At 29.9% G+C, this 144,179-nt stretch overlaps 1 protein-coding gene across 1 annotated transcript; it reads left to right on the top strand.

Moving 5' to 3' along the window:
• Window positions 1-56,893: 56,893 nt before the first annotated feature.
• DIP-theta (Dpr-interacting protein theta) lies at window positions 56,894-121,617 on the top strand. The gene is made up of 9 exons (XM_065500359.1): window positions 56,894-56,987; window positions 65,325-65,532; window positions 79,651-79,809; window positions 80,388-80,516; window positions 83,301-83,435; window positions 95,476-95,625; window positions 102,996-103,082; window positions 103,318-103,533; window positions 121,427-121,617. Exons 2-9 carry the CDS (start codon window positions 65,397-65,399, stop codon window positions 121,615-121,617), a joined length of 1,203 nt encoding a protein of 400 aa, XP_065356431.1. The 5' UTR covers window positions 56,894-56,987; window positions 65,325-65,396.
• Window positions 121,618-144,179: the final 22,562 nt, after the last annotated feature.

Below are 144,179 nucleotides of genomic sequence, written 5' to 3'. Positions count from 1 at the left end.
GAGAAATATGTTACTTTTTCTTGCTAATAGCGCAGATCTTCGTATATATTTTTTCCAGATTACGGAAATACTTATAGTTTCTCTCGATCACTTCACACATATTCATCACCATAGTGGGAAGGGTATTACGAGTATGTACTGGTGTTTGTAACGCCCAAAAATAGTAGTCTTACACTCAACTTTAAGTATACCGATATACTCTAATTTAACTTTGGCACATCACCTAGCCCCCATAAAAATGTCCTCCTGAAATAGCACTTTATCGGCATGATTTATATAGATATAAATAGAAATTGTTCCATAAAGATGTTTTATTTACAAGTAAATCCTACGTACAAATTGACCAGAACACCCTTATAAGGACAAACAATTTTCAGAAAATTTCAGAACAAATAGAGCACAAAATAAGTTTTATATAAAGGGTTTTTCAACAAGAACTTTGTTCTAAAAAAATAAAACAAAAAAATTAGATGAAGATAATTAAAATTGTTATTGTATTATGAAGAGAAAAGTTCGGCAATTATGAATGATGTCGATTCTTTCATCAAAATTTTAAATAACTTTAAATAGCACATCACGGATTTTGAGTTTTAAGATTGCAATCGATCCGATTGGTTCCGTATAGACACTGTCCTTAACATATTCCCCCACAAAAAATAATCCAGTGGTGTTAAATCACATGATCTGGCTGGCCACTTAACAGCTGATTTTTGTGAAATTATACGATCGGGAAATTTGGTTTGCAATAAACTGATCGTTTTATTGGCTGCGTGATATCCACGTCATTAATAAAATAAAAAACGGACCAATCACACTTACAGACAACATAGCGCACCATACCAGTGACACGTTGAACATGCAAAGGCTTCTCAATAATCGCTCTAGGATTTTCAGAAGCCCAAATGCGTCAATTTTGCTAGTTGACATACACAGACAAGTGAAAATGGGCTTCGTCTGAAAAATAATTTTTTCAGAAAAACAAACGAACGAAATTGAATTCATTGTAACGAATGCCAATGCATCTACTACGAATACGTCAAAAAACTACATGTCAATACTATCATGTTGTTGGTGTTGCCACAGTTGAAAAACAAAGTTAATGTTGAAAAACCCTTTAAAAATATATAACGTAACATAATTTCATGGCGATCGATTCATAATTCGTCATAGCTTCTTCGGAAAATCACTTTATCGTGCATAAATATCATAATTATGTTGGTATCTAAATAAAATTTAAAAGAAACTAGTTTCATATAGAAGAAAAGGCTTGACCGACTATACTTTCTTACTTGTTTTTGATATTCATAGTGTTATTAACAGGGATAATATTTCTTTTGAAATGTTTACCCACAACCAGACATCGGACGTTGGTTGTAGATCCCACAACATATATAATTTTGGGTACTTATGAGACTTAAAGAAGATCTAGCTAAGGCCGTTGTATGATTTGAAAGTAAAAAATTATTTTTGACATGAAATTTATTTTATTAACGTTTTTTTTACAAAATTTTAGTTTTTGTAACAAACAAAAATAATTTAATTTTGGATAATTTAATACAATAGTTTTTATTTTTCTTATGCATATTGCTTTTGTTGCAATAGTTTCCAAAATATTCGACAATGAATATTAACTATATATGAGAGGCTTTATTCCATTTGTTCCCACCTTACCAATTTTTATCCCAACTACATACATATGTATATATAATGGTAACAAAATAACTAACGCTAACAGTTCAACATCTGACTATTATAGTTCTCCAGATATTCGGAAATAAACATTTACTTTGTATGTGAGAGTCCACTACCAGTTTTCACATTCCCTTTATTATCACACAATGTTTAATATTCTCACGATGACAGCTTTCCAGATATTAAAAAATTATATTTACTTGTCTCCCGAAGTATATACAGTACTGATCCAACACATTTTGATTATATCTATGTACAAAGGTAACAGAATAACTCATGCCATGTTTTGAAGCACTATAACAATATCTGGACAACATTATATTGTCCAGATATTCAATATTCATATAAGCTTGGCACAAACTTGTTTATTGTGCCAGGGACGAAAACTATTGAATTTGCTTCATAAATATCTTAATTACATAGATATCCAAGCAAACTTTAGCACAAAAGGGTTACTTATAAACCAAACTCACACTAAAAATGTTGGTAGCGATCGTTCCTTAATTTACCATAGCTCCCATATAAGAGATTTACACTAGGTAGATATAACCAGTGTTGCCAGTTTAGCCTTTTTGAGGCTAAAATTAGCCTTTTTATTTACTCTTTAGCCTCGAAATTTTGGTTTTAGCTTCGTGGCTTTTTGCTAGCCTTTTCTTAATTTCAAAATAGCCTTTTTTGAAATTAAAAAAGGCTAAAAATTTCGAGACTAAAGAGTAAATAAAAAGGCTAAATTTATATATGTGAACCATTTTCATTTTAATTCATTACTGATTTTCATTTAGCTTTTCAACATAGTCAAGAATTGTGCAGTATTAAAAGAAATAACAATTGCCAATATCAAGTGGTTCAAAATGAAATAGAGTATTTTATATCTGAAAGCTTAAATGTCTAGCAAATTCTCTTTCAAGACAAAATTGTTATTACACATTATATTCATCATTATATAATGGACAAGAGCCCCACAAACTCTTGAAGGCTTGTGATACTCGATGGCGATCAATAGCCGTTAAACGTCTTGTGGATCTATGCTTCGAGTTAAAACCCATTTTGTTTTAATTTCGTCAAACCAATTCTAAAAATCCAAACTTTTAAGTAATTAATACACTGATTATAATTTGGCGTACCATCTTTTTTTAAAACCAGTATTGCACAAAGTACAAAAAGTAAATAAATCATTTGCTGTTTTCTGATTTAAAATTCAAGGAATTTGATCCATTATCGTCGCCAATTGAAAATTGTTTAATGTTTTTGACACATTTTTCATACTAGTTTGATGAATGAGAGATAAAATAAAGAACGTTTTAATTAGTGAAGATTATGACAAAAATAATACGACAAATTAAACTAATTGAGCAATTGCGACAAAGATTACCATATGAAAACTCTACGCAAAATCAATTTTTTTCCCGTTGATAATAAAGTAGTAAAACCAAAAAAAATATATTATGTCATATTGATAGTGAAAAATTAAAGTGCTAATAAAATTACGAAGCTTAAGGCTCAGTGGCAGAATATATTAAACTACAAATGGACAAATATAGAACCAACAATGTCCATTTTCTGACATGGTTAATCTAGTATTTAACTTTTTAGTACATCCTTTAAGTAAAGCAGATGAATTTTATGAACATATTTTCTAATTTTTTATTTAAAAATAAATATAAACCAAAATTCTTAATTTATAATATTTTAGCTTTTTTTTGGCTTTTTTTCTAAAGCGGTTTAGTTTTTTCTGGCCTTTTTTTGATGCCAATATAGCTTCTTTTTTCGCCAGCTCCTAGCAACACTGGTTACATATAAACCAAACTCAAACTACAAATGTTGGTAGCGATCGATCCTTAATTTACCATAGTTTCCATATAAGAGATTTACACTAGGTAGATATGACATCGATTTCATGCAGAGTGTTAAAATTAAATAAAAATTTAGCTTACACTAAAGAGACCATTAAATTCTAATTTACAAAGCAATTTCGTAACAATATACTATTAGGATTGATCGAAAATAGACTCTAGGTTTATTAAAAGTCCGAAATTTTCAATATTTGGAATTTCTAATTTAAAGATAGCGAAACGTTATTTATTTTTGGGTTGATTTTGATGAAAATTAAGAAAAAATAACATGAAGTCAAGTATTTATAACAGCAGCTCAAAAGTGGAAATTAACCCTCAATGACACTTGGGGTTAAAATAACCATAAACTTTTAAAATCATAAAAAATCTTGTCGATTTAAATTAATGGATATAGTTTAAGTAAAATTTAGCTTTTATTTTAATATTTCTTAAAATATGTTAATTTTGTTCCTACATTTCTTGTTCTAGTGGCCTGATACTCGTTAATGGCGCGGTTAATTTTTAATAACTTTAAATTTTTTTAACTAATTTATGTTTTGTATGTCTCATTTGAACGACAATTACTTACGCATTTCTATTATTTTAAATTAAATTGCAAAAATAATTTTTTAAGCGCAAAATTTAAAAAAAAAAATTAAAAAAATAATTTGTAAATGCTTAAGCCCTATCGATTTACCGAATGATTTTTAACCAACCTTGGGGTGAGACTGAAAAAAAATCCACCTTATTTATGTACCCTATTGGTACATATATATAGAAAATTCTTAATTCTAACACATCGCAAATAATATATATACAAAAGTACCCCAAGTTTATTAAATGTTATACAAAGAAACTTAACTAGTACAATTCCTAAATAATGACCCCTTTACTTCATTGTTCTGCTATTAAAACTCTTTAAAAATTTTACAATTTTGCAATTTATCTTTTTTTAAATTTCTCAACATTTATTAACTCCATTTTATTTTATTGCATTATAAACTTGAAGTTTAACAAACAACCAATAAATAAAGCAAGGGGCAAGAAATTAAAATAACAAAAAAAAAAACTAAAAAAACTCAAAAATAACAAGAAAATAAAAAGGATTTTTATACCAATGGACTTATGATTCTAAGAACATTTTAGACATAAACTTCCTTTATGTTGTGTCTTGTGTTAAGAACATTGTGCTGGATATTTTGGAAAAACAGCCACGTACTGAACTTTATTATAATCTGTGTTTTTGCCTTTTGGGTTTTGAAAATTCGGTTTTTGGCAGGAGACAGACATACTAAAAAACATACAAGAACAACAACAGCAATAACCAGTAGATAGCAGTAACCAAACAACCAGCAGTTGAAAGTTTTTTTTTCTTATTTTTTAGTAGCAATAGCAGTAGTTTTCTTTTTTAGACTATTTTATTTTTCTATAGATTTTAAAGGAGGCAACTTTAGTTTTGTTTCCTAAATTAACTTGAATGCGAAATGGTGAGGCATGCTAACAAAGTTACCAAGAGAGCTAGCTACAACAATAATAGCACTAACTTGCATCACTAGCTAAAGTTTTAAAATTTTTTTTTCTTTGAAAAACAAAAAAAAATTAGAGCAGCTTTAGTAGTAAAGTAAAAGAAATTCATTGCTTGTGTTCTTAACAACAATATAAGCAAGTTCATTTTTAGTAATATTGCTACTTTCAACTTTACTGCCATCATCTTCATCATTATTGCATTTGCCTCATTTTCATGAACATGCAGCAGCAGTAGCACCAGCAACAACATCATCAAATATATCAACTAAAAATTGCTTCTGCTACCGATTGTGTGCACATTGTGCACTGTTGCCACTGTGACTTGGCATTGGATTTGCTGCAACATTTTCCGACATCTTATCGTCTTATGAATTTAACTTTACACACACAAACTATCACATATTTGTAGTTTTATACATATTCATACATACAATTCATTCTTTATTCAACTAACAAAATTACTTGCATATCGAAAGTTAGTGTGAGCAAAAGTGTTGACGGGTGGAGGGTGAATGCTGCTATTCAGCATGACAGTACTTCATATATACATACATATATTTAAATGCTTGTGTAGTAGTAGTAAGTTGTTAAAGATAAAGTTTTTACTTTCAACTTTTCTTTTTCTTTTTCTCTGTATGGCAGACAACCTCTTATATTTTTTCCACTTTTTGAGCTTCTTTTTCTTTAAAAAGTTCTTTTTATTTCGTTACTTGTACTTACATTCAGCAACCAATGAGTGTCATGTCTTAGTGATTACTTTACTTTTATTTTATTTTATATTATATATTACTTTCATTTTTTCGCAAAGAATCTCGATACTAAAGGTAAGTTAACTTTGTTTCTTAGGAAATAAGCGTAAGCACTACCTGTATAAAATGTATACTTGATGTGACATGAATTTTGTAGGAGCAAGTAGCATCTAAAAATAGAAACATTGTAATGCAATAATTAATTTAAGCTTGTTAAATAAAAACAACATTCCAACACCCATCTCATAGTATAGCGATCGACTCAGAATCCAATTTGGCACATTCCTTTCCACTTCACATAATTGATAATGTCGGCTCTGGAATATTCTATGTGCCAAATCCCTCTAAAACATAATACTAATTTCAAATTCAGATATTGAAAGACTTCTTCACTAAAAAAGAAGACTCAAAAGTGAATGGCAACATGAAATATCATCTGCTGCCTAACAGAGGCTATGAACGGCCACTAAAACTGGAAAGAGCCCTTAATTTATATATTCAGTCAAAAAAAATATTATACAGTCCCGACATTTCTCTGGGTTAGGTCTAGGAATCGAGATATATGCCTTTATAAATTCATTTTGACCATCTAAATGTCCGAATACCGTAAAGTGATGTTCAGCGAAGTTATTAAGCTCAACGCCCCGGTATGTCCTTTATAGGCTCTGAAGCCATGCAAACGATGAGCTCCAAAACGGGTTCATTAGAAGGGTAATTTTGTGAAGATGGTTTTAGACACCTAAATTCTGTTAGGTAGATTCGGTCCATTCGCGAATTTTCCCAAACACAAAGAATTTTTCCAATTTTTAACTTTTGAAAATTTGTATGTCTTGAAATTTTTTATCTAGGCACCACTCCCGATTTGTAGATCCAATAAGAAGGGATTTTTTGAAATTTTGGGGGGTGTAAAAATGGGTAAAAACGGTTAAAATCGGTAGATGTAGAGATCTCCGGAAATAATAGATATCTAGCACCAAAAATCCAACATAATCTGAATTTATGCAAAAAACAAATAAGAGACCTATATTCGGTTGTGCCGAATCTTATATATCCTTCACCAAATTATACTTCAAATAAAAATTTTGTATATTTTTAGGTAAACAAAATTGATTTTTTCCTTTCTTTTCAAAAAAGAATTTTTTCGAATTGTGTTTTTTTTAAATTTTAAATATTTTTTTTAGTTTTTTAATTTTTTTTAATATTTAGCAAAAAAAAAAACTTTTGGTGAAAAAAAATTAGGGTTAAAAAATATTTTTTCTGATTTTGAACCATTATATGTCCAACTTACTATGGTCTTATATACGTCATTGCAAAGGTCTTTGAAATGTCTATCAGTAGATGTCCATATTGTCTATATTAATGACTTAGTAATCCAGATATAGGTAAAAAATCCAGATTGTCCTGGTTTTTTCCTTATATCATAGCCATTTGTGGACCGATTTTGATTTCAACAGACAGACGGGCATGGCTTAATCAACTCCAAAATTATACTGTGGAAATTACAAACGGAATGACAAACTTATATGTACCCTTCTCACGAAGGTGAGGGGTATAATAATAGGATAAAATAGGCGAAAACCGAGTTTTGGTACTTCTTTGTATTCCATATCCCAGAAATTAAATTTAAATGGAATCTAAAAAAATTAAAATGGATTTTGGCTCTTTTTGAAATTTGAATTAGGGGACAAATTGTTCCCTCTTTTTTGGATATTGTTTTTACAAAATTATTTTGTATGTTCTTTAATTTGGTAAAAAAAAATGCTGGGTATCCGCCAGTAATCAAAAAATTAAAGCGGTATTTCTTTTCCATGAGTAGGACCCTGGAAAATCAGGTTTTCATAATTATTTTCGTAAGATATCTTACAAAACTCAGTTATAATCATCTGATACCAGAGAAAAAATATAGTTGTACATGTTTACCATAAACATTTAAAGTTTTTTAACAATATTATGGTTATTGTAATTATATCCATAATATGTTAAAGTTACCATTCACATGATTTTAGCAATCATATATAAATTATTACAATTTTCCCTATACATACGTTACTTACTAACTTCAAATCGATATATCTCGATTCCTAGACCAGAACCAGCAAAACGCCGGGAATATAAAACTTTTTGTAAAAAACAAAATTCTCATGTAATAGTGATACCAAAACCAGGTGAACAAGATAGAGCTGGGGTTCCACAGGGAAGTGTACACACCTATTACTTGCCTATGTGCAACAAATTAACAACTCATAGCATCTACTCAACGTGTGGAGACATAGCTAAAAATAAACTGGAGAATATGGGAATGAGTTAAAAAGTAAGCATGTTGCGTTCGATCTAAGGAGATGAAATTGCTCACCTGTCACACTCAACAACCTTTGTCACATACATTGGTATTCATCAACATAGACACCCTACTTGGCACCAAGAGAATTCACATGAAGTTAAAAGTCTCCATATTTCATTGGTTAATCAGTGATCAGAGGGCCTAATCTAAAATTCTTAGGATCATATCGAGTCCACAGGGACTTGAAGGTGTTGTTGCTAAAGGAAGAGTACAAGAAAGTCCGTGAAAAATATATTGTAAAACTGCAAAACCATCCCAACCACAAGTAGAGTTACTAGTGGGTGTTACTCATAGCTCCGTAGAGCAGATCTTCCACCAGTAACATTTGTCCATGAAGATTCTTTTGTTACAAATTAACTAGTTTTAGGTTAGTTGTAAGATTTAATTACTTATTGTTAGGCCTACAAAATACAAAAATGTGTAAATTCCGCAACCTAATTTGATGACTTCATGAACATAAATTTCATCAAAATTTTACAGAAATATATTTCATATAGAAATAAATCAGTCGACCTTATTTCAGGACGAGCAGTCATATAGTTACACATAGTTTCTAAATAAGGCTGAAAATCAGTCGCAAAAAAAATAAACGTTAATAGAAAACGACTAATGATTTTCTCATATGCTCAGTGTAGAGCATTATATGGTCGGTCTAGACTTTCGTATTTATTTTTAGTATTTAAACAATGTGAAGTTATCTTATTTTATAAAGTTTGTTGTGTAAGAGTAAAAGTAATTAGCAGTAATACTTTGAAAAGTTTTTGAAATGTAATTTAACAAATTTTAGTGAATTTTAAGGTTTGAAATTATATTAAAAAAAAAGTAAATTATAAGGTAGCGCAAAAAGGCATAGACAACAACTAGATAGGTTACTGAGGGCCAAAAACCTTATTCATGAGAACGTATTACATGTATTTTGTATCACCCATATGTGTGAAAAGAGAGTCAATTTTTACTCTCTCCTTCCGTTCTATGCGTTTATTCTAATCAAAAGGTTTCACTGTATCCAAAAACTTGTTAGTAACACTGAACTGGTTCCGTAATTGATTTCTCGGTGATACGATCCCTATCCAGATCTATCGCCTTGTGTAAAATTGACCTATCACTTTAACATAGACGGTAAATTCAGCATGTGAACAGTTTTGATAAAATGAATCTGGTAACAACAATGATTTACCACTTTTTTTGGTATTATTTTTTTCTTTGAAAAATATTCGACTTTTGTCGTAATTTCACATGTCACAATAAATCTCAGTTGTGCTTAAAGAAAATATAAGAAAATTTATTTTTAAATGTATTTATTTGTAAATGATTATTATTAATTATTATATAAATTCACTAAATCCTTTATAATAATAACCTTTTTTAAAAATTTTAGACAAACCGCTTTAAGCTATTTTGTGGTTTAAAATGTTATAACCTTAGTATTTAAAATATGATCTTAAAACAAATGAACTGTGACACACAAAGCTGTTTTAGAAGAAACACATTTTTGTTTATGACTTAAAAGTGTGGGTTTTTTTAAAATTTTTAGTTTTTTATTTTGAAACATTTGTACAATATAAATTTATTCAAGGAATTGGTTAATTAGACATATCGATTCCGAGCCAAAATAACTTATTTTGAGGCCAATAACGAATGAAGCCAATTTAGGATACTCTGTTCTGAAGCGTATCCCAGAAAGATTGTTCTGCACTGATCAAAACAAATAGTAGTAGGACGGGGTAAGGCAAGCTCATCTTTCTGAATAATTTTTTAAACATATCGCTATATGTGGCCGAGCGTTGTTATGATGGAATATTCCGGTTTCATGTATAGCTGCCTATAATGTTTTAACCAGATTTCAGTAGCTCATAATAGATAGGATCCTTTTGCTCCCACCAAATACAGATAATTACCTTAGCGCCATGGATATTTGTGCTTTGTTGTCGATTCAACTGTTTGGACGGGCTTCACATTCGACCTCTTACACTTCGGGTTATCGTAATGAGTCCGTTTTTCATCGCAAGTAATGATTTTTTCATTTCGGACATGGAAAATCGTCTTTCGGTTTAAATTCGTATTGTACCCACACGCAGATAAAAAATATATAGTGATGATGTATGACAATGATACTACGTCTATATTTTATCATAATATTTCCCTGCTTTTGGATAAATTCTGCTATTCGAAAACGTTTTGAAATTGCTGCTTGAGTAGCTCCCAATGATTTTGCACTCAAAGATCTTTGTTTTTCATTGCAAAATACACAACTTTAAAATAAATATTTTATTATCTAAACCAATCAAGCAACTTTAAATTTCTTTTAAAAAAATATATAGATTACTTAGATCAGTTTTGAAGTTTGCTTTTACGAATTCTGTATTTACCCCAATCTACTATAAACCCTCACAAAAATGTTGTATTTTTTTTTTTGGTATATAAACTCATATATAATTTTTGTTAACTGTTTTCACTACATCAGTTTTTTGTTTTGCTTTTTCTATACTTTTACTTCAACTTCTTTTGGGAGCTCTTCTTCATATTGTACATATATATTTAGCTGGCAACTAACATGAAAAATAATGAAACTTTTATAATGTTAATGTTGTAGTTGGTGTGGCATAGTAAAAGAATTTACTACAAAAAATGAAAAGTAGCAAGAAATATCATGGTATAATGGCAGTATCGAATTTAAGGTACCCTTTATCTATGAATAAAATTCAAGAAACTTAAGAACTCTTTGCCTATTAATAAAATTGCATGCGTTTCAAAATTGATGTTGTTTTTACTATCTAAAGCTAAATAAAAACTACAACAACATTCTTGCTTATACACATCTTAACAACAAGCAACCAGGTTGAATATTATTTTCTTAAAAACATATAAAATAGTTTCGAGTTTGTATCGCATTTTGAATAACAATTTTTCTACTGGATTTTCAATACAAAAATTCTAAATACATTGATAAACATTACATGTTAATCTCTTTATTTTGAATTTTCATTTTGTACTTGGTCGTATTTTGCTCAGAACAGTCCAGCTTCCTAGAATTTTTCAAATCGAACTCAAATTTTATACGATCTAGAAAATACAAACTTTATGCGGTTTTAAATGAATATTTCCAAGTGTTAAAGACTTAAAATTACAAACATTCAACACAACTAGTGTTGCAGGAACAAAAAAAAAGAAAATCCAAAACAATAACTTTTTTTGATGCCTGAATATTCGCCTGAAAAACTTGAAATTTTTTTTTTGTGTCGATCACATCACACTTAAGGTAGCAAAATGTAATTGTTCCACAAAAAAAAGTAAAATTTTCCAAGTATAAAGATGGATGGATGGTTAGTTGGCTACAAAAGTGTGTTAGTAGTGGTTTGAGGTAAAAACAATATAACAAAAACTGGGAAAACCGAAAAAAGTTTTATTTTTTAATAAAGTTTCTGGTAAAGAAAATAGAAAAATAAAAATAAAAAAGTGAAAATAACAGAAGAGAAAAAAGGCTTAAGAAAAAAGCCTAAAAAGTAACAGCTAGAATGAGTTAAATTCAAAAGAATATTTTTTTTGTCGGTGAACAACAACAAATTACAATGCAAATATTAAGAATGAAATTGCAGCAAAAAGTTATTGTTAAAAGAACGTAACAAAAACAAATACTTTTTTGAAGTTTTTTTTTAAATAAAGTAAAATGTGAATTTTGACACTATAGTAAATTGCCTGTCAGATGTTTATACCCTCCACTGCCACAAGTGGTGAATGAGGGAATATATAAGTTTTTTATTCCGTGTGGAACTTTGAAAGATGTTCATCTGAGAACCAACAAAGGTGGACCTTCAATCTCTTTCAAAAACGAAGGGCAGTTTTGTGTTAGGTTAGTATAAAAAAAATGTTTACAAAAGTTTGAGCTCGATCGGTTAAAAATTGGCGTGCCGCATTAGGGTTAAAGTTCGTGAGAATATTTACAAGGTGAAAAAATGCTATTTTTTCAGTTTTTGTAAAAATTTTGCCATTAAATAATTACCTTTGCAATTTGATATAAATAAATCGAAATGTGTACGTAATTGTCGTTGTAATGAGATATAAAAAACAAAAATTGGTTAAAAAATTTTAAAGTTATTAAAAATTCCCCAGGCCACTGGAACAAGAAATGTAGGAACAAAATTAACATATTTTGAGAAATATTAAAATAAAAGCACATTTTTACTTAAAATATATCCGTATTTATTTGTATATGAGTTTTTGGCTTCGTAGGATACAGCTAACCTATTCGCAGGTATGACCAAACATATTTAATTTTTTTAACGGCAGTTTCAAAACTCCATTTTAAAATTTGTAAAAATTTTATTAAACAAATTTCAGAATTTTTTGATCATCACACAGGAATTTATTAAGAATATAATAGGGAATAAATATAAGCAAAAAAGATGTACCTACCTCCTACAGTTTTTCCATACCTGCGACTTAAATTTTGCGATTTTCGGGAAAAACTAATTTGTTGGCTATATTTTGGCGAATAATACCAAATCCCTTACTGTTATGAATTTTAAGTAAAACCAATATAGAATACTATAGGCCAGATAATTCTAAATATACTCTGAAAGCTTTACTAAAACCGGGCAACTTTAACCTTTAAATCGTGAAGGTCAAAGGTAAAATTTTGCAATATTTGGAATTTCTAAATAAATGATAGCGAAATATTATATTTTTTTGTGCGGATTTTAAAGAAAATTGCTAAAAATATACCTTAAAGCTGAATTCACCCATGAGTTTCTGAAACATTTTTTGTTCGGAAAAATTTTTTTTTATATGTAGTTTGAAGTCTCTCTCAAAAATAGAATGTCAAACTACATATAAAAAAAAATTTGTTCCGAACAAAAAATGTTTCTGAAACTCATGGGTGAATTCAGCTTAAGAGGTTGGATTTACAATAACAGTGAAAAATGGTAATTAACCCTTAAGAGTACTAGGGGTCAGAATGAACCTCAATTTACACAAAAATATATAATATTTCTATATCATTCATTTAGAAATTGCAAATATTGTAAAATTTTAGTCCGGTTTTAGTAAAAATGATTGACCCTTATGAAATTCTAAGTCGATTCAGCTATGCCAGTCTGTGTGTCTGTGTAAATCATTCTCACGTCTAAAATTCAAAACAAAACTTAACAAGATTACCAGAAAAATGTTTATCATTGTCCTAAGCAGTTTGGTATTGAAAATCAGAAAACCAGAGTTATGGAACAAATTGTAAGACAAAAAATATGACTTTTTCACAATTATTTTGCTTTTTTTTGTTAAACGAATAAACTTTGTAGAAAATGGCAAGAATATGTCCATGATTTCTGCTAGGCCCCATACAAATGTCTTTCATACAAAATTCAGCAAAAATAAGTGTTTTGTAAAAATAAATCACAATACCATATTTTCTGTGGGTTGGCCCATACACCATAGCACCCATATTAGGTCTACTTCCTAAAATCACTTAACCCTTTCAGTAGGGCTTTCCAATTACAATACTGTATCGTAAATTTTATATTTAATATGTTATACAAAATTTGTCTGTTAGGGAAATATGGTGAATAGGGCTGTAACCAAATTTTAGATTTTTAAAGCCATTTTTATTACTTTTTTTATTTTTTATCGAAATTTATAGTTTAAAAAATATGGAAAAATCTGAAAACTTTATATACAAACTTTAATAGTCTCCGCCTCTGTCAATAAATTCCTAAAATTAGCACGTATTTACAATATCTTAATTATAAACCCCAACAAATTAAAAAAATTAAAATTTGGTGGTACATATGTGTACCGTCCGTACTGAAAGGGTTAAACACTCATAGATCTCTTAAAATAATCGCAAATTCAACATAAATAAACTTCAGATATTTTATGAATATGTGTACATAAATGGTCTTATAAGGACCACTTCCGAAAAACACATTAACATACATAAATATCTACATCGAACCAAAACCCACAGATCAATTATATTTAAGCAAAAATTATTCTGATAAATCAGAATATGGAATGTGTATATCAGTCCGAAAATCACTTGAATGCTCACAATTCTCTTAGAGATATAGTGTTGAAGTTCGTCATAATTAATGCTAATATATGAGGTTTTCAGTGCAAAATTGATGTAACCCCAATCTATTTATTTAGTTGTATATTTAAATTACACCACTTTTTCTACATTACTCTTTTTTAACCCATTAATGCCTGACCATAGATCCGCTCGTACGATTTTAACAAAATTTTTATAAATGTACCTGGTGGCCGGAAGAAGTTGTTTGGAGTGAAAAAAAAATTTACCTCCTTACATACCCGAGATAGGACATGGGTATTTAAATACCCAACAGGCTTTAAAGGGATATTTTTTTTTCAATATTTTAAAAATGTTTATCTTAGTAAAGAAAAGTGTAAAGGTATATCTCTGAGCAACATTTCAAACAATATAATTATATAAAGTTAAAAATTGGAATATTTGTTATATTCACCAATATCGTGGTTGGCGTATGGGTTTTACGCCTACTACAGTTTCGTACTAGATTAAAGATAAAATGTAACTTGTTTCTTTAATCTAGTACAAATCTGTTTTAGGCGTAAAAAGCATACGCCAATTACGATAAGGGTGATTATAAAAATGATTCGTCGCCAGAAAATCCTTACTACTTTCGAATACAAGACATTATTGAAATTTGGTCTAATGGAGAACATCATTTTGGCGAACAACTATTGATATCAATATAATACTACCTGATGATATGAGAAGAATGATATGGAGAAATTAGATGACAATGTGCAATTGTTGCACGCGAAATTGGAATGAGGAATGCGGTCGTTTGAAAAAGAGGATGTACCAGTGACCTCAACCTCTAGTAATGTTGGCCATACGTCAGCAAGAAGCTCTAGTATGGGTTCAAATCGACCTAAAATCAATAAGGGAACACACCAAAATGGTCTAGGCGACAAAGCTACCAGTTTTATAAGGTGCTTTTTGATGAAACGGCGACCTCATATAAAGCTTTGTATGAAAATATCGCATTCGGGTTCGGGAAAGATGTGGTATTAGCCATTGTTAACAAATGCTTTCGATGCAGCGATGGTAAATGCATGGAAGCTACATTGTCTTTGTCGCAAATATGAGAAAAAGTAGCAAATGTCGCAATTTGATTTCCGAGTAGAGGTATGTGAGTCGATAATGGTGAAATCAAATCATCAAAATCCCGGGAAAATGCTGACTTCTGGGGCACATATGGGGCTGAGGTATGATCGCATTGTTCATTTAATCGGAAATTTATCCACTCGTCATCGTTGTCCACAGTGCGGTGGAAAAACCGAATATAGATGTTTGAAGTGCCAGGTGAATTCGCACCCAGATCCATGCATCCAACACTACCACAATGGAGCAGCTACAGATAAATCTATAATTTTAAAGGCTAAATAATTTATAATTTTAATTTAATAAATAAAAAAATACAAATTCGCTTTTTATTTACGAAAAAATAAATTTTTTTGATATGGAAAAATTTGTTATATTTGGAACTCATTAAAGTCTGTTGGGTATTTAAATACCCATTTACATTATACACCGTGTGTCGTTCAAGTGTGTTTACAAATAACTTTTAACTTGTCTACATTATAGATGGGATGTCTAAAGCTATATAAATCCGCCGGTTGTTTTTGATTTTTCGCATTGTCCTTTATTTGGCAACGCTTTTTCCGAGCATTTTCCGACATAGAAAAAATCACCATTTTACATATATGGAAGATAAACTCAAAAAGCAACCAATTTGACTTTTTTAATTTTTTCTGGGATAATCAATCTCTATTTCTAAATAAAAACATAAGTTGAAGTCTTAATCTATAATCTGGCACTCCCTAGATTTTTTTACTGTCGTCACTTTTTTGGGTATTTAAATACCCATTAGGCAGGAATGGGTTAATATGCTCTGTGCAAAAACGATTTTTTATAAGTTTGTCATTCCGTTTTTAATTTCTACATTTTTCATTTGCGACCCCACAAAGTGTATATATTCTGGATCGTTATATATAGCGGAGTCGATATAGGTATGTCTGTCTGTCCGTCTCTGTGTTGAAATCAACTTTCCGAAGCCCCAAAACAACTTACATACACGATTCATACATCAATATTACACACAGAAAAAACTATTTCTTAAACCGTTTCAATTCAATTATTTGTCACATATTGAACTGGTTTTTATTTCAATTATTTCATTATTAAATCAAGTATTCATTTGCTCAAAAACAAAATTTCTTGATATTTTCTATTGAATTTTGAGTTTGATTATTTTGACAATTGAATATACAATTTTCGTTATTGGTTTAATTTTAAATACAAAAATTATTGAATAGATAATTTTCGTAAATGAAAATTCAACCAAGAACGAAAATTGTATATTCAATTGTCAAAATAATCAAATTCAAAACTCAAAATTCAATAGAAAATATCAAGAAATTTTGTTTTTGAGCAAATGAATACATGATTTAATTATGAAATAATTGAAACCAGTTCAATATGTGATAAATGTTTGAATTAAAATATAATTTTTTCTGTGTACATAAATTTTATTTATATTTTACATTTAATTTTCAAACACATATAATTGTCTAACATCAACCTTAAAATATACCGATCGTATCAGAATCACTTTCTCATATACATATAAATCACATGACTTAATTTCATGACGATCGGTCCATAATTAGTCATAGCTCCTATAGAAGGCCTCTTTGTCTCAAATTTCGAAATTTGAAATAAAATGTGCAAATTCAAACCAAATAAATATATAGTTATCCTGATTTGTTTGACTTTTGAACTTCAACTAAGACCAAAAGTTTATATAAAACCAATATTTTCTATTAATATTATTTTAATTTCCATTTATATTGAGTTAGCCTTATTTATCTTTCCCACCTTAATTAATGATTTAGAAGCAAAGAAATCATAATATTCTCTAGTGAGTGTCATTAATTAAATTGCCTTTGGTAAATATTTACCAACACATTTTCCCTAATACTTCTGGCCACCACAAAAATGACAAAACTCCCAAACCAAGCAAAATAAAGGAAAACCCTTAAATATTTTAATGACAATTGATAACAAATTGAAAAATCATCACCTCAAAACCATCACAAAGAAGACCCATACACAAAAACACGCACAAAAATGACAAAAAGGCAAAAAAAAAATATATAACAAATGACAAACTACAACTCACGCAAACAAACTTAACAAAAAAAAAAATACTTCCCAACATAACAAACTAAATAGCAGTATAGTCCTCGAGTGAACGAGTTCATTCTGCCAAAGAAATGAGCAAATGACGTGAAAACAAACAACAAACCATAAAAAGGACACAAAGAACATAAAAACTTATAAACTTTCACAAAAGTTTTTTCGGTTAGAAAGTGGGTCGATCGTTTTGCTTGTGAGAAAAAAAACACACAGTGAAAAAAAAAAATTACTAATAGAGCCAAGACACGTTATAGCAGGAAATGTAATGTGTCACAAATAAATATATTGAATAATAAAGAAATTTTCTACTAGGAAAATAGGGGAGAGAGGGGAGAAATAACCTTAACGATAAAACAAACAATGGGGAATTTATATAGGTGTGTTTAGCGTTTAATTGTTGTGAACAACAACATCAGAACAACTACTTTCTCACACACACAAAACTAACAACAAACGGTAAAAGAGGTGTTAAACTATGTTGACGAAAAAAAATATACAAATGAAATATTTATTTGACAGGAAATTAAAGAAAAATTTCATTTTGTGGTTAAAAAAGAAAATTCTGTAAAAGAAAATTCTGTAATGGCAGAAGCAATTTTTGTTAAAGGACTAGAAAAAGGAAAATAAAGGAATACTGTAACATAATAAATAATAAAACTAATTTAAACAAAATCTAAAAAAAAACCCCAAAAAAAAAACTTAACTATTTAATATAAAAAAATTATGAACACTGGCTTTGTAAATAATTGAAAATGAAATAAAGTAGCTCAATATGTAATCAACCCTATTCTTACAAACGGGCCGATGATTATTCTATTAATGCGGTATTTACAATAGATGTCGTATCTTTTGAACACTGGTTTTGTTTTAAATGTCATTTTGAAGGGTATATGTCTGTCATTTATTCCCACTTAGTTATTGAACATTATAGTGTAAACAATAGGGTATTCAATTAATCGGGTTTCTGGTTTAATCGGTTAATCGGTGGTTTAGATTTGTTCGGTTAAAAATCGGTTAGTTTCAAATTATTCGATTAACCGAATAAAATCTATTTTAATTTTAAATTGAAAATTCACTTAATTGTGAATAAATTCGAAAATAATACATCGATTTTTATGATCGATATCTCAATATGTCCTATTACATGTGGCTCTGCGATAAAGTAATAAATCTAAACAAATTCTGCCGTTTTAGATTTTTCATGATTTTTTTAAAACAAAAAAATTGGATATTTTTACATAAAAACAAGTAAGAAAGTATGGTCGGTCAAGCCCGACCATAAATACCCTACACTAAATAAAAGAGAAAAAACATTTTTCTTTTAAAATTTCAATAATTTATATTTTTGAGTGATTTTCGGAAGTGGGCCTTATATGGGAGCTATGACCAATTATGGACCGATCACCATGAAATTCGGTCGTGTGATTTATGTCTATATGAAAGTTAGCTATGTTGAATTTCGTGTGTATACCAATATTTTTAAGCGATTTATGCACGTTAAAGTGATTTTCGGAAGCGGGTTTATATGGGAGCTATGACTAATTATGGACCGATCGTAACCAAATCGTTTCAAAATTGCGACTTGTACTCTGCGCACAAGGTGTATATGGACAGCCAGCCAGCCAGCCAACCAACCAACAAACCAACCATCAAGCCAGACGGACATCGTTTAATCGACTCAGAAAGTGATTCTAAGTTGATCGATATACTTTAAGGTGGGTGCTAGACCAATATTTTTGGGCGTTACAAACATCTGCACAAACGCATTATACCATCCCCACTATGATGTTGTAGGTTATAAATATATTTTTTGCTTCAATTTGTTATTATAACTCCGAAACTGCAGAGCCGATTAAAACGTAATATATATGTAAAAATTTGTACATAGCATGAGAAAAATGTTTCAATATTCAGCGGCTATTGCATGCCGCTTTGCGACAAAGTAATAAACCTGAACAAGTTCTGCCGTCTTCGATTTTTCCTGAGTTTTTTAAAACACAAAAAATTGCTATTTTCACGTAAAAAATATATTTATACCCTTCACCATGAGTGGCAAGGGTATATATAAGTTTGTCATTCCGTTTGTAATTTTTGCTTCAATTTGTTATTAAAACTCCGAAATTCCTGAGCCGCTTAAAACGCAATATATAATCGAATTAAAGGTTATGTAAATTTTAAATTTCTTAAGTTTACTTCAATAATATCGGACTAATCGTTTTTGGGTTATCATAAATTATGTGGAGAAAAATTTAAAAAAATCACAGTTTTAGAAAAAAAAATCTATCCATAGAATTTTAAAATTTTACCATTTTTGTACTATTGGAACCACAATACATCAAATTGTGTAGTTGTTTAGAAAACCTCCAAAATTTTTTTTATCTTTCATACAGTTTTATCAGTTCTCAAAAAAGTAAATTTTTTTTGTGTGTTTTTTTGTTGTAAACATCAAAATTAAAATTCATGTTTGCACGTATATTTGATAAGTAAAAATTTGCGTTAAATACAGATTAGAAAGATAAGATTTGGCTGATTTTTTTTTATTTGATTCGAAATGTTAAGGTGGTTTGTAAAGAAAAGAAAATAAAAAATTCGGGGTAAAACACGGAAATTTTTTTTTCAGTCCAGTCAACTGTAATAAAAAAGCTCTCTAAAGTACAAATTTATATATTTTATTTGCAAATAAATAAGAACAGGCAGGTGTATGTGGGTTGGAGAAACTTGAGGAACTTAAATTAGTTAATGCCACCGGGCAACTAGTCGTTTATAAAAAGAATATAATTTAAACGATTTTTTTCTTTAGATTTAATAAAACTTTTCTTGGAAAAAAACTCTCTCGCTGATTGAATATGTTTCAGAAATCAAAGGCATGATAAAGAATATTACTTTTTGGATTGTTTTAGATTTTGATTAATTTAGTGGTTTCGATTATTTATGATAAAAGACTTATTTCAAAAAATCATTTCGTCTATACATATAAATACAAACAAAGTTTGATAGACCTGTAAGTTAATATGTCAGTTGTTATACATACTTACTCACTAATCATGTATATTGGATGTTAAAAAAATATCTAATTTTAATTTGAAATTTGTATTTGAATTTGAATTGAAAGGGAAAAATAAATACAAAAAATATTTTTAAAGTGCAAAAAAAGGAATTTCGGTCAATCGTCGATTAACCGAATCAAATTAATCGGTTTATTTGTTATTTGAAAATCGGCAATTTTAAATTATTCGAACAGTTAACCATCCAAAATTAATCGACTAACTGATTAACGGTTAATCGATTGAATACCCTAATAAGCATCAAAGTTTTTTTGCTTCGAAAATGTCGTATTTTGTACCAACGAATCGTCATATGCAGGAAGTTTTGCATTACTTCTTTAATTTAAACAAGTAAGAGATCTATATTCGGCTGTGCCGAATCTTATATATATACCCTTCACCAAATTATATTTAAAAATATTTTTTTTTTAAATTTTTTTTAAAAGTTTCTTAAAAATATTTTTTTTCCAAATTGTTTTTTAATTTTTTTTAAAATCAATTTGGAAACAAAAATGGTTTTAAAGAAACTAGATCGGATCTAATTCATTCATCCCTAATGGGGAACTATACTGGGGGGTGAGACACCGAAGTTGAAGGTCTCGATCATTATGATCCGATATCTTAGTGTGACCTTCCAGGTTTTACTAACGAAAACTAAAAAAGCCTCAACATAATTCTCAATAGGTATTAGGTTTAGTATTAAATCCAAGTCCATCTGCGGGGTGCTGCCAATGACATCTGTCATATCTAGGCATGTACACCTTTAACTTAATAATCCTATAACTACGCATCCTTGATAAATAAGTAATTCACGCACAGTTATATTTCTATACATAATACATACAATTATGCAGATAGATATGAATTTTAGTATTTAGTTTGTATGGGAGGTACCACATCCACTACTTATAGTCCGCTCATTCTTGTTCTAAATATTAATATTGATGGTAGAAGAACCGTACAAAATTTATTGACTCTTATTGTATATATTCGATTTTTTTTTATACCTAAAAAAAATTTTTAAAAAATTTTTTTAACAAAATTTGTTTTACAAATTGTTTTTTAATTTTTTATAAAAAGTTTTTTGGAAAACGAATTTAAGACAAACAATTTTTTTCCGATTTTGATTCATTGTAGGACCAACTTACTATAGCCTTATATACATTGTTGCAATGGACTTTGAAATATCTATCATTAGATATCCATATTAGTAATACAGATATTGATTAAAAATAGGCCAAACCTCGAGGTTGTCCTGATTTTTTCCTTAAATCTCAGCCATTTGTGCGCCGATTTTCTCGATTTTAAATTGCAACCGAAGAAGAATTCCCGATATATTGATGTATCAATCAAGTTTGTAAGTTATTTGGGGGCTACGGAAAGTTGATTTCAACAAACAAACGGACATGGCTATATAGTAGGATATTCATTCGACTAATAATCGTTCGATTAATCGAATAATTTCTTGCGAATAATTATTCGAACAATTTAAAAATTACCATTTTCGAATAACAAATAATTCTAATAATTTTATGTAGAATAATCGAATAAAACGAATAAATATAATTAAATGTATTAAATTGCTTAAATTTTTCATAATTCCAAATTTAAATAAGTAATAATGACTTACAAAAATTGTATTGTTTCCGAAATTCGACAAATTTCCATTACTGTAGATGAGTGTTACGATAACTGCGTCTATAGATATATAAATATTACTGCAAAAAGTTACAATTCTAAAAACAAGTCTTTCAAAATGTTTAATTTAGGACTTGAACCAATGAAAATAAAAGGTGCGGAATAAAATATTTGTTATTTAGTAAAAATTCGGAACCCTGATAGAACTTGAGGGTATAATACAATTTGTTATAAATAATTTAGAAAAAATTAATAATTCATTTACTAAAGAATTAGTTACTCATTTTAAAACCCGAATTAATAAATAACATTGAAAGTTCTTGATACGTTTACATAGTACTTGAATTCAGGATCATGCTAATCTGGCTCAAATTTTTTAAAACATAGCCACAAAGCAGAAACTAAAGAGTTTGTTAGTTATTTAGTAGATTGTTCGAGTGGGAATCTGATCTGAATATTTCTGATTTTAATTTAATGATGGACTATATTTTCTAATGTTTTTTTAACATTATCAATACTTGAATTGTTAACTTTAACGTTATTTTTTGTTTTCCTTTAATAATAAAATATTAAAAAACTTATGTACATCAAAACTTCAGTCTTTACTTTTTTAAAAAAAATTAAATTATTCGAATAATTCGATTAAATTAATTTCGAACAAGTTAAAATCTCTTATTTGAATTATTCGTTTTATTCGAGCAAGAGAAAAATCGAATAATTTTAATGCCCTAATCAATATACACCCCTTTCTTTTGATTATGGGTATAAAAAGAACCCACCTAATATGCATACACCTTCGTATACTTGTTATAATTGATCCATATTACTCATACGCCCACAATAATAATGCGAAAATTACAAAAGTAATTATGATACCCACTTTTCAATTGCAATCATTTTGAAAATAGAAATTTACTTAGAAATATTAAAAACCATTCGATTCAGTGCAGTTTTTTTTCCAAGAATTAATTTGGTCTAACTATATACACAATATACAACTGCAACCACATTACACTGCTGTTCAACTCACAAAATAATAATTATGATTTTTGCAAAATTTTTTCCCTAATTAATTAATAAGCTACTACATCACTTGTCAATCAAACTTTTCGAAAACAAAATAATAAAACCCAAGGGAACAACAAATTTGGAAAATATCAGTAACTAGTATAAGCATTTTTGATATAGTACAAACAAACAAAAAAAATTATGAACAAATCCCTTACACAAAACCAACACATGGAATACAAAAATACACACACAATCCGTGACATATTTGTAATTTTGTTTTGTGGTAGCGCCGGAATCTATAGAATAATAAGTACGAGTTGTACCTTTCTAACACTTCTCTACAAAATAGATGCACAAATTGTGTGGTGGCATGGTTAAATTATTATGTACTCTGGCCACCACTGAAATACATTTAAATTCCCTTAAATGAAACTCTGTTATACAAATATAAGTACATGAAGCACTAACATTTAAATACACGTCCAACAATTGCAAGTTATATTTTCGATACCTATATTTAAATGTTTCTACTTTGTTTCAAAAAGATTTTATTTAGCATATAAACAATTATTACAAGAATACATTACTTTAGTATCAAATTCTTAGCTCAAAAACTTCACTTTGTTCGATAGCTTACTTAGTAAATTTATGAATTTTAAAGTCATCGGTTGTCGGTCGTTATAGAAACCGAAGTCGATATAGCCATGTCGGGCTGTCCATCTGTATGTTGAAATCAACTTAACAACGCCCCCAAAAAACTTACATACATGATTCGTTCATCAATATATCCGCTATAGTCCCTTTTCGGTTGCTATTTAAAATCGAGAAAATCGACCGACAAATGACTGAGATATAAGCAAAAAACCAGGACAACCTCGATTTTTTACCTATTTAAATATATCTTAATTATAAAGTCATTAATATAGACAATGTGGATATCTAATGATAGATATTTCAAAGACCCTTGCAACGGCGAATATATGGTCATAGTAAGACGGACCTACAATGGGTCAAAATCGGGAAGAAATTTTTTAACCCGAATTTTTTTTTCATCTCAAAAATTATTTTTCATAAAATTTTTTTCTGTCATAAAGTCGGACCTAAAATGTGTCAAAATCAGGATCAAATTTTTTAACCCGATTTTTTTTTCAACAAAAAAAATTTTTCATAAATTTTTTTCACTCATAAACAAAAAAAAATTTCATAAATTTTTTTCATTATCATATACGATGTGTTTCAATTTCTAAGTGAAATTTTTGTGAGACCTTTTCGATATAAATTGTTTGCTGGATATAACTATATATGCATTTATAGCCTAATGCAATTTATAAGAGCCAAAGTATCATAAATAAGTGCAAACACAAAAACAACCGCACAAACACTAGTCTAAACAACACACACACACACAAAGATATTGATATACACCTACATATACATACCTACTAACACTTGCTTATTATGGCCTTGGTTTGTTTAGCAACAGTTAGTGTTATAATAAATATAATTATATGAATACAAGTGAATTGCAAAACCTGCTCTTTATGCTACAGTGAGGGTGTATACAAACACAAACACACCGAGATATGTAAATAATGTAACAGAGTTTCTATGTGTGACCACAGTGTGGCAGATTGGTAAATGGAAGTGGTGTGAAATGTGAAAAATATTTTAACTAAAAAGTTCACTTAACCCATTAATGTAGGATGGCTAGAAAAATACCTTAAAATAGAGACTTTTTAGAAAGATTATAACTAAGAAAATATTGTTTATCATATAGGGTCATGTCTTACTAGAGAAACAACGTGTCAAAGTCTGCAATTTTACAAATAAATGCCTCTTTTTTTGGAGGAATAGAAATCTAGAATACACTGTTTCTTCGTTTTTAAAAAAATATTTAAACTCAGGTATGTTTTCATGACGTGGGTATTTAAATACCTACATCCAAATTAACAGGCTCTAAATATATGAATATTTTGTTTTAATAGATTGTTATATATTTAACTATATATAAGTTACAATTGTCCAATTCACAACGTAGTTGTACGTTGTATGATACAACTATTGTGGTTGTGAACACAGATTTAGCAAAGTCGTATGTTTACATTGTCAAGCCTTGAAAATGCCAAAAGTAACAGATCAAAACAAAACATTCCATAGTCTATTAATGTGTAAAATTAATAGTGCAGCGAACAATAGCAAACTAATGTCTGAAATGTGTAAAAATGCAAAGAATTGACAAATATTTAAAACAAATTATCGTTTTTCATAAATTAAATAAATCAATTGATTTCAGTGTTACCGTTTGGATGTTATTTTACACTAAAGTTAACAAATTGTTTTGTTTATATATAAATTTGAACTTTTGGTAACACTTAAATTTTCATACAACATTTGAAAAACATATGTAAAAATGTTGTAGGTGTTGTAGAAAATATTTATATAGAAATTATCAACAACATTTGTACAACTATTGTAGATTCAGACGACTTATAACTCATACGACAGTACAACGTCAGTTGTGAATTGAACAAATAATTTAAAAGCTTGTAAGTAAGAGATCATTTAATATAAATTTTTTATATAACTATTATCGATTGAAATTTTTATTACTTAGTATCTGACCTGACAGACGTTGTTGTGTCCAAATTAGGAAAAATGTTTATGTTCTATTTGTGAGAAGCTGTTTGAAATATACTAAAATAGTTAAAAAGATAAAAAAAACGTATAGAGTACCATTACAAAGATGTGGTTTGTTTATCATTATGACTACCTATCCGACTTTTAGTTGGATGGTAATTCGGATAATTCCAGCGAGGTTAAAAACTCGATTCGATAGTTGACGACATCATCTTGGGAAGTAACGGAATCCACTGATTTATACGTCATCAATTCGACAGCAACCGGTCGAAATGTGAACCGAGATTTTGGCGTTGGAATTGTTTGGAAAATACTTCTCCAGACTGATCGTTCTGCAGATCGACGCGCATGTTTACAGTCAATTTGAGTTTCTTTTCATGTTTCCACAAAACGGACGACTTCAAACATGCATTAAGTTCATCGGCTGGCGTTGACCGTGGAATCACTGGCATTGTTTTCCAAAAATCACCAGCTAACAGAAAAATCCCTCCAATTCCATATTTCACATATTTCATAAGAGTGTCGTACGCATATTTCTGTTGTCGATTCAACAGTGGAACGTTTGTTCCACTGCCATTAAGGCATCGCAATAATTTTTTCGTGCATCGGATAATACCTTGTTCGACATCATCAGGCATATGTTTACATATTTGCATATATACCTATTTAATAAGTGGGAGTGGTCAATTTTACTTTCAGTAAAAACTTAAATGGGATTGCTACGAACATTTGAAAAAAAAATTATGACTATGACATTTAATTTTTATTTTTATAGATATATAAATTCATTTCTTATATTTATATTACGGAAAAAAAAGTTATAAAACCCTGATTATTGTAAAAAAATGTTTAGATAAATTGTTCATCAACATATTTCATTTATGTATGGATAGCTAGATTATCGACAACGATTAGAGAAGTTTTTAACTGAAATAATATAACAATTGTTAGTAAGACTAGTTTACGCAGATCTAATTCAGCAATTTATAATTGAAATTCCTATTAGAACAATTTATATACTTAATAATAAATTAATACGTTTGGATCAACATTTTTCCTTTTTTACCTCAAGTGAAGATTCTTCACTGAAGAAACAGATTATAAAAAAGGGTATACTAATATATTTAGACAAATTTCAAGATATGAGTCGATTGACCTATTATGAGTCGATTGTCATAAGATATTTTAATGTGATTTTTATGTAGTTATATGGGAGCTGTTGCCAAATATGGACCAATATTCACAAAATTCAGTAGCATGTACCATTTTGGTTTAATATATAGAACCTATGACCTATTATGGGCCTAAGTAATTGAGTGCTATTTTTGTATAATTTCATATAAACAACAATATTTAAAAAATCTTGTATTACGATTCTTGGATACAAATTACTGATCGGTGTAAAATTTTAGTTCAGTACAGATTATTTCTGAAGGTTAATGTGTTTTCCGGAAGTGGTTCGTATATGGAGGCTATGACCAATTATGGGCCTATCATTGTAACATTTGGTACTTCGATTTTTGTATATATTGAACAAATTTGTTTCGAATTTCAACCTGATAAATATATTTGTAAGAAATTTATGAGGAGTTTAGTGATTTTCGGGAGTGCACCTTATATGGGAGCTATGGTTAAATATAGACCGATATTGACAGTAGTATGATTGCTGGATACAAATTACTGATCTGTGCGTAATTTCATTTTGATATCGATTTGTTTTAAATATTTATTTAGGTTAGTATCTTTTTCGGAAATGGGCCTTATATGGGAGCTATGACCTATTATCGGCCAATCTGCGTAAAATTTGGTACAGTAATTTCTATGTATATGCTTATTATTTTTGTCGAATTTTAGCATGATAAAGCTATTTATAAGAGATTGATGAGTACTTAACTGATTTTCAGAAGTGGACCTTATATGGGAGCTATGGTCAAATATGGACCGATATTCACAAAATCTCGTAGTATGATTTCTAAATATAAATTAGAGATTTGTGTAAAATTTTGTTTTGATATTGATATTTTTCAGATATTTATGTAGGTTAATGTGTTTTTCGGAAGTGGTCCTTATATGGGAGCTATAATCAATTATTGGCCGATCTTCATAGAATTAGGTATAGCGGTTTTGGTAAATATTGGGACTATTTATGACGAATTTAAACTTAATAGGGATATTAATAAGACATTTATGCTTATTTAAGTGATTTTCGGAATTGAACTTTATATGGGGGCTATGGTCACATATTGGCCGATCCACAAAAAATTTGGTGTTGTGATTTTTTTAAGCACAAAACTTATTTTTCCTGCATTTTGTGTGGATACTGCAATTTGGTAGGCATTTACAGACCATAGAAATATATTTCGGGAAGAAATTTGTATGGGGGCTAGGAGAAATCCGATTCCTATAATTTTTACCAGAGTTAGTCCTTTTAATATGAAAATAACGCGTGTAAAATTTAATGGTATTATCTGCAATATATTTGCACATATAACAAAAACAATTTTAAAATTATCATGTTTTTTTTTTTAGGTTGTCTCACATTTTGGTTCATAACTCTGGTTCTACTGAACCGATTTTACTGATTTTCAATACCAAACTGCTTAGAAGAACAGTAAACATTTTTCTTTCAAGTTTATCAATTTTGTTTGTCTATTTTGAACGTGAGCGTGTTTTACACAGACAGACAGACGGACATAGCTCCATCGACTTAGAATTTCATAAGGATCAATAATATATATACTTTGTTGGGTCTCAGATGAATATTTCTCAATGTTACACACGGAATGACAAACTTATATATATCCTCACCACTCATTCACCACTTGTGGTGGTGGAGGGTATAAAAAAGAAAAGGTTCTTCCAAAAGGGAATTCCGAATTTTGACAGTTGAGACCATATTAATGAAGCTTCATTTATCGAATTGGCTGTCATTTATTGAATTTGTTTTGCCAACAGCGCTTGGATCTCTTGTGGACAATTTATTATTTGCAAACTATAAAATTATTTTATTAGCTCTTTGTATCGACTTTGTGACAAATTTATGAACTCTGACGAGCAAATCCAATATATGACTCCGCAACACTTACGATCAAAACTTTAAAAAGATTCACGATCAAATATAAAATTCGACTTTTTGTCATTTTGTCCATACACTATATACTTAAAATTCTACCAAAGTTATGTACGTATATAGAGCTTTTTTTTCCATTCTGCTGCACTGTGCCGCGTTTGGCACACATTTTGCACAAAATTTCTATACCCCAAAACATTATGAGTAGTTAGTTTGTTTATTTATTTTCTGTTTTTGTTTCTTTTCACTTAAATATGCAGAGTTGTGTTGTGTGCGTGTTCTGTAACTGTAACTAGCATGATTTTAGGGTAAATTTAATTAATATTAAAGGCTTGCTGCTGGGATGTTGTGGCAAAATGCAACAGCAAAACATCGCACTAAATACAATATTTTAAACAAGGTTAACAATTTTGAAGTTGAATGCTAAAGGGGGGGATACGTAACAACAAATGAAACTGTATACGAAATATCAAAAAAAAAAAAAAAAAAATTCAACCTAAAAGTAGGTTTTTATTTAGCAATTTGTTCCACAGCCCCAAAGTATGCTATCAAATGTTAAAATATTGTAATAAGCAAAATAAAGCAGCATATTAAATTTCTGCACATAAAATTATAAACAATTTTATAACGCGTTAGTTTTAATGTTAATGGACTATTAAAGCTTTAATGGGTGTTTTAATTAATTTAAATAATTCGGCAATTAAGAGTTATTTTAAGGGTTTTATAATGAGGATTAGAGAGGACAGAAATTTGTAAGGCTTTAAAAAATCGTGTGGGAAGTAAAATTGTTAATGACTTATGGAAAGAAAACTTGTCCACGGAATGGTTTAAATGTTTTAAAATTTAAACAATTTATAGGTGAATTTTAAATTTATGTATAAAATAAAAAAAATAAGTTAAATTTAAGCATGAGACCTTTAATATTAATCCTTTGCCCTTCAAAAGTTTTGGAGAGTATGGTAAACAACCATCTAGTTAAATATTTGGAGTCCAACAATTTACTTAACCACGGCCAGTATGGATTTCGTACAAGGCATATTTAACCAGGTGGAAGCGTAACGACAGCTGACTATTTTTTGCTCTGCTCATGTTTTGCCTTGTGAAATGTCAAAAACTTGTTTACAAAAATGTTTAAATTTGTTATAAGATTAAAAAGATTATTACACCCTACACCACCGTAGGGGGGAGGGTGTAATGCGTTTGTGCAGATGTTTATAACGCCCAAAAATATTAGTCTAACACCCACCTTAAAGTATACCGATCGACTTAGATCGACTTTCTGAGTTGATTAAACGATATCCGTCCGTCCGTCTGGCTGTCCATGTAAACTTTGTGAGCAGAGTACAGGTCGCAATTTTAAAGATATTTAGATTAAATTTGGTACATATTATTTTTTCGGCGCATTCCAAGCCTGTTGAAATTGGCTGAAATCGGTCCATTATGTCCTTCCGAAATTGGACTTTATCGGTCATAAATTTTTAATTTATATATGTATCTCCACAAATTCCGCTCGAAATAAGTCTTATATATACAAAATTCATGTCACCAAATTTTGTTACGATCAGTCCATAATTAGTCATAGCTCCCATATAGACCCGCTTCCGAAAATCACTTTAACAAGAATAAATCGCTTAAAAATGTTGGTATACACACCAAATTCAACATAATTAACTTTAAAATAGACATAAATCACACGACCTCATTTCATGGTGATCGGTCCATAATTGGTCATAGCTCCCATATAAGGCCCACTTTCGAAAATCACTCAAAAATATAAATAATTGAAATTTTAAAAGAAAAATGTTTTTGCTCTTTTACTTAGTGTACTTTCTTACTTGTTTTTTTATTAAAATAAGTGTGTATTTGTCACCGGTTTATGTGATAAATTATTTAAATGTGTTAAAAAAAACTATTTCATTTATAAAAGTGCGTTTTTGTGTTTTTTTTGATATTTTGCACGGTTTTACACAAACGAAAATGATTCTTGTTCTTGTATTGTTATAGTTACGCTGCCACCTTGTTAATGCATCTTGGATTTCATACGGGACGCTTTACGGAAGACTTGCTAGCCTTCCTATCGGAAAAATGGTGTAGTTATATTCACCATTTTGGCGAAAGTAAAGTTGTGGCTCTAGATATTCCAAAGGCGTTCGACAGACTGTGGTAGGGTGTTTTTTTATCAAAACTTATTGCTATAACTTCTCTCGATTTATATCGAGCTTTCTCAGAGTTGTTATAGATGGCAAAAAAGTTCAAGATAAATCCAGGGGTATTGCAAGGCTCCGTTTTTTCTCCAACTCTATTGCTTATTTTTCTAAACGACCTTCTATACCAAACCCTATCTATTCTTTTGCAGATGACATCAACATTTTCCATTCATATTCATTCAGTTATATACCAAGCGTGTCGGAGGTTGGGTCAATGAGGCAAAACATGAATGATTCCCTTAATATGAACCTTGTGACAATCTCTAAATGGGGTTGCACGCTCCCAGGACCCAGTATTGAATGTTGACACAAATACGAACCACAGATCATGTCACTTCATTTGTATTTATGGGTGATGTAAATATAGTGGAATCAGACACTGCACAGTTGAGAAGAATTTATAAACCGCTTGTCCGATCGGAATAAATTCGACGCAGCCAAGTTTAGCTTATTAAAATCGGCCCTAAAAATGGTCCAGGAGCGGCGATATGAGGACTCAAAGTACCTTCGGCATGCAACATTTTTAAATACATGTAATTATACCCTCCACCACCATAAGTGGTGAATGAGGGTATATATAAGTTTGTCATTCCGTGTGTAACATTGAGAAATATTCATCTGAGACCCAACACAGTATATATATTATTGATCCTTATGAAATTCTAAGTCGATTGAGCCATGTCCGTCTGTCTGTCCGTCTGTCCGTCTGTCCGTCTGTGTAAAACACGCTCACGTCCAAAATACGCAAACAAACTTAGTAGAGTTGCAAGAAAAATTTTTATTATTGTCCTAAGCAGTTTGGTATTGAAAATCAGCGAAATCGGTACAGTGGAACCAAAGTTATGAATGAAAATGTGGGACAACCTCAAAAAAAAATTGATAATTTTCACATATTTTTGGACATTTTTTGTAAATATATTGCAGCTAAAATCATAAAATTTTGCACTCGTTACTTTTATGATAAAAGGATTAACTCTGGTGAAAATTATAAGAATCGGTCCATGATTTCTCCTAGCCCCCATACAAATTTTTTCCCGAAATATGGTTCTATGGTCTATAAATTCCTACAAAATAGGAATATCCACATGAAATTTAGCAAAAATAAGTTTCGTGGTAAAAGAAATTATATTACAAAATTATTCGTGGTTCGGCCCATATTTGACCATAGCCCCCATATAAATTACACTTCCGAAAATCTCTTAAATAAGCATAAATGTCTTATAAATATCGCTATCAATTTGCAATTCGACACAAATAATCTTTGTATATTCCAAAATCGCTGTACCTAATTCTATGAAGATCGGTCGATAATTGGTTATAGCTCCCATATAAGGACCACTTCCGAAAAACACAATATCCTACATAAATATCTAAAAAATATCAATATCAAAACAAAATTTCACACACATCCATAGTTTATATTTAGAAATCATACTACTGGATTTTGTGAATATAGGTCCATATTTGACCATAGCTCCCATATAAGGTCCACTTCCAAAAATCAGTTAAGTACTCATAAATCTCTTATAAATACATTTATCATGCTAAAATTCCACACAAATTATACTCATATATATAGATATCACTGTTCCAAATTTTATGCAGATTGGCCGATAATTGGTCATAGCTCCCCTATAAGGCCCATTTCCGAAAAAAGATATTAACCTTAAAAAGTATTAAAAACATATCGATATCAAAATGAAATTACGCACAGATCCAGTAATTTGAATCCAGTAATCATACTTCTGGATTTTGTGAATATCGGTCCATATTTAACCATAGCTCCCATATAAGGTCCACTCCCGAAAATCACTAATATCCTCATAAATTTCTTACAAATATAGTTATCAGGTTGAAATTCAAAACAAATTTATTCAAAATCGATGTACCAAATTTTATGATGATAGGCCCATAATTGGTCATAACCTCCATATAAGAACTACTTCAGGAAAACACATTACCGTGCACAAGTATCCATAAAAATCTACACTCAACCAAAATTTTACACCGATCAGTAATTTGTATCCAAGAATCGTACTACAAGATTTTTTAAATATTGGTGCATAATTCGGCATAGCTCCCACATAAGGTCCACTATTAACTAATTATTAAGTATATAAATTGTTAAATTTCATTTCATGAGGTCCAGACTTAAACTCGACAACACTTCCCCTTTGCGCATGTGAAATTTCATTAAAATCGGACTAAGGGTTTAGAAGTTACAGATTTATTTCCCTCTTTTTTTTCTCATACCACTGTGACACTCAGATATTGTAGATCGTTTAACCCAGTTCCAACAAACTGTTAACGGTTACCTATGTAAGAAAATAATAATTTACACGAAGATTTAGAAAAATTAAGTTTAGACGACAATTTCTCAATTAAAAGACAATAATTAACTGTGTCAAACGTTCTAATAGGAATTTCAGTTATAAATTGCTGAATTAGATACAATTTTTTGTACATTTGAAAAAAAAATATCTTCTTCGTAAACTAGTCTTTCTAACAATTGTTATATTATTTCAGCTTTTATACTATCATATTTAGGTGGAGGGTATTTAAGATTCGGCACGGCCGAATATAGTACTTTTACTTGTTTTTTTTCTAATCCGATTTGCGTGTGCTATTTATCTCTTATAATTTTCGATTTATAGGCATTTGATAATTGAAATTTAAAAATTTTGCCAGTCTGCCTTTTTAAAAATATAAGGCGTACGGAATGGACTCAAATATTTTTTCACTTTCTGAGTCGATTAAGCAATGTCCAGCCGTCCGTCTGTCTGTCCATGTAAACCTTGTAACCAAACTACAGGACGCAATTTCAAAGATAATTCGACTAGATTTCGTATATGCTTTTTAAAAATATAAGGCGTACGGAATGGACTCAAACATTTTTTCACTTTCTGAGTCGATTAAGCAATGTCCAGCCGTCCGTCTGTCTGTCCATGTAAACCTTGTAACCAAAATACAGGACGCAATTTCAAAGATAATTCAACTAGATTTCGTACATGCTTTTCTATTGTCCCATGGACGGAGCCTACTGAATTTGGTTAAAATCGGTTTATTATTTCTCATAGCCCCCATACGATTGAACTATCTGAAAATAGTTAAGCTCTCATAAATCTCCAATTTATATAGATATTCAAACAAAATTCATCAGCAATAAGCTTTATATAAGCCGAACTCGCCTCATCAAATTTTGTGATGATCGGCCCACAATTAGTCATAGCTGCCATATAGGCCCACTTCCGAAAATCACTTAAACTAGCATAAATCTCTTAGAAATGTTGGTATTCAAATAAAATTCAATACAAATAATGTATTTATATACAAAAGTCATGTATTTATATACAAAAGTCATGGCTCCCATATAAAGCCTACTTTCAAAAATCATTTTAATGAGTATAGATTTTTTAAAAAAGTTGTGTATTCAAATAAAATTCAGCACAAATAAGTTTTATAAATACTGAAGTCCTGTCACCTAATTATATAGCGATTGTTCCATAATTAGATTGGTGTAGGGTATCATATGGTCGGGCTTGACCGACTATACTTTCTTACTTGATCTATTATTATATCAAAGTTTTACTAACTTTTAGTCGTCCGATCTATTCGAAATATTTTTTATTAGTTCTTTTTCATTAGTTTTTCAATAAAATCGTATCATAACTATTATTTTTTACACCTAAACCAGCAACAATGCCCTGAGGCACTCCTCACCCTTTTGCACCTGGTTCCTAAACTTAATTTGCAAATTAGTTTCTGATGGCTGTTCTGAGTTCATTGGGTTAAAATGACCCTTAAAAAAATTATTCGACAACTTTTTTTTTAGCTATTTAAAGTTTGCGAGTTAGAGGGTTAATGGAATCGTGCCAATAGGATCACTTTCAATGCTCGCCAGACTCAGAGTTTCATGTTGACACAAAAACGAACGACAGCACATGTCACTTTATCTGTATTTATGGGTGGTGTAAGTATTGTGGAATCAGACGCTCTTGATGTTCTGGTCATGAGAATACAGTTTGATGATCGCTGGTCATTTTTTCCAAGTGTCGAAAAAAGCATTCAAGTGACTGGGTTTTTTGAAACGGTGTTGGAATTACTTCACTCCATCTGATCTCCTCACTATTTACACTTATTCCCATCAAAAACACATACTTTTGTGGTCGATTGGCCAGAGCACTGCGCAACATACTATAGGGAAAATTCATTCTTTAGAAAGTTCAAATCGAATATTCACACACTCTACTCCCTTTTTCCTTCCTCCCACATCATATTTTCCTAGTATCAACACAATACTTTGAACGAGTGCTGGAGAAGAAGTAAAAACAGCTAATTACTGCATAGCAATTCAATTCAACGAGATTTTAAACTACTGCTTAAATCAATATGTTCATGTCATTGTTTATTACAATTAACAATTTATTATTTTCATTCTAGTAAATAAACTCTGCATAAAAACTGTAAACAAATCAAAAAATTAAACATGATAAATTAATTATATAAAAACATTTTTTAAACCATAATTAAAATGTAATAAAATTTCAAAAATAAAAGAAACAAAAAAACCATAAAACTTTAGTGATGATAATTTATGGCAAAAACTACTAACAAAATGTCATTATAAAAAAGCAACAAAAAAACCACAGAAACCGCATAAAACCGCTAGCAAATAAAAATTAAATCAGCAAATATTTTTCAACAACCCCGCAAAAAAAACGAGAAAATAAATGAATGAATGAATGAATGAATAAATTTAGAAAAAAAAATTTAAATTGTGTTTAAAACTAAATAATGTAATAAAACCAATTATTAAATAAAAATAAAAACCGCAAATGAAATTATTTAACAAAAAAACAGCTTGCACACAAAAACCAACCAGAATGTCATAAACATTTTAATATTGCGAAATAAATAAAATAAAAAAACTAATAAATTTAAATAAAAATAGAAAGCCATGGCTAAAAGTGAAAGTGAATTACTAACTTCCTTGGCAACAACACTAACTACCACTACAGCTGCGACTTGTACGAGTGCTAAAACAACCACTACTTCACCAATTACCATGCAACAGACAACCCGCCTCGTTTCCTTAAACTCAGACACCAACAGCTCCTGTCCAACAACAGCCAGCACCATTAACATCAACAATCCTCCTTACTCCATTAACAAACAACAACAGCAACAACAACAACAACGACTACCACATAATAGAAAAATGAAACGGAAACGTAAAATACCGGAAATTTCATGGCTAATTGTGGCAATTTGCCTTAATTGTTATGTTATATTTACAGCTACAGCAGCTACACAGCAAACAAACACAAATCCAACTATAACAACTATCACTACTACAACTATAAATAACACTAAAACTACTCCTTATTTAAAGCAGACTTTTGGCAATGCTGACACAAATATTGTTGCTACCATTAACACACACAATCAGCGTCATATACGTGCGGCCGCACATTCACCGGACGACCATCATATAGATATTGATGATGTGGATCATATGATGGCCCATCATATCAATCATCATACGGATTTAGTGGATACGGATGATTTGTATTTACATAATATGGACAATATTGGCTATCATCATACGGGCAGTCTGCTGCCTCACGAACTGCCGGAACATGATCATATAGCACATCATTTGGGTAAGTTTTTCTGTTTTGTTTCGTTTCGTTTGTTTGTATTTATTTGCCTGTTTCAAAGTAGTGGTTCATTAGAGAAAATTAGCAGAATATTGTTTTAAATTGTTTAGTTTTTAGGAGGAGAACATACGCACAGTGAGGTGGATAATAAAGGAAATAAGAATTTTAAAGATCAAAAGTCAAGAATATGTTATGTGTTCAAAGAGTCATATCTTAAAAACCATTACTTGAAAATCCATTAATATCTCTATGATAAATAATACCTTTTAAATTTCCGAAATACATTTTAAAACAAGAAACTTCTAATTTACACATAATAATAACACTAATACGCACTAGTATGTCCCAAAAAAAAATTTTGGTAAACAATATCAAAGATCGCGGTGTTAAAAATTCAAAAAGAACATGGTATTAGGACACCTAAACTCTCCACTATTTTCATGCAAAATAATTTCGATGGAGACTCGATTAGTTTTAAAACCGCGATCTTTGATATTTTTTATATTATAATATATACTCCGAACATTGACCTTTAACTTTTTGGAAGTAAACAATTTTATTCACACCATTTTAAGGACAATATCTTTGGATTTAAAATGGAGTCAAAAATTAAGCTGGTTTTTCAGTAGTTTCAAACTTATAGGCAATTAAGTGTATATAATTCTAGACAATTTTAAAAATTGTTTCAATATTCAAATCGCGATATTTTTACATCGGAATGAGTTTCCATTGAAAAAGTCACTGATATGAGAAACATATTGGATATATTATGTACGTATGTGGTAAATTTCATTAAAATCGGAAATGGTAAATACGACTGCTGTCCACTTTCACATGGATCTTCCCATTGTATAATTTTAAGGGGATTTTTGTGGAAGATCTTAATCCTCTAACTCCTCTCTTTTTCAGTAGGGGTTACTAAGGATGCTAAATTTGTAAATGAAGCAGTTTAACCCTAGTTAGATAAGGTACGCCTGCGAGACGTAGGCCTTATCAATTTTGTGCTATAACTCTCATATTTGATAACTTACAACTTTCTCACGCTCAATTATCTCAGACGTTAGCAGCAGCTTATTGGTGGTAATTGCTTTGGGGATGTGATAATTTTACTATATCTAACGGTATTTTGACCTACTATAAGAACTAAAAGTAAGCACTGCTGGACTACAATGAATGTAGTTCGTACGGAAAGAAAACCAATTCAGGAATGCAAATCACTGTACGACGCAATTTTTTGCTACGATATTTTTTATTACCGAAATAATTTCGGAAATTGTCCAATGGACTAATGCCGAAATTTCCATATATAGTTAAAAAAAATATGACAACTTCAACTTTTAAAGACACAAATTAAAATAAAATGTTTGCTCTAATATTCATACTTACGCTATCAGTAGCATTGAAGAATAATTAATCATTTACTGAAGAGTTGTTCAACTCTACCTACAGTGGAACAGGATTTATAGCAACCGTGAGTTGTATATAGCGACCACAAAAATTTAGTTCGTAAATCTTGCATATAATGCTTATCGAATTTATTTTTTTGTTTTATATAAGTTAACACAGATATTATAATCTAAACAAAGTACAAAGAAAATATTTATTTTTGTTTTTGGAACCGAATTTTAGAAGTCTTTATACAAAAGTCTTTAAGTTGTCATATTTTTTTAAGGCTCATTTAATTTTATTTGTATTATTATTTTATGTATAAAGATGCTTTTATTTTAAAATAAATTGAATAAATAAATGATTTGAACCAAAAAAGGGTATAAACTAGCATACGTCTTTCAGACGTATCGTTATCTTTACAGTACATAAAAATAACGTTATCTAACTACGGTTAAGCTTAATTAAATTTGTTTAAATAAATTGCCAAAAATCCAATTATGATTCGAATGAGCTGGAATTTAAAATATAGTCCTTAAGGAGATATAAAAAAAATTCTACTTCTGTAAGTTATCTCCTTTAATTCAAGAGATATTTAAGTTTTTTTAAGTTATTTTTTTTAATTGTGCTCGATTTTTTTTGGATTTTTAGATATGGAGGACCTATTGGGGGTCAATTTTTTTATTTAAATATCAGCTACATTTGCTATAAAATGCTGAATAAAATCAAAATAACTTGCTAACAGTTATCTAATTCGTATAAAAATGTACATGCATCAAAAGCTTGAACATGTAAAAATGGCCGTTTTTTCAAAAAGTCCCTATATTTCTTTTGTAGAAAAAAATGATCATTGGGTCTTTAAAAAACCCCAAAAGCAAACCTAATACAAAAGCATGTGAGGTAAAACTTGGCTCACTTAAGGGGACCTAGTTGGACATTAAAAAAAAGTAGGTTTGAGTAAAAAATTCTAAGAAGATAAAACTCTGATCCTCGATAAAGCTCCATATTTGTATAAAACTATATCTTATAAATAAATACAAACTTATTTCAATATCTACTTTTTTAGATTTTCTCAAAAAAAAGGTTAAATTAACCCTAAAGAGAGTTAAGATTTTCTACAAAAATGATCCCCATAAAATTCCAAAATATAACTCTGACAATAATAATTATCTCAGACATTATCTACACAAGATGTCCTTTCAGAATTATAAGGTCGCTACTCTGTTCCAAAAATGCTGTTGGAAAGTGCAATTAACAAAACTGTTGAAATTGTTTAATTTTTTTTATTTATTTACTCTTTATTGAATCTTTATTTTAAAAAATTTACAATAAGTATTAAAATATTAATCTAAACTAAAACTAAAGTGGTTATTACCGCTGCAATGTCTAACATAAGTGCTCGTTAACATTATTTTTGTGGTCAGATCCAGTGTTTCCATTCGCCTCAGTCGTCGACGACCCTCAAATGACAGCAACTCTCTGGCGAGGGGATTTGGGTGATCCAATAGTTGATAGGTAATTTAAACTGGAGAGTTTGATCTGACTTCAATATTATTATTTGTGTAACTTTGGCTCCAATATGGTGGGTCCTTGTTAAACGGAGATCGAGTTGGATACCGATATATCTCATATGGCTCTGTTCTGGAATTTTGATATTATTTATCTGTATGGAAGGACAACTTTCTCCTCATAGAGTAGATGTAACGTGAGTACATTTTGTTGCATTGACATTTTTTCATTTGTCCAGCCATTTTTACAAACCACCGACGCACAGTTGCTCATTATAGTTTTTCATCGGCCAAAACTCTGCAACTTTTGAACCGATAGAGATATTTTAGAATTTTTTTTTGACGGACGATAACTTCTTGAATTTTTCTCCAGTTTTAATTTAATCAAAATCGGTTCAGCAATTATTGAGCAATTTAAGGTTAAAGTTGAACTTTTAATTTTTTATAGCATTTAGTATGAAAATGCGGATTTTTTTTTTTTGCATGAGCTTTACTTATAAAAAAGTTGTAAGCAGATAAAAACAAGTAAGGAAGTATGTTCGGCCAAGCTTGACCATATAACACCCTACACTATAATTTATTTTCGTGAATGATTTTCGGAAGAGGGTATTATATGAGAGCTATGACTAATTATGGGCCTATCGCCATGAAATTAGGTCGTGTGATTAATGTCTATATGGAAGTTATTTGTGTTGAATATGTGTTTATACCAATATTTTTAAGAGATTTATGCTCGTTAAAGTGATTAACGGAAGCGGGTATTATATGGGAGCTATGACTTATTATGGACCGATCATCATAAAATTAGGTGACATTAATTCAGTTTATATGAAACTTATTTGGAGCAAAATTTGTTTAAATACCTATATAAATTAATCATTTACGACCGATAAAATTTATTTTCGGGAGAACATTTCTATGGGTTTTGGGTGAAATAATGGACCGATTTCAGTCATTTTCAATAGGCTTCGTCCTTGGGCCGAAAAAATGTATGTACCAAATTTTATCGCAATATCTTCAAAATTGCGACTTGTACTTTGCGCCAGTCATATTGAACAGGTAAATTAAAAATAAAAAAAAAAATTTGGGAGTAATTTCATTAAAATGAAAAAAGTGTTTTACAAACAGGTCAACAAGTATATATGGGCTTAAAGAGGATACTATGCCCTTTCTCTTGGTAGTAAAATTTGTTTAAGTCCTTTTGACACTAAGCACTTTTATTCCACTGAAATTCAAATTTGACTAAAAATTTAATAATATAGCAGGTATAAACGGTATAGTGACAAATCATACCACTTCTTAAGGACTATACGAACATGATAAAAAAATCATCCAATTATCGATAATAGTTTGTGAGTAACGATAATTTACTTCTGACGAAATTTACAAAAATCAAATTTTTTTTATAAAATGACGGCATGCCACGCATACAATTGACGATATTTTTATATAATTTTTTGGCTACCTTAGTTTCAATGTGTTTACTATTGAATAGCATTAAAATTTTTGAAATCGGAGTTAACCAAAAGTTGGACTTTTGACCAATAAAATTGAGATATGAGCCATTGTGCGACGTGAGACTGGAGTTGTTCAGAAGGTATTGATGGGTTTTCATGTATACTTACAAAAGCGGTATCGTCAGCAAATGCAGATGTGTGAGTTAGTGAGCTCGTAGGCATATCTGGACTTAGGTCCGTTCCTATATATACATCACTGTGGTAAACCAGCGGATATTTTTCGACGTGACGAGATCACATCATTTGATCTGATTTGGAAAGATCTTTCTTGTATGTAATTTTTAAGCATTTTATGTACATTCTCAGGTAGTAATCTAATAATTTTGTGTATTAGTCCATCGTGCCAGATTTTATCAGAGGCTTGATATATGTCAATATATAATGCAGAGTAATACTGCTTGCTTCAAGAAGTTTTGAGAATATTGACAACAGGCTAATGGAATGGTATGATGTCACTTGAGAGACATGTTTCCCGGTTTTGGTGTCATAACTATTTCAGATATTTTCCAGCCATTAGACGTCTCAATGTCGTCTTCACGGTAGAGAGCCGGAATTGTATTGGGGGTGTCACCACATCATTTACATCCTTATAAATTCTCCAAGGGGTTGGAAAATGATTTTTTCTGAAGTATTTTTTTGCCCATTCTGGTCAACTCATAATCAATAGGGCATTGCATTTTTTTACAGTCTTCTTTGGCGACTTTTTAAATATGTTGGATCTTTGTTTATGATCCAAGCAGCACCACTTTTTGAATATTAGTTTACATTTTCAATGATGCCTTTCCAGTTATCATCCTTACAAATGTATAATTTATAAAGACATATTATAATGCTGTTTGGAATAATTAGTTTGAACTATCAGAATTATAAATAGCAATCGAATGTAACTAAAAAATTAATAAGGAAAAATAGGCTTACGCCAGTAATTTTTTCCTGCATTTATCTTGGAAATTTTTTCACGATGTGGGTACTATTTCATAACGACAAAAAATTATTTAAATATTTCTGTCGATAGTATTAATGATTCCTTGCATAAAAAGATGTTAAGTCATTCAGGCTTAAGAATTCTTTCTATATATTAGTTATTGAAAGGTATGTTATTCAGTAACTGCAATCCATTACCAAGTTTTAATTGGGATTATTTTATAGCTCTTACGATTTGCCCTATGGAATTTTTCAGGATGATGCTTCATCAATTAGAAAAAGGAATACATACTTAATGCTTTTATAATTTAAAGCAAGTGTAATAATAACAACTTTAGAATATTTAAATAAGGAAGTCTTAATATTCCTCGATTATAGATTACACACACTAAATGACAAACCTTATATAAAATGTGATTATGGGTATTAAAAAAACAGAGTAAATCTAATGGGGGTTTATTAACAGATTTTATGATTTTTATAATCTTTTTATTGTGGGAATATTATGTAATGATATTTTTGTTGAAGTCGTATGTTTCATAAGTATATACTGTATATGTAAACGAATGTTTTGGTATATTAAGGAAAGAATGTTCAGTCATGTGTTTAAATTTCATACAAGTAGTAAGTGTAGATAAGAAAACAACTGCTGAGGGTATTTTATAAACCAAAAAGAAATGAAAAGCAACAGAAGTCTGAGATGGCCAATAAAATGAAAAATTAGGTCATGGAAAACTAGAGTAAAATTATTAAAATAAAAGCTTGTTGAATTTCTGAAAGGAATGAAATCTATGTAAAGTTTGTGTAGCTGGAATAAAACTTTAATTAAGCAATTTACTCTTTAATTATATTGTCTTTGTGTTGTTTTAAAATCTACTCTTTAAACCTAAGAGGTTGTTCTGCCCTGTCATTTTTATTTTTATAGTTCAAAGTTCATAGCTTACTCATAAAACCCACACTACTATAATGCCATAATGTTTTTATTATACAAGTCTAAATGATGTATGATTAACTTGGGAATTTTAACTAATAAACTTCTACAAAAAACAAAAAACCAATTATTATTTTTGTGCCTTTTGGTTTCTGTTTTATAATCTAGCAAATATATAACTAATAATTACAGGATTATAATAAGAATATTTAAATCAACTAAATTTTGTTAAAGATATTTAAATTAAATATCAAAGATATTTAAATTTCATATGAAATCTTAAAAAGTAAGACCATAAAAGCAATTGTTACTAAAGAAATATTCTAAAGGACTTCATAGTCAAAGTTTAAACGAAACATGTTTATATCCATCATCAAAAAAGATGAGGGACACATTGGTTTTGTCCTTTTGTAACGAATCAAAATATTTGTTGAACACTCACAGCATTATATATTCGGGGTCTTCATAAGATTCTAAGCCGATTTAATTATGTCTGTCCTTAAGAAACCAGGGAAATAAAAATGCATTTAAAACCGTTATTAATTATTCAACGTAAAAATTAAAGTTCGCACGAAACTCTTAAAAAAACTCATTTGGGGTGTTTTATTTTTCCCGTCAGAAAAAAAAACTCATTTGAGGAGTTTTATTTTTCCCGTCAGAAAAAAAACTCATTTAAGGAGTTTTATTTTTCCCGTCAGAAATAAAACTCATTTGAGGAGTTTTTTTTCCCGTCAGAAAGGTAAGGAAATGTAAGAAAAGATAAATCACGGTTTATTGTTGGTGTTTTGTTTAAGCTTTGATTTTTTTACAAATAAAGCTTGAGTGTCTGTAATTCTCAAACACTCTATAGTTTTATTTGTATAATATCTTTAGTTTTTCTAAAGCCTTTTGGGAAAAGGTTTCCTGATGATCTGGCCTAAGCAACCAGTGAAATGCGCAACATATCCCCCAACAATAAATTTCAGTGAATTTATAAAATTAAAAATTGGGAATTTAGCATAAAAACAATTTTACTAAAATACTAATTTTGTATTCCCGAATAACCTTTTAACGAATCATTTGAGGATTTTTATTTTTCCCGTCAGAAATAAAACTCATTTGGGGAGTTTTATTTTTCACGTATTTGGCCCTACCCCCATATATTTTGATGGTGGGTATAAAAGATTCTGCACAGACAAATATAGCACTGTTACATCATTTATTGCAATACTTATTAGTTTCTTAAGATGGAAAAAATAATTTCTTCAACAATTTAAATTTTTAGAGAAAATAAGGTATCCTTAAAACTTATGTTTTTCAATATAACAATTTTTCCTATTACAAAAAATCTGTCTCTATAAAATCATCTAATTCTTTAAATCTTTAAAAAGAAAACGACATTAAACAAATTTCACAGTATTGTCACATCTATTCATATTCATTACTATCTGTTGCTACTTTTTTTGTTCATTCTCCAACCACTTACTATGTCGTCTTTTTGCTTTAAAAACACAACTCAAAGCAAGTTCTGATTTGTTATACAGACAGATATTGCAGAACAATTTCAGTTCTTCTTGTTAACAGATGAACAAAATATATAAATAGAAACAACAAATCTTTATATTCCATTGTGTCTGCTAGAACTTACTTCGCATAAATAAAAGCACAAATTCAAAAGAAGTACATACATATAAGAAGAAAAAATATAAGAAATTGCAGACATAAATATATTCAATTTCATGCACGGTTATGAATATTTTAACCACAAAATGATTACAATTATTCTTTGTATATGAACGAAGTCTACAAAATACAAAGTACTTACATAGATATATTTTTAAATAAAGAAATATTTTGTATTCTAAGTATTTATTTGAGTTGAGATGAAAGTAATGCAAGAAATTAAAAAAAAAATACAGGTGAAGGTTACTTATATTTTCAATTTATTTGCGTTAAAAAATTTAAGAAAGCAATTCGGATTAAGTTAGGTTTCATTTAATTTTTTTTGTATGACTTAAAAATTAGGAATTTTTTCAAATTGTTAGCTTTTATTTTGAAATATTTGTGTAAAATAAATGTACGCAAAACATTAGCCATTGTTTTCCAATCTTTCTGGCAACATATTGATTTCAAGCCAAAATAAATGCCTATGTTTTGATTCTAAGAACGAACCAAGCCAATATAGGATACTCTGTTCCAAAGTGAAACGTATTCCAGAGACAACGTTCTGCTTCGATCGAAAAAAATCGGACGGGGAAATGTCTGGACTATAAATCGGGTGAAGAAAAACTTCCCAAGAACTTCATTATAAATAGTTTTTAACAGCTATTGCAACATGTAGCTTCGAGTTATCGTAATAGATTCATTTTTCTTGTATATAATCGTATTCGAATGGTACCCAATTTCCAACATTTTGGATGAATCCTGCTGCTCGAAAACGATGCGTTATTTCTGCTTGAGTAGCTTTCAATGCTTTTGCAAGCTCTTGTTGGGATTTACAACAATCTTTAAGAAGTTATGCCTCCATTTCTTGGTCTACAATATTTTTTGGCTGGCCTGGGCTATCTTTGTCTTCTGTTTCAAAATCACCGCTTCTGAACATACCAACATTTTTAAAAGATTTATGCTCTTTAAAGTGGAAGAGGCTATGTAAACTATGACCAATTAGGAAGCGATCGTCACGACCTATTATGAAAAAGAATAGACCGATTTCAACCAGTTTTAATAGGCATCGTCCTTAGGCCAAGTAAAACGTATGTGACGTATTTTAACGAAATCTCTTTAAAAAATCAAATAATGCAAATTTAAAATATTATTTAACACTTAAGTAGTGAAGATAGAAGGACGAAATTTTGGCATGTGATATTTAATATTTGGATCTTTAACTCACTATTTTTTTGAAAAAAAACTATTGGAAATCTAAAAGTATATTCAATGATAAAAATTTGAAAGGACATTTTTGACATCTTTTGATCCTGGCAGGATAAAATAAAAATAATACGAAATATTCTACAACTCCTCTTGATTATTTGACACTACATTTGATATAGCAGGATGATCAGAACTATTTTAAAACTTTTTTTAAAAATGTACTCTTCTGAAAATTTTAAGTCCTTTTAAAAGGAAACAGGATCACGAAATGAAAAACTGAAAACGCAGTTTTTCTACGATTCGTGTCTAATATTGAGTTTCGTACGGTGCAACATGACATATTATTATAGACAGACTATTATTCAAAAAAATCGTAATTTAATTAAAAAAAAAAATTGTTATTCTAAAGATTACTAAACTAAACTAAAGCATCAATATTTGAAAATGCGTTCGGTGATATGGCCACGGCGGCAGTGCTTGACGAACTACATTCTGGACGTCCAATTTTTGGTCACTTTTACAAGCATTGCTGGCCGTATGTCACGAATAACACGAATAATTTTGGCCTCCAAAGCTTCAGTTGTTGCAGGTTTATCAGCATAAACAAGTTACTTCACTTGGTACACCAGAAAATAATCGGAAGGTCGGCCACGTCCGACCATATAATGCCCTACACTAAATAAAAGACCAAAAACTTTTTTCTTTTAAAATTTCAATAATTTATATTTTTGAGTGATTTTTGGAAGTGGGCCTTATATGGGAGCTATGACCAGTTATGGACCGATCACCATGAAATTAGGACGTGTAATTTATGTCTAAATGAAAGTTAAACATGTTGAATTTTGCGTGTATACTAATATTTTTCAGAGATTTATACACGTTAAAGTGATTTTCGGAAGCGGGTCTATATGGGAGCTATGACTAATTATGGACCAATCGTAACAAAATTTGGTGACATGAATTTCGTATATATAAAACATATTTGGAGTGGAATTTGTGGAGATACATATAAAAATTAAACATATATGACCGATAAAGTGCAATTTCGGAAGGACATTGTATGGGGGCTAGGTGAAATAATGGACCGATTTCTAGTTTCAATAGGCTTGGTTCTTGGGCCAAAAAAAAAAAAATTAGCAAATTTGATCGAAGTATCTTCAAAATTGCGAGTTCTACTCTGCGCACAAGGTTTACATGGACAGCCAGCCAGCCAGCCGACCAGCCAGACGGACGGACATCGTTTAATCGACTTAGAAAGTGATTCTAAGTCGATAGGTATACTTAAATATGGGTGTTAGACTAATATTTTTGGGCGTTACAAACATCTGCACAAACGCGTTATACTCTCCCCACTGTGGTGGTGTAGGGTATACAAATTATTGACCATAGTGCGGTAACAAACTCCATTGACTGTAATGCGATCTCGATCCTGATTTTTGAAGAAATAAGATCCAATGATGCTACCAGCGTGTAAAGAAGTGGCCACTTAAAATTCGTACGCACTATAGTAATCATAACAACAGCCCCTGTTATCAAAATGGAAAAAGATTTACCTAATTTTATAACAACAAATCTACCATTATTCTACAACAAATGGCAAGTCAGGTCAAAATTTTTACGTCTCGGCTGCTCGAGGTAGTGTGACCTTTAAATATGTATACGTAAAATTGAACAAAAATATTAAATTGGCAGGCAATCCGCAGCTGCGGTTTGAAGAGTCAAGCATTTCAGACATGTTTTTAAATAATTTTCAGAATTATATATAAAAAGACAGTTTGGAAAAGCGATTGCTTTCATTACAAAGTTTTAGCCAAGTTGTCATTACTCAATGACAAGTTGTCATTACTCAAATACTACTATAAAGTGGTATAATGAGAATAATATTGATGTTATACCTAAACACATCAATTAAACAAATTGCACAAATCTTCGTCCAATCGAGATATACTGGGCTGTTGTTAAACGTAAATTGAAAGCGAGTGCAGGTGCAATAAATAACCAGATTTTGATGAGAACAAAGTGGAATAAATATGCTGGAATAACGGCAGAAGTGGGAAGAAAAGTTGTGCAGCTATTAATGGGAGGCATAAGAAGAAAAGCCAGAAAATTTATTCGCAATAAAGACACATAAACCTACAGATATATTTGAATTTAATGTATAAAATATTAACATATGTTGTTTCGTTTAAAAGTTATGCTCGCTTTAATCTGTACGGATTTTAAGTGGCCACTTCTTTAAGTCGCACCAAACGGTAAATTTTTCTGTATTTAGTGGAGTGTGTAGGGTCTGTTGTGGCTGGTCTCGCTCGATAGGCAGCAATTTTGTTTATTAAAAACCAGTTAAGCCAAAAATTTTGCAATAAAACAATCGTGTATAAGTTGCGCAAATCGATGATTGATTTTCAAAGGAACTTTGGTAGCAATGTTCAAGTGTCAATCTTTTCATTTGAATAAATCTATGGTTTCCAACGACTTACCATTAGAATTCAAGCGGCTCCAGTTCAGGTTTCGTCTTGCCTTTGCTATAACCATTAAGAACCTGTTGAAACCACATCTAGATCGGATCAATTTTATCCATATTTTCAAACATAAAAATCATTGACCAAAGTGTAGTAACGAAACGGTGAATATTTCTGTATATAATAGAGTCTGTTGTGGATGGTCTCGCTCAGTAAGCAGAAATTTTGTTTATTAAAAATCAGTTAAGCCAAAAATTACCTCATCGCGGAACACAATTTTGCGATAAGACAGTCGTCTATAAGTTGCGCAAATCGATAATTGATTTTCAAAGGAAATTTGGTAGCGTTATTCAAGAGTCAATCTATTCATAATGATTTGCCAGAGTATTCTAATAATAAATGTCAAAAAGTGAGCGCAGCATGACATTTACTTTGACGGTTAACCCTTTCGTAAGTTCTATTGCACTCAAAAACAAGTAAGACAGCTATATTCGGCTGTGCTGAAAATTTTAAATATTTTTAGATAAACAAAATTTTAATTTTTTTCCAGTTGTTTTTCGAAATTGGTTTTATAAATTTTTTTTTTAAATTTTAAAAAATTTTTTTTTTAATTTTTAAAAAAAATAAATTTTAAATTTTTTTTTTTAATAATCAGTAAAACAAAATTTTTTGTTGAAAAAAAAAAATCGGGTTAAAAAATATTTTTTTCCGATTTTGACCCATTGTAGATTCAACTTACTATGGTAAGTTATAAGTCTTTGATATATCTATCATTAGATATCCATATTGGATATCCACAGCCATTTGTGGACCGATTTTCTCGATTTTAAATAGCATCCGATCCGGAAGAATTTCGGAGATATTGATGTATGCATTGTTTATATAAGTTATTTGGGGGCTTCGGAAAGTTGATTTCAACACACAGACGGACAGATGGACAGGCGGACATGGCTATATCGAATCCGCTATCTATAACGATCCAGAATATATATACTTTGCAAATGCAAAATGTAGAATGACAAAATTATATATATCCTTGCCACTCATGGTGAAGGGTATAATAACACTTTATTGAATTTTAAATTGACCAACAGAGCGTATGAGTAATATTATATTCATACATATTGAAATAATATTGCGTATACGTGCCGGTGATTATTGCTGATATTTTTTTAAGAATACATAAAAATTTGTAGAATAAAGCTAAATTAAGTACTTATATAACTAATATTATATATTTTATACCATTTTTAACCTCATAAATATGCACTTTGCTTTATAAGTTAATTAACTAATTAATTAACTACTCAATAGCTGTAACTAATTTGTTTATATTTTCTTTCTAATCTCTTTTCATATTGCTGTTTGTCTACTGTATCTGCAACTATTTATTAAAAAATAAAACTACTTAAAAATGCTGCTGCCACTTCAACGTTAATGTGATAATAAAACCCATATAAAAACATACACCTATGTATATGTATGTTATAAAAACAACTCTAACAAATACAATCTAATATAATGTTAAACCAACATTCTAATAAAACATTAAATAAAACTGCTGCTACTATCTCTACTTATTATGCTACTAACACTTGAAACAACACTTTAACACACAACAACTGCTGCAACAAAACTATAATTCTTAAACTTAATTATTGTCTGTTGTTATTATATGGGCTACACATGTTATTTAACATATAATCATCATTATCTTCCTAATAATAATAATAATTCTGATGATGAATTCATAATATTTACCCAAACATACGCACAAATATCTCTCTATGTGAACTAACTTTTTCCATCTAACGTTATCCTACAAACTGTGTGCCCAACAAAAGAAATGCAAACACATGAAGAGTTACTTGAGGATATAAGAGATGATACTGGCATTAATACTATACCAGACAAAGGTAAGTACATGTGTTAGAGTATAAGGATTTTTTCATATTTTATTATTTATCATCTACAGTTGTGGTTCCCAATATGGGGTATTAGGAAAAAATCAGTTTACAGTTAAAACTTGGATCCCTAGAACGATCAACAAAGGATCACTTCAGACTTTACATTTACCATAAGGACACAGAACATACACTTCATGGAATATTTGATCAATTTGTTAGAATTTTTCATATGTAATGTTCACATTACTAAATAGTATCCAAAGTAGGCATGATATTTAAAAGGTTTGAGAAACACTGTTCTATACTAACCAGCTCTATGTGTGGAATTCTAACAATAAAATAAAAATACAAATTTGCATTGGAAAAGTGTAAGCACTCGTATACACTTAAGAACACCAACTAATATAAAGCAATGAATATAAATGATTTATTTCAAGAATATATTAGTGTCTACAGTTTTTGTATAAGGCAAGAAAATCAAGCAGAGATTTTTCAATCAGCTGGTTACAGTGAAAGCTTGAATAGAAAGAAGTATATAGAAATCAATTTAAGTAAGACAGAACAGTTATACAAATATTGTCAATGTTGTAGAGAAAATGCATCAAAAAGTTAACAGAAAACAGTACTTTTCGGATTTTAACAAAATTTGCCACAGTCATTATGTTTTGCAAGTGTTTTTCAAATCATAAACTTTTTGACTCGAGACTAGGGTTTGGGGTTTCCCGGATAATTTAATTTCCCGGGAAACGGGAATGAAACATTTCACTTCCCGGGATTCCCGGGAATGTTTTTTTAACTAGAAAAATAAGTAAAGAAGAAAATTATTTTATAAAATTGTGTCATTTTATTAAAAAAAGAAAAACAATACATTACAATTCAATTGTACCCACATAAAACCAAAATAAGTTTGTTAAAATATTTGGAGATCACTTGTTACTATAAAATTAAATATTAGCAGTTTTCATTATATAGTAGAGACACTTAATGTCACAAAATTTTATAAATTGTGAACGTATCTTTATAATTCGATGTCGATTAATATGGGATTTTTAATGCACTTTTTAGATTCGTTCTTTTGATTTTCTGTTATATTTTTTTTTATATAAAATATATATATTTTAAAATAAAATTAAATTAATTTCAAAACAAAAATATGAAATTCAAAATTACCTCATATAGTTTAAAAAGAGTAAAGCAGTAAAAAAGTAGTTCTAATGTATTTTGTTTTCTGCTAAACTCTTTTGCTACTTTGCTATAGAAAGTACTCTACATTGTGAATACCGTTATTATATCATAAAAATAATGTTATATGTCCATCATAGAACTATTTTTTTTAAAAACTTGATTTGTCAAAATTATTAATGCATTCATTAAGTCATTCGACAAGAAAACTCTTTCGCTTTAAACATGTGTTGGCTTTATCATTATTAAAGCATTATAAAGACAATCAAAATGTATTCTCCGATTGTTACTTGCTTCAAATAAATCTAATTCCCGCTTAAAACTTTCAGCATTTGATTTTAAATGTTTAGGGCTTTCCTTTTCAATACTGATTGAGTATTCTAATTGGTTTTTAAAATTTTGCTCCATTTGTATTTCGGAAACCGCTTTGAACAGATGAGGGAACATTGTGGTTAAATAGACGTTCATACATTTGCTGTCCATAAATTTTTTACATTGTGTTTTTATATTATAATTTATCTTATAATGTTGAAGTTTTTAGGTTTAATTTAATTTAAATCGTAGAATTTTTAGATAACTGCTGTTCATAAAGTGTGTTCATTATAGCATCACCTATCAGAAAAATGGTTTCATTTCGGCTTAATGCTTCTACTGTATCCTTAATGGTGTTTAAAACCTCCACTAATATTTGGAACAAGCCATTCATCAAGCAGAGATGTCATATTTAAATATATTAAAGTATTTTTAATTAATTTTAAATTTCCCGTTTTTACCGGGAAAAAAAATTTAAATTTCCCGGGAATTCCCGACATTAATTTTACGGGAAATCCCGGGATTTCCCGGGCGGGAATTCATAAATAAAGGGTCTTTCATTAAGCGCTTTCTATCTATAAATTTATATAAAACAAAGTGTGCTTCAGATATCGTCGACATTTTGTATTCATATGAAAGGCCTATATGCCATTATGTATAGAATATAACATTGTGAAAAATTTTTGAATCGACTTGGCGGAATGGCGTGCATCCGAAATGTCCAATTTTCCGAAGTCCAACTTCCTATGACTCTGAAGAATAAATCAGATCAACGACTTAAGAAAACCCCAAAATAATAAGTCTAACGGGAACAACTTGGTTAGCAGTTCACATCATCTCCACGTGTGATGACCATGGGCGTTACGAACAACTTCCCCAAACCGCAAATGAATTAAGGCCCCAAACAGAATTTGTATAGAAAAAACCAACACGAAATTTAGGAACTTTTTTTGGGGATTTATTTCATTTCTAAATTCATAATGAAACTCTGGGGTGTGTCAAAAACTGGCTTCGTTCAGAAAAGTTGTTTTGCATTACGCTTTATTTCATTTCTAAATTCATAATGAAACTCTGGGGTGTGTCAAAAACTGGCTTCGTTCAGAAAAGTAGTATTGCATTACGCTAAAGTATCTCATATTTGGTTTTCTGGGCGAAGCCGGTTTTTGATACAACCCAGAAAAGAAAATCTTAGCACTCGGCCAAAGGCCGGCAATGCATAGAGTTTTTAGTATACGAAGCCGGTTTTTTTTTCATTTTGGTTTGTCTGTTCAGTTCCTTTTGTTGGGGATTTATTTCATTTAGAACTTTTGGGTTTTAATTCATAATGCCGCTCCCGTTACTAGGGTCCATGTGGTCGCCCTTTTTGGTATATCTATTATCACGTACTCAGTCAGCTCGTTGTCGAGATTTTCGTTCTTCCAGAATGTTTGATTTGTTTCCTTTGAGACTGTATCAGACCCTATATCAGAAAAATATTTTATTTTCTCATATTTATTGCGAGTATACAAGATTCGACACTTGCTATATCTCATATAGATTTTATTGAACAGAAGCTCCAGTCTAATTTGAATGAAATAGGCTAGATTTCGTAGAGACTCCCAATAAGACTTTATTATAACCTAACATTTTGTTAAAATGAGAATATATGAGGAGCCGCAGAACAAAAGGTACTTTTTCACAAATAGTTTTTTGGTATTTTTATAATATTTGGTTTGAAATCTTTTAATTTGTTTACTAAGTAAATGGTTTCTAAACAAATTTGTGCTTAACAAAACGTACAATACTAGTATAAAACCATTGTAGAATTAGCAAGGTACAATTATTAGAAAGTATGTTCTCAATCATGATAAAAATATAGAAGGTAGTTTCAATCAATTTTTTTGTTTTCAAATAAGTTTTTTTGAAGTTTCCTTATTTTGTGAGCATTATAAAAAGCGTTGCCACATTCCTAAAAATGATTTTTTTTTAGAGAATTTTTTTTACAAAAAATGTGTAATTTATAATTTAGTATTTAAATAAAAATGTATTAAGTATGTTGTGTTGGAAGTTAATGATTCAATTCCTAACATTCGCTTACTTATAATTAAAACACGTTGACTATTTTTATAGGTATATTAAGTAAGAATTTTTTTCATTTTTTTATTACTATGAACATATTTTGTATCTTTTAAATGGCGGTTTAAAACCCGAATTCGAAAATATGTTCTCCCAAGATAAAACCTATTAACAATTTTTTTATCCAAATTTACATTAGTTGAATTTAACAAATTTAATGACAAAGAATCTTCATTAAATTTAAAAAAAAATGAATTTAAACGTTCCAAAAGGCTTAAAAAACTGGTGTTTGGTTTGTATAATCCACCCTCTGACAATAAATTTGTGTATGTATAATTTTCTATCCAATCTCACACGTTTTGTATTAACTGAAATATTGCTTTTAAGGAAATGATCGGAGCAACCATTGGTTCTTTTGGCAAATCTTCATCGCAAGGTTTACATACATCCAGCTACTGTTGTCGTTTGTTAGGCAATGTAGGGACTTTAAAAAAATTTACATTTGAATTTTTGCAAAAATATTTGGTATATTCGCAGTTGGGGAAAATGCAACTCATGTTTGTTAAATCTTAAAATAACACTAGTTTACAAGGTTTTTGCTCATGAATTGAAACATATGGGGATGTATGTATTTAGGTCTTCCAACTTCGGAAAAAATATTTTAAAAAATCCTGGACGTAAACTTTTGAGATATTTATTAAAAACTAAACATATAAAAATGTACATTAAATTAGGACAAAAAAATTAAAAGTGAAGTGTCTTTTTTTATAATTATTGTTATTGTCTTTTTTTATAATTATTTTCATTTGTCTCCCTCACGACACTCCAACAGTAGTCTCCTAGCATATTCTGGTTCCAAAAACCTTGATAATTAACATCGAAAAACTTCAAATCTTGATGGGAATGCTCTCCATGTTCGTCACTCAGTGTCCGAGGTTTTCCGGGAAAAAATCCACATGAGAATGTAAATAGTGAATATTGAGGGACATATTTACGCCCATCAGTTCAAAATTATGTAATAAATTCGCAACAATATCTCTGTAATTTTGACTTTTATTATTCCCCAAATATTCTTGAACAACAGGTTTATAAGAATTCCATGCTGCTTTTTCAACATCGGTTAATAGACACTCAAATTTGGTATCACCCAAAATTTTTCTTATTTGAGGACCCACAAATATCCCTTCTTTTAATTTAGCCAAAGAAAGACTCGGGAACACACTGCATAAATATTGAAATGCTGGTTTTGTCTTATCTAAAGCTTTTACGAAATTTTTTAAAGTAAATAAGCATTTTGCAGTGTTTGTGTTATAGGAAAACCTCGATTTGACTGAATAATTTTTCCGAAAATAAAACAAAAATGGTCTGTGTTTATTTTACATTTTCTATAAGATATTTTAAGATAATTTTTACTTTAGAGTTTTGTACTTAATAGCGATTTATTAACGTTTATCTACAGGAAAGATGTCCTTTTAAACAGTATTTATTTTTTTCTCGTTAATTTTTGTTGGAATTTGTCAAAATAATAGAAGTCTGAAAGTATCTGGTAGCTTCTCCAGAGTGTTGAGTACCCAAAAACGATGTAAATACTTAAATACCACAATTAGGTACACTACAGTATGCATTAGTAGTACTCAGGGCAGGTGAAAAATAAAAACCCATATATCTCAAAATTTTGACGTATAGGTGGGAAACAAAAAATGTTCAATTAACTAGCGTCCGTAGCTCTTCTCAAAAATATAAGTTTCATTCCATGAGCAAACAAAAATGTTTGATTTGTAAACTAGTGTAATGTTCACAAATTAGCTTTGAAATATTTGAAAATGAAAATCTTACCTATCCTAATTTGATAGTAAATATGTTTTATATTTTTTTTCATATTTTTCAAATTAATTTTTCAAACTTCAAAGAATATATGGGAAAATTTTTAATTAATATGGTATTACTATTTTAACGAAAACGTCAAAATCCTTAAGCTTGTCAGACGTAGAATTTTAAAAAATAAAGAGAGAATGAAACTACCTTCTATTTTTCTACTATGTTCTCAATTATACATTCCCTATAACGTCAAACAAAAGAAAATTAAAAAATATAAAAAGGAAATGCCAAAAAAAAAAATAATTGAATTTAAATTTTTATTACAAACATTTACTAACAATTGAAGAAAAATTATATATTTTAATACGTGTGTATAAAATTTCAGTTAAAACGTAACAAATTTAAAAAATATCGCGGTAACAAATTAAGAAAAGTTAAGTGATTAAATACATAGTTTGACGTTTTAGGGGTGAACATTGGAAACTCTCTCTAATAATTGTACCTGGTAACTGATTGTACCATGGTATAAAACGACAAAAATAATATATATAATTTCAATGTGTAATTTGTTTGTATATTAGATCAGGATTAAAAACATTAATTTAAAATATCGTTTAAAAAGACGCATAAAAACATCATTTTTAATTTTGTTTTTTTGAACAAAACGTACGTTTTTTCTTTATTTTTTAACAAAAGGTTTTTTCCGATATTAAAATCGTTTTATATCAAACATTTTTAACATTTAATGTAGTGACTTATGGCAGTTAGATGTATCTATTGATAAATAAGAAACTTGTTGCCATTACCTGTTTCATATAGTTTTTTAAGGGGACGAAATAAATAAAAAAAATTTAAATGAGCAAAAAAGTACCTTTTGTTCTGCGGCTCCTCATATACATTTGATTTTTTTAGCCAGTTCCTGTGACGTTATAGTAAACTAAATCTTTTCAATGGAAATTATTTTTAAAGTTTCATATAGTTCTGGAATCGCATGTTACTTCTTCTGGTTACTTTAAAACTATATCATCATAATTATAGTTGTTTAAATATATTATTAAAAAACTCCCAAATTTATGAATATATCCATTATCTGCCATTATTTGTAAAAATTCTCATAAAATTACTAAAATGGGTTCCTCTATCCTTTAAAATTACATTACACTATATAACTCTACAATCAATTTACCCATCATCAAACCTTTCACTGTCTTTCATACAAATTTATAAACTGCTAACAAAAGTTTTTCAATTTATAACAAAAAAATTAAATAGAATAAACTTTGTTTCCAACACATTTCAAGTTTTCTCCATACATTTTTTTGTTATGAATTTTTAATAATTATTTTATTTTTTTATATGTAAACGTGTGTTTTTATCTTGTTGCTTTTTTGCAGATCTTCCAAAATTTGGTGAACCATTACAAAATGTGACTGTGCCTGTAGGCCGTGAAGCTGTTTTACAATGTGTTGTGGATAATTTACAAACCTACAAGGTACGTTTACAATTCTACTCAACCTTTTTTTTTTTCTTTATTCTTACTTATTTCATTTTATTGCTTTGTTTAACACAAAAAAGGACAAAAATAATGAAAAATATTTCAACAATTTCACACTGTACACAATTTAATATAACAATAAAATAAAGTTTTTATTTCAACAATAAACAGACAATTTTGTACTTGCAATTTTACTGAAAAAATTGTATATAAGTATAAAGTAAATTTATTTCCTGTTTTAAGTGTTAACTGCTAAAAGGAGTCGGAGTGAATGAAGCCAGAGTAATAGAGATGAATAGAAGGAAACGGACACAGTGTTGTTAAGTTTCCTGTTTCGTAAATTTAGTGTCATTTAACACGCACCTGTAAATTCCTTAAATATTTTGCTTTTTACTGTTTTTTATTTGCCGGTTTTGTTTCTGGCTCTTTAAGCAGATAATAGGTTTGTGTTTTTCATTTCATGTCGTTTGCCTCCTCTATATATTTTTGTATAACATGTTTGTGTGTCCTGATGTTAGTGTGTCTAACTTTTGACCCGTAACAAAAAGGATAAACAGGAAACATTAAACAGTATAAAAATTACAAAAGACAACGATAACAGCAAATAAACAACACCAAAGTCTAACAGCACTCATTGCCCACAAAAAAGAAGAACAAAAAAATAAAAAACATTTGTACAAAAAGGTCTTAAGTTGCTAAGCACAAGAGGTTGTATATAATGTTTAATAAACTTCAACTTAAAGGTCTTGTTTTTTATGGGAGGCGGTTATGTTTAGGTTTGACCTTTTCCTACCACGTTTTTTCTTCCTTCCACGTAGTTTGGTATCATGTTACCTTGTAATAACAATAATAATGTTCAAATTCAATTGATTAAAGGAAAAAGTTATCAAATATACTGTAGATATTTTTTGTTATATTTATTTATTCATTCTAAAAGGCCATAAAAATAAAAATTCAATAAAGGCAACTGTACAATTTATTGACGATTTTCTTTATGTAGTAAATTTTCGGTGTTTTTTTGTTAATGTTTTGTACAATAAGGTATAATTTATTTGTCTTGTAGGCAGAATATTAAAAGCGTTGTCAAATTGGGATCAGTCGCCAAAAGTCATGGAATATTTTAATAAGGGAACAATAGAGATGGAACAGAAATATAAAATTTTCTTCAATATTAAACATTAACAGGATCCCACGAATTATATCTTTAAGAAATCCAAAGTTGCTTTGATTTTTTCCAGAAAGTGAATATCTATATATACAAAAATGAAATGGTCCATGTATGTAATGGTATCACGTAAGAACGGCTGGAGCGATTTGTCTGATTTTTTTATTCGATTCGAAATTTTAGGGAGATGGTTTGTAAAGAAAAAAAATTCCAAAATTGCGGGTAAAACTCGGAATTTTTTTTTGTTTGAGTCCAGCCAACTGTAATAAAAAAGCTCCCTAAAGTATGCAGTACAAATTTACATATTTTATTTGCAAATAAATAAGAACAGTCAGGTGTGGGTTGGAGAAACTTGAAGAACTAACATTAGTAAATGCTACCGGGCGAAGCCGGGGCGGTCAACTAGTTTTGAATAATTTTTGTTTGGTCATATTAGCAGCAGTCGCAAAAAGTCATGGAACCGTTTGAAACAATATCTGGAGTACGACAAAGTTGCCTTTTATCAACTCTACTGTTCCAAGCGTCCGAACGAAAATAAATCCCGAGATATCGTGTGGAATCTCACCAGACCTAATGACCGCCTTTAGTCATTAGACTACGCTCCCCCATAGGCTATTTGAAATGCAGGATAAGTTAAACTACCTTGCATATACATCAAGTACAGTTGGTCTTAGAATAAACATATCAAACACAAAGGAGATTCGCATTAACCCTAGATCTTTCGACCCCTTTATACTTCATCAAAAACATGTACAACGTGTTGAAAATTTACCATATTTGGGCAGTGTGGCAACTGAGGATGGTGGTACAATCAAAGATGTCGAATGCTGAATAAGAAAGGCAACTGAAGCTTTTACACAGCTTAACATGGTTTGGTACTCTAATATATATAGTGTAAATGCACACTACGTTTTTTTTTAATTTTTTTTGTAAAAATTAAGCATGAACATATTTAGGGGGCTACAAATTTGTTTATTAAATTAGTCAAGACTTCACTTAAAATATTGTTTACAAAAAAAATTCGTTTGTACTTTATTTTTTTTAAGGGTATTTTCCTATAAACGCACTTTAATTTAAGAATGTGTGGATGATCCTTTGTTATGGATTGTTTCAAAAATACGGTCTGGTATTGATTCCACTAATTCTGTCACAGTCGTTCTGGGCATTATTTGCATAAACTTTACCCACAAGTTCTCCATTGAGTTTAAGCCCGGACGACAAGCCGGCCAGTCCAACAGAGGAATGCTATGTTCATTAAACCAAGATTTCGATTACTTAGAAACATGGAATGCAACATTATCTTGTTGGAATATGCAATCTTCATCCATTATTTCATCCATAAATGAGAGAAGAGCACCTTCCAACAGTTCGTTATAAATCCCACTATTCATTTTTGTCGTAACAAAACATATTTTCGACTTGCCAACTGCAGAAAAAGCTGCCCAAACCATAACACTGCCAACACCGAAATTACGTTTTGACATCCGAACATCGTTTCATCTCAAATCATGCCAATAGCATGAGTATGAGTCAGGACCGACCGTCTAAATTAATTTTTTTTTCTTCAGAGAAAATTACTTTTTTCCACTCATCTGTCCATTTCGTATATTTTCTTGCGAATTTTAGACGATTTTCTCTATGGTGCTTTTTCAGCATTGGTTCACATTTCGGATTTTTCCATTTTATGTTTTCATCGTTTCGTAAAATGTGTGCAACGTGTTTGGAAGTCATTGGAAGATTCAATTTATTCTTTATTTTTGTGGAATTCAATTTGTTGCGGGTTGCTTCTTGTTTTATTTGATTAAGTTGTCTTCTTGTTAGTTTTGTATTTCACTTTGCAGGTTTGTTAACTCCATAATTTTGACCTTTCTGCAAGAAATTTCGCACCACACTTTCTGAACGATCGATTTTACGTCCAATTTCTCTATTGGAACATCCTTGCTCGTGAAAAAATTTAATTTGAATCTTTTCTTGATCGGACAAAAAAGTTCCGATTTGGATGAGAACGACAAAGATGTAACAAAAAATACAGAAAAAAATTAAGTGCGTTTATAAGATATTCAAATCATGTGTTTTTGCTGTATTAGTCTCTGGATGCGAAAAGTTGTTGATTGCCGAAAGTATAAATATAAATTACGAGTTTTTGTTGACGGATGTCTTCGAAGAATCCTTAAAATCTATTGGAATCGTAAAATATCCAAAGTCAAAAAAAATTTCAAAAATTGTATGTCTTAAGTTAAAAAACATTTAGTTGGATAGATATCCCATTCGCATCTCACTAAGCGACCAAAAATCTCTTCAAGAAAAAGACCTAAGCTTTTTTTTCAACAAAAACAAATTAAAAACAAGTAAGAAAGTATGGTCGGTCAAGTCCGACCATATAATACCTACACTAAGTAGATGAGCAGAAGCTTTTTTCTTCTAAAATATCAACAATGTATATTCGTGAGTGATTTTCGGTAGTAAGCCTTATATGGGAGCAATGACCAATTATGGACCGATAACTATGAAATCAGATCGTGTGATTTATGTCTATATGAAAGTTATTTATGTTGAATTTTGTGTGTATACCAACATTTTTAAGAGATTTATGCACGTTAAAGTGATTTTCGGAAGCGGGTCTTATATGGGAGCTATGACTAATTATAGACCGATCATAATATAATTTGGTGCCATGTATTTTGTGTTTATAAAACTTATTTGGAGCGAAATTTTTATAGATACATATGTAAATTAAACATTTATGGCCGATAAAGTCCAATTTAGGGAGGACATTTGTATGGGGGCTAGGTTTCAATAGTTTTCGTCCTTGGGCGGAACAAATTTTATGTACTAAATTTGAACGAAATATCTTCAAAATTGCTACCTGTACTTTTCGCACAATCTTGGACAGCCAGTCGGACGGAAGGACGGTCATCGTTTAATCGAGTTAGAGAGCGATCGGTATAAATTAAGGTGTGTGGTGTTAGACTAGTATTTTCTGACGTTATAAACATCGCCACATACGCATTATACCCTCCCCGCTATGGTGGTGTAGGGGCCCATTTTGATAAAAAAGCTAGACATTACAATAAAATTCAAACATTTTATTTACATATGGCTTAAATTACAAAACATTTATTTTGATACATATCCAACTCGAATCTCACTAATCGACCAAACAAATGTTATGTTTTGAGTTACAAAACATTAATTGGATATACACCCAACGCACATCTCACTAAGCGACCAAAAGGGTTTTCAAGAAAAATATCTAAGCTTTATTTTGAGAAAAAAAGAGCCCATTATGAAAAAAAGTAAAAAAGTTTTGATTTTGGAAAAAAAAAATTATTTTCGAAAGATTGAAGAAATCTTCTATCTTAACTATTTAGGACACATTTTGCTAACAACAATAAGTAATAAGTAACATGTTTGGCCATACATCAAATTTTGACACGCTCTTACTCAGATAGTTCTAGACCGATCTTGTTGAAAAATTGTGTCTGTGTTACTATCCTATAGGCCTAACCATGGTTCATCCCAATCGGAAGACATCAGTTTCAAAAGTTGGTTCACTTGACATGAGATCACCATATCATTTTGAAGGGTACATATCATATTGTCCCTTATTCTAACATATTATTATAGCAAAGTTTTTTATGCTTCAAAATTTTGTGGCAACAAAACGTCATATGCGAGGAGTTTCGCTTTACTCCTTTAATTTGAAAAAAGTGTAGCTGAAGCAAAAAAGTTGCTCACCAAAGCTTATAGCGATTGTGTTTCAGAGATTTCAAAGTGCGGGAGTTAGCTTGTGCTAACTCTCGCATTACACGGAACACAAAGATCGAAAAGTTTGAAGACCATGAATTGGAGCCATTACTCCATGAAGATTGATGTCAAACTCAAGTGCAATATTTTTGAAGCACAAATTTTTAAAGTGGCATATTTTTGAATCTAATTGAGATATTGACATGAATGTTCTGTTGTTAAGACCAAAAGTTAACTTGTCTAAAACAAAAAAAAAATGGCTCGCAATAAATGTGAAACAAATTTTTCCTAATATTGGCAATCCTATTCAAATTTTGATTCAAATTTTAGTTTTAGAAACTCAATAAATTTAAAATATGTAATAAAAGCTTTATTTATTTATTGACAAAACTAAATGAAACTTTAAACGTTTTTTAAGTTTGCCATTCTAAATAACAAAGTATAAAAAACCTTGTCCAAAGGTCAAAGCGAATCCAACAATTTCTAAATAGTATTGGAGCGGAAATCCCAAAAATGATAATTTTTACAATTTTGCCCATAAGGTCCATATTTTCCTCCGGGCTGGAAAAATACTTTGAGAATGGGAAACATATCAAGGTTTCCAAAGCTGCTTTCGGTTTTCTGAAATTTTTATAACAAATTGGTCAAATTAAAAAAGGCGTAGGGGCAACATGTTCGAAAACTATGACAGGGTTCTTATAGCAAAATGTTCTGCGTAAAGATAGCTTACAGAAAAATATAAAATTGTTATATATTCTTAAATAAAGTTCTTTTTTAATAAAAAATGAGTTAAGTCGCCTTATCGCCCAAAAAACAGCAAAAATTTACTATTTTTTGAATTTTTAAATAGAAAATCGTTTATTTTAGGATCCATCATTGATATTTCTCTGAAATATTTTGTATATTATTACACCGTCCGACAAATAAAGAAAAAAATCGTTATACACGAACCGCATGATATACGTCTGAAACTATAAATGTTATGGAGAAAAACTGTGTTTTCAGTTTTTCATCTCGTGATCCTGTGTTTTTTTAAGGACTTCTAATTTTCAAAGAAATCAATTTTTCAAAAAATATTTAAAAATACTTCTGCTATTCCAATAATGACAAATTGTATGTCAAAAGAACAAGAAGAGTTGTTAGAATCAGACCATTATTTATCCTATTGGCCTATTTGAAAATAGTTATGCTCTCATAAATATCTTAATTATAAACAAATTCAAACCGAATTCAGTACAATTAAGTCTTATGTAAGCCGAACTCTCACCACCAAATTTCGTGACGATCGGGCAACAATATTCTATAGCTCCCATATAAGCAACATTCTCGAAAATGTCATTAATATACATAAATCTCTGAAATAGGTCAGTATCCAAACAAAATTCAATACAAATATGTTTCATATATTCGCAATTCATCCCAGCAAGCCCGACTATACCATTTTACTTGTTTATTAATAAGTCTTCTTCGTTGCTTTTCACAACGGATTTTGTTATATTTTTTCGAATGTAATATTAAAATAAAATATAAAAAATCAAATAATTCAAATTTAAAATATTTTTAATACTTAAGTTAAGATGGAAGGATGAAATTTTGGCATGTGATATTCAATAATAGGATCTTTATATTTAATTATTGGAAATCTAAAAGGATATTCAAGGATAAAAATTTGAGAGGACATTTTTGACATATTTTGATCCTTACAGGATAAAATAAAAATAATACGAAATATTTTACAACTCTTCTAGATCATTTGACACCAAATTTGACATAGTAGGATTATCAGAAGCAGTTTTTCGCCATTTAGTTTATTGTTTCAGACGTATATCATCCGGTTCGAGTCTAATATTGAGTGTCGTACGGTGTTATTAGTTGTGTAAAAAACAAAATAAAAACAAGTAAGAAAGTATGGTCGGTCAAGCCCGACCATATAATACCCTACACTAAGTAAAAGAGCAAAAACATTTTTCTTTTAAAATTTCAATAATTTATATTTTTGAGTGATTTTCGGAAGTGGGCCTTATATGGGAGCTATGACCAATTATGGACCGATCATCATGAAATTTGGTCGTGTGATTTATGTCTATATGAAAGTTTACTATATTGAATTTTGTTTGTATACCAACATTTTTAAGTGATTTATGCACGTTAAAGTGATTTTCGGAAGCGGGTCTATATGGGAGCTATGACTAATTATGGACCGATAGTAACAAAATTTGGTGACATGAATTTTGTTGATATAGAACTTATTTGGAGTGGAATTTGAGGAGATATATATACATATAATTTAAACATTTATGACCGATAAAATCCAAATTCGGAAGGACATTTGTATGAGGGCTATGTGAAATAATGGACCGATTTCAGACAGTTTCAGTAGGCTCAGTTCTTGGGCCGAAAAAATAATCTGTACCAAATTCTTTCGAAATATCTTCAAAATTGCGACCTGTACTCTGCGCACAAAATTTACATGTACAGCCAGCCGACCAGCCAGACGGACGATTCGATTCAGAAAGTGATTCTAAGTCGACCGGTACACTTTAAGGTGGGTGTTAGACTAATATTTTTGAGCGTTACAAATATCTGTACAAACGCATTATACCCTCCCCTCTATGGTGGTGTAGGGTATAATGAGTCCATTCTGTCCAAAAGCACGCCCTATACATTTAAAAAAGCGGACCAAAGTATGGACAAATTTTAAGATTTTAATTTTGAAATGCGTTTAACTCAGAAATTATAAGAGGTATATAGAAATCGGATGGAAAACACAAAAATGACCCTGGAGCATTTGTAGGGTCCATTTTACTAACTTAAACTCGAATGGTCGGGTAAACCGACGCATTTTGAAGTCATTCGCCCAATAGCTTTAAAATTTTTAATTTCGTCCCAAAAGTGTAGAGGGAGTCATATCTCACATATAAGTGTCACATCCGAGAACTATTTGTACATGCATAAATTTTTACAAGTTCTGATACTAAATAAATGACGCGTTGAGTACTTTACGCCATTCTTTAAGACGTGATTTTGCAAACATTTATTGAATCTGTCTAAAGAAAAAAAAAGAAATATGATTTGCATAAACAGCCAAAATAAAAGGGTTCATATTATTGATGAGACCAGTTACTTTGTTATTGTTAACAGTTTCTTTAGATATTTTGTACTTTTTTTTTGCCAAATCTTCTTTGTTTACAAATTGTTGTTTATATTTATACTTATATACTTTAAGGACAGCAATACATTAATCTTTATCCAATCTTTTCGTTTGTTTGTACTCTTTTCGTTGTCTTCTTTTTTGTATATAAGTGTTTCCAAGAGTAAAAGAGAATGTATCGATATAAATTTGCATATTTCCCTATAACATGCTTCCTATAAATTTAAAAACATTTCATTTATTTTGTTCTCTTTTTTTTCATATTTTACAGATTGCGTGGTTACGTGTCGATACACAAACTATTTTAACCATACAAAATCATGTTATCACTAAAAATCATCGCATGAGTATAACTCATGCTGAAAAACGTGCTTGGATCCTAAGAATTAGAGATGTTAAGGAATCGGATAAGGGCTGGTATATGTGTCAAATAAATACGGATCCCATGAAAAGTCAAGTGGGATATTTGGATGTTGTGGGTAAGTTTAATTACTGAAGAAAGTAGCGGGTGTGCCAAAAACACATATGTACATAGTTTGATCAAATAATCGCAATACATAGAAACACAAATTTATAAACTATATACCAATTGTGCCACTTTTTTAACTCTCTACAAAAAATATTGATTTAACATTAATATTTTCCTTATATCCCTATCTTTTATAATCTATTAATAATAAACGAAATACACTTTTTTAAATTGTGTCCATTATATGCACATATTTATTTAGTTGTTAACAAAATACACAAAACAAATATCGTACAATATACATAGTTTTACCCCCTATTTAATATTTTCTCCTTTTTGTTGTACAAAACTATTTGTCATTTATGTCAACCATGTTAAAATTAAAGCATTTGCATATAAAATGTAAAACATGTTTTTTACATTTTCATTGTGCTTTAAGGTCGCACCATACATTCCATGGTTTTGTTGTGCCATTATTTGTATTATTTGTTGTATCCATAGTCATATTCGGAAAAAACTACGCATTCATGCAATTTTTACTGTAACAATTTTTGTTTTATGTTTTTCATGCAACAAAAATCTTTTATGTTGTTTAATATTTAAATTTACTGCGACAAAACCAGAGGAATGAAATATGAAAAGAGGGAAAGACCATTGGAACAGTAACCCCAGAATAAAATTAAATATATTTGATATACCAATATAGTACAACAAAGATTCTAAAGAGAAAACTATTATAATAATAATTACTTTCAGCTTCTAGTTCAGGTTCTAGTTCAGGTTCTAGTTCAGGTTCTAGTTCAGGTTCTAGTTCAGGTTCTAGTTCAGGTTCTAGTTCAGGTTCTAGTTCAGGTTCTAGTTCAGGTTCTAGTTCAGGTTCTAGTTCAGGTTCTAGTTCAGGTTCTAGTTCAGGTTCTAGTTCAGGTTCTAGTTCAGGTTCTAGTTCAGGTTCTAGTTCAGGTTCTAGTTCAGGTTCTAGTTCAGGTTCTAGTTCAGGTTCTAGTTCAGGTTCTAGTTCAGGTTCTAGTTCAGGTTCTAGTTCAGGTTCAGCTTCTAGTTCAGCTTCTAGTTCAGGTTCTAGTTCAGGTTCTAGTTCAGGTTCTAGTTCAGGTTCTAGTTCAGGTTCTAGTTCAGGTTCTAGTTCAGGTTCTAGTTCAGGTTCAGCTTCTAGTTCAGGTTCTAGTTCAGGTTCTAGTTCAGGTTCTAGTTCAGGTTTTAGTTCAGGTTCTAGTTCAGGTTCTAGTTCAGGTTCAGCTTCTAGTTCAGGTTCTAGTTCAGGTTCTAGTTCAGGTTCTAGTTCAGGTTCTAGTTCAGGTTCTAGTTCAGGTTCTAGTTCAGGTTCTAGTTCAGGTTCTAGTTCAGGTTCTAGTTCAGGTTCTAGTTCAGGTTCTAGTTCAGGTTCTAGTTCAGGTTCTAGTTCAGGTTCTAGTTCAGGTTCTAGTTCAGGTTCTAGTTCAGGTTCTAGTTCAGGTTCTAGTTCAGGTTCTAGTTCAGGTTCTAGTTCAGGTTCTAGTTCAGGTTCTAGTTCAGGTTCTAGTTCAGGTTCTAGTTCAGGTTCTAGTTCAGGTTCTAGTTCAGGTTCTAGTTCAGGTTCTAGTTCAGGTTCTAGTTCAGGTTCTAGTTCAGGTTCTAGTTCAGGTTCTAGTTCAGGTTCTAGTTCAGGTTCTAGTTCAGGTTCTAGTTCAGGTTCTAGTTCAGTTCTAGTTCAGTTCTAGTTCAGTTCTAGTTCAGTTCTAGTTCAGTTCTAGTTCAGTTCTAGTTCAGTTCTAGTTCAGTTCTAGTTCAGTTCTAGTTCAGTTCTAGTTCAGTTCTAGTTCAGTTCTAGTTCAGTTCTAGTTCAGTTCTAGTTCAGTTCTAGTTCAGTTCTAGTTCAGTTCTAGTTCAGTTCTAGTTCAGTTCTAGTTCAGTTCTAGTTCAGTTCTAGTTCAGTTCTAGTTCAGTTCTAGTTCAGTTCTAGTTCAGTTCTAGTTCAGTTCTAGTTCAGTTCTAGTTCAGTTCTAGTTCTAGTTCTAGTTCAGTTCTAGTTCAGTTCTAGTTCAGTTCTAGTTCAGTTCTAGTTCAGTTCTAGTTCAGTTCTAGTTCAGTTCTAGTTCAGTTCTAGTTCAGTTCTAGTTCAGTTCTAGTTCAGTTCTAGTTCAGTTCTAGTTCAGTTCAGTTCTAGTTCAGTTCTAGTTCAGTTCAGTTCTAGTTCAGTTCTAGTTCAGTTCTAGTTCAGTTCTAGTTCAGTTCTAGTTCAGTTCTAGTTCAGTTCTAGTTCAGTTCTAGTTCAGTTCTAGTTCAGTTCTAGTTCAGTTCTAGTTCAGTTCTAGTTCAGTTCTAGTTCAGTTCTAGTTCAGTTCTAGTTCAGTTCTAGTTCAGTTCTAGTTCAGTTCTAGTTCAGTTCTAGTTCAGTTCTAGTTCAGTTCTAGTTCAGTTCTAGTTCAGTTCTAGTTCAGTTCTAGTTCAGTTCTAGTTCAGTTCTAGTTCAGTTCTAGTTCAGTTCTAGTTCAGTTCTAGTTCAGTTCTAGTTCAGTTCTAGTTCAGTTCTAGTTCAGTTCTAGTTCAGTTCTAGTTCAGTTCTAGTTCAGTTCTAGTTCAGTTCTAGTTCAGTTCTAGTTCAGTTCTAGTTCAGTTCTAGTTCAGTTCTAGTTCAGTTCTAGTTCAGTTCTAGTTCAGTTCTAGTTCAGTTCTAGTTCAGTTCTAGTTCAGTTCTAGTTCAGTTCTAGTTCAGTTCTAGTTCAGTTCTAGTTCAGTTCTAGTTCAGTTCTAGTTCAGTTCTAGTTCAGTTCTAGTTCAGTTCTAGTTCAGTTCTAGTTCAGTTCTAGTTCAGTTCTAGTTCAGTTCTAGTTCAGTTCTAGTTCAGTTCTAGTTCAGTTCTAGTTCAGTTCTAGTTCAGTTCTAGTTCAGTTCTAGTTCAGTTCTAGTTCAGTTCTAGTTCAGTTCTAGTTCAGTTCTAGTTCAGTTCTAGTTCAGTTCTAGTTCAGTTCTAGTTCAGTTCTAGTTCAGTTCTAGTTCAGTTCTAGTTCAGTTCTAGTTCAGTTCTAGTTCAGTTCTAGTTCAGTTCTAGTTCAGTTCTAGTTCAGTTCTAGTTCAGTTCTAGTTCAGTTCTAGTTCAGTTCTAGTTCAGTTCTAGTTCAGTTCTAGTTCAGTTCTAGTTCAGTTCTAGTTCAGTTCTAGTTCAGTTCTAGTTCAGTTCTAGTTCAGTTCTAGTTCAGTTCTAGTTCAGTTCTAGTTCAGTTCTAGTTCAGTTCTAGTTCAGTTCTAGTTCAGTTCTAGTTCAGTTCTAGTTCAGTTCTAGTTCAGTTCTAGTTCAGATTTTAGCTCATTTTCTAGTTGAAATTCTAGTTATAATTCATGTTCTAGTTTAGGTTCTAATTCAGCTTCTAGTTCATTTTCCTGTTCAGTATATAATAGTTCTTTCTAATGGCCTATATAACTCAATTAAGCTCTCTACTTTTATGATATTTTTCAGTTTTATTACAACAGTGCAGAATAATTTGTTTGTCTGTTGTCCGTCCTTTTTACTGTCAATTACGTAGAAATTATAATAAATTATTTAAGGCAATAACCTTAATAAACAGCTGCAGCAAAAACTGTCTGCCCTCTGTGAGTTTGCAATAGGAGGTCCTTTAATAACCATAAATGATAGATTTTTATATAAACAAAAAAACAATAAAATTAAATTTGTTACTTATTTTTCTATTATAAAGCTATTTTTTCCTATAACAAAACCTAACATAATAAAAATTTATTATGCCAAAACAATGTTGTAGTTGCAAATATAGCTAATATATTGACACAAATTTTGCAATTTTATTTTAAAATTATATACACACTTCTTTCAAAATATACAAAATATAAAAAAAGATACTCACACACACTTCTTTATATGAACGACTCCTCGCGCTGAAATTTTGTTTGTATAAATAACATAGATACGAGTAGAATAAATATTTGGTCATATTTTCCCTTCATATCTTTACAGTTTTTTTATTCAGCACCACCATCATCAAAATTGAATTATTTTTTTTCTGGCCTATGCCATGTTAAACAATAAAAAAATAGATAGATTTTATGACTGTTATTGAGAAAAAAGATTCATGGGCTGACATAAATTGGGCGAGAAAACAAACTCCAATAAATGTTAAATTCTGATGGGAGGTTGACAGAGGCTAAGTGGACCACTTTAGAGCTGTTTGCCAATTTTTTTTTTTAGAAATGCGAACTGAAGTAACCAATCTAGGAAATAAATAGTTCTAAGTACATTACAAGTGGGAAATCCAATAGGGAAAATATATTTGTTGATAATAGCGAGTATTTTTAAACTGTATATATATTAGTAGTATTTATTTATATTAAAATGTGTCAATCTCACATCATGAACAAAATCTTTGTAAAGTAGTGTAATATAGTTTTCATAAAAGAAAAACATAGCAAAACGAGCTTTGCACTATGAACCATCCAATTTTTTGGATTACTCTTCTAAGTGATATAAAATAATTTATTATTAGTCCTCCTATTACCTTGACAGTTATTCCCAAGATTTTGTTTAATTTTTCTTAAGAGTCTTAACAACAATTTGAACCATTCTGTGTTATTGAAGTAATTTTAAACTATACTAAACATAGGGTACATACCAGCTATAAATGACTCTGTCTATTGTTACATATTGTCTGTTTGATTTTTTGTATTTGTACATTCTTTTATTGAATGAAAAAAAAAACGACACCAACAATAGCAACTGAATCAACAACAACTGAAACAATTTATTATTTTCCCTTCAAAGAATCAAACAAAAAAATATTATGTTGCAATAAAAAACTACACATGATGATGGTTGGATTTTTTCTTTTAACAGGCAAAAATTGTTTTTAAACGATATTTTGATTTGAAATTTATTTGAGGGTAAATAGATAAATTGACGCAAAGAAAAAATTAAATAAAAATTGAAATAAATTGTGTTATTTAGTCCAAGAAGAGTGGAAAATTTATTAAAAAGCAATTAATTGGAATGTTGGTAATATTAAAACAATAAAATTGAACAATTAATTTTTTTTATAAAAAAAATATTTTTTTTTCATATTAATTTGTGTAGTTCAAAACCAGGGGAATGTTTTAAACTCGTTCTAAATCTAGAACGAGTGAAGTCAATACTGTTTCTGAGCTTTTGAAATCCATTATTGATCATTATCATGTCGCTGTTTAAAACATAGCTTGGTTATCGCCGGAATTACGCTGATATGCTTATATTATTACTGGTTGATTTCAAGTATGAAAATATCATAATTAACACGGAAGAAAAAACTTGATCTATAAACGGAAGGATTGTATGTTAGTTAAAGTTTCCGTGACAATTCAAAGCAGATATAGTCTAGCTATAGAACAATTTAGATCCAACGTAGACTCATTACTTACTGAATTTATTTTGCGTTGAAATATTTGATCAAATATGGATTACCATGAATCTGAAATCCTAAATTAAACACAAACATATTTTGTTCTAAAGTTGTACATCAAACTTGGATTCATTTCATAGCAAACGTGGTTTAATTTTCCACTCAAGTCTTATAAAAAACGTGGATCCATTTCATACTGAAAACTTATAACAAACGATGATACATTTCATAATCCATTTCATACTGAAATCTTACATCAATCGTAGATTCATTTCATACTAAAATCTTACACTAATCGTGGATCCATTTCATACTGAAATCTTATAACAAACGTGGATCCACTTCATACTGAAATCTTACAACAAATGTGGATGAATTACATAATGAAATGGGTTCATTTCATGCTGAATTCTGACATCAAACATGGATTCATTTCATACTGAATTCTTACATCAAACATGTATTCATTTCATGCTGAATTCTGACATCAAACATGTATTCATTTCATGCTGAATTCTGACATCAAACATGGATTCATTTCATGCTGAATTCTTACAATAAACGTGGATTCATTTCATACTGAAATCTTGCATCAAACATGGATTCATTTCATGCTGAATTCATACATCAAACATGGATTCATTTCATGCTGAATTCTGACATCAAACATGGATTCATTTCATACTGAATTCTTGCATAAAACATGTATTCATTTCATGCTGAATTCTGACATCAAACATGGATTCATTTCACACTGAATTCTTACATCAATCATGGAATCATTTCATGCTGAATCCTTGCATGAAAGATGGATTATTTTCATGCTGAATTCTTACAATAAACGTGGATTCATTTCACACTGAAATCTTGCATCAAACATGGATTCATTTCATGCTGAATTCATACATCAATCATGGATTCATTTCATGCTGAATTCTTACATCAAACATGGATCAATTTCATGCTAAATTCTTACATCAAACATGGATTCATTTCATGCTGAATTCTTACATCAATCATGGACTCATTTCATACTGAATTCTTACATCAAACATGGATTCATTTCATGCTGAGTTCTTACAACAAACGTGGATTCATTTCATACTGAAATCTTACATCAAACATGGATACATTTCATACTGAAATATTACATCAATCATGGATTCATTTCATACTGAATTCTTACATCAAACATGGATTAATTTCATGCTGAATTCTTACATCAAACGTGGATTCATTTCATGCTGAAGTCTGACATCAAACGTGGATTCATTTCATACTGAAATCTTACATCAAACATGGATTCATTTCATGCTGAATTCTTGCATCAATCATGGATTCATTTCATACTGAATTCTTACATCAAACATGGATTCATTTCATGCTGAATTCTTACATCAATCATGGATTCATTTCATATTGAATTCTTACATCGAACATGGATTCATTTCATGCTGAATTCTTACATGAATCATGGGTTCATTTCATGCTGAAATCTTACATCAAACGTGGGTTCATTTCATGCTGAATTCTTACATCAATCATGGATTCATTTCATATTGAATTCTTACATCAAACATGGATTCATTTCATGCTGAATTCTTACATCAATCTTGGATTCATTTCATGCTGAATTCTTACATCAAACATGGATTAATTTAATGCTGAATTCTTACATCAAACCTGGTTTCATTTCATGCTGATTTCTTACATCAAACCTGGTTTCATTTCATGCTGATTTCTTACATCAAACATGGATTCATTTCATGCTGAATTCTTATACCAAACTTGGATTCATTTCATGCTGAATTCTTACATCAAACCTGGATTCATTTCATCCTCAATTCTGACATCAAACATGGATTCATTTCATACTGAATTCTGACATCAAACATGGATTCATTTCATTCTGAATTCTTACATCAAACATAGATTCATTTCATGCTGAATTATCTGGCAAAATACACTGAATAAATGACACGGATAAAATGACCGTTGTCAACTGTCAAAGTTCGCAAGTTCATATTTGAAGACTCTTTAGATTAAAGAACAAATTACGAAACTAGTATTAACTTCCCCTGGGTTGTTTATTAAAAACTACACTGTTTTTTGCCTGTACATTTTTTGAACTTTTCTTTTCACTTCATTTTATTTAATAAACATTCAGTTTCGGTTTTTGCTATACTTTTGCAATTTTTTGTTAAATAAAATCTACCCCATCCAATATGTATGTGTTTATTTATTTATAAAATATTTCATTATTCATTTATATTTTGCATATTTATCATGGTGTATATGTATTTTTTTAATAATTAAATAAATATGTGTCAATGCAATATAAATTATAGCACAATAGAAAAAAATAAATATATGCATAGTGCTGATAAACCAGTAATGGTTTTCAAGATAAAATTATTAAAAAAATAAAAGAGTAAAGCAAAATAAATCTTCGATATTTGAAAAACTCTATTGTACAAATGTGACTTCCTTTTTCTATAATAAAAAAAAGTGCCTTTTGCGAATTTTTTATAGAAAATTGAATTGAATGTTTTGCTGGGTTTCTTATTTATATTTTATATAGCACAACTGTACACAGTAACACAGAATCAATATTGCATGAACACATAAATAAATGTCAAAATATGTTGTATGCCACTATACAAATATTGTATGTACTATATATACTGGGATGCATGGATATTGAAATTTGATATATTGATTGATATCAATTATATTTATCACGGTGGATAAAAATTACAACCTGTTGCATAAAATATTGTCAGTATCTGCTTGTAGAGGTGTAAAATATTTAAAACTGCAAAAATCAGTATTTAATTATTTAATACAATTATTTCCATGTATTTTGTGGACATTATTTGCAATTTATAAAGATTAATTATGATATACATAGATAAATTGGGATAAATTAAAAGTAAGCAAAGCTAATGAATAATTTTAAATTTTCGTTAAATTTTATGGTTTAACTTTGACCACACATATTATATTTTTGAATATTTTGTTAAACCATGGCGTATGATTGATATGAAATAGCTCTTAATAATTATTTATTAATCATACGTAAGTAGCACCCAACTTATACCTTACTTACATGTAAAATTCAATAGTTGAAGCTAAATCGGTCGAATAAGCCGTAATTTTTTTGTTTGTGTTGCCAAATCACTATATCACTGATGTAGAGTTCAACAAAAAGTGTAATTGATAAATTGATCATACTGAAATCTTGCACCAAACGTGGATACATTTCATACTGAAATCTTGCATCAAACGTGGATACATTTCATACTGAAATCTTGCATCAAACGTGGATACATTTCGTATTGAAATCTTGCATCAAACGTGGATACATTTCATACTGAAATCTTGCATCAACTGTGGATACTTTTCATACTGAAATCTTGCATCAAACGTGGATACTTTTCATACTGAAATCTTGCATCAAACGTGGATACTTTTCATACTGAAATCTTGCATCAAATGTGGACACATTTCATACTGAAATCTTGCATCAAACATTTCATACTGAAATCTTGCATCAAACGTGGATATATCTCACACTGAAATCTTGCATCAAACGTGGATACATTTCATAGTGAAATCTTGCACCAAACTTGGATACATTTCATACTGAAATCTTGCATCAAACGTGGACACACTTCATACTGAAATCTTGTATCAAAGGTGGATACATTTGATACTAAAATCTTGCATCAAACGTTTATACATTTCATACTGAAATCTTGCATCAAACGTGGATACATTTCATACTGAAATCTTGCATCATACTGAAATCTTGCATCAAACGTGGATACATTTCATACTGAAATCTTGCATCATACTGAAATCTTGCATCAAACGTGGATACATTTCACACTGAGATCTTGCATCAAACATGGATACATTTCATACTGAAATCTTGCATCATACTGAAATCTTGCATCTAACGTGGATACATTTCATACTGAAATCTTGCATCAAACGTGGATACGTTTCACACTGAAATCTTGCATCAAACGTGGATACATTTCATACTGAAATCTTGCATCAAACGTGGACACATTTCATACTGAAATCTTGCATCAAACGTGGGTACTTTTCATACTGAAATCTTGCATCAAATTTGGATACATTTCATACTGAAATCTTGCATCAAACATTTCATACTGAAATCTTGCATCAAACGTGGATACATTTCACACTGAAATCTTGCATCAAACATGGATACATTTCATACTGAAATCCACATGACATCAAAGAGCATCTTATTTTTGGGAAAGTTTACTTAAGCCACAAACCAAATAAAGCTTAATAAAATATTCTTTACTATGTTAAACCAGGGCGTATGATTGATATGAAATACCCCATTATAATAATAATCTAATCATACGTTCAGTTGCATCCATCTAACACTTTATTTAAATGTAATTTTTAAAATTTTTTAATTATATGATTTTGCGACTTATTTTATTCTACATTTTCATTCAACCTTAACAAAACAAATCAATATATTTCTTTCTTTCTTCCATCATCAATTAGGTTGTATTGAACTATTATGCCTTCTTTTAAAGCTTTCTAGTATTTTATTAGTTAAAATAACGAAGGTTTCTGTTCTTTAGAGAAAAACTTTACAATTGTAAAAAGCAAAACAAAAAAAAATGGTTTTCAATTTAACCTTGTTTCTGTTAAATTCTAAAGTAAAATGTTGAGGTAGAAACTTTCTATTTCATTTGAGTGTTGCTTGTTTATTTTTTGTATGTAATTTTTTCCCCGCTTGAATTTTTCATAAGGAGTGTATTTATCAAATAGAAAAAAAAGATGTAATGGAGAGAAATTGTTTAAGCTTATCTAGAACGACTATGTGAAGGTAGTACTTAAATCAAGTTTTGAGATCTATATTAATAATTTAAATCAGAATTTTAATAACAGTATTTCGATTTTTAATTGTAGTTATTGAGCCATGACATACCAATTAAATGTAGTGGAAATAAGCAAAATAAAATTTATAACTTAAATTTATCGAAACTGTGATGGTCTGTCAGATTTCAGCAGTTCATAATAGATAGGATACTTTTGTTCAGATGCAGAGTATTTCACGGGAACAGGCTTTGATATTGATTCGCATGGTTGACTTGGCTTCATGTACGATCTCTTACGCTTCGGGTTATCGTAATGAATCCATTTTTCATCAGAAATAATGATTTTCTATTATAGCGTTGAAGCAGCATATCGCACACGCAAATTCGACTTTGTATAAAATTTATAAAAAAATCTATAAAGATTTTCATTCATCGCGCCAAAAATAATAAATAAAAGTCAAATTTTCATAAAAATTTGTAAAACTTAAGGAAATATTTCACAAAAAAAAATTATTATTAAATATTAAAAGTATATAATATAAAATTTATTATTTAAATGTAATAAACATGGACTTAAGTCTATAATGATTTTCATTTATTGTACCAAAAATAATAAAGTAAAGTAAAATTTTCATACAAATTTGTAAAACTTAAGGAAATATTTAAAAAAATAATTAAATTTATCATGAAATATGTAAAAGGTAGGGAAATTTGAATAGAATATCTATTTAGATGTTTATATTAGTTTATATTGTTTGCAATTTTAATAAAAAATTATCAAATTCGATCTATTTCATTTTAATTTTTTCTTACTTTTGTAATTTAGGGAAATAGAAATTTTGATGTTAACAAATTTAAAAAAAAAATTTATATAGTCTTATTTTCCAAAAAATAGTAATAAATCGTACGATTCATAGTCAAAAAGAAAATTTTAAAAATAAATGCTTGAAACTCAATATATGGATTTTTAAAATTTAAGAAAACAAAACTGGCGGGGAAGTTGTATAATGCTGAAATTATAAATAGTCACATAAAACGTCAAAAATACTACAAAGTGGTGTGTAGAAAAAGATTTGAGATTGAAAACCGAATGCGGTTGGGGATTGCAAGAATGTTACAACGTGATATGATAAATGGCTTGTTTTATTTAGTGTTGAGTTAATTTATTTTCATATTTTCATATTCGATTTTGCAGGTGTATACATTTGTTTAAAAAGCTTGCAACAAGCTGCACTATCTACCTGCAACACCCTTCAGTAGGGCATTTAGCACACTTTTTTTTAGCTACTCTAATTTATATTGTTGTATAAATTTTCTAACCAGAATTCGTTTTTATATCTTTGGAACGTGTGAGAGTATCCTATTTTTTTTCCTCAGTAGCTTCCTTTTTCTAACTAAATACATTTCGCCTGCAACATCATTATTTTCGTGCACGTCTGAATAGAAACCATTCTCTTTTTTGTCGATGCTCTAGTTGTTTTTTTCTAAGGAATGAAATGTTTTTTTAGTTGGTATATAAAACAGAGTATTTGATGCAGACATTTGCTAATTTAATAATAAATACTGTCACCGTAGTGGCGGTGTAGGAAAAATATAAATTGTTAATGTGTGTATGAGTTATGTATATGTATGTATCTATGTACTCGTATCTATGTATATATGTTGTATGGTACATTTCTGTTACCTAAAACAAACACGTCTTATTTGAGTTTCTCATTTTATTTTATTTTTTTAATTTAGAATAAATTTTGGTTTTCTAACAAGCCAACAAACACACTGACAAAAAGACATTTAAAATTTTTAGTTCGTTTTCAAAGAAAACAAATTACAAGGTTATAAAAAATATTTAGCAAATAAAAATTAAATACACACACAATTAAAAAAATTCACTTAAGAGGCTTAAGTCAATAAGGTAGGTAAACTAAATATATTGGCCAGTTTTGTTAAATTTAAGAATATTTTATTAGTATGCGTTGCAGGGAATTCAGAAATTTGATGCTTTAATTTAAAATTAATTGTAAGATTTTTTATATGAAACAAATTTAATTTTATAGCTGGAACGAAACAAAAATTTACGATCACAAAAATAATTATTTGAACCTTTACTTTTCTCGGGTGAAATAACAGTAAAGAATATTTCCATTTTGATAGTAAAATCTTTTTATGCATTTAAAATAATACGATATTTTAAAGGAAATTTGTATGGTATCAATTTGTTGGAAAATCACAATATAATAGAAGATATTTTTTCGGAATAGCTTTGGTTTAATATCCTGTCTTCATAAGGAAAAGATTTTTAGAAATGATATTAAAACTAGTTTGTACAAGCATTACTATGAAATTTAAGGAAATAGAAATTTTGATTTTATCAAATTTCCAAAAAAAATTAATTCATAATTTCCAAAAAAAATTAATTCATAATTTCCAAAAAATAGTAATAAATCGTACGATTTATAATCTAAAGGAAAATTCAATAATAAATGCTTAAAATTCAAAAAAAATGTATTTTTAAAATTTAGGAAAACAAAACTGGTGGGGAAGTTGTATACTATTTACTCTAGATATAAAATGAAAAAAGTTTAAATATTCAGACAAAACATCAAAAATACTACTAAATGGTGTGTAAAAATAGATTTGAGAATGAAAATCTTAAAGAAATTATCAAATTCGATCAATATTATTTTTTTAGATTTTCTTAATTTTGTAAAATAGGAAAATAAAAATTTTGATTTTATAAATTAAAAAAAAAAAATAATTTTTATTTATCAAAAAATAGTAATAAATCATATGATTCATAATCAAAAATAAAATTAAAGAAAAAATGCTTGAAACTCAAGATATGGATTTTAAAGTTTTAGGAAAACAAAACTGGCGGGGAAGTTGTATGTAACAAAACATCAAAAATACTACTAAACGGTGTATAAAAATGTAGTTGAGTATGAAAACTAAATGCGGATGAGGATTGCAAGAATGTGACAAGGTTATATTGTGTGTATATTTATGTTTAAAGAATTTTGTTTTGCTGGTGTATATATTTTTTTTGGTTTAAGAGGTCAAGTGTGTGAATAGAGAAATAACGAGTCATGATTTTTCCTAACGATGCGTGTAGCTTTTTATATAGACCGAACTTTTTAAGGACTGTCATATCGAAAAAAATAAATAGGAGATATTTTTATCGGAATAGCTTGGTTCAAGGACTTTGGTTCAATATCCTATGTTCATAAGGAAAATAATTTTAGAAAAGATTGAAATTAGTGTACTTAAGAATTATTATGAGATTAGTATTGTATAAATTAGATATGCGGTTTGAAATTGAGCGATTTATCATTATTAATATATAAAATTTTAATTTTGAACCTCAATAAAATAAAGCGTTTTTAAAATTTTTGAACAACATTAAATTTTGTATGACTATGACAATAAAGTTAAAAAAAATTACTTTTTTTTAAAAGAAAAAAAAACATTTTCTTAAGTCTAAATTAATTTCCTTTTCCTTTAACGAACAATAAACTTAAATTGCAATTGATTTCTGTTAAATTGGTATTGTTTGTTACCAGAGAAAATTCTGTTGCATGATGTTTTTATTATAGCCATTGTCGTTTATAACAACGACAAAACTACCAGCAACTGTTGCCATATGTTTGAAACTATTATAGATGTTATAGAGCACAAAATATCACTTCAAACTACCAACATATTTTTGATAGGGATTCCATTTGTAAAACACTGGTTTCTATTGGCGATATTTGCAAAAAACTATGTGTATGTGATGCAAGTAATATTTGTCGTATTGCAATAACAACATCGATAACAATTAAATTACTTACATTTTATTTAATTTTTGTTTCTTCCATTTTCCCATTTTATTACAATTTTTAGTGCCACCGGATATTTTAGATTATCCAACCAGTACGGATATGGTGGTACGTGAAGGTTCTAATGTGACATTAAAATGTGCGGCAACTGGTTCACCAACACCCACCATAACATGGCGTAGAGAAGGTGGTGAACCCATACCCATACCCAATGGTACAGAAGGTAATAAAAACTAAAAAAAAAAACAAAACAAAAAAGAAATAAGAGAAATAAATTCTATGTATAACTATGTAGTATAAGTGGAAATGTTTTCACATTTCTATTTTATATAACAGTTTGGCAACAACAAAAAAATAAATAAAATGAAAACCTAATGCATTACATTTGTAAGTGGAAACACACAAAAATTTAATGAGATAAATGTGGAAATATAAACCAGCAAAGGTTTTGCTGTCAAAAAATTACAAATATATTTTATAATTTTATAACACAATTTTTGCTGGGTTATTTATTTCATGTAGCAAACATTCCTTTTAACAATTTTTATAATGTCAAACAAAAAATTCTATGAAATTGTATCAATATAGTAGTGTAAAGCAATTTTAATGAAAAACTAAATAAAAACTTTATTACAGCAACGAATTATTTTTCAATCAAACTATAATGGTTTAAACAAATACTTTTAGTTTCATGTATTCACCAAATATATTATATATTTTTATTTTAAACTACTTTTGAAAACATGTTTTATATCTATGTATGTAATTTAATTTGTTTTATTTCTATATTTCCCTATACAGCCGTTAGTTATAATGGTTCATTTCTAACAATTGCCAAAGTGAATCGTTTGAATATGGGTGCCTATCTGTGTATAGCATCAAATGGTATACCGCCAACTGTAAGCAAACGTGTTATGCTGATTATACATTGTAAGTAGTTTAATTTTAAATATCAATTTTTATTTTACTAGAAAATGTATGCATAAAATGTGTTGTATTAAATCAAAATTAAGCAAATGGGATTTATTTATATTTAAATACCTAAAAGTATGCAATGCTTTTGCCACAAATGTTGTGAGTGTGTTAAACAGTGTGACCAGCAGCAGGGTTTTTAAATTTGTTCACCAAAAATCGGCAATTTTTAATTTCTTGATATGTTTGATCTAAATAAGTAGCAAAAATTTCCTAAATAAGTTTTGACTTCTAAATATATAGACTTTGTCTTACTTTTGAGCTAAACATTACATGAATCCCAACTTTAGTAATAATTGTATTGCCTAGTTTCAGGGTATGACTTAGAAATCTATTTAAACACAATTACATATTGGATGTATGACTTCAAAATGCTGGATTTTCTCAAATTATTAGGTTTTTTTGTACAATATACATTTATTCAAGGTATTGGGCATTTGTAGCTATAGCCTTTTCCCAACTCTCTAGCAATATATGGATTGAGGCCAAGAACGAATCAACCCAATATCAATAGTCTGTTCTAAAGTGAAGGTTACCCAAAGAGAGAGTGTTCTGCATCGATTGAAACGAATATCTATCGGACGGACACGGTCTGCTTTATAAAGCAGGTGAATCATAACCAACCACTTCATTCTAAATACTTTTTAAGGTGTATTGCAACATGTGGCTGAGCGTTGTCATGATGGAATATCATGGTTTTATATCTGGCCTCATATACTGGGCGTGGCCAATGTGTAGGTTCAAATGAATCAGTTGCGTTCGGTACAGGTTCCAGCTGATGGTATGGTCACATTTCAGCAGCTCATAATAGACAGGACCTTTTTGATCTAAATAAATATATTAAGGCCATCGATATTTGACTTTGTTTTCGATTTAATTGGTTGGCCGGTCTTCAAGTACGATCTCTAAGCAAGTTATGATTCGGTGAAGAAAATATTTTCTTTTATGGTGTTTCAGCAGCATTTCAGACATACAAAATCATCTTTCAGCTGTCTTAGCTTCAGTTCGTATGGTACCCAATTTCCCTGCTTTTGAATGAATCCTGGTGCTTGCACAAGTCTTGAGTTTGAAGCTTGAGTAGGTTAGGTTAGGTTCCATGCTCTTCAAGCAGCTCACTTGGGTCCATTCAAAACTGATCCCATAGGCAAACATCCGTGCATTCATTATACGTCCGTTGTTTCCTGGCTAAACCAACCAGATTCTCTGATGAAAGAGTAGATTCGTCTAAGACTCATCCTTGATAGCTCATCTAAGCATGATAGGAATGGTATTCCGAGGATGCGTTCCCTCAGGTTTATCACAGCCGGGCATTGGCAGAATAGGTGTGATAACGTCTCAGCCTCTTCCTCATTATGACAGCTCCTACAGTAGTCATTGTACCGTAGGCCCAATCTCCTAGCATGTGTCCCAATTATACAGTGTCCTGTAATGAAGGAGACAATTAATCTTATTTGCTCACGACGGAATTCCATAAGTAGATTCGTCCTGCTGGCGTCATATACAAGCCAAGTAGACCTCGTAATAGCACAGAAAGGCTCATTGGTCCACCTGCTTTGTGCATATTGATATAGTGTCCGCTGAATAGCCATCTTGCATTTAACAAGGGATAGCTTGGGTAGCTCCCAATGATTTTGTAAGCTCTTATTGAGTTTTACAACAATATTCATTTAGTAATGGCTCCAATTCTTGTTTTGAACTTTTTTGAACTTCAAAATCAACATTTCTGAACAGCAAAATCAAAAAAGTCAAACAATCACTTATATTATCCTAAAAATGTAAAAAAAAATCGAGAAAAATTTGATTTTTCTGAACACATAGTAGATTTTTGCTGTTTTATGTGGGGAAAGATGACCTAAATCTTTTTTTAATAAAAAAACCGTAAGGTATCTTTACGGAGAACATTCTGATATAAAAATCATGTCATAATTTTCGAATATGTCGCCCCTAGTCTTTTCGGAATTTGATCTATTTTTTTATCAAAATTTCAAATTTGGGCCACATGTTCTTATATCCCTAAAATAGACTCAGAAAACGGAAAGCAGTCTTGGAAGCATTGATGTGTTCCATATTTGTCTCCCAAGTAATTTCCTAGCCCCGAAGGAAATGTGTGGACCCTATGGGTAAAATTTTAAAATATACCAAGTTTTTAAATAATTAAAATTTCTCAAAAATTTAATATACAAATTTTCGAGTTATGAAAATTTTTTAGATTTAATTTGTAATCTTTGAACAATTTAGCATTTTTAGCAGACAAATTTTAAAATATTAAATTTTATGTATTTTAGTCGTATGTGTAAAGATTATTTAGTGTAGTATTGTTTATCTGTATTAACTAAAAATAATATTTTCTTTCTACATTCAATTCAACTACTTTAATCACAAACTATAAAAAACATTGCATACTTTTAGTAACTATTAATGTAGCAAATTGCCATAGTATACATTTGGGACAAGCGAATAATTTTGTTTTAATTTCTATTTAATTCTCTTATGAGATTTATTGTTTTTAATTGCTTTCTGTTGTTGCAACTGTTTCTTAAACCATTAAGTATTTAGTGTTTTAATTTTTTTTGTTCCGTTCCCCACCCCCACACTTACACACATACTAAATAATGCTGCAAACAAAAAAACCTCAAATTGCAATTTATTTTCAACTGTTTTTTTTTTACTTTACTCTTCATCTACTTTATTTTTCCTTATACTTTTCATTCACTCTGCATTATTTTCTTATTTTTACAACAGTTCCACCCATGATTTGGATACAAAATCAATTAGTTGGTGCTGCAATCGGACAAAATATTACACTTGAATGCCAATCTGAAGCATTTCCAAAATCAATAAACTATTGGATGAAAAATGACACAATTATAGTGCCGGGTAAGTACAAAACTTCGTTTATATTTTAAAAGTGGTAAAGGGTGGTTTTTACAAATAAAAGTATTTTTGAGACTGCTGGCAAATAATAGAATAAGAGAATTATATAAAAAAAAATCCAAACAACCCGAAAACTAAAGTGTATGGTTAGAAATAAAAAAAAGTAAAAAAAAACAAACTACCAAAATGTATATAGAAATTAATTGAATAATTCTATGAGAAACATACAAAATGGAAAAATAAGAAAAAATCATTTACTACTTAATATTCTGCAACCATAAACCACAAAAGTATTCAAATTTTAATTCGAAATTTTTTGTGTTGTCTCATCCCCAAAAATCAAATATTAACACACAGAGTAAAGGATAATGCACATATACTTAAATATACTCTACTATACACACACATACATACCTATGGCTATGGAAAAAGGGATTGAAATTCTTGTACAAATATTTTCACAAATTATAGGTTTACCTCATCAACAGATTTCATCAATTTAAAGAGCAGGGATGTGGAAAAAGAGGGATTGAGAAATTAGCCACGAGGTTTGGGTATTGAAAATTTTTCATTCAATAATTTAGATAGGAAAAAAAATGTTTGAGTATTATTTTTAATGTCTCAAAACTTGACAAATTGTAGCATATAAAAAAAGATTGGTATTGAAAATTTGACCTTCAAAATTTTTAAAAATTCATTCTTTGCAAGAAGTCAACTAACAACATCAATATCTATCTACTGTAAAAATTTCAACGTATTCCGAATACTCTTTTATCTCGAAAACCACATTTGAGACCATTTTCATGATAATTAGTGACTTCCTTGTATCAACAAAAAGCTATTATTTTTGAGTTAATACAAAAATTTAAATAGAAATACATCGTATATTTTCATAAAAAAATGTATTATTTTGAACTGAGCCTTTATTCAAGTTAAAATTAATCAAATTGTTTTATTTAAATTTGGTTGTATTTTGAGTTGATACTGTTTTGCTAATAAAATAATACAAACAAATATCGAGAAGTTACAAACATAGAACAAATTTCAAAATATTTTTTTTTAATTTGGAATAATTTGAATAATATTGTATACTTTTTGAGTATTTTCAAATATTTAACAATTTTTGAACATATATGTACATTTTTTCGAAGATTAAAAGGTATGGAAAGATAAAACAAATTTTGAATGAAAAAACATTAAAAAATTTTGAATAATTGAAATGTAAATACAATTAAAAAATTGCAAATAAAGAAAAACTTTCAAATATTGTTTTTTTTTGTATAAAAAAGTCAACGATAACTTAAAATTTCTATATACAAGTCATCAGTAACTACAACTTTCTACAATAATGTTATCGATAACTTTGAATTTCTTTAAAAAAGTTATCGACAACCTTAACTTTCTATAGAAAATTTCTCGATAATTTTAAAAAGTCAATAGCTTTGAGTTTCAATAGAAAAGTTATCTATAACTTAGATTTTTTATAGAAAAATTATCGATAACTTTGATTTTCTATAGAAAAGTTATCGATAACTTTGATTTTCTATAGAAAAGTTATCGATAACTTTGATTTTCTGTAGAAAAGTTATCGATAACTTTTATTTTCTATAAAATAGTAACGATAACATTGATTTTCTATATAAAAGTTATCGATAGCTTTGATTTTCTATAGAAAAGTTATCGATAACTTTAATTTTCTATATAAAAGTTATCGATAACTTTGATTTTCTATAGAAAAGTTATCGATAACTTTGATTTTCTATAGAAAAGTTATCAATAACTTTGATTTTCTATAGAAAAGTTATCGATAACTTTGAATTTTCTATAGAAAAGTTATCTAAAACTTTGATTTTCTAGAGAAAAGTTATCGATAACTTTAATTTTCTATATAAAAGTTATCGATAACTTTAGTTTTCAATAGAAAAGTTATCGATAACTTTGGTTTTCAATAGAAAAGTTATCGATAACTTTGATTTTCTATAGAAAAGTTATCGATAACTTTGATTTTTTTTAGAAAAGTTATCGATAACTTTTGTTTTCTATAGAAAAGTTATCGATTACATTGATTTTCTAGAGAAAAGTTATCGATAACTTTAATTATGTATAGAAAAGTTATCGATAACTTTGATTTTGTATAGAAAACTCAACGATAACTTTGATTTTGTACAGAAAAGTTATCGATAACTTCGATTTTGTATAAAAAAGTTATCGATAACCTTGATTTTTTTAAAAAAAAATTATCCATAACTTTGATTTTCTATAGAAAAATTATCGATAGCTTTGATTATCTATAGAAAACTTATCGAGAACTTTGATTATCTATAGAAAACTTATCGAGAACTTTGATTTTCTGGAGAAAACTTTGACTCGATAACTTTGATTTTATATAGAATACTTATCGATAACTTTTTTTATCTAAAGAAAAGTTATCGCTAATTTTGATTTTCTATAAAAAAAAATCAGCGGTATCTCTGATTTTCATTAGAAATTTTTTCTCATTTTTTTCACAAGTTTAATTTCAAAGTAGAAAATTTCTTAAAATATTTTTTTTTTTAAATTTGTAGTGATTTTTGTAGGGAAAATGTTCAGGATACTTTTTAGAATGTGAAGGAATTTGCACTTAAATTACTGAATTGCAAAATAATTTCTCGAACACTAAAACAACTAAAACATTTTTTTCCAAAATTGAAAATTTTAAAATATAGCAAACTTCTAAAAATTCTGTAGTATTGAAAATGATAGTATGTACATGATAGTAAGTAAAAAATCGTATAGCAGAAACGCAATCTACGGAAAATACTAAGAAAGTTTCCTCAAGAAACCATAGATCTAAAATCAAATCCTATCTTGCCCATTTCGACTTTTATCCAATGATATTTCAGTATATATATATTTTTTTATTGGATACAAGTCGAAATGCTGAAGATAGGATTTGATTTTAGACCTATGATTTCTTGAGGAAAATTTTTTAGAATTTTCCGCATAATGCGTTTCTGCTATGGATTTTTTATGAAAAAATGTAATGTACATTGTACATATATAAATATATAAACAATTTCAAATACATAATATTTCACAATTTTCGAATATAAAAAAAATTCAAAATGTTTGAAAATAAAAATTTTCACATTTTCGTATATAAAAAATTTCGAATATAAAAATTTTCGAAAAATATCAAACTTTTCGAATTTAAAAAATTTCAAAATTTTCGAATATTAAAAATTTCAAAATTTTCGAATATAAAAAATTTCAAAATTTTCAAAATTTTCGAATATTAAAAATTTTCAAATACACAAAATTTTTAAATTTTCGAGTATAAAAAACATTTTGAGAACTAAAATTTAGCTTTAAATTTTCTAATGTTATTGTAAATATTTTAAAACATAATAAAAGAAACGGGTTTAAATTAAAAAAACAAACATTTTCAAATTAAGTTATTAAGTTATGTTGTCGTGCAAAATTTACGAATTTTGAATATAGAACAATATGAGTTGTTTAGAAATTGGGCATTTAATACCCATTTTTAAAAAATATGGAGGGTATATTGATTTTGTCATTCCGCTTTGAACGTAATGAAATATTGGTAATAGAACCAAAAGATATATGTATATTCCGGGTCCTCATAATATTCTAAGACGATCTAGCTACATCTATCTGTCTGTTTGTTTGTTGAAAACACGAAAGGGCCCAAACCAAAGCTAGTTCGCTGAAATTTTCCACAAATACTTTATGTTGATACGATTTGTTTGGTATTGAAAATAGGCAATATCGATCCTTTATTTAATCTATCCCATATACAAATAAATATAATAAATATAAAGCCTGATAAAATGTTGCTCAAATTTGTTTTAAATTCTCCATAGTCATACTATAAAGTATGGCAAAATTAAATAAAAATACTTTGTTGTATCTCCTTACAAATGTGTCAATTTGAATAACAATTATTTGAAAATTTAATTAATGCCTATTACTTGATTTGCCAGTAAACTTTAATGATAAATCCAAAAGCCTAAGGGAGCTTTAACATTGTTTATATACAATACTTTCAATTATGCAACCAAAAACCTCACTCATTTACCCACCTAAGGCCTCAGCCACTGATACCACAACTATTTTGCCATTAGGTTTGTCACAGGCCTCACAGTACATACAGGTATATAGATAGATAGTTATATTGTTGTTAATGTATGCTCCTCAGAAATTAAAGCAAAATCATTGATTGTATGTAATTCATTATGCTTAAAAGGTAAAATATATTACAATTTCTATTTGTCCTCCTTCATAGACAAAAAAAATCACCACATGAAGAACTTGAAATGAGTTGGTAGAGAAGTTTGCCAAACAAAGAACTCTTTGTTTGTGCGAGTTCAAAAGCTGATAAATTTACAGACTGCAGCAAGTTCTACATATTTTGCACACAAAAAAACACACAATCAAATTCATTTAGTCATTGTGTGTCTAAAGACTGAAAGACATATTGAATCTTAATCAGATATACAAACATACATCAACATACAATATTTATAATATATCAGGCATATAAACACAAACATATTGGAAACTGAAACTCACAGTCTCCCACATTCTAAATAAACACATTCATAGAAACGTACGCATTCTTTAGCTTCAAGTCATTTTCTATTTGCATAACTAGTTATGTATCTGTAGGATTTTTTTTGCTGTATGTGTTTGTTTGAGTGTTAGATTTTTGTATTTACCTTTCAGGTCTTTTAGTCTAATAGTATCCTACACTTAAATGATTTTGTACATGCAGGATTCCAACAGCAACACAATTTCATGTTCACTCAGTTTTCTTTAATAGAACATGACACATGGTATCCTTAAGAAGCTCAAGATGAGGAGAAAAATTAAACACACATGAATTATAGTTTCAAGTTTGATACATGTGCAGAGTTTAGATCAGTTTGTTGTGTAATTTCTTTAACTATTTAATAAGAGTATAACCCTTACACTTAAACAGGGTTGGGAAAAGTAGTTGGTTTGTCTTTTAACAAGGCTAAAATTAAAATTTTATATACAAATCGCTAAATTTCCATTGTATTGCAATGGTCGGGCTTAACATATGATCTCTTACTCTTCGGATTAATGGTATGGATCCATTCTGCATCGCAAGTAATGATTCGATGAAAAAATGATTTCTTTTATAGTTCTCAAGCATCTTTTCGGAATAGTGTTCAAGCAGCAGGATACATCTAAAAGCAGAGAAATTGGGTACCATACGAATTGAAATCGAGAGACCTTGAAACTCGATTATATTCGTATGGTATCCAATTTTCCTGCTTTTGGATGAATCCTGCTGCTAGCAAAAGTTTTTAAATTGCTGATTTAGTAGCTCTCAATGATTTTGCATTGATTTGAGTTTTACAACAATCTTCACGGACTAATGCCTCCAATTCTTGATCTTGAAAATTTTTTCCACAGAATTTTTTGCAGAAATCTTCAGCTTCCATCTCTGCCCTAAGTCTATACCTCTGCCATTCATATTTAAATACAATTTCTATAATCAATAGCATTGTATTAGAGCTTATCTTTATATAAGTGTAAACTTATTTAATATTATAATCTAGTACATCGCATATACAACAGCAAAACTAAAATTAGAATAAAATCCCCTTATGAAATTTAGATAAAACTAACTTCAATACCTAACGTAGCTAAATAATAATTATTCAACTGATTTTTATACAAAAAACCCAAATTATAAATAGAAAATTTCTAAGAATTTATTTCAGTTGTATTTAGATTTCATTCGTTACTGTGTGTGGTTTCATGCATGAATTCATTAGTTTCCTAGAGGGATTTAATACATATTTGTATTTCGATAGAAGAATATTCATGTCGGCTATACTTTAATACATAAAGACTTATACAAATAAATTTAAAAAGATATATACAAATATGTAGATATAATTGTATAAATGTTAAATTTAATTTACTATAGTATTTGGTTACTTTATTTTTTTTTCTTTTTGATACGAATCACTTGAGTTGAATAATAAGTAGTTGTGTGTGTGTTTTTTTTTGCATATGGTTTACTCGTTTGGACAGATATATGTACTTTTGTGGCAACTTCAAGCATATTGTGTATCTGTACTTTTGTCTGCATGTATCGAATGTCAAACAATACTACGACATCTCCAGATTTAATTACTGACATGAAAAACAAGGTTTCTTTATTTGCTGAAAATAAAAAGACTCCAAAATTCTTTGTCGAAGCTGCAATTAAATTTTGTTTAACAGCAAACGTTGAATAAATGTTCGCATAAATTGTTCACTGATGATGATTAACAAAAGGCTATCGATAACATTTGTATAGAGAAGCAAAGTTATCGAAAACTTTATTATGGAAAAGCAATGCTAATATTGATACTCATGGAGAAAAACAACATAAATAACTAGTCTATAGAAACCTAAAGATTATGATAAATTTTATAGAAAACCTAAGATACCAATCACCATCAAAGTTATCGATGAGTTTACTATAGAAAATCAAGTTAATCGGTAACTATTACAAAATCAAACAAAAAAATAAAAGATATCTATATGACACCAAAATTATCGAGTTCCTATAGCATATCGAAAGTTTACGATACATTTTATATACATACTTATAAAAAAAATTAAAAATTATCGATAACTTTCCACAGAAAATTAAAGTTATCGATAACTTTTCTATAGAAAATAAAAGTTATCGATAATTTTTCAATAGAAAATCAAAGTTATTGAAAACTTGTCTATAGAAAATCAAAGTTATCGATAACGTTTCTATAGAAAAGCAATGTTATCGTTACTATACTATAGAAAATAAAAGTTATCGATATTTTTTCTAAAGAAAATTATAGTTATCGATAATATTTCAATAGAAAATCAAAGTTATCGATCACTTTTCTGTAGAAAATCAAAGTTAACGATAACTTTTCTATATGAAATCAAAGTTATCGATAACATTTCTATATGAAATCAAAGTTATCGAAAACTTTTCTATAGAAAATCAAAGTTATCGATGACTTTTCTGTAGAAAATTAAAGTTATTGATAAATTTTCTATTGAAAATCAATGTTATCGATAACTTTTCTATAGAAAATCACATTCATATAGAAAATCAAAGTTATCTATAATTTTTCCCTATAAAATCAAAGTTATCGATAACTTTTCTATAGGAAATCAAAGATATCGAAAACTTTTCTATAGAAAATCCAAGTTATCGATAACTTTTCTATAGAAAAAAGTTATCGATTATATTTCTATAAAAATAGAAAAGTCATAGCAATCTTTCCAATAGAAAATCTAAGTTGTCGACAATTTTTTTTTTAAAATAAAGTTGTCGATAACTTTTCCATACAAACTCAAACTTTTGGATGAGAAATGAAAGTTATCGATAACTTTTGGATGAGAAATCAAAGTTATCGATAACTTATATGTAGAAAATATGTAGAAATGTCATCAAAAAATCTTCAAAAACTTTTCTAGATAATCAAACTTATCAATAATATTCGTATCAAAAAAATCAATGTCATCTAGAAAACCAATGTTATTGATAATTTTTCTAAAAAAGCTAAGATATTGGAGATGAAACGAAAATTTTCTCCAAGTCATCGAAACTTACCCGTCATACAATTATAAGTTTCTCAAAAATTTCTAACTCGCTTTGGTTTGTCTTTTATCGAGGTTCAAAGTTTAAATTTTATATAGAAATGATGTAAAATCGCTCAATTTAAATATTAATGGGAATTTCAACAGCGACTTCCGAACTTTGAAAGTTGATAGCTGCCATATTGTCGAAACTACATCTGTCGAATTGGCTATCCTTTATTCAGTTTGTTTTGCAAATAATAAAATTGTTTTATCAAAATGGGTGTTCTGTTCGGGCAACGTTCCGTTATCAACTTCTTTTGGCCTGAATTCGATGATACAGAACGGAGATACATGCCACACAACTCATGCAACATTGGACATTCTGTATGTGCGATTTGAGAACATTGTAATCTCACATGGAGGTGATATGAACTGGTCACCGACTTCGTGCTATTTGACCCTTTAGAACTTTCTTTGTGTGGTAGCAGGTCTATGCGAATAACCTACAAACAGCAGTGATACTCAAACTGATTCATGAGCCAGAGCCATGGAAAATTTAACATGAATCTCTTAATGAAAGACCTTTTATATCATAGCTTATCCTTATAGATGGAAAATGGGTAAAACCCCAATTGGTAAAAACCCGGTAAAGGTGTTTACTAAAAATGTGGGTAAAAACTATCTTGAAGATTATGTGGAGCAGAAAAACAAAGGAAAAGAAAAAAATGTATATAGTAGTTGTAAAAAAAGGCCTGAAGACTTGTGGCTGTTGCTTTCTGTTGATAAGCTCCGAACAAAAACAATATCGGGCTTATAAATTAAAAAAATAATAACTCCTGCAGCCATTTCACTGCAAATACCTCGATGATTTCAACTGTGTATTAATGTCAGTTTGCATTTGGAGAATTTGAAGAACTTACACTATCACTGCATTCAAATGAATTCGCAGTTAAAACTGTTTCGGTTGTTTTACCTATTTCCCTTTTGGCCACACTAGGACATTTTAGGCAATTTATTAAATGTTTGGACATTTTATTTATATGTGGTCTTCCCATGTTAAAACCTAAAAACTATTTATGTAAATTTGTTGCATTTTACAACTACTAGCACAATAAACACATACCTTCTCGCGGAATTACAAGTTTTATTCGCCTTTTTGAATGTTTTTTAGTTTCTAATATGAATAAAAATATTTTTATGTTTGATTGACATTCAGTTTTTGAAAATATTTTGATATTAAAATCATTTTATAAATACCCAAAAAAAGATTAAAAAAAGAAATATACCTTTTATTTACCCATACATCGGGTAAAAACCGGGTAGAATCCTATATTTACTAGCCTCATAGTTTCAATATATTTTGCTAAAAAGCTTTTTCATTTAAACTAAAAAAATTTTTGGAAAAAAGGACAATTCAAAAGAAATATCTTCCATTTTCTAAAGACTTTCCTAGTGTTTATAAACCGGTTAACCAAAAAACCGAGTTTTCTGATTTGAAACCTAAACTGATGATATATAATATAAAGTTCTTTCGATAAAATGGTTTAAGAATTACTATGATTCTAAATAGCAGAGGATAATGAGTTCATAAAAACTTTTTATGAATCAATTACACATAATGAAGGTATTGAAAATGAAAATTAAATTACGCATAATTCCAGAAGTTTAGGCTAACACATGCTAATGATGATTTTACCAAACGCTAAATTGAATTTGATGTACATACCTTCTTTCAACAAAATTTGACTTCATTAGTGTGTTTTGTTCTTTTTTAATTTCAGAAATATTACAGGAGGGACAACAAACGTTCTAAAATACTTGATTTTAAATATTTTTCAAATCTTTCAATGTAGTTCTATTACTTACTTGGTATGATTTATAACGACAAATAATCATAGTTAAGAAGAAGTGTGTGTGCATTTTATAGATCCTTTTTTGGGACGTTTCTGTTTCATATTAGAAAGTGGAGTTGGTAATAAATTTCATAAGGATCAAATATATGATTTTATTTTCTGGTTGAAATTTAATGAATAAACCAATAATTAAAACAAGTATTATATGTATATTTAGTAACATAGTTATATTCAATTCCATTTGACTGAAATAATAATTTTGAAATTTTTTCAAAATAAAATGGACTTAGCACTTTTACATATTTATAGTTAATTAATATTAAAACTACAAATTCTAAAGCTCTGTATACATTATTGAATATTTTTTGTTTGAAACACAACAACAATTTTTTAAACTATCATAATATATTAGAACATTATGACAATATGACAAAATAGTAGACCGTGTGAATACCACAAATATATTTTTATAAGTAGAAAAAATTATAAAAATATATTAATGTTCTAATATATTATGATAGTTTAAAAAATTTTTGTTGTGTTTCAAACAAAAACGTTCTAAACTAATAAGACTATTTGAACTATGTTTATTGTTTTGTCATATAACAATACTTTTTTTGTTCAAAACACAACAACAACTATTATAATATATTACGACATTATGACAATATGACTAATAGAAGACCATGTGAATACCCCAATTGTTAATGTCGGAAAAAACCGAGCTCTCGATTTATATCGAGCTTTCTCAGAGATCGCACTATACGAGTTGTTGTAGATGGGATCTCATCAAATGAGTTCAAGATTAATTCAGGGGTACCGCAAGGCTCCGTTCTTTCTCCTAATCTATTCCTTATTTTTCTAAATGACCTTCTAAGTCAAACTTCCAACCCTATCTATTCTTTTGCAGATGACAGCAACATTTGCCATTCATATTCATTCAACTATAGACCAAGCCTTTTGGAGATTGGGGCAATGAGGCAAAACATGAATGATACACTTAACCAAGATCTTGTGACAATCTCTGAATGGGGTCATGCGAACAGAGTCGATTTTAATGCACGTAAGACTCAATGTTGTTTGTTAACACACAAACGCACAACATATCATGTTGCTTCATCTGTTTCTATGGGTGGTGTAAATATTAAGGAATCAGAAGCTCTCGATGTTCTAGGCATGAGAATTCAGTGTGATGTTCGCTGGACAAAACATATTTTTCAAGTGTCGAAAGAAGCATTCAAGTGTCTCGGTTTTCTAAGACGGTGTAAGAAATACTTCACTTCATCTGATCTCCTTACTATTTACACCACTTATAACCGACCCAAAATGGAATACAACTCTCATGTATGGGCCGGTGCTTCGAAGTCTATTTGAGAGGGCGAAGGTGCTTATCGGCGACAGTAGGGTATCAGCTCTATTGATTCTCTGGATCATCGTCGCAATGTGGGTTGTGTTTCACTGTTCTATCGATACTACAATGGAATGTGTTCTGATGAAATTAGGGAACTTGTTCCCGATACCCGTAGTTTCTTACGAAATACGCGTTCATCAGCGGCGGCACATCCATTCGTGGTCGATTAGTCAGTGGATCGCACAACACACTACAGAGTTTTTTAGCCGTACCGTCCGTATGTGGAATAAGCTTCCTATCGAAGTATTTCCTGTCCCTTTCAATGCAGGAAAATTCAAATCAAATGTCCACAAACACTACTCCTTCTATCCTCCTTCCCATAACCTATTTTCCTAGTTCCAACACAATGCATTGCATGAGTAGGGGTCATCCCGTGAGCGCTGTTCCAAGCAAAAAAAAATTATAAACCATTGTATGGTTAATACTAAAAGTTAGACCATAAGGGGATTTCGAATTAATAAATATTTGTATATCAACCCTCCATTAGTTGCAATCATTTTCAATCTAGACTAGTCGCAATGTATCAATTTTTACAAAATTTATTTTTTTTATAGAAATTTGTTTGCTTCCGTAAAAAATTTATATTATCGAAAAAGTTTTGCTTGAAATATATATATAAATTGTTTAACTTAACATTTTATGTTTTTAACACAAATTCCTTAACTGTCATTTTCCATTTCAAGTATTTCATCCATTTCATCCATTTATTTAATCTGTCCATCAACTTTCCTTTTTTAACTTTTACTGCGACTTAATACAATCAATTTGTGCTAAAGTATCCCCAAGCCTTTCATATGTATATGAACGGTTGCTGGAAAAATTGTATTTATATAAAAACTACTCATATTTCAACTTCAATTACACTTGATGAGATATTTAACACATTGGGGTTTTTTTTTTGTTGGTGCAATTATTTGTTTCGAACATTAAATATACATGTACAGTACAGTACAGTTTATTAAGCTACTCTTATTACTTAACTTACTTTTACTTTATTTGGTTTTTTTTGCGATAACTGGAAAAAAAAGAAACTTTTTTTTTTTAAATACCACTTTCAATTCTCATGGCCTGTAATTTCATTTCCCATTTTCATTTTCATTGTATATTTACATAGCTACAAACTGGTGTATTAATTTTCATTGAATTTTTTGTGTATTTTTCTTGTGTCTTTTTTTTATTGCAGGTGAACGTTTCGTGCCTGAAACATATGAAAATGGTTATAAAATAACAATGCGTTTGACCATAAATGATGTTGACGCACAAGATTTTGGGTCATATCGCTGTGTAGCCAAAAACTCATTGGGTGATACTGATGGAGCAATTAAACTTTATCGTAAGTACTACCAACAAAAACCAAAAAAAAAAAAAAAACACACAGAAACTTTATGCAACAAAAAAGTTTATAAAATATAAAAATAAAAATGTGCAGCCCAGCGGAAGTTTATAAATGATGAGAAGGAGAGAATAAAAAGCAAAGTTTTATAAAAAAAAAGAAGTGACAACTGAATATATAGTATTTAAAATGAAAAAATCAAGTAATGATAAATAAGAGTATTGCAATGATGTATATAAGGGGACTTTGAAGTACCCTACTGTAGGATAAAGTGTAAAAAAGTCTTTATTATTACACAGTACTTCAGTGAATTTGGTGAAGCCTAAACAGAAACCGATTTAAAGTATATTAGATACCCTGATTATAACTTTTACTTATTTTTTCAATGATATATTTAGTTTTCAAGAAATTGGTCAGATTTCACCAGCCCATAATAGATAGAACCCTTTTGCTCCCACATACGATCTCTTACGCTTCTGGTTATCGTAATGATTCGGTGATTTTAAGTCAAACACCCAATAACTTTGCTAATGTTCATGTCATTTTACTTTCAATCCTTAACTGAAGTCCAGTAGAGTATTTTCCATACATGTGTTTAAGTCAAACACCCAATAACTTTGGAAATATTCATGTCATTTTACTTTCAAGCCTTAATTGATGTCCAGTAGAGTATTTTCCATACAAAAAAAAAGAGCTAAAAACTTTGAGTTAATTAAAAAGACTACTACAACATTTTAAAGGGATTATGACAACTGAAATAAGAAAACTATAAAAAAATGACAAATTGAAATCCTCAAGGGAATATTCATCATAAGCATGATGATAATGATGATGATGTTTCTGCTGATGACAGTGATGAGGTGCAAATAAAATTATTATACACAAGTAAAACTTTATGCTATAATTATAAAAACAACAAGAACAAAACAAAAAACAAGAAAACTATATTTTAATTATTCATTAGAAACAGAAAAATAAAAAAAAGTTAAATGACAAAGTATGTCACATTTACATTAAAATAGGTAGTTTGAAAAACTCTCACATACATACATATGTATGACAGAAAATGTTATGTACAAGAGTTTGCTTGCTGGCCATTGATTTAATTTCCGGTTTTTAAAAGGTTTTTTCCTCTTTCCCTAACCCCTCGGCACTATCTACCGCTTTAAACAGCTCATCAACAATAATATTTAATTATTTATCGTAATTTTATTACAAACACAAGGCAAAAACTACTCATACGATTTTGAAATGTACATACATATTTTAAAAACCTCAAGAAAGCCACATTACATAATATCCAGGCAAATCAAAGTGAACATAAACTTACACAAACATACAGGCTATGTAAAGAAGGCAAAGAGAAATTTTCAACATTTACAGACACACTCATTAGCACACATTTAACTACTGGCCATTAACTATTTACAGTTAACACACACAAACCTAAGTTGACATTTTGACAATAAACAGCAAAAGTTTCTGTCTGCCAATTTTCTTACTCCGTCTCTCACTCTCTCTCTGCCCTTCTCTTTACCACTTTTCTTGGATTTCTTGGTATTTGGTTGTCTCAATGTTAAATGTTTGGATTTTGTATTATAATGTGATATTAATTGAAAATTAACATGACCTAATTGTACATACAAACCAGTTAAGCAATACATACATTTATATATATTAGGAAGGTCCTTGTTTTGCTTCAACATTTACTTTGATAAAAATCTCGAAATTTTTAAATAAAGTTGGAAACCTCTAAACGTTATCTGATTTTGTTAAAATTTTGCATATTTCGTTTCTAGGATAACAATCTTAGGGGCATTAAAAGTGTAAATTAAAGGCCATCCTAATATAGGGTCTTTCATTAAGCTCTTCCTATCTTTAAATTTAAATAAAGCAAAGTGTGTCTGAGATAACATCAACATTTTTTATTCTGCTGAAAGATCTATCAATGACATTATGTGTAGCATACCCGAGGATTTGCTGGGTGGCGCCCATCCAAAGTGTCTAATTTTCCATGACTCTGACGATCAAATCAGGCTGAATTTGACTGAGGCAAGGTCTAGAATGCCTTTGAAGGTAGCTTTGGTTTGCGGATTTTCGAATAGACCTGCGATTTCATAAAACCCCATAGGAAAAAGTCTAACGAAGTAAAATCGCACGATATTGGCGGCCAGTTCAAATCATCAGCACTAAAAAATATTGAATAAACCTCTTTTACAGTAAATTGTCGAACGATTTCAAATCAGATTTTTGGTTCAGAAGATATAGCCCTTCAAAGTTGACTGATTTTCAGTTTTCAAAAAATCAGACCATTTTTATGTAATCTGGTCCGTTTTCAGATATAATATATCGAAAACTATGTAACTGATCGTAATTATTTTTGATTCCATTGATTTATTAAGAAAAAGAAAAAGAATATTGTACTGTTTGCTTTGTATTTGTCCAGGTAAATCGATATTTACCAACTTTTTTTAAAAAAGGAGTAAAAATACTACTTTTTTGAAAAAGGATTAGAAATACTACTTTAAAAAAAAGGAGTAGAAGTACTACTTTTTTTTAAAAAAAGGTGTAGAAGTACTACTTTTTTAAAAAAATATTTTTTTAAAATTTTTTCTGGAACATTTTCTAAAAATTAAAAAATAAATTAAAAAAAAAAAAATTTAAATCTTCTCTGGAATAATTTTAAATCACAAAAAGAAACGTAAAAAAATCAAATATTTTAAAAAATATTTTATTTTACATGCCATAAAATTGATTTTTCCACAAATTTCAACTTTGCTAACGTATGAGTAGGCACCTAAAAGGCATAGAACCATATTCAAACACTCATTTCATAGGCTGATCAATTATCTATCATATGCCTTTTAAATTTTTTGACTGTCTTATTTGCTTCAAAAGTTATGATTTTTGCAACGATAAAACTCAAATAGCGCCACTGTGCCACATTACAATCTATATATATAAAAGAGTAACGTTACTGACTGACTGACAGATTCATCATCGCACAGCCCAAACGACTGAAGCTAGAATCATGAAATTTTAACTGTGGGTTCCTCCCTCCCCAAAACGATCCACTAAGAAGGGATTTTTGGAAATTCAAACGTTTAGGGGGTAAAAAAGGGTAAAAACGGTAATCTTATATCTTCAAAACTAATAAAGATACAAAAAAACTTGAAATTGCATGTTACTCCATTTAAAAAATAAGCTGACAGGTGTTTCGTACTTTTTCGAAATTCGAACCTTTTAGGGGAGAAAACGGGTAAAAACTGTATTTTGGTACTTTTTTGGCACCCTATGTATCTTTTAAACCAATAAACACAGAAACAAAATTTAAATCGTATTCTTTACTTATCAGAAAATAAAAAACACAGGTTTGGTACTTTTTGGAAATTCGAACCGTTAAGGGATAAAAATTGTGTTTAGTTTTGGTACTTTTTCATAAAATATGTTTATCTATAATTTGACATAGACATTCGAATATTTTACTATGAGCTCCCACCATGATACAGAAAATTATTTTGATAATATTTAACCACCGCAATGGGGATAAAAATGGTACCAAAAAGGGGATAAAATCGGGAAAATACATTATATTTGAAATTATTAAGCCGATTTTGATAATTTTTTTAACATTGGTTCCTGGATTCATACAAAAATTAACTAACAGGTTGTCATTTGGAACTCGAGTGCCATGGTGTATTTGAGGCCAAATCCGGGTAAACAGTTTGGTACTTTTTTTAAAACATATTTATTATTGGGCACATTAACGCAGATTTTAATCGATTGAGACATGTCTGTAGCATAAACAACTTTTGCAAAATGGAATAGTTTTAAATTTCAAACTTGAGGGGTTTTCAAGGAGGAAAAGTAAAATTAGTACTTTTCTCCTATTGGTACCTTTTTAATATTTTAAAATATTTCACTTATCGACATTAAAGTTAGCTGATATGTATCTGAGCGAAGTTAGTGTTAGAAATAAGGGATTATATTTAGGTACCAAAATGTGAGAACTGAACTATAGGTACTTTTTCATTCTTCTAATGGTACTTTTTGAATTTTCTATTACAATGGACTTAGAGGCTGTGGCTGATTTTTGATACTTTTTCTATATTCTAATGGTACTTTTTGAATTTTCTAATATAATGGATATGAAATTAAGCGTATATGGTCTTAAGTGAGTGAAAATTCAAGCGGATACTCCATGGTACTTTTCTTTATTATAACGGTACTTTTTTAATTTTCTATAATAATGGACTTAGAAACATGAAATTAAGCATACATGGTACTAAGTGAGTGAGAATTCTAGGGGGAGACTTTTTGGTACTTTTTATTTATTCTAATGGTACTTTTTGTAATTTCTTCACCAATGCACCTAGAAACCTGAAATAAAGCTTATATGGAACCAAGTGAGTGGGAAACCATAAGTGTGGACTTTCTGGTACTTTTTCTTTATTCTAATGGTACTTTTTTGAATTTTCTATAACAATGGACTTAGAAACATGAAATTAAGCATACATGGTACTAAGTGAGTGAGAATTCTAGGGGGAGACTTTTTGGTAGTTTTTCTTTATTCTAATGGTACTTTTTGTAATTTCTTCACCAATGAACCTAGAAACATGAAATAAAGCTTATATGGAACCAATTGAGTGGGAAACTACATGTATATATGGTCCTAAGTGAGTAAAAATTCAAGAGGATACTTCATGATACTTTTTTATTAATCTAATGGTACTTTTTTTAAATTTCTATAACAATGGACTTAGAAACATGAAATTAAACATGTATGGTCCTAAGTGAGTTAGGATTCTAGGGGTAGACTTATTGGTACTATTTCTTTATTCGAATGGTACTTTTAGTAATTTCTTCACCAATGAATTTAGAAACATGAAATATAGATTATATGGACACGAGTGAGCGGGAGACTTAATAGTACTATTTCTTTCTTCTAATTGGGGTGGCGAAGCGCACCGGGTCAGCTAGTGCATGACATTGTGCATTGAATGCGTTATTTTCTACATATTTAGATTTTTTCTGATATTTACTAAATATCCTTTTTTGGGGGGCTTTGTTATTACTGTTGCTGCTGCAAGTTAATCATTAAAAGGCCTAAAGTTCTTATTACAAACATCTATATGAATTAAAAACAAAATCAAATCCATTTCTATAGATGCAGACAGATACAAACGAAAAATTTTGGATAGTTGAATTTTGTACTGGTACAAAATGCAAAATGTCAAATTCTTATGAGCCACGCGAAATCGATGCCTCGGACACTTTCACTGACAGCGGCTATGTCTTCTGCAGATATTTCGTTTCGTCATCCTACGGTTGTTTTCTTAAGCAGTGAATTCAAATTTATCCACAACACTGTGAATCGTTCTCTAGTAAGGACGATTACACCCATTTTATCATGTGCACCATGGTGATTTGACAAAACAACGTGAATAAATAAAAGCCAGTTTGACAGATGTGGCCTTACCTATTGGAAGACCCTTTACATATGTACAAATACATCGAACGACTAAGAATTATTATTTGATACAAATTGTAAAATTCAAAATAAAAAGTACGGATTCAAAGAAAACCACAAACGACATTTCTAAAGTTTATTTAAATGTAAATTTTAATTGGTAAAAAATCACGAGGGTGGATCAATAAGTCCTTGACTTTTTGAATTCTCCGGCTCTTATCTGAAAATGCAGCACTGCTTCTGTCAGTTGACTCCTGTCAAAATTTGAACAAGCTGCGTCACTTAAATAGTTCGTGTTTGAGAGCCATTGATAGCAGACTACCGCATGACTGGAGGAGAAATTGGAAAAAATTGAGTGTGGTCCTCTCATTAATCATTATTTGTTGCGAAAGAAAACAATCACTCAAATAAAGGCTTAGCTTGGTGAATACTATGAGAATTCTGCGTCATTAATTTCAATGGTAAACAAGTAGTTTACTGAACTTCGATGTGGCCGTACAAGCACGAAATATGCCGATCGTTCTGAAATCCCATTTGATGTCTTTACACCCTAAACAATTGGAAAAAAATCACTGTGTTGGTCTATTGGAGATTGAAAGAGTGAGAGATTGTGGAAGCCATAGGCTTCTCACATGGTTCAGTGGTTTCAATTTCGAATGATCACTTGCGTTTGAGAAAGCTTTCCACTAGATGGGAGCAAGGCTTGCTTACAATCGGGTAAACAAAAAGCTATACACATGTGCAGTTTCCATGACAGAAATCCATGAATTAGGCTACGAAATGCCCTATCTCCCAGCCTATTATCTGAACTTAGCCCCGATTGACCATTACTTGTTTCCAAACCTGAAGAAATGTCTCGGCTGAAAGAGATTTGAACTCAACGATGAAATCTATTTTGATGACCTCGACAAATCTTAGTTTTTGGAAGATACAAAAAAAAATTGGAGAAACTTTAGACAAAGTGCAATAAATAAAATAATTTTGTATACAAAAACCTGTGTTTTATTCAAAAAGGAACGGACTTTTTGACTCACCGTAGTAATGATTTGCAAGAGACTACGCTGTCATTTTAATAGTCCAGTAACGTCCAAGATTCGAACATTACAAGACGAGTCCTACATTGTGTTCTAAAAATAATTATTCGACCACGTTGGTCCAAAGTCACTATGAAAAAAGAAAGAGTTTTGAATTGAAGATTGTATAGAAAAAGACTGATTTAGTTTTTCATTTTGTACACCTTACCGATCCCCTCGTTAAAATAATCCTGTTCAATCATGGTCAAGATTTATACCCTTGGATATTATCTCTACATTATGTTCGAGAAATCTACATCCTCACGCTAACAAAGTTCAAATGTTTCAATATCTAAAGCTTGCATACAATAAAGAGTTTCATTGATGGACCAAAGTAAATATTATGAAGCTATTAAGCTTGTCATATTAGTCACCTTTTCCAATCGAGAGACTAATGCTGAGAGCTTAGTTCCTTAGTATATAGCTCCTATTATTTGCAATTAGTTCTGGGGAAATAATATCTCGAAACCAACCAACAATAGATTGCTTTAGGACAATGAGTGGTGGTTTGACTGCAAACATCACATAACTAATTATAAATTATCAATAGTATATTTTTATTATAAACAACGTCTGTTAAATAATTTGCATGCTAAAGAATAATCAACAAATTAAATCCCTTTATTTGAAACTTTTCCATTTCATTGTCACAATATTTACAAATGCGTATTTTCTATTTAAAAATCAAAAAAGAAAAAGAAAACTTAAATAAAACCATAAGACCTTAGCAGTTTATTTCTTTCTTTATTTTGTACAAATACAAAACTTTTCTTTTTTAAATATTTCCCAACTAATACCCTCACTATTGTTTGCTAAATACATTTTAGACATTCCTCAAACCACAACTGTAACAACTTTAGCTCCAACTGTTTCAACAAACACTGTACCCATGTTGGTAACCAAATACCATAAAGGTATGTATGTAAATGTGTGTTTGCATACATACACAAATGTATATGTATAAGTGTACTTATGTATGTATGTATGGTAACTTTTGCTTTAAACACCATTAGAATGTATGTATGACTACGACTACTATTACTAATACCATTAAAATGCATTTGGTTTCCTTTTTCTTCTTTTTCTACTTATTTTTTTTTCTTTACAAAACTTCTTTCTACTGGCTTTTATTGCTTCGATACTGGTTAGAACAACGTTATAACTTTCAACAGAATAATAACAATAATAATAACAACTACAATCATAAATTGCAAAGAACTAAATCAAAAATGGATTTACCACAGCAGCAACAACAAACAACATTAAATAATGTATATATTGGGGCAACATCAACATTGTGGAATACCCAGCAACAGCATCAACAGGATCGTTATAGTGGTGTCAGAGAGCATTACAGTCATCAAGGTGAGTTTACTTTACGGTACAAATAATAAAAACAGAAAATTTCAAAGCATCTGATAAGAAAATCTACTTAAAATAAGATGCCATTGTATACATGCATATTTGAATAAGAATGATCTGAGATGGAAACGGAAAAAAATACAGTTTAAATTTGAATAACAAAAATGTTGACAACCTTATTTTTTAATAACTCTTTATTGTACTTTATAAATGAGTATTCAGTAGTTTTCAATGAAAATAATTTCCAAAAAAAATGTTTAACACAATTTAATAGAACTGAACTAGAACTGAACTAGAACTGAACTAGAACTGAACTAGAACTGAACTAGAACTGAACTAGAACTGAACTAGAACTGAACTAGAACTGAACTAGAACTGAACTAGAACTGAACTAGAACTGAACTAGAACTGAACTAGAACTGAACTAGAACTGAACTAGAACTGAACTAGAACTGAACTAGAACTGAACTAGAACTGAACTAGAACTGAACTAGAACTGAACTAGAACTGAACTAGAACTGAACTAGAACTGAACTAGAACTGAACTAGAACTGAACTAGAACTGAACTAGAACTGAACTAGAACTGAACTAGAACTGAACTAGAACTGAACTAGAACTGAACTAGAACTGAACTAGAACTGAACTAGAACTGAACTAGAACTGAACTAGAACTGAACTAGAACTGAACTAGAACTGAACTAGAACTGAACTAGAACTGAACTAGAACTGAACTAGAACTGAACTAGAACTAGAACTAGAACTGAACTAGAACTGAACTAGAACTGAACTAGAACTGAACTAGAACTGAACTAGAACTGAACTAGAACTGAACTAGAACTGAACTAGAACTGAACTAGAACTGAACTAGAACTGAACTAGAACTGAACTAGAACTGAACTAGAACTGAACTAGAACTGAACTAGAACTGAACTAGAACTGAACTAGAACTGAACTAGAACTGAACTAGAACTGAACTAGAACTGAACTAGAACTGAACTAGAACTGAACTAGAACTGAACTAGAACTGAACTAGAACTGAACTAGAACTGAACTAGAACTGAACTAGAACTGAACTAGAACTGAACTAGAACTGAACTAGAACTGAACTAGAACTGAACTAGAACTGAACTAGAACTGAACTAGAACTGAACTAGAACTGAACTAGAACTGAACTAGAACTGAACTAGAACTGAACTAGAACTGAACTAGAACTGAACTAGAACTGAACTAGAACTGAACTAGAACTGAACTAGAACTGAACTAGAACTGAACTAGAACTGAACTAGAACTGAACTAGAACTGAACTAGAACTGAACTAGAACTGAACTAGAACTGAACTAGAACTGAACTAGAACTGAACTAGAACTGAACTAGAACTGAACTAGAACTGAACTAGAACTGAACTAGAACTGAACTAGAACTGAACTAGAACTGAACTAGAACTGAACTAGAACTGAACTAGAACTGAACTAGAACTGAACTAGAACTGAACTAGAACTGAACTAGAACTGAACTAGAACTGAACTAGAACTGAACTAGAACTGAACTAGAACTGAACTAGAACTGAACTAGAACTGAACTAGAACTGAACTAGAACTGAACTAGAACTGAACTAGAACTGAACTAGAACTGAACTAGAACTGAACTAGAACTGAACTAGAACTGAACTAGAACTGAACTAGAACTGAACTAGAACTGAACTAGAACTGAACTAGAACTGAACTAGAACTGAACTAGAACTGAACTAGAACTGAACTAGAACTGAACTAGAACTGAACTAGAACTGAACTAGAACTGAACTAGAACTGAACTAGAACTGAACTAGAACTGAACTAGAACTGAACTAGAACTGAACTAGAACTGAACTAGAACTGAACTAGAACTGAACTAGAACTGAACTAGAACTGAACTAGAACTGAACTAGAACTGAACTAGAACTGAACTAGAACTGAACTAGAACTGAACTAGAACTGAACTAGAACTGAACTAGAACTGAACTAGAACTGAACTAGAACTGAACTAGAACTGAACTGGAACTGCATCTTAAACTTCCATCAATATTTCTGATCAAACAAATGTTAAAGTATTTCTTTTGTATGGAAATTGTCTCTCGTTTGGTAGGTATTAAGCAAACATAGAATATTGTCATCGATATCCTGTATTCGAAGTTGTAACATTGTAAACTTACAATGATACTTATAACTATCTTTTAGGAAAACTTAAACTCATTCAGGCAAATGGGGTGTTGTATTCACTATATAAACACTAAAACTATATTTGGATAAAAAGGAGATTTTAACGTTGAAGATAAGTTTGCTGGTGCTGATGACAGTGATACTCCATGCACTTGTGTTCAATTGTCTGCTCAATTTGCATATATAATATAATATTACATTTATATACTTCGGCATTTTTTGCGTTATTTCAACAGTCCTTTTGTTGCAAAAAATTGTTAAAATGAAACGAAAAACGATATTCCTACACAGTTACAAATGAATTTGATTTAACCTCATAGAAACACAAAAAAAAGAATGCAATTTATTACGCAGAAATGTCTTGATTTTGTGGCATGCCACATAATAGTGGCAAATGCATTACAAAAGAGGGTATATAGCAGAAAAATTGCAATGAATAGAAACGAAATATTCAGTTTTTTCTCCTCAAAAATTAAAAAGAAAACCCGAAAAATATGTCGCAACTGTAAGAAATTTATCGAAATAGTCATGATTTACGATATGTCATTTCAGGAAAATAGAGGGAAATGTGCAAACATTTTGAAGAAGACAAATTATGCATATTATAATAAATATTAAATGAGTTTGTTGTGGAGACTTTAAATTCTGGTAAGAAATTTGCGGGGCATTGAAAGGAATTTGTGGAATTTGTAACTGTCTGCAAACGTTTGATTTACAGTTAGATGATGGGGAAGTAGAGAGAGGAAATAAGTTATGAAGCTATTAGATTCTAGATCATGTATATATTATGGCGAAAGCAAATATTTGAATGCTGTATTGATTTCCAACTGTGCTGGCATCCATTGGGCCAGACAAAAAGTTAAACAAGTGTCTGGAAAGGTTGCAAATAAACGGAAGTTGAAAAATAATGTTGGATTGTGGAATGTTTTTAAACCGGATGCAGAAAATTGATAAAATTAAATAGTTGTGGTTTATAGTTAATATAGCAATATAGGAAGGAGACAGACAAGTTTGGCAAGGGATCGTTTCTTTCCCGTTCCAAATTTGTTCAAGTGTGGTCATTCATATTAAAGTATCTCGAGATAATAAACATTTAATAATGCTAAAGTTAATTGTTAGAAATAATGTAATATGTTGTTCACATTTCCCTAGTCCCTGCTACATAAATAAAAAAAATTGTATACCAAAAATTCATCTTCAAACTTTCTGTTTAAAAAAGAATATAAGTTCCTTATAACAAGTGTATTTGCTCAATATTTCTAAAGTATCCTATAAAATTTATCTATTATTGATTCTTTTCACCATCAATTACTTCATCCATAAGTCAATAATCGTAAAACAACAGCAAAAAACAGAATAAAAAATAAAAAAAAGCAAAAACAACAACAATGACAGCAGCAGTAACAATAAATACAGACAAATGTTTGTCGTTATATCCCATGGTAAATGTCAATAATGCAAAAGTTTAAAAACACCTTTGGGGATCAACAATAAGAGTAAACAACAGAAAAATAACAGCAACATAAAACAAAATATTGTTAGCAAATTGTTGTTGCTCCTTTCGTAGGGTTATACTTTTTCGAGCTTTAGTTTAATCGAATATTTGAACAGTCAACGACAAAAAATATTATTCGAATAATTTTATAAAATATAAATCATTTTGAAATTACTGCTTGAGTATCTGAAGTGGTGACTTTGACAAGATGTTGGGTACCATACGAATTAAACTCGAGCAACTTTGGAAATATATTTATTCGATTAATCGACAATTCTTGATCGAATAATTTTGTATTCTGAATTGAAATTAGAATAAAAAAATATTTATTTTTCTCGATTATTCGATTAATTTTTATTCGAATGACAACCCTATCTATCTTCCTGCCTGTAAATTGCAATATAAACATTGAAACAATGAAACAATGAAGCTAAAAGCTTGAGAAAATCTGTCACGTTATAAAACAACAACAACAATAGCAAAAAAAATCCAATAGAAAAATTTGCTAGGATTGCAAAAAAATAGAAAATCGCAACAAATTGACAACATGAAACACAACACATAAACACACTTGAAGTCAAGAGAGAACATGTATTTATTGTATGTGCGGCGTTCAAATAGACAGTGGGCGTTGGGGTGTGGCGGTGGCTAGGAAGTGAGAAAAAAACATTAATATTTTTGCTTCAAGCATACAAAATATGTTATTTATTGATGTTCTGTTTTTATGTGTAAATCGAGTACGAGTATTTTTGTATGTTATATAGAATTCCAATTTAGCACATACTTACAGCAAACAAACGACTCCATCAATAGATAGTAAAATAATATACATATGTATACACATACACACAGCAATAATAAAACATTTATTTATTTTTCTGCTGGTAGCTAAGGATCGAAGGACTGAGAATCACTGCAAATATTTTCTGAAGTGCTAATATTTAAAGTTACTTTGTCAAATACTCAAATTAGTATCAAATTTTCTTATTATGAGACAAAACGATATATTTCTATCCAAGAATTGATTTTTCGAACTTTTATTCTGATTGATTATTCACCACAATATTGTACGTATGAGTAACATTGATTGCATACTTACAAATAAATATTAATTATACGTACTATACATTCTATACGTTTCATATAATCAAAATACATACCGAAAAAATCACAGAATTGCGAAAAATTTTACGATTTCTAAATTCTATATAAAATTAATGAATTTTAAAATAATTTATTTTGTATTTAAATTTATGTTTTAAATTTGGTTTTTTTTAATAATTTTTTCATAAAAATTATGATTTTTTAAAATATTTATAATTTATTGTAATATCACAGAGTTGTTTAAAAATTGTTTTTTTTTTAAAAAAATATGTTTTTTTTTTCTATTTTTTTCTTTTTTTGGAAAATGTATGCGTATTGTTAATTTTTTTTAAATCGATAATTTTTTTGCAAAATGTATGAGAAATACATTATTTTGTAGTCATCTTCATCAAGTTAAATGTAAATCTACACAGAGAAAACAGATTCGTGATAGCAACCGAATTTGTTGTCAATCGAATCATTCGGTTGCACACATTTTTTCGGTTTTATCAACAGAAAGTCAGTTGATAAAGAAGAACTTCGGTTGAAGCAACCAAATTTTTGTTACCCTTTCCAAATTTTTGCAGCCACAAAATTCGGTCACTATCGCAGAATCATTCGATTGGTAACAAATTCGGTTGCTATAACGAATCTGTTTTCTTTGTGTAAACATGGCTGCGGCAGCAATTTTTTATTTTAATACGCTTCACCATGAGTGTATTTAGTTGAATGAAGGTTATGTAAAATATTTGTAAAATGTATGTTTCTGCAAATTTTTCATTGAAATTACTAATTTTTATACCCTTCACTATGAGTGGCGAGTGGGTTTTTCGTTTGTGACGTACTATATATATTCTGGATCGTTATAGATAGCGAAGTCGATATAGCCATATCCGTAGCCCCCAAATAAACAACAATCAATCCCGGCATTGTTGCTATTTAAAATCGAGAAAATTGGCTCACAAAAAAAAGAATCCGAAAAAAAAAATTTCAAAAATAATTAAATGTGGCAAGGGTATATATAAGTTTGTAATTTCTACATTTTTCATTTGCGACCCCACAAAGTATATATATTCTGAATCGTTATAGATAGCGGAGTCGATATAGCCATGTCCGTCTGTGTGTTGAAATCAACTTTCTGAAGCCCCCAAATAACTTACATATACGTATGATACATCAATATCTCCGAAATTCTTCCGGCTCTGTTGCTATTTAAAATCGAGAAAATTGGTCCACAAATGGCTGAGATATAAGGAAAAAACCAGGACAACCTCGATTTTTGACCTATTTTTCACCCATATCTGGATTACTAAATCATTAATATAGACAATATGGATATCTAATGATAGATATTTCAAAAACCTTTGCAACGACGCACAGTGGTTTAGAAACTTTTTTTTTTTGGAAATAATTCGGTATCTCGGGAACTATTGGAGATATTATTACACACGGTTAGAGCTGAGGTGTTTCTGAGTTGAATTACATTAGTTCAGCTTCCTAGGGGTAATACGGGCCAGTTTGTGCCCCCTCAAAGTTGGTCACCTCGGGTCTCAAAATTTTTAAAAAAATCCCCAAAAATTCATTTATGATCCGAATGAGCTGAAATTTAAAATATAAATAGTCCTTGAGAAGATCTACAAAAAATACGCTTACATGTGTAGGTTATCTCCTTCAGTTTATTTATTTTTTTTTTTTAATTTTGCTCGATTTTTTTTTGTTTTTTAGATATGGCGGCCCTACGGAGGGTCGAATTTTTTTTTCAAAATATGAGCTATATTGGCAATAAAATTCTAAATAAAATAGAAAAAACTTGGTAACAGTTATCTCGTCCGTGTAAAAAGTTACACGCATCCAAAGTTGGAACATGTAAAATGGGCCTAATTTTTTACGATTTTTCCTAAAAAAGTCCCTATATTTTTTCTTTCGTAGAAACAAATTTTCTTTGGGACTATATACAATTTTTATATGCTCCGGAAAGAAAACTTAATGCAAAAGCATGTAAAGTAAAATTGGGCTCACTTAAGCGGACACAGTATCCCCCAGACGTATCCAAACTTGGACAATTTTAAAAAAAATATTTAGGTTTCAGTAAAAAATTCTAAAAAGGCAAAGCACCGATCCTCGAAAAAGTGCCGTATTTGTATAACCCTATATGTTGTTTAAATACTTAGAAAGTTGTTTTACTATCACACGGTAAATAGCGTCACAGTAGGCACTTTTCTAAAAAAACTCAGTTTTTGGAACACATTTTCCCCGTTTTAGGAATTTCGGTATTTGAAAATAAAAAATTTCAAAAATTATAATGTCATTAATTTAAGGACATTTGGATCTAAATTAGTTCCCAATTTTGTTATGATATCTTTAACCGTTAAAATTTTACATTAAATCAAATTTTATATTTTTATTCGTGGAAAATCACCATATGAAAGTTTTTTTAGTTTTTAAGGTAAATGAAGTCCCAAAATTTTATAAAATTATTTAATTTTACTAAAATATCAATCCTCAGGTCATAATGTTTTCAACAGTATCAAATACTTATATAAAAAGTCTTTATTTACTCCTCAGAAGTTTCACAAACCTTGCCCGCTTTGACAAATTTGTACGTTTTTTCATATAATGCGTCAAAATCGAAAAAAATATTTTTTCACTAAATATTAAAAAAAAATTTAAAAAAAAACCGAATTTTTTTTTTCACCAAAATTTTTTTTCACTAAATATTAAAAAAAAAAAAATTTTAAAACTAAAAATCAAAAAACAACTTGAAAAAAAATTTAAATTTTGTTTACCTAAAAATATTTAAAATTTGTATTTTAAAGTATAATTTGGTGAAGGGTATATAATATAGTTGCGTTCGGTACGTGTTCCCTGCGATGGTCTGGTTAAATTTCTGCAGTTAATAATGGACAGGACCCCATCAAATACAGAGACTTACCTTAGCGCCGTGGATATTTGGATTTGTTTTCAATTAGGATGGTTGGCCGGGCTTTACGCTTCGGGTTATCGTAGTGGATCCATTTTTCATCGCAAGTAATGATTCGGTGCAAAACTAATTTTCTTTTATAGCGTTAAAGCAGCATCTCGGACATGCAAAATCGTCTTAAAATGTCTCTCAGCTTCAATTCGTATGCTACCCAATTTCCCTGATTTGGGATAAATTCTGCTGCTCGTAAACACTTTAAAATTACTACTTGAGTAGCTCCCAATGACTTGTCAAGCTCTGGTTGAGTTTGACAACAATGTTCATGGAGAAATGCCTGCAATACTTGGTCGGGCCTGTCCGATCTTTTTCTTTCGAAACCGATTTTTTTCTTTTATTTTTAAAAATTGTCTCACTAAAAAATGTTTTTCATCAAAAATTCTTTTTATATACACATTTGTATTGCTACGAAATTGTATTTGAATTAAAAAACGGTTTCTAACGGCTGGTTTCAGGTTGCATCATGCTTCTATTCATTTCTATTTCTGGAGACTTCTACTTACGGACCATGTCGTTTACTGGCCGGCTAACAGTAGTTAACATAACTGTGGATATTATAAACATATGTGTGGAACATACAATACTGAATAAAAGCTTTAAGTTGATCATTGTAGGAATAGAACTTTCTTGAAGCTACTGGAAGGAACATAGCGCTGTGTAGAAATAGTGGCAGCTGTTGCAGTAAGATTAGTTTATCATAGGCGCTGTAAGAGTTAAAATCATTTGCATTCTTGTGCATTATAAAGTGTTTAATTTAAGTGTTTATTACTGAAAATTATAAACGTGTATAAACACTGAGTGACTATCTAAACTGTTGTTATGTAATTTTATTACAATTTTAAACTATTAAACTGCGTTTATTTGCTATCAAAAGTATCTGGTTAATTTAAGAGAAATAAACCACCGTATTTAAAAGGTAAAAACGTAACAATATCTTAAAGAATACTTCGGTGAATGGTATATACGATTTGGAACAGAGGAATATAGAAATCATACAATGACATTGTTTACTCTAGTTACAATCCTTACAGTCCTTACAACCCAGCCCCCATAAAAAAATTATTTGTATGACACATAATAAAGTAAAGAAAAAGGTTAAGAAAACGTACAGAAATGGGTTGTTACAAGTCAATTTGTAATAAAGTCATATTGTTATAATAATAAAAAGATTGTCAAAGTGTACTTCAAATTCATGTATTTAACACCCACCCACACTTTTTTTTCATAAATATCAAAATTGTAGCAAGTACTTTTATATAAAGGGGAGGTGTTCATTGTATTAGTTCATATAAGTAACAAATGGTTATAACTGTCATAAATATGTTGTAGGAATGTAGTAAGTGCTTAAGGTTTCATTGAGCTAAATTTATAGAAATGGGAGAGTGTAGATAAATTGCAAAATAGGTTGATATAAGTTGTAAATTGTTAGTGTTGAGATCGGAGTAGGCACAAAAGGAATTTGCCACATTCTTGTAGTTAGTTAGTTATGTATCACTATGTGATCTTATCTTTATTAAGAGTCCGACTTCTTCATAATCATAAAAACTCCATATGAAGCATTTAAAATAAATTGAAGAAAACATAAATAATTTCGGTTTAAATTATTAATTTTCTATCATTTTCAAACAAGTTTTTTAAACTACCCTTGTCATTTTGAAAACTATAAAAGAAAATTAATTAAAGTCTAGCAAGCAACCTTCAAGCTTACTTCAAATATAAATACAAGGACTTAAAATCGCATACAATAAATGATATCACGTTCCGGTTTTGCAATTTTATATATTCATCTGTTTAAATATTAACCACTAATGTAAAACTAAAACATTTTAAATTTAAATTACTTTCGTTTACATTTAAATACATTTACATATGCAAAATATCCCAAATGAAATAGAAGAAAAAAATGATTTCCAATTTAATTTTATATTCTCAACTCTCATACGATTATAAACCACACTTAAGAATAGTCGTCTGCAAAGTTCTAAATTCTATGCAAACGAGTAAAACGCACATAACATTTAATATTAATGCGTGAACCCTTTAAGTTTTTGTTACTGTTGTTGTTTATGTTGAAGTAAAGGACAATAATAGTAATGTCCTTGTACTTAAAAATTCACAATAAAAGAGGGACACAAACAATCACAAGGATTTACATGAACACACTCAGTTATACAAATGTATGCATATGCTGCTGCATAGGGACCCACAATAGCTGTAGAATAGGGACTATGAAATCCAAATGTTTTTTCCTTTCATTTGGCTTTTCGTTTTTCGTTCTTTTGTAATATATTTCAATACCATTCATTCATTGTGCATTTGAGTGTAAAAAATATAAAAAATAATACTGTCTCGAACGTGGCTACATGAATACATCTGAATAAAAAACAAGCATAAATCCTACAGACAAAATAACTTTGGAGATATTGTAATTTTTTTCAGAGACTTTATGAAGGTATTCAAAGTACTCTACATTAATTGTGTGAAAAACATTCACTCAATAAACAAATTTTCATAGTACATAATGATTGTTAATCATCTATATATATAAAAATGAAATGGTCCATGTATGTAATGGCATCACGTGAGAACGACTGGAGCGATTTGGCTGATTTTTTTTTATTCGATTAGAAATTTTCAAGAAGAAGAAACAAAATTAAAAAATTCCGGGTAAAACTCGAATCTTTTTTTTAGTCCAGTCAACTGTAATAAAAAAGCTCCCTAAAGTATGCAGTACAAATTTAGATATTTTATTTGCAAGTAAAAACTAATATTAGTAAATGCTAACGGGCGAATCCGGGCGGGCCAACTAGTTTTAAATATACATTATCTTTGGTAAATATCATTCAACTCATGATAAATCCGAAAATAACTATTTTCTGTCCGTTTCGGAATGTAATCTGCTAAAAGGTCTTCCAAAATAGCCGTCCGAACCTTGACAGTTAAAAGCGGCCATATTGTTGAAGATATAGCTGTCGAATTGGATGCCAATTATTCATTTCGATTTGCCAAATTACCATAGAAGGATATACTGTTCAACAACAAGTGCAAACGATAAAATTGTTTAATCAAAATTGCTGTTCTGTTTGTACAACGCACAGAGGGATTTTGGTGTCAAAAAGTCAATTTTTCAAACACTCAATTTTAAAAATCAAATGGTGCAGTTTTGTAGATAAATGTTTAAAGATGAAATGTACACTTATAGTTTTAAGAAAAATTTTATTTTATTTTTAAAAAATTTAAGTAAAGTCCATGCAAGGGTGCTAAACAAAAATTTACTTATATTTTCACGCAATTCAGTGGTTTATATATGTATAATTTTCCTGATGATACCATTTACCTTTAACATATTTGAAAAATATAACATTTCTCCATAAATAAAAATGAAAATTATGGGGATATCATAAACCGTTAAGAAGATATGCCCAAATCTATAGGTCTCTAAAAATTATTTTATTTTTGATTTTCCATGGAGAAAAAAAAATGTAGCCCCACTTTCCCCCAAGCTGTTTTTTAATAAAATGAGAGTTGGGAGTGTCTTTTTTCGATTAAAAGAAAAAATAGTTTTCGGAAGTTTTCGGAACAGGATGAAAACTTAAAATTTGTTGTCGAATAATAAACGAAATATCTAAAAAAATTCTTATCTATGTATGGGTTTCGTAGGCGGTGGGCATGTTCGATTTTATTGAAACTCGGCATGCGTTCTTCTTTTGTTTCAAGAAATATATGTACCAAATTTCTGAACTTTTACTTGGATAGGAAAAATTTTATGCGAAAAAATCCATTTGGATTGTATGGACAGTGGGCGCTGGGCGTGGTCGATTTTGATAAAATTTAATTTTTTTCTTAGCTTGGTCCATATAATTCTCTGTGCCAAATTTCAGCGCTCTACGACCACTCCTTATAATTTATGCCAAAAATTTGGGACGATACCAATCCATATAAGATCTCCCTTATCCTCAGTAAGGAATTCTAAACTAAGCTTTTTATTATGGGCCACTGTAGCATTATTAATAATTTTTGGATGATCCCTTCTTATGGATTGTTTCAAAAATACGGTCTGGCATTGATTCCACTAATTTTTTAAGCAGATCGGAATCAATTTCCTCCCAGACTTGTTTAATTCTTAGTTTCAGCTCTGTCACAGTCATTATGCTTTCATTCTGGGCATTATTTTCATAAACTTTACGGGCCATGTATCCCCACAAGTTCTCCATCTGGTTTAAGTGCCTACTATAAACCGGCCAGTCCAACAATCTTCATCCATTTTTTCATTCATAAATGAGAGAAGAGCATCTTCCAACAGTTCGTTATAAATCGCACTATTCATTTTTGTCGGAACAAACCATATTTTCGGCTTGCCAACTGCAGAAAACGCTGCCCAAATCATAACACTGCCACCACCGAAATTACGTTTTGACATCCGAACATCGTTTAATCTCAAATCGCATGAGTCAGGACCGTCTAAATCAATTTTTTTTTCGTCAGAGAAAATTACTTTTTTCCACTCATCTCTCCATTTCATATATTTTCTTGCGAATTTTAGACGATTTTCTTTATGGTGCTTTTTTAGCATTGGTCTACATTTCGGAAGATTCAATTTATTCTTTATTTGTGTGGAATTCAATTTGTTCAATATTTTATTTTTGGTAACTTTTTTAAAAACAAATTTCACGTCTGCGTTTATACGAATCTTCCACCAGTGTATAACTTCCCCACCAATTTAGCATTTTAAATTTGAAAAAACCATATCATGTGCCCTAATTGTTTTTTTTTTTTTATTTTAATTATGAGACTGGCAATTTACAATTATAATTTATAAAAGAAAACAAATATATATTTTTTTCTAAATTTTGGTTTTTTTTTTAATTTGTAAAAATTTCTATTTCCTAAAATTGTAAAAGTAAAAAATATTAAAAATTAAATTTATCAATTTTAATCTTATTTACAATTGTAATACATACAATATAAACTAATAAAAGCTTTTAAACATATTTTCTATTAAATATTTCTAAAATTTAAATGTTAATTTTACAAACAGAAAAAATAACATTTCAGTTATATTTCCTTAAATTGTAGAAATTTTTTATACAAGCATGACTTTTTATTATTTCGGTTAATATATTCATATCATTTTAGTGCATAATAATTATATTTATGAAAACACTTTAGTAAAATCAACATATTAAACAAATTATTTATTTTATTGTGAAAATTTTTATAAAAAATATTAAACATTTCTTATTTCTTGGTGTTTTGCATGAAAATCACTATAATTTTGGATCATTATATTTATGTTATAAATATGTATATTTTAGTGGAATCATATTATTTCCTTTTATTGTGAATATTTATAGATAAATGCTTTAATTGTATTTTTGATTCATACATAGTGAAAATCATTATACATTTTAGTTCATAATGCATTGCACTATACTGGAACTAGGCAAAAAGAATGAGCGAAGAAGTATAGAGGTGTTAAGGTTTTTTTTTGTAGATATCTGCTTTGCAAGAAAGAATTCAGCAAAGAAATTAATTTACATATTAGTAATATTAATTCACCTGTAGAGTGTTGTACGATCCACTTTCCAATCGACTAGAAATGGATGAGTTCTTATGGAAAACGTTTTTTTGTTAGTAGTACTCTTATTTTATTGGAATATTTTATATTGGAGTAACGTTAGAGAGAAGATGATTTGGCCAGATAGAGTTCGGATCCGTTCTATATTAATAGGGACTTGGTGGTTAAGATTCCAGGAATCTACGCACCAATCCTGGTGTAGTAGGATGGATTATAGGGAGTCCAAGGCAAGTTGAATGCAAAGGCAAAAAGAATATTAATTGGGTTGATAGGAAAATACTCAGGTCTTAAGTAGGTCACTGCTCAATTGCAGCCTCCATTGATAAATGAAATATGGGCGCACAGGACTTCTGTAGGATGTGCGACAATATTGAGTAACTAGAAACAGTGGAACATATTCCATTCCTACATTACAGGATCTCATGCAAAAATGGTGAAAGATTCCACGATGAACTGTGGGATATAGCAATTTATGATATAGAAAATCTATTAGGCTTTATCAGGGGAATAGGCTGACTATTTTAGGTAACATGACATAGAGAAACCAAGTCTTTATTTATTTGCTGTCCTTTTTGGACTGTGTTTTTCATTTTATTTCCCTTTACGTCTCCTGACTGCTTTCTTTTCTTACCAAATTTAATTCTTCTCTTCACATTTAGTCACACACCTTTTTTCTAAAGGGTATCACAATGGATCCTATCTCCGAGTGGAAGTATACTCCTTATACTACACGCCACTCAAAATCAAATCTTGAGAATTAAAATCCAAAATATCGATTTTGAACTTTTAAATGGAGTTGACATCCTTCAACCTTCAAGGCTCTAAAATATGCATTGAAGCACCAGCTCACAACTTTTTTATACCCTTTGCCATGAGTGGCAATATATACATATATTCTGGATCGTTATAGATAGCGCATAGCGATATAGTCTGTTTGTTGAAATCAACTTTCCGTAGCCCCCAAATAACTTACACGATATATGATTCATATATCGGGAATTCTTCCGACTCGGTTGCTTTTTAAAATCGACAAAATCCGCCCATAAATGGCTGAGATATAAAGAAAAGACAAGGGACAACCTTGATTTTTGCCCTATTTTGATACCCCTCACCTTCGTGAGAAGAGTATATATAAGTTTATCATTCAATTTGTAATTTCTACATTTTTCATTTCCGACCCTCTAAAGTATATGTATATATTCTGGATCTTAATAGATAGTGGAGTCGATTAAGCCATGTCCGTCTGTCTGTATGTCTGTCTGTCTGTCCGTCTGTTTGTTGAAATCAATTTTCTGAAGACCCCATGTCAGACATGCTTTCGAGAAGTTTCCTATTTAAAATCAGCAAAATCGGTCCACAAATGACTGCGATATGAGCAAAAAACCAGGACAACCTAGATTTTTGACCTATTTTTGAACTATATCTGGATTACTAAGACATTAATATAGACAGTATGGATATCTAATGGTAGATATTTCAAAGACCTTTGCAACGACGTATATAAGACCATAGTAGGTTGGACCTACAATGGGCCAAAATCGTAAAATATATTTTTTAACCCGAACTTCTTTTCACCAAAAGTTTTTTTTCGCAAAATGTTAAAAAAATTTTAAAATTTAAAAAAACAATTCGAAAAAAAATTTTAAGTAAGTTCGACCTACAATGGGTCACAATTTTTTTTTTTCACCAAAAAAAATTTTAAAAAATTTTTTTTTCAAAAAAATGAAAAAAACAACTTTGGAAAAAAAAATAAATTTTGTTTACCTAAAAATATTTAAAATTTTTATTTTGGTAAATATAGCTGTCTTACTTGTTTATCTATACAATGGGTCCAAATCGGGAAAAATATGTTTTAATCCGAATTTTTTTTTCATCATAAATTCATATTCCAAGAAAAGTAAAAAACTATTTGGAAACAAACATATTTTAAAAACAATTTAAAAAAAAAATTATGTTGTTTAAATAATATTTAAAAAAAGTATTTTCAAGTATAATATATAGTAAGAATTTTTATCAGCATCTTCTGATATATTGGGTATATGACCCAAAAACGCGAGATTTACAATAGATGGCGTATCTTTTGAACGAATTTTTTGCTTTTTAATAATTTATATGTCATTTTGAAGGGTACATATCTTCACTTAGTTATTGGACATTTTACAAAGTTTTTTATACCCTGCACCACCATAGTGGGAAGGGTATTATGCGTTTGTGCATATGTTTGTAACGCCCAAAAATATTAGTCTAACACCCACCTTAAAGGATACCGATCGACTTAGAATCACTTTCTGAGTCGATTAAACGATGTCCGTCCGTCCGTCTGGTCGGCTGGCTGGCTGTCCATGTAAACCTTGTGCGCAGAGTACAGGTCGCAATTTTGAAGATATTTCGGTCAAATTTGGTACATATTATTTTTTCGACCCAAGGACCAAGCCTATTGATACCGGCTGAAATCGGTCCATTATTTCACCTAGCCCCCATATAAATGTCCTTCCGAAATTAGACTTTATCGGTCATAAATGTTTAATTTATAAATGTATCTCCACAGAATTCATGTCACCAAATTTTGTTACAATCGGTCAATAATTAGTCATAGATCCCATATAGACCCGCTTCCGAAAATCACTTTAACGTGCATAAATCGCTTAAAAATGCTGGTATACTCACAAAATTCAACATAGTGAACTTTCATATAGACATAAATCACGTGACCTAATTTCATGGTGATCGGTCCATAATTGGTCACTACCCCCATATAAGGCCCAATTCCGAAAATCACTCAAAAATACAAATTATTGAAATTTTAAAAGACAAATGTTTTTACTCTTTTACTTAGTGTAGGGTATTATATGGTCGGGCTTGACCGACCATACTTTCTTACTTGTTTGCTTTGAAAATGTCGAATTTTGTATCAACGGATTGTGATACGCTGTAAGTTTTGCTTTACTTCTTTAATTTGAAAAAACTGCCACTGAAGCACACCGATTGGTCACCAAAACTTATGGTGAATGTGTTCCATCGGTTTCAACGTGCGACGGATGGTTTCTGCGTTTCAGGAGTGGTGATTTTAACACGAAATACAAAGATCGCCCAAAAGTTTGAAGACCAAGAACTGGAGGCAAGAGACAAGAGCTTGCAAAATTATTGAGAACTACTGAAGCAGCAACAATTTTTTCGACCAGCAGGATTCACCAAAAGCAGATACATTTGTTACCCTACGAATTTATGCCGAGAGACCTTGAAAAACGATTTTCAATGTCCGAAATGAATCTATGATTACTTGCCATGACAAATTGATCTATTGCGATAACCCCAAGTGCAAGAGATCGTATGTGAAGCCCGGCCATTCAGCCAAATCGACACCAAAACTAAATGTACATGGAGCCAAGGTAATTCTCTGTATTTGATTTGAGAAAAAGGGTCCTGAAATCTGACCAGACCATCACAGGGAACCAAATGCTACTGATTCGTTTGAATCGATCATTGGCCGAAAAACGCCAGACATGAAACCGTATTATTCCATAATAACAACGATCTTTCACTTGTTAGAATACCACACCCTCTTTATAGTCCAGATCTTTCAGCGTCCGACTACTATTTGATTCGATCGATGCAGAACTCTCTCTGGGTTACGCTTCACTCTGGAACAATGTGTGTCTTGGCTTCAAAAAATTAGCAGTTCTTTTGGCTCGGAATTCATAGGTTGCCAGAAATATGGTAAAACTTCATAGCTAACAAATGCCATCACTTTGAATAAATTTATGTTGTACAAAAGTTACAAAATAAAGGCAAAACATTTTAAAAAATTCAATATTTTTAAGTCATATACTCTAAGTAAGGAGCATTAAATGCAACATTACCCGTTTTCTGAATGTAGTGCGTCTTTACAAAAACGAATAACTACAAGAGTTAAAATGGATTTGTATTGTGTTGAATGTGTGATTTGCGTGAAAAATGCCACATAATGCTTTTAAAGTTTATTCTTTTCATGTGAGGATGAAAAAATAATGTAACAATACACTGAGTACGATTTTAACGGTGCAAAGGGATTGAAAGCAAAATAAGATAAATAAAACAGCTGTCTAAGTGAAACTAAGTATAAAAAGAGGAGGATTTGGTTAAGTTCTTAATTAGTATTTGAAGATAAAAGTACAACATTTCACATGAATAGGTCTAAAACACTTAAATGTAATGCTAAATAGGCTTCATATAAACAATTTTGTATAATTTTAGGCCGTTAAAGGTTTCGTTGATACATGCGTTGTATATATAGTACATATTGTATATTTACCATAGAATGGACATGTAGTCAAATGTAAAGAAGCAACCAATGTCACTTGAAATCAATTGTGTTCAACTATAAAAACACCAGCTGACAAACAGCAGTGATGGAACAATTTGTTTAACAGAAATCCACACAGTTTATGTTAAATAAAAAAAACTTAATAAAATTTACTACCCAAACCTTTTGAAAAAACCTTTAGTTTAACCATTTTTTTAATATAAAAAAACAAACGTATAAAACACATTTAACATTTAATACTATTTTAATTTCCTTTACTTCCAGCTCCCGATCATCCCAACTATCGTGGCAATATGGATTCGAAATCAACATTGCAACATGATGCCAACTCATTGTCTTTAGAAAATAATGAAGTGTATGGTGGAGCAACTATTTTACAAACCTCTTTACAGGGTGTTATCATCGTTTACCTGTTTAAACAATTAATCACTTTCATATACTCACATTATGTGTAGCAATTATAAATAATATTTTAATTAATTTACTATTAAATTCAATTAAAACCAACAAAAAACAATAATGAAAACAAAACAAAAAATAATTAGAAACACATTTACATATAGACGCACATTTTGTTTGGCATATTTTGTATTTTTTTTTTTTCTGTAATAATAACGAGGAATTTTTAATTTAAAATTAAAAGTTTTTTAATTTATGAAATGAAAACAAAAACAAAAATGAAGAAAAAAAGTAACTAAAATGTTTAGTATAGAATTTATTTTGTAACCACAATTAAATAAATAAAAAAAAAGTAAAAGTATTTAAATATTCTGTAGTAATTTTAAATTAAGTTGTAAGATTTTTAAGATTATTGTGTAAATAAGAAAAATATGCTTTTAAGTTCATTAAGTCTAATTGAGTAATTGAAAATATTTCAATATTTTGTTTTGCCATAGATTAGGTTTCGTCTGTTATATAAGAGAAGTTGAAGCAATGCAATTTTATAACTTCTGCCAGAATTCAAAAGATTGTTATTACATTTTAATTTTGTATGTCTGTGTAAACCAAGGTCCAGCCCAAAGTTATAAACAGAAATTACTGAAATTCATGCAAAATAATTATGATTGTCCTAAGCAGTTCAGTATTGAAAATCATCTAAATCAATTTAGCAGAAAAAAAGTTATGCAACAAAAGAACAACTACACTGATTGTGTGTGAAATGATTGTAATTTTTTGAAATGCACAGATACTAAGCATTGGTAAGCAGAAAATTTAACTCAGTTAGATTCAGTTAATGTACCCTTTCGCGAAATATATCATCTCGATTTACAATTGAATGTCTCTGTGTCCATTAAGGTATAGCCTCAATGTATGGCCAAGTTTGTAACTCACTTGTTTCAATAACGAAGGGCTGTTTTGTGTGAGGTGAGGAAAAACAATGTACAAAAATTTGAGCTCGATCGGTTAAAAGTGAAAATGAAATTGGGGGAAAATGGTTTGAAAAAATATCGTAACTACATAGGGATGTAAAATTTATAAGCAATCCCCATTACTTTTGCATCCCCAATATTTCTCTAGAACAAACTTTCCCTCCAACTCCAACCATTCAGGCGCTGCCCGTACAAAAAACTGAATTTTCACAAAAATTTTCGGAAATGGAAGAACAAAATATTGTTACGTTTTTACGTTTTGAACAAGTAAGCGAGCTATATACGGCTGTGCCGAATCTTATATACCCTTCACCAAATTATACTTCAAAATAAAAATTTAAATTTTTAATTGTTATTTTAATATTTTTTTAAATTTAAAAATTTTATTTGGTTTTTTTTAAATTTTAAAAATATTTTTTGGTTTTTTTAAATTTTTTACTATGGTCATATATACGACGTTGCAAAGGTCTTTGAAATATCTATTTTAGATATCCATAATGTCTGTATTAATAGCTTAGTAATCCAGATATGGACACCGTCACAAAAGTATACATACGATCGACTTATTGGGCTTTTTTGTAAACATCTATTATATATAAAAATACAAGGCCTAACTCATTCATTCACTTACTCACCCACTCACTGATGAGTCAGTGCATTTGTGGACCGATTTTGCAGATTCAAAATAATAAACTTCTCGAAAGCATGTCTGACAGAATTATTGAAGATTTGGATCCCGAAGATATTCTGGGGTCGAAAAATTATATTGTGGAAATTACAAACGGAATGACAAACTTTCCTTTGAATAAACCGGACACTTTTGATTGTAAATAAAACCAGTTTATATTGCAGTTGGTTTTAACTCTAACAGCATCTAAGATGAACTGACAGCAACTGCTGCCACTATTTATACTCAGCATCATCTTCCTTTCAGTAGCTTCATGAATGGTCTTAACGGACAAAACTAGAATGTTCGAATTCTAGAGCTTTTAACCGCTTCAATGTTAATGTTAGCAGCTTAAACAATGCCAATAACTGCATGCTATCAGCATTGTTGTCAAGTAGAAGCTTCTACTGATGGAAATGCTTATAAACATAATGAATGTTACAAGCAATTGTTACAGACCATAAAATTAAAATGGCTAATGCAAATTTGCAACAATATATACAATTATTGCAATAAAATAAAATGGTTTTTTGCTTTTATTTATGTAAAATATAATTATTAATTAATATTTTTAAAATTTCGTATAACTTGAATCAAATTTTGTTCTCCTCTTCGTTCCTGCACAATATTTTTTGTGTAGTCATCCATCAATTTTACGGCTCTTACCGCGATGTCGTTTACAACGAGAATTTTCTCGACAATTTTCAAAGATTGCTGATAATCTTAACACTGTTGCCACATTTCCTAAACTTTCGAAGTCGAAGATAGAGCGTCCACTTCCAATTCCTTTTAACCGTTGTCTGACGATTCGGTATATGATGTGAATTGCACTGTAATTGAATATATATAATAAAATGGTTCGTCTTCAACAATATATGTATAATACTTACCCATTGCTAAGATATTAATTTCAGTAGTCGGCGTTGTTTTTCTGTATCTTCTCGTTAAATTTTTTTTTCAATGCCTACAATAGCCAATCAATGCCAACCATGCTGCCTGGTTAGAATTCTTCCCCCTAAACAAGTAAAAACTATCTGCCCTCATCTATTGTAATCGTGGTGAGTGCATTAATATGGGCCATATCGAAGAGATCGTCTAATTCTTCGACAAACTTTTCCTCTTTTACCTTATGTGATGGTCGTCCTCTTGTTGTGCTCTTGTTCAATTTCCTCCACTTCCGGTACAATTTCTCATCTTGCTTTATGACCTAAGACGAAAACGAGCATTTCGTTTGTAGACATTGTTGCACTTTTTCGCAGTTCCGATTTTAGTGTAAGAGTGTGAAACGAAATACACCAAGAGCTTCACTTTTAGACAGCAATTTTGGTCCCAATTTTCAATCAAATAAATGTTGTGCTATTGCGATCTCAAATTAATTTTGGTGTAATTCCATTTTTTTTTTATTTTCGTGAATTTTCTTGAAAATTAAGTTTTTTTAATGTGGTGAGATAGAGGTTATTTTCGTTCTAGAGAAATATTCTGGACACTACAATAATGGGAGCTGATCTTACATTTTACCTCTATAGGGGTAATTACTAGGGTATTCAATTAATCGGGTTTCTGGTTTAATCGGTTAATCGAGCAAATAATTAATCGAGGTTTAGATTTATTCGATTAACCGAATAATTTCTATTTTCATTTTAAATTGAAAATACAACAACGAATTTTGCGTACAAAAACATAAAAAACAGCAAATAAGGTATTTGAGATAATTTTTGTATTTGCTGCAACAACGTCATAACTCAAAATCCGTGTTTTATGAACTGAGTAATACAAAATGCTTTGTTCTATAATTGTTCATATAGTTTCATCAGTTTTCAAAGAAGTCAATTATTTTTTGTGTGAGAGTGTTTTTTTGTTGTAAACATCAAAATTAAAATTCATGTTTTCTCGTATATTTGATAAGTAAAAATTTGGGTTAAATACAGATTAGAAAGATATTAACATCTACTATTTATATTTCTGAAATCGCATGATATGTTGAAAATTTATTTAAGAAATAGTAAAATGTCATAAAATATTCAAAGACGATTTTCTCCAAACGACTTTTTTTGAATTATGACGTTGTTGCAGCAAATTAGCGATGTGTGATTTTTTTAGGGTTTTATTGAGATCTTCTGAAATAATCTTTTATAAAAAGAATATAATTTAAACGATTTTTTTCTTTAGATTTAATAAAACTTTTCTTTGAAAAAATCTCTCAAAAGCATGATAAAGAATATTCCTTTTTGGATTGTTTTAGATTTTGATTAATTTAACAGCTTCGTTTATTTATGATAAAAGACTCATTTCAAAAAAAGTTTCGTCTATGTTAATATAAACAAAGTTTCAAATACATGTAAATTAAATATGTCAGTTGTAATACAACTCACTAATCATGTTTATAACATGTTCAAAAAATATCTAATTTTAATTTGAAATTTGTATTTGAATTGAAACGGATAAATAAATACAAAAGCATTTTTTTAAGTGCAAAAAAAAAAGGATTTTCGGTTAATCGGTTAATCGACACAAATTAATCGGTTTATTTGTTATTTGAAAATCGGCAATTTCAAATTATTCGAACAGTTAACCGTCTAAAATTAATCGGTTAACCGATTAAAGGTTAATCGATTGAATACCCTAGTAATTACTGAGTAATTACGAGCCTTTCTCTAGCCTTTTTCCCTCAATTTTATTCTCACAAATTTTAACCCTCGTGCGGTACATCAATTTTTAAACCTTCGAGCTCAAACTTTTTTTATAAAATTGCCATTCGTTTTTGGAAAATCTAAAATAAAAAAACAAGTAAATGAGTAAAAACATTTTTCTTTTAAAATTTCAATAATTTATTATCGTAAATGATTTTCGCAAGAGGGTCTTATATGGGAGCTTTGACTAATTATGAACCGATTATCATATAATTAAGTGACATGAATTCCATATATATAAATTATATATTTCGGGAGGATATTTGTATGGGAGCTAGGTGAAATAATGGACCGATTTCAGCCAGTTTCAATAGGGTTCGTACAAATTTTGTCGAAATATATTCAAAATTGCGATCTGTACTTTGCGCACAAGGTTTACATACACAGCCAGCCAGACAGACGGGCGGACAGTATTTAATCGACTTAGAAAGTGATTCTGAATCAATCTGTAAAATTTAAGGTGGGAGTTAAACTCATATTTTTGGACGTTACAAATATCAGCAGATACGCATTATACCCTCCCCACTATGGTGGTGTACAGTGTAATAACGACCACCTTCGTTACAGTTTTGAAGTGATTTTCTAATTTAGTTACATATTTTTCAACTATTTCCTTCTTTACTAATTAATTTATATTTATATTAAACTTTATTATTTTTTATTTTAATCATTACTAAAAACCTACATACAATATAAAATTAAATTTTATATTTTTTAATAAATAATCCCAAAGAAATACAAAGAATTACTTAAAAATAAAAATCTTGTTAACAATTAAGCTTCTTAGAAATTGTAATTGTAAAACTGTATGCACCCTGGCATTTATAACTTATATATACATACAGGGTACTAAATATAATTTGTAAAAAAAAAAATACTAAATATACATATAAATATATAAATACATACATATTTATAAATATCAATAATAACATTTAACTTATTACTTAATGCATCTATTTTATTATAAGGCCAATTGTTTAATATGAATGAAAATGAAAGAAAATAATAATAAACACAAATTACATTTTAAGAACTAAAGCTATTAAATGAAAGAAAAAACGTAAGAAATTTCTTTAAACACAAAAAACACAAAACAAATTACATAAAATAAAGGACTAATAAAAGAATAATAAATATAGAAAATCGCAAAGAGAAATTGGTTTTATTAAAGAATGAATTAAGGTAAGTTAACAAGTTAAAATTGCGGTAATAAAAATTTGAATAATTCAGTAATTCGTATTGTAAGACGTGACAACGCCAAACGGTATATAATGCTTCTTTCCTGCATTTCATAATATAAATATTTTATAGCTTCCGCTCATCTCTATTGTATCCGAATGAGAATTATTTATTGCTAAGAACTTATTATTCTTGTTGTTTATTCAGCTTCCATGATACGAGTAGTAATGCTTTAATTTATACAAATTTATTATTATGAAAAAGTGCAATATTTTTGAAGTACAGATTTTTGAATCTAATTGAGAAATTCACTTGAAAAAAAATAATTCGGAATAAATGTGGACCAAATTGTTCCCAATATTTGCAATCATATTCAAATTTTTATAAATATTTTAAATTGGTAATTTAGTTGTCTAACTAACAAAACAAATTCGAGTCCATTCGAAAAGTACGACCTATATTTTTAAAAAAGCGGACCAAGGTATGACAAAATTTTAAATTTCAATTTTGAAATGCCTATAACTCGGAAATTATAAGAGATAAATAGCATATGTAAGCATGTTTTTTCAAGACCAAGCTTTCCAAAAGAATAAAAAGCTTTGAAATCAGATGGGAAACAAAACAATGCCAGGTGTTTAAAAATTTTACATTTTACCTATTTTGAGCCCCTATAGCGCCACCCCTGGGACATTTATAGGGCTTATTTTAATAACCTAAATTCAAATACTCCTTGGCGTCAAATTTTATCCCGATTTTTTTTTCAATCAGATTTTGGATCAAAAGTCACGCAAAGGTAACAGCGACTCTTCATTGGCAACCGTTCAGTTTTATCTCCTGCAGTTGTATCCAATGGGCCTGCAGCATTCTGGCAAATTACATTAGTGATAATATTATTTGTCATAAGCTCTATAGCTTCCTGGAGGTTAAAATTTTTATTTGCCAACGCAACCCTAATTGACGTCAAACATCCACGACGAGATCGTCGTAGCTTCGATCCAAGCTTGAGATTACACAATATCGAAGACAATTATTCTTCTAACTTGTAGCTTGTTGTTATATTTATTCCAGATTATTTATCTAGAACGATATTTTCTCCGGCATTTACCTGTCGCACAGTGATTAAGAAACTTTTTTGTTTTTAAATATTTCGATATCTCGGGAACTATATTACAATTTTTCAAAGAAGGCAAGGTTTGTTGAGTTCGTGAAGAGTAAATATATGCTTTTTTTAATAATTATTTGATATTGGTGAAAACCCTGACTGGAAAATTGATATTTTAGTAAAATTTAATACCAAATAATTCGGTATAATTCAAAGTATAGCTATTGGCTGTGCTATACAACCAAAGTATTTGAATTCCGCATCTAACTGGCTTTGAAGGAATATATTGTTACGAAATTGTACTTGAATTCAAATATAACGATTTTAAGGGCTGATTTAAAAGTAGCATAATGCTCTCAAATAACAGTGCTGGTAACACTGCGTTCTAGACAAGTTTAATAAAAATCGGAGTCGGCAGCTTACCGCATGAGAACGCAGAAAGGAGTTTATCAGATACGCTATTTGAAGAAACACCAACTGAGTGCCTTAAAGTGAGCTGTGTTTTTCAAGAGAATTCGTGTGCATTATAAAGTGTGTCTGTATTTCTGCGAATTTATAAACGTGCATAAAAAAACATTGAGTGACTATTTGATTCTGTTGTACATTTTAAATAAATGAAGAGTTGTTACAATTTTCAAACTACTAAACGGCTTTTATTTGCAATCAAAAGTATCCGGTATATTTAAAGGAAATAAACCAAACGTTTTGAAAAGGTTAAAACGTAACAATATATTAAGTGAATCTGGTTCTGAGTTTAATCTACTGTCACATTTTTATTAGATCAGGGCAGTCAATGGTACTCCATAAGGAATAATAAAGAAGAAATATTTTTTCTAATTTCTAAGGACTGCATTGAAATCCAGATACATCTGTTTTCATAGGAAGAAAGTTGAAAAAGGAGTTGAAAAATTTAAAGAAGAAAATACAAATTTTAGAAATTAAATTTGGATCTATTCAAGACGATTAATATGTGTACAAGCATTTGGACTCTAAATAAATGAAGCGTATTCCAATACAGATCGGACAAAAGATGAAAACAAAATCGTTTTAGTATGGAAGTCTAAGTTAACAGCATTTCGCTTGATAAATTTGAAACAGTTGATCTTGTAAACGTATTATCGAAACGTATTACGCGTAGTATTTGCTGAAATCTATCGCGACCTAATGATGCTTTGAATAAAAAAGCCATCAAGTTCTTTCATTAAAATCAAACGAAATGGTTGAGATTTCAATCTAGATTCATTAGATTCCGATTAAAATCGAATGCTATTTCAATGCCCATTTTGTTTACTGTGTCTCAGGATCTCATCTTTTATATTTTCTGAAAAAAATTCATCAAATATTTCTTTATCAGTACAATTTTATATAACAAACACACACAGGGTACCTTGTCAACAGTCTACGTGTGTATTTGATATTAACTGTATGGTTAAAAAAAATATTTGTTGTCAAAATAAGCACTCATGATGCAAATGAAATTTTCAGATGTACTTTTGAAAAAGTAAAATTCCACATAATAATTTTCCGACCCTATAAATTATGTATGTATATTCAGAATCCTTATAGATAGCGGAGTCGATTAAGCCATGTTCGTCTGTCTGTCTGTCTGTTGAAATCAATTTTCTGAAGACCCCAGATATCTTCGGGATCCAAATCTTCAATAATTCTGTCAGACATGCTTTCTAGAAGTTTGCTATTTAAAATCAGCAAAATCGGTCCACAAATGGCTGAGATATGAGGAAAAACCAGGACAACCTCGATTTTTGACCTATATCTGGATTACTAAGACATTAATATAGACAATATGGATATCTAATGATAGATATTTCAAAGGACAAACATTTTTAACACTAATTTTTTTTTTCACAAGAAAAAAAATTGGAAAAACAAATAATTTTTTTTAAAATTTAAAAAAAAATAAATAACAATTCGAAAAAAATGTTTCCAAAAAATTTAAAAAAAAATTTGGAAAAAAAATTAAAATTTGTTTACCAAAAAATATTTAAAATCTTAATTTTGAAGGTGAAGGGTATATACGATTCGGCACAGCCGAATATAGCTCTCTTACTTGTTATACCCTCCACCACCACAAGTGGTGAATGAGGGTATATATAAGTTTGTCATTCCGTGTATAACATTGAGAAATATTCATCTGAGACCCAACAAAGTATATATATTATTGATCCTTATGAAATTCTAAGTCGATTGAGCCATGTCCGTCTGTCTGTCCGTCTGTGTAAAACACGCTCACGTCCAAAATACGCAAACAAACTTAGTAGAGTTGCAAGAAAAATGTTTATTGTTGTCCTAAGCAGGCAGTGGAACCAAAGTTATGAATTAAAATGTGAAACAACCTAAAAAAAAAATTGATAATTTTCCCATATTTTTGGTCATATTTGTAAATATATTACAGCTAATATCATAAAATTTTGCACTCGTTACTTTTATGATAAAAGGAGTAACTCTGGTGAAAATTATAAGAATCGGTCCATGATTTCTCCTAGCCCCCACACCAATATCTTCCCGAAATATGGTTCTATGGTCTATAAATGCCTACTACAGAATAGGAATATCCATAAAAAATTCAGCAAAAATAATTTTCGTGGTAAAAAAAAATTATATTACAATATTTTTCGTGAATCGGCCTATATTTGACCATAGCCCCCATATAAAGTACACTTCCGAAAATCTCTTAAATAAGCATAAATGACTTATAAATGTTGCTATCAAGTTGAAATTCGACATAAATAATCCCCATATACACCAAAATGGCTGTACCTAATTCTATGAAGATCGGCCTATAATTGGTTATAGCTCCCATATAAGGACCACTTCCGAAAAACACAATAACATTCATAAATATCTAAAAAATATCAATATCAAAACAAAATTTCACACAGATCCGTAATTTATATTTAAAAATCATACTACAGGATTTTGTGAATATCGGTACATATTTTACCATAGCTCCCATATAAGGTCCACTTCCAAAAATCAGTTAAGTATCATAAATCTCGAATTTTAGCATGATAAAGTTATTTTATAATCAAAAATAAAACTCATATACATGGATATCACAGTACCAAATTGTATGCAGATTGGCCGATAATTGGTCATAGCTCCCCTATAAGGCCCATTTCCGAAAAAGATATTAACCTTAAAAAATATTTAAAACATATCGATATCAAAATTAAATTACGCACAGATCAGTAATTTGTATCCAGTAATCATACTTACGGATTTTGTGAATATCGGTCCATATTTAACCATAGCTCCCATATAAGGTCCACTCCCGAAAATCACTAAAATCCTCATAAATTTCTTACAAATATAGCTATCAGATTGAAATTCGAAACTAATTTATTCAATATATACAAAATTTTATGATGATAGGCCCATAATTTGTCATAGCCTCCATATAAGAACCACTTCAGGAAAACTCATTAACCTGCACTAATATCCAAAAAAATCTATACTGAACCAAAATTTTACACCGACCAGTAATTTGTATCCAAGAATCGTACTACAAGATTTTTTAAATATTGGTCCATAATTCGGCATAGCTCCCATATAAGGTCAACTCTTGCTAATAGCGTTGTTTATATGAAATTCTACAAAAATGGCCCTCAAATATTTAGGACCATAATAGGTCATAGCATCTATATATTGAACCAAAATAGTACACAGATCAGTAATTTGTATTCAAAAATCATAATACTGAATTTTGTGAATATTGGTCCATAATTGGCCACAGCTCCAATATAAATACATAAAAATCACGTTAAAATATTTTATGACAATCGAATCATAATAGGTCATAGCTCCCACATAAGTCCCATAACCTAATATTTTGAAATTTGTCTAAATATATTTGTATACTCTTTTTTTATACTCTGTTTCTTCACTTGATGTTAAAAGGGAAAAATGTTGATCCAAACGTATTAACTAATTATTAAGTAAATAAATAGTTAAATTTCATACGTTCTAATAGGAATTTCAGTTATAAATTGCTGAATTAGATACAATTTTTGTACATTTGAAATAAAATATGTTCTGCGTAAACTAGTCTTTCTAACAATTGTTATATTATTTCAGTTGTTATACCATCATATTTAGGTGGAGGGTATCTAAGATTTGGCTCGGCCGAATATAGTACTCTTACTTGTTTTTATATACTAGTGGACAGCTAGCTTGAATACGATTTTCGATGATTGCTCCTGTAACTGGTAAGCAGGTTATCAAAGTGAAACCAAAATTCCCCACATTCATCTTAAGCATCACCTTCGCCAGATATGTTGCCATCTACAGCAGGCCCCATGTAAATGGCAGTCTGTATATCAGTTAGTTGATTTTCATCATCAGTTTCATCTTGATCTTAAATATAATCAAGCATTTGTTGTAACGATAAACCTCTGAAAGCCGTAAAATTTATTAAATGCCAACAAACTATAAATGAATATAAGAATTAGATAAATATACCAAAAAAGCTTAGGCAATCATATGAAACCTGAAAAAAACATGTAGCCTAGGCGACCCACGATTACCATATGGTAACTACTAGAGTAAAATATAAAAACATTATACATATCATTAGCTTATTATAATTAGTTTATCAATTATTAAAATGGATTGCCAAAGTATTTCTAAATGCTGATAATTGACAATGTTCCATATCGGAAATTTCTGTTATGTTGCCGCAATTTGACAAAAGATAGCTTCGCAAATTGAACTCATGATAACAGAAACTTTTTTTTTTGGCAAGCCAATAATATTTTGCATTAAATAATGCTTTTCTCTTGTAGTTTTTTTTATGTCGTTTTGGATTTATTATAGTAAATGTATATTATAGTAAAGGCTTTTTTGTATTACTAAATAATAATGTGAAAAAATCACGTATATGAAAAAATCATATATATGGGGAATTTCATGTCAAGTGAACCAACTTTTGAAATCGATGTCTTCCGATCGGGATGAAATTTGCACCAAGGTTAGCTCTATTGGATAGTAACTCAGACACAATTTTTCAACAACATCGGTCGAGAACTCTCTGAGTTATAGGGGGTAAAATTTTGACAATTTGGTCAAACAGGGGTTTTTTCTTATCCATGTAACTTATTACCTATTGTTCTTAGCAAAATGTGTCCCAAATAGTATAGATAGCTATTTCTTCGATCTTTCGAAAAAAAATATTTAAACAAAAAAATAAAAAATTTTTAATATTTTTTTTCCGAAATCAAAAACTTTTTTGACTTTTTTTTAAAATTTTTTCTCTTTTTTTTTTTTTTTTTTCTTAAAATAAAGTTTAGATATTTTCCTTGAACACCTACTTGGTCGCTTAGTGGGATGCGAGTGGGATATCTATCAAAATAAATATTTTGTAACTCAAAACATAAAATTTTTGACTTTTTTTGCAAAATCAAAAACTTTGTTGACTTTTTTTTTTCAAAATGTACCCTTTTTTAATCTTTTTTTTTAGGTCAAACAAAAGCTTAGATATTATCCTTGAAGACCCTTTTGGTCGCTTAGTGGGATGCGAGTGGGATATCTATCAAAATAAATATTTTTTAACTCAAGACTTACAATTTTTGACTTTTTTTTTTGCAAATACGATTTTTTTTCCAAATGGGCCCTTTTTTTAAAATTTTTTTTGTAGTCAAAAGAAAGCTTAGGTCTTTTCCTTTAAGACCTATTTTGTCACTTAGGAAGATGTGAGTAGGATATCTATTAAAATAAAAATGTTGTAACTCAAGACATTCAATTATTGACTTTTTTTTTGCAAATTCGAATTTTTTTTCAAAATGGGCCCTTTTTTAAAAATTTTTTTTTAGTCAAAAGAAAGCTTAGGTCCATTCCTTTAAGATATTTTAGGTCCCTTAGTGGGATACGAGTGGGATATCTATCAAAATAAATATTTTGTAACTCAAGATATACAATTTTTGATTTTTTGGCAAAATCAAAAACTTTTTTGACTTTTTTTTAAAATGGGCCCTTTTTGTAATTTTTTTTTTGCTATAAAGAAAGCTTAGGCCTATTCCTTTAAGATGGTTTTGATCGCTTAGTGGGATGCGAGTGGGATATATATCAAAATAAATGTTTTGTAACTCAAGACATACAATTTTTGTGTTAAAACATTTATTTTGATAGATATCCCACTCGCATCCCACTAAGGGACTAAAACTATCTTAAAGGAATGGACCTAGGCTTTCTTTTGAGCAAAAAAAAAAATTAAAAAAGGGCCCATATTGGAAAAAAATTTTGATTTTGCAAAAAAAAATTAAAAAATTGTATGTCTTGCGTTACAAAATATTTATTTTGATAGATATCCCACTCGCATCCCACTAAGGGACTAAAAATATCTTAAAGGAATGGACCTAAGCTTTCTTTTGACTACAAAAAAAATTTTAAAAAAAGGGCCCATTTGGAAAAAAAATCGTATTTGCAAAAAAAAAAGTCAAAAATTGTAAGTCTTGAGTTAAAAAATATTTATTTTGATAGATATCCCACTCGCATCCCACTAAGCGACCAAAAGGGTCTTCAAGGATAATATCTAAGCTTTTGTTTGACCTAAAAAAAAAGATTAAAAAAGGGTACATTTTGAAAAAAAAAAGTCAACAAAGTTTTTGATTTTGCAAAAAAAGTCAAAAATTTTATGTTTTGAGTTACAAAATATTTATTTTGATAGATATCCCACTCGCATCCCACTAAGCGACCAAGTAGGTGTTCAAGGAAAATATCTAAACTATATTTTAAGAAAAAAAAAAAAAAAAAAAAAAGAGAAAAAATTTAAAAAAAAAGTCAAAAAAGTTTTTGATTTCGGAAAAAAAATATTAAAAATTTTTTATTTTTTTTTTAAATATTTTTTTTCGAAAGATCGAAGAAATAGCTATCTATACTATTTGGGACACATTTTGCTAAGAACAATAGGTAATAAGTTACATGGATAAGAAAAAACCCCTGTTTGACCAAATTGTCAAAATTTTACCCCCTATAACTCAGAGAGTTCTCGACCGATGTTGTTGAAAAATTGTGTCTGAGTTACTATCCAATAGAGCTAACCTTGGTGCAAATTTCATCCCGATCGGAAGACATCGATTTCAAAAGTTGGTTCACTTGACATGAAATGCCCCATATATTTTGTTGCATTTCATAAGTATGTACGAAGTTTGATTAATATCCTGTAATCTATCCGATTCGAGAAACGTCCCCATTTGATTAATTATCATAATCCACAAAATTGTAGGAAACTCTAAAATCAATATTGTTTTTTAAATTTTATTTATTTTTCAGAAGAAAACTTATATCGCTAACTTTAATGAATAATTTAGTATTGGAATTCAAAGTGGATTTTGGCACGTACTTAATATAAAGCAATAGTTTAAATTAGTACATTTTTGAGCGAATTTCAAAGTGACCCATAGAAAAAAAAATTACGCAATCTATTTTCAACTTCAAAAATACTTATTTTTCCTTTTGTTGCGAATATTTTGTGTTTTTTTAATCAATAAAAATTAAATTAATTAGTCTGGCTCAAATTAGTTTGTCTGTAAAAGTAATTTGAACACTTGGTAAACTGGAATGCACTTTAAACTCCGCCACGCCAACAGGAGCGTATTTTCTTATAGAGTTTTGTATAGATTTCAAATTAAAAAATTAATTGCAGTTTAAGTAACCGTAAGTGCATCCTGTAAAAACAACACATAATAGTATTAGTTTTCTTGAATTTCCTAAATAAAATTATATTTAACAATTCCTGTTTTTAATTTTCAAATTAATTTTTATTTAACAAAAAAGCCCTTATTTATAGCTACTTATATATTTAATTTTTGTTTAGCATACTTTGCGGTATATTATTTAACATTTAACTTTTAAAAGCCACTTATTTTCCTATAAACTTTTGTTTGTTTTAACAAGAAAAAATAAAGAAAGAAAAACAACAGCAGTAGCAATAGCAACAGAAGACAAATAGCGGCAATAGCAACAACAAACAGTGGCAACAGCAATAGCAACAACAACAATGACGATAACGTTAAATAAGAAAAATATAAAAGAATGAAGGAATTACAACAAACAAAACACTTCATTCTCATAATACTCATACACTGTTACTTAACAAACACATTAGTTAAGTACCACTTCCGTTTCCCTTATGCCAACTACAAACCAAGATACAATCATACATACATACATAACACATGGATACGAAACTTGTGTATTTGCAAATCTACATGTTTATATTTAAACAAGAATACACTTTGGATGGCTGGTGTTTTTTTTTTCTCTTTTCTATTTGCATACAGGACGTTTGTTTTGTCCTTAATAGGTTGGTGGAGGAGTGGTGTGCCGTTGGAAAGGGCAGAGGGAGTTTGTTTGTCGAACAAACATACCCAAGCAACCAGCCAGTCAGCCAAGCAACCAACATGCACATCATGTTGTTACCTTTTGCTTGCATTTTAACCACTACTCCCGTGCATGTCTATGAGAGTGAAAGTACGGGGATATACATGAAAGTGATTTAAAAAACACGATGTAAGGCTAGAAGATAAAGAGCTGCAAATCATCTGATTTGAAAGGTTTAGAAGACTAAGCCAAATATTGAGAACAAATTAAAAAAACAATAGTACACATACAGCCTGTTTTTATATAATTTACAGCCTGTTTTTATATAATTTACAGCCTGTTTTTATATAATATATGTTAAAATTTCAAATATTCAAAATTTTAAAATTCTTATAATAAAGTCGAAAACAATATTTCTTTCATTACTGCATCCAATAAAGTTATACAAAATTAACCAAAAACAAGTAAGAGTACTATATTCGGTCGTGCCGAATCTTAAATACCCTCCACAATTGTTAGTAAGACTAGTTTACGCAGATCTAATTCAGCAATTTATAATTGAAATTCCTATTAGAACATATGAAATTTAACAATTTATATACTTAATAATAAGTTAATACGTTTGGATCAACATTTTTCCTTTTGAACCTCAAGTGATAATTCGTCACTGAAGAAACAGATTATAAAAAAGGGTATATATATTTAGACAAATTTCAAGATATTGGGTTGTGGGACTTATATGGGAGATATGACCTATTATGAGTCGATTGTCATCAAATATTTTAACGTAATTTTTATGTATTTATATGGGAGCTGTTGCCAAATATGGACCGATATTCACAAAATTCAGTAGTATGATTTTAAAAATTACTGATCTGTGTACTATTTTGATTCAATATATGGAACCTATGACCTATTATGGGCCTAAGTATTTGAGTGCTATTTTTGTACAATTTCATATAAACAACGCCATTAACAAGAGTGGACCTTATATGGGAGCTATGACGAATTATGGACCAATATTTAAAAAATCTTGTAGTACGATTCTTGGATACAAATTACTGATCGGTGTAAAATTTTGGTTCAGTACAGATTATTTTGGATATTTGTGAAGGTTAATGTGTTTTCTGGAAGTGGTTCTTATATGGAGGCTATGAGCAATTATGGGCCTATCATCGTAACATTTGGTACATCGATTTTTGTATATATTGAAAAAATTTGTTTCGAATTTCAACCTGATAAATATATTTGTATGAAATTTATTAATTTCATTTTAATATCGATTTGTTTTAAATATTTATTAAGGTTAATATCTTTTTCGGAAATGGGCCTTATAGGGGAGCTATGACCAATTATCGGCCAATCTGCGTAAAATTTGGCACAGAAATTTCTATGTATATACTTATTATTTTTGTTAGAGAGAGATTTATGTTATTTATAAGAGATTTATGAGTACTTAACTGATTTTCAGAAGTGGACCTTATATGGGAGCTATGGTCAAATATGGACCGATATTCACAAAATCCCGTAGTATGATTTCTAAATATAAATTAGAGAATTGTAAAAAATTTTGTTTTGATATTGATATTTTTCAGATATTTATATAGGTTAATGTTATTTTCGGAAGTGGTCCTTATATGGGAGCTATAACCAATTATTGGCCGATCTTCGTAGAATTAGGTATAGCGATTTTGGCAGATATTGGGACTATTTATGACGAATTTAAACTTAATAGCGATATTAATAAGACATTTATGCTTATTTAAGTGATTTTCGGAATTGAACTTTATATGGGGGTTATGGTCAAATATGGGCCGATCTACAAAAAATTTGGTGTTGTGATTTTTTTAAGCACAAAACTTATTTTTCCTGAATTTTGTGTGGATACTGAATTTGGTAGGCATTTACAGACCATAGAACTATATTTCGGGAAGAAATTTGTATGGGGGCTAGAAGAAATCATGGACCGATTACTATAATTTTTACCAGAGTTAGTCCTTTTAATATAAAAATAATTTGTGCAAAATTTGATGGTATTATCTGCGACATATTTGCACATATAACAAAAACAATTTTAAAATTATCATGTTTTTTTTTAGGTTGTCTCACATTTTTGTTCATAACTCTGGTTCCACGGAACCGATTTTGCTGATTTTCAATACCAAACTGCTTAGGAGAAGAATAATCATTTTTCTTGCAAGTTTACCAATTTTGTTTGTCTATTTTGGACGTGAGCGTGTTTTACACAGACAGACAGACAGACAGACGGACAGACAGACGGACATAGCTCAATCGACTTAGAATTTCATAAGGATCAATAATATATATACTTTGTTGGGTCTCAGATGAATATTTCTCAATGTTACACACGGAATGACAAACTTATATATACCCTCATTCACCACTTATGGTGGTGGAGGGTATAACAAGTAAGAGAGCTACATATATTCGGCTGTGCCGAATCTTATATACCTTTCACCAAATTATACTTTAAAAATAAAAATTTTATATTTTGAAATTATTTTTTTTATATTTTTTTCGAAATTTTTTTTTTTAGTATTTTTTAAATTTTTTTAACTTTTTAAAATTTTCTTTTAAAAAAAAAAATTAAAAAAAAATATTTTTTTCGTAAAAAATTCTGGTTAAAAATATTTTTCCCGATTTTGACCCATTGTAGGTCAAAATTACTATAGCCTCATATACATCGTCGCAATGGCCTTTGGAATATCTATAATTTGATGCCCATATTGTCTATATTAATGACTTAGTAACCCAGATATAGATCAAAATAGGCCAAAAATCGAGATTGTCCCGGTTGTTTCTTTATTTTTGTGGGCCGATTTTCTCGTTTTAGAACAGCAACCGATCTAGAAGAATTCCCGATATAGTGATGTATCAATCATGTTTTTAAGTTATTTGTGGGTTACGGAATGTTGATTTCAACATTCAGATGAAGAGACGGACATGGCTATATTGACTTCGCTATCTATAACGATCCGGAATATATATACTTTGTAGGGTAGCAAATGAAAAATATAGAAATTACAAACAGAATGACAAACCATTGCCACTCATGGTGAAGGGTATAAATATGCAGGGGATCTCATCTATCAATTCTAGGGTATTCGAATTATTCGATTTTTCTCTTGTTCGAATAAAACGAATAATTCGAATAAGAGATTTTAACTTGTTCGAATAATTCGATCACACGTTTAAAATTAGTCGAATTATTCGAATAATTTAATTTTTTTTAAAAAAGTTAAGAATGAAGTTTTGATGTCGGTTTTTTAATATTTAATTGTTAAAGAAAAACAAAAAATAACATTAAAGTTAACAATTCACGTATTCATAATGTTAAAAAACATTCGAAGACAAGGTCCATCATTAAATTTGCAACAGAAATATTCTGATCAGTTTAACTCCCGAACAATCTACAAATCAATTGACTAGCAAACCCTTTAGTTTCCGTTTTGGAGCTATGCTTTAATAAATTTGAGCTAGTTGGACATGATCCTGAATTCAAATACAATACAAACGTTAATTAGGGTTTTAAATTGAGTAACTAATTCTTTAGTAAATTAATTATTCACAATTTCTAAATTATTTATAACAAATTGTATTATACATCAAGCTCTATCAACGTTGCCGAATCTTTGCTTAATAACGTGGTCTTGGGGAATTACACAATAAAGGGAATCTGTCCAAAGTTTGATATCATTGTCAGTGAACGTGGCTAATTTGAAGTGAGGCAGTGCATGATTGACGCATTTACAAATACGTAAAAAGTTACTTATATAGGTACATATATTTTAAGATCATGGCCTTCATCTATTTCAATGTAATCATTATAAATGTCATCCTCAATATCACTTTCGACGACTGTTTCAAAATCACATTCTCCATTACATTCAACTCCACTTTAATCTAAGTTAAAATTTTGATTATTAATTGCGATTCTTCTAATATTTCCCCAGCTAAATAACAAGTATTTTATTCCGTACCTTTTATTTTCATTGGTTCAAGTCCTAAGTTAAAAATTTTGAAAGATTTGTTTTAGAATTGAAACTTCTTGCAGTAATATTTATATATTTATAGAAGGAGCTATCGGAACACTCATCTACAGTGATCGAAAGTCCATTTTGTCTTTAATTATTTGTCGAATTTCAGAAACAATACAATTTTTGTGAGTCATTTTTTTACTTATTTAAATTTGAAATTATTTAATTTCAAATTTAACAATTTAATAAATTTAAATATATATGAACATTTATTCGTTTTATTCGATTATTCTACATAAAATTGTTCGAATTATTCGTTATTCGAAAATGGCCATTTTTAAATTGTTCGAATAATTATTCGTAAGAAATTGTTCGATTAATCGAACGATCATTAGTCGAATGAATACCCTAATCAATTCTCTTCTCATAGATAATTTATTTTAAAGCTAATTTTATTATCGGTCAAGCCTTACATTGAGTAAATGAGCAAAAACCTTTTCCTTTTAAATTTCAACAATTTATATTCGTGAGTGAATTTCGCAAGTAACGCTTATATGGGAGCTATGATTAATTATGGACCGATCATCAGAAAATTCGGTGACATGACTTCTATGTATTTCAAACTTTTTTTCTTCTTGGACCAGCGTTCAGGGGCTGACTCGTACTCATGCAAAACATTGTATTGGAACTAGGAAAATATGCTATGGGAGGAAGGAAAGAGGGAGTAGTGTTTGTGGACATTCTATTTCAACTTTCCGACATTGAAAATGTGAGGCAAGACTTCAGCGGGAAATTTGTTCCACATACGGACCAAACGGTTAAAGAATGAATTTTCCCAGTAGTGTGTTTTGTGGACCACGAAGGGATGTGTTCTTGATGAAAAACGTGTATTATATAAAAATCTGCAGGCATAAGGAACATGTTCCCTAATTTCATCGGAACACATTCCATTGTAGTATTCATAGAACAGTGAAATGCATCCCATATTGCGACGGTGCTACAGCTAATCAATAGAGTTGGTCACCAATAATCACTTTCGCCCACTCCTGTACGCGGTCGAGAAGCTCCAAATTATACTTTGAATCACTGGCTCATACATGGGAGTTGTATTCTATTTTTGGTCGGATATAGAAGGGATGTAAATAGTGAGGAGATTAGATTGAGCCTCACAAAAACGAGAAACTTGAATTCTCTTTTCAACAATTGAAAAATGAGTTAATGAGTTTAGACCAGCTGACTTCACAATGTATTCTAATGCCTAGAACATCAAGAGCGTCTAATTCCACAATATTTACAAAACCCAGAATTACAGATGAAGCGACATAGTTTGACGTTTGTTTTTTTTGTCAACATGAAACTCTGAGTCTTGCGAGCGTTGAAAGCGACCACGAGAGATTGTCACAAGGTCCCGATTAAGGCAATAATTCATGCTTTTCCTCATTTCCCCAATCTGCGACAGGCTTGATCTATAACTGAATATGATAACAAATAATGCTGTCATATGCAAAAGAATAGATAGGGTTGGAAGTTTGAACTAGAAGGTCGTCTGACGTAAAAAATCGTTTAAATATATCATTGCCCCAATCTCCGACAGGCTTGGTCTATAACTACATGAATATGAATGACAAATGTTCTGCAAAAGAATTTATAGGGTTGGAAGTTTGACATAGAAGGTCGTTTAGATAAATAATAAATATAATAGGAGAAAGATCGGAGCCTTGCGGTACCCCTAAATTGATCTTGAACTCATTTGATGAGATCCCATGTGTAACAACTCGTATAGTATGATCTCTGTGAAAGCTCTACAGAAATCGAGAGAAGTTATTACACACTCTATCGAACGCCTTAAAAATATCTAGAACCACCACTTTACTTTTGGCAAAAACGTGAATAGAACGACACCATTTTTCCAAGAGGAAGCCAACAAGTCTCCAGTAGAGCGTCCTCTACGAAAGCCATACTGCCGATCGCTGAGTAGATTGTTGGACTCTAATTATTTCACAAGATGGTATTTATTCATATTCTACTGTACTGGGCTATAACTTTCAGGGATGTTAGCCTTTCCCTTTTTAGGAATTGTCGTTACATTAGCAACATTCCAACATGCAGGCAATTTGCCGGCACTGTGTAAAGGGCTGAAAAGGTTAGCATCGAAGACCACTGCTTCAAGACTAGAGCTGACATACCATCTGTCGCAGGAGACTTACTTACATTGAGATCCGATAAAACTCTTTCAACTAATACTCTTTGGAGTTCGGGTAGTGGTTGATCAATTTTCGGCAAATGAGAATTACTTGCGTATAATTCAGCTGAAAGGTTAGCTTTATCAACCGGGTCAGTGAATGTTTGGACATACTTTAAAAAAGTCGGAATTGAGGATCTAGCATTATCATTTACTCTTTTAATGAAAGATTAAAAGCTTTTACTACCCCGGGAATCAGTAAGAACTTAAGTACGAAGTCGTTGCTCGTATAGAGATTTTTCGCGCCTTAGTACTTTGTTATACGAAGTTCTTGCCTTTTTGCGTAGCGAATAAATTTCAGCATTTTGGTTATTTTTCCAAGTTATCAATGCCTTCCTCTCTGGATCTGATTGCTATTTTGCACGTCTGATAAACCAAGGTTTTTGCCTAGGTCTAATCAAAAATTTCGGTGACGGAATGAAAGTCTTTATTCCCAACAATTTTCGCCATGGCATTAACGTTATTATCTAGGAAGAAAAGTTTCCAATTAAATTGCCCAACGAGCTTTTTCATAGATAAAAATGGAACATCGTAGCTCTTTGTGAAACATTGAGAAGTTCCGAGAGTGACATGGAGGTGAAAATGATACAATGATCCGAATTACTGAGAGGTGCTAAAACATCCACTTATTACTTTTCAAAGTATGAGGTGAGAAAGAGATCAAGAATGTTATGTCGGTGCCCTTCAACGCATGAAATGTGGTTGCGCGGCAAATAGCTCAACATATTGGCCTTCTGTAGTCGTGTGGCCAGAGTGGCGAAGAAAAGAGGAGGAACTACAATTTCACTGCTCCTACAACTCTCAAGAATCTTCAATATTGAATAATTGGTCAGTTTAGTCGACTCATAAAGTAACAAAAAAAAAACTTAACTTGAAAATAATTTTATTCGAGTACTCGATTAATTGACAATTATTAATCGAATAATCTTTTATAATAAATTGAAAAATATTATTCATTCGAATAAAAAATTTATATTTAACTCTGTTATTCGAATAATTATTATTCGCTTGACAACCAAAATACCAAATATTATTGAATTCAGAAGAAAAACTATTAAAAAATTAATTTTTTCAATAGAAATTGCTTCAAAATTACTTTTCAGTCTAACCACATATGTAAAGTAAACATTAACGTGTATGTTTGCCAACAGAAACAGTGTATGCCAGAGTACGGGTATGTGTTTGTGCTGCATAACCACATGAGGTCTTTTTGTAGTTTTTTTTTTGTTGAATTTTCAGTTGGTTGTTTCCACATGAACATTTTTTCTACAGCCTTTTTCGTTTTTGTTTGTGTTTTTGCAAAAAGTTTGTTGCAACATTTAATTTTTCATCATTTTTTTTTCTTGCCTTTTGACTTTATTTTATGCTTTTATCAACTTCTCCCCAAATTCTCTTGCTCTTGGTTTCATTCACTCCTTCTCCGACATCT

Source organism: Calliphora vicina, chromosome 2 (genome assembly GCF_958450345.1).
Source record: "Calliphora vicina chromosome 2, idCalVici1.1, whole genome shotgun sequence".
Lineage (NCBI taxonomy): Eukaryota > Metazoa > Arthropoda > Insecta > Diptera > Calliphoridae > Calliphora > Calliphora vicina.
This window is presented reverse-complemented; position numbering and strand designations above follow the sequence as displayed.

Coding starts and splice junctions, on each gene's coding strand:
- DIP-theta (XM_065500359.1), top strand. CDS start 65,397: ATGAGTATAACTCATGCTGAAAAACGTGCTTGGATCCTAAGAATTAGA. Junction 80,517..83,300: donor TGTTATGCTGATTATACATT/GTAAGTAGTTTA, acceptor TTTTTACAACAG/TTCCACCCATGATTTGGATA. Junction 83,436..95,475: donor TGACACAATTATAGTGCCGG/GTAAGTACAAAA, acceptor TTTTTATTGCAG/GTGAACGTTTCGTGCCTGAA.